The sequence below is a fragment of the Pygocentrus nattereri genome, chromosome 7 (assembly GCF_015220715.1).
Source record: "Pygocentrus nattereri isolate fPygNat1 chromosome 7, fPygNat1.pri, whole genome shotgun sequence".
Lineage (NCBI taxonomy): Eukaryota > Metazoa > Chordata > Actinopteri > Characiformes > Serrasalmidae > Pygocentrus > Pygocentrus nattereri.
Window position 1 is genome coordinate 24,122,401 of NC_051217.1, and position 120,064 is coordinate 24,242,464.

General features: G+C 41.0%; 7 protein-coding genes across 10 annotated transcripts; 4 read left to right on the forward strand and 3 right to left on the reverse strand.

The window, feature by feature from the left end:
- Positions 1 to 3,120: 3,120 nt before the first annotated feature.
- On the reverse strand, positions 3,121 to 55,386 carry capn5a (calpain 5a). Its single transcript, XM_017719514.2, has 13 exons — positions 55,258 to 55,386; positions 50,130 to 50,302; positions 39,752 to 39,883; positions 20,137 to 20,345; positions 19,027 to 19,219; positions 15,965 to 16,158; positions 13,312 to 13,389; positions 12,837 to 13,032; positions 10,051 to 10,173; positions 8,679 to 8,875; positions 7,741 to 7,862; positions 7,520 to 7,656; positions 3,121 to 4,632 (listed from the first exon to the last, which is right to left on the reverse strand). The coding sequence occupies exons 2-13, from the start codon at positions 50,292 to 50,294 to the stop codon at positions 4,450 to 4,452; spliced, it is 1,929 nt and encodes a 642-aa protein (XP_017575003.1). The 5' UTR covers positions 50,295 to 50,302; positions 55,258 to 55,386; the 3' UTR covers positions 3,121 to 4,449.
- ompa (olfactory marker protein a) lies at positions 23,932 to 27,073 on the forward strand. Its single transcript, XM_017719515.2, has 2 exons — positions 23,932 to 24,461; positions 26,296 to 27,073. The coding sequence occupies exons 1-2, from the start codon at positions 24,264 to 24,266 to the stop codon at positions 26,584 to 26,586; spliced, it is 489 nt and encodes a 162-aa protein (XP_017575004.1). The 5' UTR covers positions 23,932 to 24,263; the 3' UTR covers positions 26,587 to 27,073.
- A 3,992-nt stretch (positions 55,387 to 59,378) lies between the features above and the next one.
- On the forward strand, positions 59,379 to 63,320 carry LOC108440600. Of its 3 annotated transcripts, none has more exons than XM_017719552.1 (3): positions 59,379 to 59,464; positions 61,036 to 61,254; positions 62,098 to 63,320. In XM_017719552.1, the coding sequence occupies exons 2-3, from the start codon at positions 61,041 to 61,043 to the stop codon at positions 62,955 to 62,957; spliced, it is 1,074 nt and encodes a 357-aa protein (XP_017575041.1). In that variant the 5' UTR covers positions 59,379 to 59,464; positions 61,036 to 61,040; the 3' UTR covers positions 62,958 to 63,320. The 3 variants fall into 3 exon arrangements, with proteins under 3 accessions (XP_017575041.1, XP_017575039.1, XP_017575040.1); XM_017719550.1 differs by having other exon boundaries at positions 59,388 to 59,554; XM_017719551.1 differs by having other exon boundaries at positions 59,388 to 59,550.
- Positions 63,321 to 66,127: 2,807 nt separating this feature from the next.
- On the reverse strand, positions 66,128 to 77,720 carry dcun1d5 (DCN1, defective in cullin neddylation 1, domain containing 5 (S. cerevisiae)). 2 transcript variants are annotated; one of them, XM_017719516.2, is made up of 11 exons: positions 77,605 to 77,720; positions 74,197 to 74,245; positions 73,905 to 73,939; positions 73,693 to 73,795; positions 71,565 to 71,656; positions 70,988 to 71,058; positions 70,692 to 70,783; positions 69,192 to 69,300; positions 68,679 to 68,783; positions 67,902 to 68,004; positions 66,128 to 66,564 (listed from the first exon to the last, which is right to left on the reverse strand). In XM_017719516.2, the coding sequence occupies exons 3-11, from the start codon at positions 73,921 to 73,923 to the stop codon at positions 66,509 to 66,511; spliced, it is 750 nt and encodes a 249-aa protein (XP_017575005.1). In that variant the 5' UTR covers positions 73,924 to 73,939; positions 74,197 to 74,245; positions 77,605 to 77,720; the 3' UTR covers positions 66,128 to 66,508. The 2 variants fall into 2 exon arrangements, with proteins under 2 accessions (XP_017575005.1, XP_017575006.1); XM_017719517.2 differs by having other exon boundaries at positions 73,897 to 73,939.
- Positions 77,721 to 80,551: 2,831 nt separating this feature from the next.
- On the reverse strand, positions 80,552 to 99,635 carry eif2a (eukaryotic translation initiation factor 2A). The gene is made up of 14 exons (XM_017719518.2): positions 99,553 to 99,635; positions 96,945 to 97,014; positions 96,770 to 96,841; positions 96,512 to 96,630; positions 95,590 to 95,689; positions 94,970 to 95,052; positions 93,576 to 93,649; positions 92,789 to 92,933; positions 92,557 to 92,673; positions 90,756 to 91,330; positions 88,268 to 88,375; positions 85,533 to 85,649; positions 81,269 to 81,334; positions 80,552 to 81,051 (listed from the first exon to the last, which is right to left on the reverse strand). Exons 1-14 carry the CDS (start codon positions 99,578 to 99,580, stop codon positions 80,986 to 80,988), a joined length of 1,740 nt encoding a protein of 579 aa, XP_017575007.1. The 5' UTR covers positions 99,581 to 99,635; the 3' UTR covers positions 80,552 to 80,985.
- Positions 99,636 to 100,205: 570 nt separating this feature from the next.
- On the forward strand, positions 100,206 to 104,493 carry serp1 (stress-associated endoplasmic reticulum protein 1). Its single transcript, XM_017719519.2, has 3 exons — positions 100,206 to 100,427; positions 101,079 to 101,154; positions 103,814 to 104,493. The coding sequence occupies exons 1-3, from the start codon at positions 100,344 to 100,346 to the stop codon at positions 103,852 to 103,854; spliced, it is 201 nt and encodes a 66-aa protein (XP_017575008.1). The 5' UTR covers positions 100,206 to 100,343; the 3' UTR covers positions 103,855 to 104,493.
- Positions 104,494 to 105,718: 1,225 nt separating this feature from the next.
- Positions 105,719 to 116,678, forward strand: LOC108440592 (choline-phosphate cytidylyltransferase A-like). Its single transcript, XM_017719521.2, has 9 exons — positions 105,719 to 105,985; positions 107,916 to 108,022; positions 108,846 to 108,942; positions 109,036 to 109,152; positions 110,836 to 110,987; positions 111,467 to 111,545; positions 111,666 to 111,808; positions 114,025 to 114,213; positions 115,494 to 116,678. Exons 2-9 carry the CDS (start codon positions 107,918 to 107,920, stop codon positions 115,689 to 115,691), a joined length of 1,080 nt encoding a protein of 359 aa, XP_017575010.1. The 5' UTR covers positions 105,719 to 105,985; positions 107,916 to 107,917; the 3' UTR covers positions 115,692 to 116,678.
- The last annotated feature ends 3,386 nt before the right edge of the window (positions 116,679 to 120,064 follow it).

Consider the following 120,064-nt stretch of genomic DNA (forward strand, 5'->3'; position numbering starts at 1 on the left):
CCACATCAGTGTTACTGCAGTGCTGAGAATGATCCACCACCCAAATAGTACCTGCTCTGTGAGGGTCCATGGGGGTCCTGAAACCCTGAAGAACAGGGTAACAAAGTATCAGAGAAACAGATGGACTACAGTCTGTAAATGTAGAACTTCTAAGTGCAGCTATAGAGTAAGTGGAGCACCTGATTGGTGCTCTTGCTTTGTGCTTCTTTCATTTTGACGTTACGTTTTTATACACACAGAAACCAAAAGGAACAACAGATTTCTCAAAATGTAGTGGAGGAAAAAGTCAGATATTAGACTTTGAAATGTAGTGGAGTGAAAGTAAAAAGTCACCCAGAACGGAAAAACGTCAGTACAGATACACGAAAAAATACTTAAGTACAGAAACCAATTACATTTACTGAGTTACTGTCCACCACTGAGAATGAAGTAATTAATAGTTTATCCTTTTTATCATTTATTTCCTGACAGTTTTCAGCATTCTACTGTCATTACGAAAACACACAGATAAGCACAAACTACACACCCATCACTCTCAGTGGGCCCTTTTTTATCCACTAGTGATTGTGGAGCTGTGGAAAAAGGTCACGACTTCCATACAGCAAGAGACAGCATTCAATATCCTTACTTAGTCACACACCACTGACTTTTACAGCAGCATCTCTAGACGTTTCTGTTCATCCACACTCGCGTACCCCTGCACCACATACCACCGATGGGACTTGTATACAGGTATTTAATGATCCGATTAATTACTCTTTATGAAAAAATATACAAAGTTATCAAGCAGGTGTGTAGATCAAGAGCTACTTCAATACTGGAGAAGCAGCTCTGATCATTGAAGGGATCTTATGGTCTTAAACTGGTGTTTAATATGTTATTTGTAGTGTTATGCAGTTCTCTCACTACAATACCCTGCATGCAACACACAACAACCACTGAATCCCAGAGGTGTTGCCCAGTCTTGACTGCTATCCTAACCACTGACCTACAGTTTAATAAAGACAAACAAGCTGCCGTTAGCGTAACCGTTAGCACCTTCCAACCTTTCCACACTTATTTCAGCCACAGAAATGAACCCAACATGTTTTAAACCTGCTAACCTTGGCATTGGCTTGTCCTCTTCAGCTGATGAGGCAGTTCTGTTGTGTGATTAATCAATTTGCCTGGCTGTAATGATGGGAAAACAATTAACACAGTTATGGCTTCAGTAAGCAGTTCTGTGTCTGGGCAGTAACGTTAGCCATCCGGACTCCCTTTGCTTTTGAAAGATTTTAAATGGCCAAACCCAAAAAAACACTCAAAGCAGATGCGTTTCTGTAAACGTTTCTCCCACCTTAACATATATGGCACTGCATGAGGATAATCAGGCTATAAATACCTGTGTGTGTGACAAGATTCATAGATTGAGAAGAGGTGGTACAGTGCAGCGAATGTCGCATTCAATGTGTGGGTCACAAAGCAGATTTTAATGATTGGCAAAAAGGATAATGTATACACACTATATATAAATTATATATATATATATATATATATATATACACACACACACACACACACACACACTCCCTGGGCACTTTACTAGGTACACTCTTTGTCCATTTTATCAGCTCCACTTGCCAAATAAGTTTCTGCTGTGTCTTATCCACTTGCACCAGCGCAACACACACTAACATATCACCACCACGCCAGTGTTACTGCACTGCTGAGAATGACCCACCATCCAAATAATACCTGCTCTGTGGGGGTCCTCAGTGAGCAAAGTATCAGAGAAACAGATGGACTACAGTCTGTAACTGTAGAACTACAAAGTGCTCCTATAGAGTAAGTGGAGCTGATAAAATGGACAATAAAGACAGTAAAGTGTATAGGTCTACATATAACACAAAACTGCACTGCAAATGCATCGATTCAGTTCACTTTATTTCAGAGTTCACTTTACTGAATACATGAATATGAAATGAAAAAGTAGAGAGTTTCAGGTTTAACTCTGACAGAGACTTTAAGTCCGGTCAATTTACAAACACAACTTTTTGACAAGAAATTATCCAAACGCGCAGAAACAATGAACTCACTGAACTCACTGAAAAAGGAGTAATAAAATAACTCATTAAGCTTTTCTTATAAGACAAAAGAAAAAGTAAATGAGGGAGTAAAAAAGAAAAAGTAAACAAAAAACACAGTAAACAAAAGACAAAGTAAACGAGTGAAAGAGTAAATGAGAAGAAGTAAAGTGACTGAGATGAAGCAGGAAATAAATTAGGCACTTCTTTGGTAAACACAAACATGCAGATGTTACAGCTTCATCTCATTCAGCTTTATACTTCCTCTCCGGGCCACTTCCAGTCCAAGAGCGGGCACAGTAATTATCATTAAGAATTAATTTAGTCATAGCAGGATGGTAAACAGACTCCAGTGAAATCAACATCATAAAGTCTTTTAAACAGGAACGTTCCCATTTGGCAGAAGACATTTACAAATACCTACAGATGTATAAAATATATAATAAAGTACTTCTAAAAAAACATTTGTAGTGCTTAAAGAGTATATTTCATATCAGGAGATATTTCACTTTACTAAGACAAGAGAGTAAACAAAGTAAAAGTAAACACACAAGACTTTAAACCTTCTCCCCGCATGAATGGCACTCTCTTAAATGTCTGATATATGCTGCCACCAAGTGGTCATCTTTGGTTATTACATTATAGTGGTACCTCCTGTTTACGTTGGCACTTCTGATTCAGTGTAAACTGTATACATTAGTTTATAAGCTTTGGAGCTTTGTGAGGTCCAGCACCAACTTCCACTTAACGTTTTAAAGGGGAAGTCCACCCACTTTTAAAAACTTGTATAATAAAAATTGTTAAGACGCAAATCAGAGTGGTTTGGTGTGAAATGCCCTGTCCTAGAGAAACTTATCGAGTCAGAGTTGTTCACAGTGGTGGTGACAGGAACCAGACATCCACCTCTAAAAGCTCTTCACAGAAAGATATGTCACGAAATGGTTATGAATTCAGCGCCTGATGCCCGAGTCATTGTTTTTCAGTGGTACGTGGTTGGTATAGTGCAGTGTAGAGGTTAACACCTCTGCCTTCTACACTGTAGACAGGGGTTCAATCCCCCACCAGGGCAGCACCCTATACTATACCAATAAGAGTCCTTGGGCAAGACTCCCAATACCACCTTTGCCTTCCTGTGTAAAATGATCACATTGTAAGTCTCTCTGGATAAGAGTGTCTGCCAAATGTCAATGTATTGAGACAGGATTTGGGCTTAAAACTAATTTTTTAAAGCCATTCATGGTGGTGAGGATACTGCAGGATACTATAAGGCGAAAAGCAAAATATTTTTTCAGATTTGCCACTATTTCAGCATTATTAGCGGTACATATCATCGCTGTTGATTTAGATTTTATGGCATCATTTGGGCAGAGCAGCTGTTTGTGTTCTAAAAATGGACCAATAGAAATGTCCCAGTTGTTTAGAAAAAAATCTCATTACAATACGATACATTAAAGGTTAAGAACTTGGTGGTCTGCTCCCGTTAAGTTACCACTGGAGACCCTTTTTTTTGTGCATGATGACGATATAAAGCTCAGAAAACACATGTAGGTCCACTGGTGGTTTTGGATAGTAAATTAAATGGCTATATTTGTGTTACAGACATTGTGACTTCGGTTTTCCATCACCACCAATAAACCATTTCTTATCGAATCACTCTGAATGACTCAACAACTGAAGCAGGAATTTTGGACGACTGGTGGAATTCCCCTTTTGTACAGGCACTTCTAAATTAACCTGATTCCACCAGTCTGATTGGCTGTCTGGTTCACACAACGTGTCCAGGTGTAATTTAGCCTGGAGAACATTTGGATTACAGCAGTTCCCTGCAATACTGAGTTATCCATATACTGAGTACCTACATGTCCTGAGTACTAAGCGCATTGCGTAAACAAGTTTAATGACTGTCCAGCACGTAATGACTTTGGATGGTTGGTTGGCTACATGGTAATGGCACACAATTCCCAGCATTTAGAGAACTCCAAAGTGGCATCATCAGTCAAGCGCTTGAAATAAGAAAATATAATATCTGAAATAAACAGCTAAAAGGTTTTTGGTCCAGGAGAAGACGTAAACAAAACTCATTAAAAGAAGAGCTTAACCAAACAAACTAACACAACAAATGGAAGCCAGTAGCCACAAATATGTGTGAATGCATGTGACTATCCACTTTCATTCATTTCATAGCAAGTCGTTATTAATATAAAAAATTTTAAATGAGCTAAAAAGGCCACTGAGGTACATTAGACAGAAGTAGCCAGAAGCTTTTTGAAGTATTTAGGTATATACACACACTACACCTCAACGCACATGAGCTCTGAGTTACCACAGGTGAGCATGACACACGATCGCCACGGTGATGGTCCGGTTTGGGCCGGCCTGGCGGGTCTCAGATGTTGGTCAGGACGTTGCTGGTGATGACACTCACGCTGAGCATGCCCGGGAGGTCACTGCCCTGCCGGCTGCCTTTGCCTCGCAGGTGGACAGTGTGGTGCTGCTGCAGGTCTGACACGTCACCACTCAGAGTGATCTGACCCATAAAGGAGTCGTTCAGGACATTCTTGTTGTAGATCTGCAAAGGAGAAAAACAGTAGAATATGTAAATGAATACATATGCTATTCATGAATTGAGCGACATCCCATTCTTAATCCACAGGGTTTAATATGATGTCGGCCCACCCTTTGCAGCTATAACAGCTTCAACTCTTCTGGGAAGGCTTTCCACAAGGGTTAGGAGTGTGTTTATGGGAATTTTTGACCGTTCTTCCAGAAGCACATTTGTGAGGTCAGACACTGATGTTGGATGAGAAGGCCTGGCTCACAGTCTCCGCTCTAATTCATCCCAAAGGTGTTCTGTCAGGTTGAGGTCAGGACTGTGCAGGCCAGTCAAGTTCATCCATGTCTTTATGGACCTGCTTTCTGTTCCAACATGACTGGTGCGCAGTCATTTTACGTGGTCAACCACTTCGTGGCCAAGTTGCTGTCGTTCCCAATCGCTTCCACTTTGTTATAATCCCGCTGACAATTGACTGTGGAATATTTAGTAGTGAGAAAATTTGACGTCTAGACTTGCTGCACAGGTGGCGTCTGATCACAGTGCCACGCTGGAATTCACTGAGCTCCTGAGAGCGACCCATTCTTTCACTAATGTCTGTAGAAGCAGTCTGCAGTCCTAGGGGCTTGGGTTTATACACCTGTGGCCATGGAAATGATTGGAACGCCTGAATTCAATTATCTGGATGAGTGACTGAATACTTTTGGAAATATAGTGTACCTCTCATTTAGGAGCTTTAGTGTTTTATTTTATGCCAAGGCTGCTTTCACAGTTTGAGATTCTGTTGCACTGTACTGTTCTCATCTAGTTTGGTTAGTTTCTCACTGCAGTGGTTTAAATGAACCAAATTATAGATGTAGGTGTTCATTGTGTTCTTTGATTAGTCAGAGATTAGGCGGGGTTACAACGCTCCATTACTTTTTTCTTTTCACTTTCACAAGCCTGTCCTGATCTGTCTCTCACATAGAGTGGGGTGCAAAGACCTGAGACCTCTTGTGAAAATGCTTCATTTCTAATTTAATACCCTCTATTTTCAGCATTATAATCTAAATGAAAAGTAGAATCTGAAATTTTAACATTCATTTTCAAATTTCTCAGTATGTGGTTTGCCCCCCTTGCTTTAATCACAACATAGACTTTGTGCAAAAGCTCAAATAGATCAAATAAACTTGGTTAGTCTCTCTAGAACAGATCATTTCACATCAAACCTCTCTGAATGAATTTGTTTACATCTTAATGACTTAATAATGCAAAAAACTGAAAATGTGGTGAAATTCCCCTTGTTGCTTCTAATCTTTGTCTTTTTAAATCTTTTGATATAATCGTTTAAACATGGGTGTCAATAGAAGAGCTAAGACCAAAGCAACTGACGTTTCTGTACAAAGGCCTCAACATTGGCAATTTTGCTTCATTTTGAATGGTGACCAAAAATTCTACAGCATGCTGTTGTTTATTTAAGTTCACATGAAAAAAATTCCCAAATTTTCTAAAGTGGTCTCAGACTTTTGCACCCCACTGTATATTCTTGATCAAATGCCTTATCAAACCCGAAACATCATTCGATGTGGACTATTTTAATTACACCTCAGTCTGAATTCAATCAGATTGTCAATGTTCTGGACATCAAGAAAAAAAAGCAGGCAGTGAATGCAGTGAAAGTGAATGCAAACGTTGTTCCTTTTTATGTAAATATAATTCTGCGTAATGTTCAATTACATAGAATTACAATGTACTGCAATGTACAATTTAATGTACAATTAATGTACAATTTTATGCATTAAGTAACTGGGGGCAATCATGGGCTGGAGGTTAGGAAACTGGCCTTGTGACCGGAAGGTCGCCGGTTCGATCCCCCGAGCCGACAGTACATGACTGAGGTGTCCTTGAGCAAGACACCTATCCCCCAACTGCTCCCCGGGAGCTGAGGATAGGACTGCCCACCACTCTGGGCAAGTGTGCTTACTGCCCCGTAGTGTGTATGTGGTGTTTCACTGCATGGAGGGGTTAAATGCAGAGGTGAAATTCCCCCGTTGTGGGACTAATAAGGTTCTCTTAATCGAGACGGAGAGTTATTCAGAGTGGTTTGGTGTGAAACGCTCCACTAGAGAAACTTAATTCTTCACAGTGATGGTAATTGGAATCAGCTCCCTCACAGAAAGAAAATAGAAACATAAAATAGTTACAAATATGATCTGATGCCAGAGACAGTGTTTTATGACGTAATTCATGGCAGGAAGGTGCATGCAGGGTGTTTAAAGTGAAAATAGTCCCCAAAGAAAATTATTTTTTCAGATTTATCACTTTTTACCATCATCAACATTCCATACAAAAGCTCAGAAGACACATGTAAGCTCACTGCCGGTCTTGAATAGTAAATCAAATGGCTACATTGCTGTTGTAGACATGGCGACACCTGGTTCCTATCACCACTACTGTAAAGAAATCTGTACATTTCTCTAGTGAACCATTTCACATCAAACCACTCGGAATGACTGATTACATCCCAGTGATTGAATTATGTAGATTTTTTTTTTTTTTTAATGAGTGGAATACACTCGTTGCTCGTTTGGACTCGTTCTTGACTAATCATGGTCTTGGACTCAAAGGTGGTTCTGACTTCAGCCCTAGAAGTAAAAGATGGTAAAGAAAGAGAAGGAAGACTGTTTGGCAGTAAATGGCTAGAGCTAAAAACCTTTGTACACTTTATAAGTCGGACCAAACGCTATAAATTCAAAACACCTGAATGCATCAAATGCGCAGGTTCACCTCTATTAAACACTTAATGGGATAAAGATGAAAGTGCTGTTGTTTCTCTTTCTACAAGCCCACGCTTGTTCATTTTTGAAGTAGTGAATGTATTTTGTTGAGTGTGCTTGGTCTGGATCCACTCAGATGTCCCACATACCTCAATGAGGATGCCCTGTTTGGGTTTCTTTCTGTAGAACAATGCCTTCACATCGAAGTCGGGACTCAGAGTGCTTTTGTGGACGTGGGAGCGCACTTTCTCCCCTTCACAGCTGATGATAACGTACGGGTCAGACGCTGCGAAGAGAGTACAGTCAGTCACAAACCTCTGATAAACGTTCTAAACAGACAGCGCAGGGAAAAAAAGACAGAAAAACCTACAGCCATCTGAGTCCTGACCCTGCAGCCCCACGGCCTTCATCACATGCACCTGTGTGACCAGCTGTGGATATCCACACAGGCCCGTCCAGCATGTCTGCGGAGGCTCATCCAGGGTCAGCTCTCTGAGACACAGACACACACACTTATCTCTTCCCAGAAATTAGACAAGAAATGTGCTGAACTACAAACCCAGTCCCAGAAAGTAAAAATAGAAACCAGGGGTTTATAAATCTACCTGTATTTGAACAAAAACAGTACAAAGACAATTTACACCAATCAGGCATAACATTATGACCTCGTTTCTATGCTCAATGTCCATATTATCAGCTCCACTTATATATACACTATTGTATAGCTGCACTTTGTAGTTCTACAGTTACAGACTGTAGTCCATCTGTTTCTCTGATACTTTGTTACCCTGTTCTTCAATGGTCAGGACCCCCATGGACCCTCACGAACAGGTACTATTTGGGTGGTGGATCTTTCTTAGCACTGTAGTAACACTGATGTGGTGGTGGTGTGTTAGCGTGTGTTGTGCTGGTCTGAGGAAATCAGACAGCAGTGCTCAGTGGTGACAACAGTTTGGGAATTTCGTGTAAGGAGCTGGAGAACGAACTGCCGGCTGTGCAGCGAGTGGGCGGAGCTTGCTACTCTGACGTAGCAACAAGCTGCTCGTTAAGGAACTATAATTTGGAGGAAGGAACTGAACATTAAAACATATTAAACTCCGCGTTCACGGCCCAGTTTATTAATTTCTTACTGTATTTATTTAACTGTTGTATTAAAGCAGTAGAGCACTCGAGGAGTGTGTTATCACCAATAACATCACGGCTGTAATTTGGTCGCAGACACGAGCCAAAGGCATGTCATTTAATCATCTGTGTTTGTGTACTTAACTGTGGAACACTTCGGGCAAAACTGTGCTCTGTGATGATTACCTGCAGTCTGAAGGCACATCTGTGAAGACTCGTAGCAGAAAGTCTCCTTGCAGGCCGGGGTCAAAAGTGGTGGGGATGATTACGTATCTGCCCTCGTTCAGGTCCTTACGCACAAACACGCTGCGAGAGTTGATGAAGATGGAGCTACACATCTTCTGCTGGCTCATGTGCATGCGATACATCCGGTTCAGCTCCACCTAATGGAAGGGAAAAGCATAACACAAACACAAACAATTCTGTTTGCCCTCATAAACAACTTGGGTGTGGTTCACAAGACACCAAAAAAAGTAAACAGAGCCTTTATGTGTGGGTGGGTGAGCAGTGGTTGACAGTAACTGAGTAAATGTAATGAGTTACTCTACTTAAGTATTTTTTCGTGTATCTGTACTGAAGTTTTTCCACTCTGGGTGACTTTTTACTTTCACTCCACTACATTTCAAAGTCTAATATCTGACTTTTTCCTCTGCTACATTTTGAGAAATCTGTCGTTCCTTTTGGTTTCTGTGTGTATAAAAAAGTAACACGTCAAAAACGAAAGAAGCGCAAAGCAAGAGCACCAATCAGGGCACAGCGGTCACTTTGTTTAGAGCTGGTTTTGACCTGTTGGTCATACCGACCCAGTGCAGCACACGGTTCACAACATTTTGGGAGAGTCTGTTCAACATAAATGATGAACTAACCTAACTTTGTGTAAATAGAGCACAATATAGAAATATGTCCACATATGCAGTCGTGACTGACGCGGCTTTTTTCTGAATTTCTACAAACACCATTTCATTTTATAGTAAATTAGTTTGAGCTGGTCTATGTTTATGAACAGAGACCTACAGATCAATATAGTAAAGGAGCTCATTTGTGATCCTGAGTTTAAAGCCAGTTTTTATTAAACTTAAACTTGGAACTAAGTTGTAAATAAATCTTAAACTGAAACTTTGCTTGTTTGTAAAAGTGATTTTAGAGCCACTCGGTTCTCCCTGATGGAAACTGTTTACCTTCAGTTTTTTGTGCTTATGATCATTTTAATAGACGTCAGCGTCACTAATTAATGACGTTCTATTAAAAGACTGGTTTACCAAGAGAGACACTGGAGGACTTTCACCTGAAATGAGTTCATGAAGCCAGTCTGGTTATAAAAATGATAACAGGACATCAGAGCCATAATTAATCTTTTAGTACTTTCACTTTTGATACTTAAGTACATTTGAAGGTGAATACTTTAGTACTTTTACTCAAGTTGAGGTCTAGAGTAAGGACTTCTACTTTTACTGGAGTAATATTTTACCTTGGGTAAATTGAGTACTACTTTAACTCAGGTACATGGTTTGTGTACTTCGTCCACTACTGTGTGTGAGAGAGAGAGGGAGGGGAGTACCTTTTGAATGTCGAAGCCAATGGCCAGGTTTTCTCCTTTTCCATCTTTAGAACGAGCTCTCCTGTCCTTCTGCTGCAAACAGATCAACACCTCGTCCTCAGGCTTTTTCACCTCAAATACATACTGGAAGAAAAGCACAAAGACAAACATCAACACAAAAAAACTGACAATGAAACATTTATTTCATACACACCAGGGCTGTGTTTTGCCAAATGGGTCATTATATGACTAAATTGTTTTATCCTCCTTGTAAACAGTCACTAAAGTAGCTTTTTATCATTTGAGAAATTTCACTAAAGGTTCAGCCTTTTCTCTCTCAGAGTGATGCAGAAAATCGTATTTATGCATGTGTTACAGCAGAGTTGATCACTGTACTGGTCCTGTAACTGGACGTCCTAAGAAAACAATCCATTCTTTACAGCTCAGACAAAAATGTAGCATCAGCATCCTAACAAAAACAACACAGCAAGATCAGATCAGTCCTGCCTTAAACGAACTGCACTGGCTGCCTGTATCATTCAGGACAGATTTTAAGGCTCTAAATGACTTTAAAGCACTGTCTGAGTGTCTGTCTGTTTATGATCTTAGATCTGCAGATTCTGACCTTCTACAAACATCCTCTGTAAAATACAGAAAACCTGGAGAGACTCGTTCAGTTCTGCTTCTGCATCTTTTACTAGACAGTCAAACTCTGTCAAAGTGCTCACTTTTAAGAAGCATCTAAAAATGTATCACTTTAACTCAGCATCTAATTAAAACTCTGATGTCTCATTTTAAAAATTTACATTTATCTTTACAGCATTTAGCAGACGCTCTTATCCAGAATGACTTATAAGAAGTGCTTTGTCAATCTAGAGAAAGTATCTTTGCTAGTTGCCAGTAGGTTAGAGAGAAAGACGGTCCTGAGCTCAGATAGTGCTAGAAACAAAAGTCACTGTTGATACCAAGAGAAAAGAAGCAGAGTTGAACACAGAACTTTGTGCAATACATTATAATATAATACAATACAGTAGACTACTATATATATGATTTTAAATTAGTACTCATAATGTCTTGAACTACTGTTGAGCTTTATCACCTGTCCCTAAAGCACTCTGAGCTGTAAAGTGATATATAAATAAAAGATCATTTTTACTATTGTTATCAAGGGGCATTTGTGGGCTGGGGGTTAGGGAACCAGCCCTGTGACCAGAAGGTTGCCGGTTCGATCCCCTTGGCTGACAGTCCATGACTGAAGTGCCCTTGAGCAAGGCACCTAACCCCCAATTGCTCCCTGGGCACCGCGGATAGGGCTGCCAACTGCTCCAGGCAAGTGTGCTCACTGCTCCCTAGTGTGTGTGTGTGTGTTCACTAGTGTGCATGTATGTGGGTGTTTCAGTGCACGGGTGGTTTAAATGCAGAGGTCTAATTTCACAGTGTGCAAAAACAGTGACAAATTGTAAATTCTATTCATTATTATTGTTTATAATACACATGACAATTTTATACACAAGCTGGCCGAGATTGGAATCAATCTGGAATCATGGAATTTATATTCATTTTCACCAGTGTTGACGTTACTCCTTCACCAAAGTGTCCTAGCATGATTATGTATGACTCATTGTTTTCACACAATTTTTTTTTTTTTTTAAATTCAGTTTTGAAGTTATTTATACTGAGACTTTGGCTAATAATGTGGAGGATTAACTCAATAAGTAGAGATTCTTGTGTTAAAAATGTTTATTTTGTATATGTGAGAAAACATCACAAACAGTGGTTTTCATTTTCAATGATTAGTTGTCCAGAGTGTTTTTATGCTGATTCACAGTGATAGTAAGAGTGATAAAGGCCTCATTTCTCCTTAAGCCAATGTAACTCACAAACACAGCTGTGAAGCAGCTGCTGTACTTTTGATAAAGTGGACACTTCTGCTCAGGTTCTGATCTGAGAGCTTTAAAAGTAGTCATGAGTAACCAAGAGCACGCCGTGCCATCAAAAACTGCAGTAATGTTTTCAAAACATTTGGACAGTCAATCTCAGGTGGCACCCGTAAATGGAAATTACTGGATATACTGAATGTTACTGTAAAATTAAACAACAGTTAGTTCCGGCCAAGTGAGCTGATTGGTTGAGAGGTGTTATAACTGTGCTGTTATTTCACCATAACAGGTTTCTCACAAACACTATCACTCCACTGAGACGCCGTTGCTAAGCAACGACTTTGACAGCTGTAGAAGACGCTCAAGACATTTGAACGTTTTTACTTCTTACTTTGCCACAAACAGAAAACAGACACTGTTAAGATCACATTTGACCGACAGCCGATTTGGTCAGACTCTGAAGATGATACTAAATCCCCAAACTGTCAGTCAATCTGTGTGGAGCTGGAGAACGAACCTCCAGCTGAGCAGTGAGTGGGCGGAGCTTGTTACTCTGACGTAGCAACAAGCTGCTGGTTAAGGAACTATAATTTGGAGGAAGGAACTGAACATTAAAACATATTAAACACCGTGTTCACAGCCCAGTTAATTAATTTCTTACTGTATTTATTTAACTGTTGTATTAAAGCCATAGAGCACTCGAGGAGTGTGCTATCACCAATAACATCACGGCTGTGATGATCTACGGCCACCAAATCACAGTGATGTTATTCCATGATAATGCCCCCCCCCTCTCAGGTTCTACTTCTTAAATATCCGTGGTTTCACATAATGAAATGCTCAAAATAAAGCAGCAGCAGAAGTTTTAGGATATAATTATAAAATAAATATATCACATGCAGCTCTACCATGATCACACTCACACACCTGTGGGTTCTGGAGGTAAGTGGTTTTGTTGTTGATGCAGCCTCCCGAGCGGTTTCTGAGCGGGTCGTCATGACGACTCCAAGACCCAAACAACATGGCCTCTTCCCAGGTCTTATGGATGCTCAGGTAGGAGGTGTTGATGAGTCGGCACAGGATCAGGTCAGTGAAGTGCTTGGAGAAGTCCTCAAATGTCATCCTGAGAGAGGAAGGGGGACGGGGGTGGGGGAAAGGGGTGGGGGTGTATGACAGAGAAGATAAAGAAAACAAGACATATTTCCAAATGGAAATGGTCAAGTTATTTATCATAATTTAAATGATAAATATTTATTATCATTTAGCACTATTCAGTACATTATTTAAAAGACATTTAGCAAATAATTACTTCATATGTAAATATTAAATTGTTTATCCCTTTATTTACAGGACATTCAACTGAACAATAAAAGTAAAAAGAAAGAAACAAGCAGACTGTTACCAGAATTCCCCATCATCCTCCACAGTGACCCCTAGCTTCTCCCTTTCACTCTTACTGACCCTCTGCCACTCCTCTGAACTAGGGAAGAAAGAAATAAGACACCTTTCAGTGAGGCGCGGTAGCTGAGGCATGAGTTGTACATTCAGCTAAACTCTAAGACACAAAAGGCTTCAAATTTATAATTTTTTCACTTTACTAGTCACATTCAGTAAGAAGAAAGAACAGATTCCACCCAGCAGGTGGCAGTATGAATACACAACAAACGGACAGGCTCACTCAAAAGCTGAAATGAAACTCACCCTTAAAACAGTGAGGAGATTTCCAGCCCAAATTCACTGGAGCTCAGAAAAACGAGAACTGCTACATGAGCTGGTATGGACTGAATCTATGCACTTCAAACGTTCAAGTCTAATTTCTTTTTATTTATGATTTTATATATGTTCAGTACTTATCAGTAGGTTGTGGATGTTCAGTACAACATAGCTGATCCAATATTTTTATCCTTTACACACACACACACACACACACACACACACACACACATTATATTTGATTATATATATATATATATATATATATATATATATATATATATATATATATATATACATATACTGCTCAAAATAAAGGGAACACTCAATTAACACATCCTAGATCTGAATGAATGAAATATTCTCATTGAATACTTTGTTCTGTACAAAGTTGAATGTGCTGACAGGCTGATCCAACTTTGATGTGATGTCCTTAAAACAAGTCAAAATGAGGCTCAGTATTGTGTGTGGCCTCCACGTGCCTGTACGACTTCCCTACAACGCCTGGGCATGCTCCTGATGAGGTGGCGGATGGTCTCCTGAGGGATCTCCTTCCAGACCTGGACTAAAGCACCCGCCAACTCCTGGACAGTCTGTGATACAACGTGACGTTGGTGGATGGAGCGAAACATGATGTCCCAGATGTGCTCAATCGGATTCAGGTCTGGAGAACGGGCGGGCCAGTCCATAGCTTCAATGCCTTCATCTTGCAGGAACTGCTGACACACTCCAGCCACAAGAGGTCTAGCATTCTCCTGCATTAGGAGGAACCCAGGGCCAACCGCACCAGCATATGGTCTCACAAGGGGTCTGAGGATCTCATCTCGGTACCTAATGGCAGTCAGGCTGTGCGGCCCTCCAAAGAAATGCCACCCCACACCATTACTGACCCACTGCCAAACCGGTCATGCTGAAGGATGTTGCAGGCAGCAGATCGCTCTCCACACCGTCTCCAGACTCTGTCATGTCTGTCACATATGCTCAGTGTGAACCTGCTTTCATCTGTGAAGAGCACAGGGCGCCAGTGGCGAATTTGCCAATTCTGGTGTTCTCTGGCAAATGCCAAACGTCCTGCACGGTGTTGGGCTGTGAGCACAACCCCCATCTGTGGACGTCGGGCCCTCATACCATCCTCATGGAGTCGGTTTCTAACCGTTTGTGCAGACACATGCACATTTGTGGCCTGCTGGAGGTCATTTAGCAGGGTTCTGGCAGTGCTCCTCCTGTTCCTCTTTGCACAAAAGTGGCGGCAGCGGTCCTGCTGCTGGGTTGTTGCCCTCCTACGGCTTCCTCCACGTCTCCTGGTGTACTGGCCTGTCTCCTGGTAGTGCCTCCAGGCTCTGGACACTACGCTGACAGACACAGCAAACCTTCTTGCCACAGCTCACATTGATGTGCCATCCTGGATGAGCTGCACTACCTGAGCCACTTGTGTGGGTTGTAGAGTCCGTTTCATGCTACCACGAGTGTGAAAGCACCACCAACATTCAAAAGTGACCAAAACATCAGGCAGAAAGCAGAAAGGTACTGAGAAGTGGTCTGTGGTCCCCACCTGCAGAACCACTCCTTTATTGAATGTGTCTTGCTAATCGCCAATAATTTCCACCTGTTGTCTATTCCATTTGCACAACAGCTGTGAAATTGATTGTCAATCAGTGTTGCTTCCTAAGTGGACAGTTTGATTTCACAGAAGTTTGATTTACTTGGAGTTATATTGTGTTGTTTAAGTGTTCCCTTTATTTTTTTGAGCAGTGTATATATATATATCCCTACTTCATATGCAGTTGATCACCCAAGACCGTTGGTTTTCTTTAGATCTGCACTGGAGCTGCGAGGCTCATGTAGCTAACATCATTACAGTGTGTTGGCCTGGTGCTAACTGTAGGACTAAACCCTCACATACTTGCCTCAAACGGTGATGAGTTCTTAAGGAATCTCTAATGCTGTTAATTATGTGGTTTCTGAAACGGTATATGACATTGATATTTACAAAATTGGACAACAGTTTAAAACAGCAGTAACAGCCATCTTTAGTCCATGTTTAGAGATAATGGTGTCTCTCACACACTAACGAAGGGATTCACCAAATGGTTCAGAGCACAGAGCCAGAAACCACATCATACAGTCCATTAGACATCACTGGACAACTTGAAGGATGTGATTACCTCATTTAGCACAATGCTAATTGGTGGAGTCTAGGCTTCCTTTATTTCTTGCAGCTCCAGTGTAAAACTAAAGAACTTCAGACTCCAGACACGTTTTGGCCGGTCAACAGCATTTGAGGTAAACATTTGATGTAAATGAGACTTTGTCACTTTTTGATTCATAATGAAACAACTGACCTGTCGCTCCACGGTCCGTTCCACTCTCGCTCCCCCCAGGGGTTCCGCATGCGGATCATGGTCAGCTTCTCGGACTTGAAGAAAGCCAAAAGGCCGTGACCCAGCCGAACTCTCCGCACATCCGTCACTGCGTAGGCGTGACCTTTGACCAAACCACAGTCCAGACGGGCCTCCATGTCTGCCTGAGAGGTTGCCTGTGGAACGACACCCACACAACACAAAAGTTACAAGCATTTACATAAAAACACATTTTAAGGCACAAGCCTAACTGGGTCCTAAAATACACATCAGCTGTTACTAGATCTGACATAAGATTTCGGCTATTCTACCAGCCTAATGCAACATTTCTTAGACATGTATCTGGGTCATTCTACAGAAACGTCCATTTCTGTGTCCCTAGCGTTTACAGATATATTACACTTGAAAAACATGGCAGGGTTACAATTTATATTTTAAAATAAAACAGCAATTTATTTTAACAATTACACCTTCTTGAGCCTCAATTTATCAATATTGGTTTTTAAATTAATCATATAGAATTCCAGTCACCACAGAAAAGCTCGTCCTCACAGTCATGTCTGAAGGGTGAGGTCATATTTTGAGGTAAAAAACATGTTTTTCTGCTATTTTAACTACAATAATGTACACATGACTATGGAATATATCAATTTATTGACAAAGAAAAAAAAAGACAAATAAATATTATGAAAATATATAGCATCCCCCCGCGACCCTGACGGAGAAGCGGCTTAGAAAATGGATGGATGGATGGAATATATAATGAAAGTCCCCAGGAGTCGTGTCACTGGTGTTAGCGCGTAACAAAAAACTCTTATTTTGAAATAAAAGTCACACTGATGACGTCACTCGACTTCCTTTGACCTGTTTTCTGAGGATCTATGAAGAAAAGCTCATGGTGAGTCCACTGTGTCTGAGTTCTCAGAGATTTTCTCATTCAGCTCATGAAGCTTTTAGCTGACGTCACTGGTGTGACCGACTTTATTCTGAGGTCATTGTGAAAAAAGTTGAATACAGATGGATTAAATTCCGTATTTAAGTGGATGTTCCATGATTGACAGCGTGTGGTTTGATGTTCTGTAGCAGCTGTTCTGTAAAATGCACTGTTCATTAAAAACGATGACGATCGGTCACACCAGTGACTCCTACGGACAGACAGAAAAGTGGATGTTTCTGTTGAATGACCCATCTACAATACATATTTAAAAAACAAAACACTTTTGTTTTGTGGGAGAACCCATATGTAACATATTAAAATACACTTCTATTTGGTTTTGCATTCAAATAGCAATTATAAAACGAACCCTTCCTAAAATCTGAGCTGTGTTCAAAGCCACTGTTAAATACCTGATAATGCTGATAACCCATGGCTGCCTCACAGCAACTGAATTCTGCATTAAAATTCACTGAAAAAATACTGAGTTGTGAATGAACCACTATGCTGTTCACATGGACCACTGGATGTACTGACGGATCCAGTTTTAAACTGAGGAATCGACTGGGAACCACAGCAACTCAGCCACGAAGTGATCGGCCACGTAAAATGACAGAGCGGGGTCAGCAGATGCAGAGGCGCATAGTGCACAGAGGTCACCAACTTTCTGTAGAGTCAATCACTACAGACCTCCAAACTTCATGTGGCTTTCAGATCAGCTCAAGAACAGCGTAGAGAGCTTCATGGAATGGGTTTCCATGGCCGAGCAGCTGCATCCAAGCCTTACATCACCAAGCGCAATGCAAAGCGTGGAATGCAGTAGTTTAAAGCGCCGGCACTAGAGCAGTGGAGACGTGTTCTCTGGAGTGACCAATCACACTTCTCCATCTGGAAATCCGATGGACGAGTCTGGGTTTGGCGGTTGCCAGACTGTACTTGTCTGACTGCATTGTGCCAAGTGTAAGGTTTGGTGGAGGGGGGATTATGGTGTGGGGGTGTTTTTCGGGAGTTGGGCTCGGCCCCTTAGTTCCAGTGAAAGGAACTCTTAATGCTTCAGCACCAAGAGATTTTGGACAATTTCAGTTTGGGGACGGCCCCTTCCTGTTCCAACATGACTGCCCCCCAGTGCACAAAGCAGGTCCATAAAGACATGGATAAGCCAGTTTGGTGTGGAAGAACTTGACTGGCCTGCACAGAGTCCTGACCTCAACCCGATAGAACACCTTTGGTATGAATTAGAGCGGAGACTGTGAGCCAGGCCTTCTCGTCCAACATCAGCGTCTGACCTCACAAATGCGCTTCTGGAAGAACGGTCAAAAATTCCCATAAACACCTTCCTAACCCTTGTGGAAAGCCTTCCCAGAAGAGTTGAAGCTGTTATAGCTGCAAAGGGTGGGCCGACATCATATTAAACCCTATGGATTAAGAATGGGATGTCACTCAAGTTCATATGCATGTGAAGCCAGACGACCGAATACTTTTGGAAATATAGTGTATAACAGGCTAAACAGGCTAAACAAAAATCAGTTACATCAATGCTAACACTCTTCATATGTGTAGTGTTTTTAGTAGATGTGCTGTAAACAGCATTAAACCAAGAGCTGGAAAACAGTAGCACTGTTGGCGTAATGCTAACACAACATAGGAAATCTTATAGCAACCAGAGGAAATTTGCATTATTGTTGTAGTGCTGATTTGGTGAGATAAAACTACTTACAAGAGAAAGGAGCATTTAAACAGTGCTATATTATGATATGGTCATTATTGTATGACGAGATTAAAAAGTTAATTTCTATTATTTACTTTGATCATTATACAACACAAATTATTACTTGAAAACTTCTGTATCATATATTATGTTGTTTCTATTTCATACAAGTAATAAGCCACTTGAGGATGTGCATTCCAGTGACTTTATCAATGGTATGGAAGTTTCACACCTCTCACATGCTCTTTTATGGCTTTCATATTATTTTATATATATTACTCACACATTTACACTTATATATTTCTTGTTGCTATACTTTACAGTTCATTACAATGCAATCACATTTGAGACATTTGCATTTCATATCAAAACACATTTTTAGGTGTTTTTGCACAGACTCACTCTGATGGAGCAGCTGATGAGGCCTCCTCTGTTGTGGACTTTGAGGACGCGTTCAAACAGCTGGTTCCTGGCTTCCTCCTCCTGACCAAAATGTCCCTCCAGCAGGTCGATGGGCTCCGACACGCCTCCTGTGAAATCCACCAGAGCATCTGCTGTGTTCCCACCATCCAGTGCCTCATAGCAGCCATACATCCTGCAAAGAGAAATCATCTTGTAGCAGAGGTCTCAACCACAGTCAGGCTGCAGCGATTACAGGACAAACTGGTAGTTGTTGATTATGGAAAAAATCTGAACACTACTTAAAAACTTAAACACTCTATAACGCTGCAATTTACCATTAAAATTTATACAGTCTACATGCAACCATTTTACTGAATGTATACATCTCAGACACTCAAGCATGCAGAAATTTGGAAAAATTTGGAAAAGTTTGTCTCCCTTTGCTTGCAGTAACAGCTTCTACTCTTTTGGGAAGGCTTTACAGTAGATGTTTGAACATTGCTGTGAGGATTTGATTGCATTCAGTCACAAGAGCATCAGTTGGGTCAGGAACTGCTTTTGGATGATTAGTTCTGGAACCCAGTTCATCCCAAATGTACTGGATGGAGCTCCATCACTCTGGAGAATGCAGTTCCTCTGCTCCACTGCCCAAGGCTGGAGTGCTTTACACCCCAAGCTGTGTGTTTAATGCCTTAAAGGAGCTGAATTCACTCATTAGAAGAGCTGAATACTGTCTGAATACATTTGGACACATAACATCAAAATGCAGAATTATTTGAATATTTGTAAGATGATTAATATCAGAGTCATTTCAACATATCCATTGGCAACATATGTTTAGTTACATACAGTCATAATGATGAGATCAATTTAACATTAAGCTTCTTAGATATTTGATTTTCCTGGCTTTTCTAACTGAATCATTATGTCTGCACTGTTTTTTGGTGAATAAGTCAGTCCAGATTCAGTAATGTTCGGTGTACCTGCTAACAGGATCTGGATAACATCCACTAAAGACTTATTTTTGTATGATAACGATTCTGAGGTTCAAAGAGGCTCCAAAAACTACACTTTCTGGACCAAATGATGGGCCCTTAACGGTTAACTTACTTGGCGTAGGCTTTTTCCACCAGCGCGCTCCAGAATTCATTACTGTCGTTTGAATGGCAGTAGACCAGTTTGCCGTTGGCAGTAGGCAGTCGATCATCGATGACCACATCCACCCACTCTCCAAACCGCCAGAAGCGAAAGTGAAAGATCCCCGCGTACGACTCGGGCCGTTTCGTGTCCCATTCCTGGTCTTTCCAGTCAGGAATCACCTAAAAATATGTGCATACTTTGTCAATGTAGGTTTACATGCATAGAAATGATCTTTGTTGCAGGACCATCACAGCAGGCAGAGTTCACACAATTTCACTGTACTTCATTTGTGTAAGCAACTGTTTAATTACACTGTTAAACTACATACAACTGACTTTAATACTGATTACATATATACATAAATTACATATATACATAAATTTTATATTTTTTATATATATATATGAAAATCCCAGTAGATCAGCAGTTTCTGAAATACTCAGACCAGCCCGTCTGGCACCAACAACCACGCCACGTTCAAAGTCACTTAAATCACCTTCAAGTTGTCTTGGCCACCTCTACATGCCTAAATACATTGAGTTGCGGCCATGTGATTGGCTGATGAGCTATTTGACTGAATAGGTGTACCTAATAAAGTGACAGGTGTGTGCGCGAATATCAGTGGGGGACCCTCACGACCTTCTAGGCCTTCAGAGAAAGTTTAACGATTTCTGTGAAATTAAATTTTTAAAAAAATCTAATTTTTCGCTTATTTATATTTGAACAGAATAATCATGCTTGTTTTATTTAAACTCTTGTATTTACTCTTAAAAAAGTTGGTTCTTCAAGGGTTCTTTAGTAATGTCAACGATTCTAAAAAATAACCATGAACGCTCAAAGAACCTTTGCATAATTAAAGAGTTCTTTGCAATATAAAAGTGTTCTTCAGATTGAAGGAGAATGTGCGGTACCTGGTTCTATTACCTTTTATGAAAATGGTTCTATATAGCACCCAACAGTGTTCTTCTATTTTTACAGCATCAAGCTTGTAACAACAGAAGAACCATTTAGGGTGCTATATAGAACTATTTTCAAAAAAAGGTTCTATAACTTTGGACTGTGGGAGGAAACCGGAGAACCCGGAGGAAACCCACGCTGGTCAACCAGCCGGGTGGCACAGTGGCGCGGTGGGTAGCGCTGTCGCCTCACAGTGAGGAGGGCCTGGGTTTGATTCCCCGGCTGGGTGACTGGGGTCCTCTCTTTGTGGAGTTTGCATGTTCTCCCCATGTCTACGTGGGTTTCCTCTGGGTTCTCCGGTTTCCTCCCACAGTCAGGCAAATTGGACATGCTGAATTGCCCCTGGATGTATGTGAGTGAGTGACTGTGTCTGTCTGTCTGACCTGCAATGGACTGGCAACCTGTCCAGGGTGTATCCTGGCTTCTGCCCAATGACTGCTGGGATAGGCCCAGCACCCCCCCCGTGACCCTGACGGAGAAGCGGCTTGGAAAATGGATGGTTCTATAACGGTCTATAGCACATTTATGCACATTTTTATTCATACAAAGAACCCTTTCATTATGCACAGGGTTCTTTGAGTGTTCATGATTCTATATAGAACCATTTTCTTTAATAAAGAACCCTTGAGGAACCATCTTTTTAAAGAGTGCAGTATTAAAGTATTGAAGAGTGTCTTATTGCATTGATAAGTTTTGGTTGGAAACAAAAGGGTTAAGTTCTTGAAATGTCCTATGGAAAATTCTGAGAGGGGTCTGGCTGAAGACCCTTGCACTCTCAGCCTGACATGCACCACCAGCTATGCCACAACGTTTTGTCTGTTTGATGAGCAAAAACACCAAACCACTTACGGTTGGGCTTCATGAGTTACCTAAATGGATTTTAGCTTCGCCAAACTTAAAATAATGGAAAGAAATAATATGAGAATTTAAAACCCACCTGATGATGGGTTTATTAGCAGGATTATTAGCAGAAAAAGCCAACAAGCTATACTATATACGGAAAAAGTGGTGATATGGTTCTTGAGAACTACGATCATGATACCAATTTCTCTCAACTCATTAAGCAGATCCAGCCAAATGTTAATGTGCTGTTGGGCCTTTTCTGCCTTTGTGGGCTGAGAGTGCAGGCTATACTGAAAATGATCAAATCAGGATTTTTCTTCTCTGTGGTGTCCAGATAGACACAGCCAAGAGAGCTCTCCCACTGGGTAGGACTTCAGGAGCTGAACAGAAGTCCTTACGTGTTAGATTAACTACCAATATAATCAGGAAGTGACAGTGGAATCAACCAATCACACTGTGATTTTCAATGGATGAGACCAATTTTGTGATGAAAACGCCATTCCAAGCCTTTTGGAAGTTTTAGATACGTCAATGCCTGTGAATATGAGTGGTTGACAGACAAGACAGAGTTTGATATAGCACATAAACACTGCTAAAGTTTCAAAACATACCACATACTCCACAGCACATACTCCAAAAGAGCCTACACAAAAACAAAATCCATTCATACTGTAGTTATATGTTGCTGTTGTTGAGACAAAACATCACAACTCCGAAATGGTAACTTTACAGAACGAAAAAACCTGCTTTACTTTTAATGTAAGTCAATGGAACCAGACATCTTTACAAGTCATTTTATTTTCTTTTAGTCATTTCATCAAGAAAATTACACACAATATAAAGGCCATCAGGCATGTTCAGACAATGTTCCGACAGCAGCGATATATCTTTTTGAATGAGGCACAATATAGAGCAGCCAATCAGAACAGAGACCAATTTAAAAGCATAGTACCACCAGCCTGTTGGATTCGAAGGGATAAAAGGTTGGAAAGTGACCAAGTATAAATAATACACAAAATTTTTTTTTTGGTATTTTCATAAGTAAACACACAAATGTCATAAAAGGACCTCTGCGGAAAAAATATAACAGAAGAAAAATGGGTTAGGAGTGTGTTTATGGGACAGTTCCCCAAACTGTTCCCACAAAGTTGGGAGCATGAAGTTGCAGAAAGTTGGCGACCTCTGTGTACTATGCACCTCAGCATCCGCTGACCCCACTCTGTCATTTTACGTGGCCGACCACTTCGTGGCTGAGTTGCTGTCGTTCCCAATCACTTCCACTTTGTTATAATCCCACTGACAGTTGACTGTGGAACATTTAGTAGTGAGGAAATTTCACGACTGGACTTGTTGCACAGGTGGTGTCCGATCACGGTACCACGCTGGAATTCACTGAGCTCCTGAGAGCGACCCATTCTTTCACTAATGTCTGTAGAAGCAGTCTGCAGGCCTAGGGGCTTGGCTTTACACACCTGTGGCCATGGGAGTGAATATAACACCTTAATTCAATGGTTTGGATGGGTGAGTGAATATAGTGCATGTTTTCTAGAGGCATCTAGAAAAGCCAAAAAATGTTTACGAGATCAACATTAGCTTGGTGCTAACATACGGTTAGAATCCCATAGGGATGCTAGCAGAAATCTGCTTTATTGTAGAGTTGATTTTTTTCTGTCCTTCTTCTCCTGGGGGAGGTCTCCCTTTTCCATCATTTACAAACACGTACACACCTCAGTGAGCCTAAATCTGCCTCACAAATAACTAAAACTGCTGTGGTAGTGTCCTCAATTGTCAAGAAATGCCCAAAGGAAAACCGCCAAGTCGCTGCTTTGTACGTCATTAAGCTTCCGTTGCCTGGTGATGCAACACATCGCACACCAACCATGAATCCCCTCACCCATCTCCCCCCCTTTTGCCCGCTCTCACCAGTATTTCAACTCCCCTTACCATCCCACCAGCCCCCCATATGAAATAGAATCAATAATGTCCTAAACAAAATGAGGCTCATTGCCCTGTGGGAACAGACAGAGGCGGGCAGTGGGGGGTGGCATATGAGAGAGAGATCGAGTGAGACAGAAAGAGCAGATAGAGAGCATAGACGGCAGAAAGTGCAGGAAGAGTAGACAGATCACAGGCAGACGGCAGTGAGTGAGTAAAGAGACAGTAGGTAGACTTCAAAAGCTACAACGACTGAAGAGAACTAGCAGCAAGAAAGCGTAGAGAAAACAAGGAGGCAGCAAAAACTGTGAGAAGGAAAGTTGCAAAAGCAGGCAGACAACAGTCAGCGAGGACAGCCCAGCATGACCGAGGAGATGGAGCTGGACTTCACGGAGGACCTGCAGCTGAGCGAGGTGATGCGGCTGCGGGTTCAGTCCCTCCAGCAGAAGGGCCAGAAGCGGCAGGACGGAGAGCGCCTCCTGCTGCCCCACGAGGCCGTGTACCGGCTGGACTTCAGCGAGCAGGAGCTGACCTTCTCCCACTGGAACGTCAGCCTGAAGGTAGGGCCAAAATTCACGATACACAATATGTATCATGATCTCTATGCTTTTCTTTATTCAGCATATTCTATACCATCCCTTACACATTTTTCTCTACAACAACCCATCAGGATCTAAAGCAGAGCTGTAAGAGGGATTGATCTGAATTTCGAACGTAGCTTGTTAAGTTACCTTAATAAAATCAATAGACATGTTAGTAATGGAATTCGTTTAAATTACAAAATCCAAAATGTTTTTAGCTTAAATCTGTGTTGTTTACATACTGGTGATGTAGATCACAGATATTTTGATCCCAACCCGAGTCTAGCTTGTTCATCTACCTCAGCACCAATGATAGACATGTTTGTAATGTAATTAGTCTAAATTATTATTTAAGAAAAATGTTGATCAAGCAGTTGAAAACCATACCAAAATTTCTTTGCTTGGGAAAAATTTTTGTGTTGTTCACATGTTAGTGTTGCAGATCACAGTGGACAACATGGGTGACCACTGCATGCCAGCTTAGGTAGAAAAATGACAGAAAAAAAAACATAAAAGGCAGAAACGTAGGCCAGAATTTGTTACACAGAAAATTTAAGACCAACCTGAACCTGATAAATATTTCCAAGACCCTAAATCAAACTCCTTCCAATGTCCTGACAGCCTTTTCTAAATAGACTTCAAAGTAAGCAGGCAGCATAGACTCTTGAGCAATGCCACAGAACATGGTTCCCCACCCAGTCCACGTACTTCCCTCATCCCCATGTGTTGAGAGTTGGATTGGAGCAAAAATGTGGATCATCTGGGGGTCCCTGAGGGAACCACTACCATAGAAGAACCACTTTTGGTCTCCTTAAAAGTGGTGGATCTCAAACTACCCTGGACGACTGCCCTAAAGAACCAAATATATATATGTATATAATAATAAATAAATATAATGAGTAAATAAATATAATAAGTTACGTTGAGTGTTTCAGCCTGATCAGCTTTTAGAATGAGGCACAATACAGAGCAGCCAATCAGAACAGAGGTTATTTACATACATAAGTCTGAAAGGCACAACAACAAAAACAGCCTGTTCAATTCAAAGGAATAACAAGAGGTCAGAAAACGACTATGTACAAATGGTTTATGACTGTTTTTGGTAAGCTCATAAATGTTATAAAAAGGCCTCGGCAAGAAAATAAAATATGAGAAAATAATAAAATATGGGCTCTTTAACCTGCATGCATTTAACCCAGCACAGCCAAAAAGCGTCTATGCCATTGCTCTTAGCTTGGTGCGTACTACTAACTAAACGTACTACTAAAATCCCATTGGGGCGCTAGCAGAAATTTGCTTTATCATACAGGATTTCTTTTTCCTGTTTTATGACCAAAGTTTTACTAGGTTCCATACTAGGTGCCTTAAAGGTTCTTTAAACTTTATAAAAAGCTTCTTCGAAAACCATCGGCCATAAGTTCATTTTTAGAGAAAAGACCCCTCACTAGAACCTTCATTCTTAAGAATGCCAATAAGCACAATTCAGAACCATCAGCCAACTGTGGAACTTTGGACACTGTGGAATTAGACCTCCACATTTAACCCACCCGTGCAGAAAAACACCCACATACATACACACACACATTACGGGGCAGTGAGCAGCCCTATCCACAGCGCCTGGGGGAGCAGTTGGGGGTTAGGTGTCTTGCTCAAGGACACCTCAGTCACATACTGTCAGCTCTGAGGATCGAACTGACAACCTTCCAGTCACAGGGCTTGTTCCCTAACCTCCAGCCCATAACTGCCCCCAGTCGTATGTGATGTAATGTATCATAGCAATAACATAGGGTCTTATCTCCCCCCTTGTCTGAAGGGTCCAGGCCGCCTGTCCGTCACTGGAATCTCTCAGCTGTGGACGCCTGACCTGACCAACCTGATGACCCGGCAGCTTCTGGAGCCCACTGGTCAGTTCTGGAGGAGCGCGGGGGACCCCGAGGACGCCCCCATAAAGTGCCTGGAGGCCGACATCCAGGAGTTCGGAGAGAGGATAGCTGAGCTAGCCAAGGTCAGGAAGGTGATGTACTTCCTGTTCGCATTCAAGGAAGGAGCGGAGAAGGACAACATCACCTGCTCACTAGTCTTCAAGAAAAGCGCTGAGGCTTGATCTCTGGCCCCAGCGCTAAAGGTTAGAAACCATCTCTCAGATCATGGAGGCAAATAGTTTAGTCCTTTATTTAGTCCCTTTAACTAACAGAAGCCTTTAGTGTAACAATGTAGATTTATTTTGTAGATTTTGGGAGCAGATTTTGCTCAAAAACATTCATCTCCAGTGGAAATAAGTTAGATTTGAGCTCATTTCTATCTGCATTGTTGGCCAGTATAAGCTTAAACACTCAGTTAAAATATTATTATACAACTAAAACCACTTGCTTCTTACTTATAGACAATAATAATAAAGAATGTTTATTATTTTGTTGTAAAACAGCTGTGTACTGTACTTTTGTCTGGTCACGTATACAAAAACCTCATGCTGCTTGAAATATAAAGAGTTTTACCTGAAAAGCACAAAATATAGATATAAAATATATAACATGTAAGTGTAAATCAATCAAATAACAGAATAAACTAGTTTTGTCAACTAATGAACTGCTGTTCTGGCTCGGCCTCTTTTTCCGTGTCTCTGTGTTGCACTGATGAAGCTGCTGAAAGCGCGAGTGTCCCTCGCTGTGAGGTCATATCAGAAAAGTGCAGGCCTGGCCGACTGCCAGCGCTGCCCACTGTACGCCTGCTGATCAATGCCGTGCTGCCCCGGGGCGGACAGTGCACGGACAAAACCAACCACAGCCGCCTCTATTCATACACGCATGACATTCAAAACTACAGGCAGAGGTCAAAAGCATTTAATGCAGTTCTACAAATCATTTATGGCATTTTTCATGACAGTAACATCTTATACCAGCAGCACAAAGATGTTTTACCAGATGTTAAGTAAATATTAGAGATATTAGATATTACTAAACCTGTGCAGATATTCTATTATCACAGACACATTCAGTAGTTATTGTCTTATCTTAAAACTCTAAACCACAAGCTTATTGCTCTAAAGGCTTATTATTCAGCAAACATGGTCAATTATTTAGTACCTACCAAGAATTATTCAGTAACAAATATGAATGATTTGGTACATACTATGAATTATTCAGTAACTATTATGAATTATTCAGTGACTACTATGAATGATTTGGTACATACTATGAATTATTCAGTAACTATTATGAATTATTCAGTGACTACTATGAATTATCCAGCAGCTAATATTACTCATTTTGCATATGGTATGATTATTTATTAAGTACTTTAAATTGATTATACCCTACTATCTTAAGGGATTAAACCGTGCACTTAAAAAAAATCCTAATCTGTAATTAAACAGACGTCATTCACCCCAAAACATCTTCACATTAAGCATAAACTGGCTGACGACTACGAACAGGACTATAAAAGAGATTTCTGAAAACAGAGAAAAACACTGAAACAGAGAAAAGGAAAAAGGTTTTCTTAAAAACAGTCCCAGGGGTGTGTGTGTATTTGTCTCTGTGTATTTGTGTGTGCGTGTGTTTGTCTGTATTTGCGTATCCTCAGAGACACAGAAAGGGAAGAGTGTGTGCAGGCACGATGCAGAGAAAGGGGATGATAATGAGGCCTCAAGAGAGAACAAGGTGTCAAACACACAGAAAGACAGACACAGCAAAAGAGAAACAAAGACAGATGGACAGAGTGAGAGACAGACAGAGAAACAGATAGAGAGAGAGAGATAGAGAGAGAGAGATAGACAGAGAGAGAGAGATAGAGAGAGAGAGAGAGAGAGATTAAGAGAAAGATCAAAAACACAAACAATAAAAGTAACTTTTCAAACAGTAGTGTTAGACAGAATGCTTTTAAAAAACGAATGAAAAAAAATGGTTTAACAAAATAAGTAGCAACAGACAAAGAAAGGTTTAATGACCAAGAGCTTCCAAACAGAAGGACAGAGTTTCAAAAAGAAATTAAAGACAGACAACAGTTTTCAAAAAGAGTGAAAGGAGCTTACAGACAGGCTGACAGATAGTGATAAAAAAAAAAGAAATGAGGAAAAGAGAGGGGAAGGAAAGAAGAGTCCAGTGAGAGTGAGACAGTGGGATGAAGCAGGTTTATTAATGTGTTTACAGTCATAAAGCAGAACACAGTGAAAATATTTGCCATTAGAGACTCAGCAAAGACGATAACAGTACAAACTGGTGTACAGATGTGAGAAAGGTCTAAATCTCTCATTAACCAGTAAACAAACAGACCTCTCTCTCTAACATGGTGGATCTCATTAACACTCATTAGCTCATGTTCAACACATCCCACATGACTGCACTGAGTGCCGAGCAGCAGCACACAGAGCGCAGGGAGGAATGAGCACTGTAATCTACACTCAATCCTGTAATCTACACTTTAATCTACACTCAGCCCTGTAATCTACACTGTAATCTTCACTCAGCCCTGTAATCTACACTGTAATCTACACTCAGCCCTGTAATCTACACTCAGCCATGTTATCTAAACTTTAATCTACACTCAGCCCTGTAATCTACACTCAGCCCTGTAATCTATACCGTAATCTACACTCAGCCCTGTAATCTACACTTTAATCTACACTCAGAACTGTAATCTACACTGTAATCTACACTCAGCCCTGTAATCTAAACTTTAATCTACACTCAGCCCTGTAATCTACACTTTAATCTACACTCAGCCCTGTAATCTACACTCAGCCATGTTATCTAAACTTTAATCTACACTCAGCCCTGTAATCTACACTCAGCCCTGTAATCTATACCGTAATCTACACTCAGCCCTGTAATCTACACTTTAATCTACACTCAGAACTGTAATCTACACTGTAATCTACACTCAGCCCTGTAATCTAAACTTTAATCTACACTCAGCCCTGTAATCTACACTTTAATCTACACTCAGCCCTGTAATCTACACTTTAATCTACACTCAGCCCTGTAATCTACACTCAGCCCTGTAATCTATACCGTAATCTACACTCAGCCCTGTAATCTACACTTTAATCTACACTCAGAACTGTAATCTACACTGTAATCTACACTCAGCCCTGTAATCTAAACTTTAATCTACACTCAGCCCTGTAATCTACACTTTAATCTAAACTCAGCCCTGTAATCTATACTGTAATCTATACTCAGCCCTGTAATCTAAACTTTAATCTACACTCAGCCCTGTAATCTACACTTTAATCTACACTCAGCCCTGTAATCTATACTGTAATCTACACTCAGCCCTGTAATCCATACTGTAATCTACACTCAGCACTGTAATCTACACTCAGCCCTGTAATCTACACTGTAATCTACTCTTCCCTGTAATCTAAACTCAGCCGTGTAATCTATACTGTAATCTACACTCAGCACTGTTATCTACACTCAGCCCTGTAATCTACACTGTAATCTACACTTCTCTACATTCAGCACTGTAATCTACACTTCTCTACGTTCAGCACTGTATTCTACACTTATCTACATTCAGCGCTGTATTCTACACTTACCTACATTCAGCACTGTAATGTACACAGCACTGTATTCTACACTTATCTACGTTCAACACTGTATTCTACACTTACGTACGTTCAGCACTGTATTCTACACTTACCTACGTTCAGCACTGTATTCTACACTTATCTACACTCAGCACTGTAATGTACACAGCACTGTATTCTACACTTATCTACGTTCAACACTGTATTCTACACTTATCTACATTCAGCACTGTAATCTACACTCAGCACTGTATTCTACACTTATCTACACTCAGCACTGTAATGTACACAGCACTGTATTCTACACTTATCTATGTTCAGCGCTGTATTCTACTGTATACTTACCTACATTCAGCACTGTATTCTACACTTATCTACATTCAGCACTGTAATCTACACTCAGCGCTGTATTCTACACTTCTCTACGTTCAGCGCTCTATTCTACACGTACCTACGTTCAGCGCTGTATTCTACACGTACCTACGTTCAGCACTGTAATCTACACTCAGCGCTGTATTCTACACTTATCTACGTTCAGCGCTGTATTCTACTGTATACTTACCTACATTCAGCACTGTATTCTACACTTATCTACACTCAGCCCTGTAATCTATACTGTAATCTACACTCAGCCCTGTAATCTACACTTTAATCTACACTCAGCCCTGTAATCTACACTGTAATCTACACTCAGCCCTGTAATCTAAACTTTAATCTACACTCAGCCCTGTAATCTACACTTTAATCTACACTCAGCCCTGTAATCTATACTGTAATCTACACTCAGCCCTGTAATCCATACTGTAATCTACACTCAGTACTGTAATCTACACTCAGCCCTGTAATCTACACTGTAATCTACTCTTCCCTGTAATCTACACTCAGCCGTGTAATCTATACTGTAATCTACACTCAGCACTGTTATCTACACTCAGCCCTGTAATCTACACTGTAATCTACACTTCTCTACATTCAGCACTGTAATCTATACTTCTCTATGTTCAGCACTGTATTCTACACTTATCTACATTCAGCACTGTAATCTACACTCAGCACTGTATTCTACACTTATCTACATTCAGCGCTGTATTCTACACTTACCTACATTCAGCACTGTAATCTACACTCATCACTGTATTCTACCCTTATCTACATTCAGCGCTGTATTCTACACTTATCTACACTCAGCACTGTAATGTACACAGCACTGTATTCTACACTTATCTACGTTCAACACTGTATTCTACACTTATCTACGTTCAACACTGTATTCTACACTTACGTACGTTCAGCACTGTATTCTACACTTACCTACGTTCAGCACTGTAATCTACACTCAGCACTGTATTCTACACTTATCTACACTCAGCACTGTAATGTACACAGCACTGTATTCTACACTTATCTACGTTCAACACTGTATTCTACACTTATCTACGTTCAGCGCTGTATTCTACTGTATACTTACCTACATTCAGCACTGTATTCTACACTTATCTACATTCAGCACTGTAATCTACACTCAGCGCTGTATTCTACACTTCTCTACATTCAGCGCTCTATTCCACACGTACCTACGTTCAGCGCTGTATTCCACACGTACCTACGTTCAGCGCTGTATTCTACACGTACCTACGTTCAGCGCTCTATTCTACACGTATCTACGTTCAGCGCTCTATTCTACACTTATCTACATTCAGCACTGTATTCTACACTTATCTACATTCAGCGCTGTATTCTACACTTTTCTACACTCAGCACTGTATTCTACACTTTTCTACACTCAGCACTGTAATGTACACAGCAGTGTAATGTACAGCGCTCTATTCTACACTTTTCTACGTTCAGCGCTCTATTCTACACTTTTCTACGTTCAGCACTCTATTCTACACTTTTCTACGTTCAGCACTCTATTCTACACTTTTCTACGTTCAGCTCTCTATTCTACACTTTTCTACGTTCAGCACTCTATTCTACACTTTTCTACGTTCAGCACTCTATTCTACACTTTTCTACGTTCAGCACTCTATTCTACACTTTTCTACGTTCAGCACTCTATTCTACAATTTAATCTACACTCATGTTCATCGTGTTAAATCATTAACACAACACTGACAGGTCATTAATTTCACCCTACATCTACAATTTTTATTAAAAAAAACCCTACAATTTAAATAAAAAATAGAAACAGAACAAACGAAAGAAAATAAAGAAAAAGAAAAGAAAGGATAAGAGAAAAAGAAAGAAAGACCAAGGGATGACGGTAAGGTGATTAGATGGTTCAGAGAGGGTCTTAAGGAAGAGAGAGGGTCTTAAGGAAGAGAGCGTCTTCAGAAAGAGAGGGTCTTTAGAAAGAAAGGGTTTTTAGAAATTATATTTTATGCATATTATTTAAACTCTATATATATGATTGAAAATAGTACAAAGACAACAAATCAAACTGAGAAACTTTATTGTTTTTAAAAATATTTGCCCATTCTGAATTTGATGCCAACAACACGTTCCAAAAAAGTTGGGACCTGGGCAACAAAAGGCTGGTAAAAGTTGTGTAATGCTAAAAAAACAACTGGTGGTTGATTCACAACAGGTCAGTAACATGACTGGGTATAAAAGAGCATCTCAGAGAGGCGGAGTCTTTCAGAAGTAAAGTTGAGGAGGGGTTCACCAATCTGAAAGACTTCTTGAGCAAATATAATGGAAAAATTCAAGAATAACATTTCTCAACATAAAATAGCAAAGAACTTCAGCAAACATACACTGTGTGCACAATTATTAGGCAAGTCTTATTTTTGAGGATTATTTTTATTAATGACCAACTACTTAGTTAATCCAAAATGCTCTCAGTTAATCCAAAATGTTAATAAACCTCAAACATGAATGTTTAAGAAAGTAAAAGTGAAGTTTTGGCTTTCTTAGGAGAATATCTATATGTGCATATTTATTGGGCAATTATTATTGTGCAGAATTATTACGCAGCTAAATGAAAAAACACATTTTCCCATCTCACTCTTTTTATTTTCATCTGTTCAAGTGAGAATTATAAACAAACAACTCAAAACTTTCCAATGAACATTTCTGAGATATATAAAAAATAAATAAATAAATAGTGACCAATATAGCCACCCTTCTTTTCAATAACAGTGATGAGCCTTCCATTCATGGAGTCTGTCAGTTTCTTGATCTGTTGACTATCAACTTTTTGTGCAGCAGCAACCACAGCCTCCCAGACACTGTTCAGAGAGGTGTACTGTTTTGACACAAGAGTCACTCTCATTTAATCAGTCCATAAATCCTTGTGTGTCTTGTTCAGTGGTGGTCGGGTTTCAGCCTTCCTTCCTTGGCCATGTCTCTGAGCGCTGAACATCTTGTACTTCTTGGTGCTCCAGCTAGGCTGCAGTTCTGGAATATGACAGAACTGGAAGATAATGGGTTCCTGGTAGCTTCACGCTTGATTCTTCTCAAATCCTTGGCAGTTAATTTGCGTCTTTTTTTTCTCAACATGTTTCTTGCGACCCTGTTGGCTATTTGCAACAAAACGTTTGATGGTTCTGTGATCACGCCCCAATATCTTAGCAATTTCAAGAATTCTGCATCCCTCTGAGAGACTTTTGGTAATTTTTAACCTTTCAGAGTCAGTTCAATTTTTTTTTGGCCCTTTTTGCCTAAAGAAAAATAATTATGCACACCTTGATATAGGGTCTTGACCTCCTTAGGCCACACCCTCCCTCATTACACAGATACACATCACCTGCTATGCTTAAATTCAAGCATTCAAGTTTATCCAGCTTGGAGTTAGAAAATATGCCTAAAAAATTATAATATGGTCAAAATACTTACTTGCCTAATAATTGCACACACAGTGTAAACAGGACCCAGAAATGCTGCCACCTTCTCTGGGCCTGAGCTCATTTAAAATGGACTGAGGGGAAGTGGAAAAGTGTCCTGTGGTCTGACTAATCAACATTTGAAATTCTTTTCGGGAAATCATGGACACTGTGTCCTCCACTCAGCTTGTCATCAGTCCACAGTTCAAAAGCCAGTATTCATGATGGTTTAGGGGGGCATTAGTGCACATGGCATGGGTGACATGCTCATCTGTGAAGGCACCATTAAAGCTGAATGATATATACAATGTTTTGCCAACATGTGTTGCCGTCCAGATGACGTCTTCTTCAGGGAAGGCCTTGATTATTTCAGCAAGACAATGTCAAACCACATTCTGCATGTATTTCAGCAGCTTTGCTCCGTATTAAAAGAACTCAGGTGCTAAACTGACCTCCAGTCCAGACCCAATCACCACTGATAACATTTGCTGCATTATTAAATGAAAAATACTGCAAATGAGACCCTGAACCACTGAGCAGCTGAAATCCTGAATCAAACCTGAGCAGAAAACATTTCACTTTCAGAACTACAGCGGCATCTCCTCAGTTCCCAAATGCTTACGGAGTGCTGTTAAAAGAAGAGGTGATGGAACACAGCGGTAAACACGCCCCTGTCCCAATTTTTTGGAACGTTTTGATGGCATCAAATTCAAAATGGGCAAATATTTTTCAAAAAACAACAAAAATTTCTGAATTAAATGATTTGTACATCACTGCATGCTATGTTTATTTACATTCTGCACAGTGTCCCAACATTTTTGGAAATAAATAACAAAACAAGTCCGTAACTTTTACACAGGCCACATTTTATGATTTATGTTGTACTAATATGTTAACTGTAGTAAATACACAGTATCTGTGCATTAAAATGTGCAGAAGAGTGTTCTCTGTAAAGGATTTATTCAGGTATTATACAGAAAATCAATAAATTAGAAAATCAACAGCATGCCAATTGACCAAGGGTGTGAAAACTTTTGCATGTGACTGTACATTAACTTGAGTAACAACAGTGAAGCATCTCTACATTAATAAACAGACACATTTAATGGGAAGCATCTGTAAACTGTGGTTTTGATCAACATACAATTCACTCTTCAGTCCTTCTGAAAGTCATTAGTGCTCTCCAGCTCAGCCCTTAAGAGAGCATTAAAACATTCCGGAAACAGATGGCAGCTGCAACAGGCGGGGAAGCCTAAGGGGCAAGAAACCCCCCACTTGCCCCCCACTCAGTTACCTCAAAGTGAATCTAATATCATTTATTCTGGGGCGTCTTCACTATTGCTTCACAACCCAGGCAAGTGTTTGAAAACAGATGAAGTGGAGGAGGATCTCTGAGCTGATTACACTGCAGCTAGAGCACAGTGGGTATTAAACCACCGGAGGAGACGGCATGCAGGGGGACTTTCCACAACGCTGCCCCTCCCCAAGGGGGGCGATGACACAGAGTTTGTGTAGCTGTTAGTGACAGTGCAACAGGTTTCTTACCCATGCAGCAAAAAACAAGCCTGAAGTTCTCTCACTTAACTGGAACCATGTGATATATTTAAAGGGCCAATATCCTACATTTTTACTGCATTCCTTTCTCCTTGAAATTGGTGATGTGATAAAATGATAGGAATAGGAGTTATCACTGGCTTCACCATGTTGTAACCAATTCCAATAGTAAACAAACTGGTTTGTGTGACACAACAAATGCACTGAACTCAAAGCGGGCTGGTTTGCAGCAAAAGCAGCCTGGCTTTTAATTCAGTGCTTTTGTTATGTGACAAAAACCAGCTTGTATACATGGAGAGTGAATGGTCCATTCCGTAACTTTCATAGCACGTACCCTCACATAATACATCAAACATTTACGTCTAAAAAAACTAAAAGTAGAATATTATATATTATATATATATATATATATATATATATATATATATATATATATATATATATATATATATATATATATATATATATATATATATATATATTAAGATTCAGCCGATGCCAATAAAAATAAGAGGTGAAAACTTCCCAGTCACCACTGCAATGCTTACTAATGCAATCTACTTACACAGTACACTGTTAGAAAAGAAGGTTCTGTTCAGGTCCATTTTTCATTCATCAAGATACAAACAGTGTAAATGTTCCCTCAAAGGTACAGCAGTGGTTTTAAGGTCCAATTGAGAACCCTGAATAAGGGCATTTTCCCCCTTGGGCCGTTTCAGTTTCTGAAGTCAAGGTTTCTTTGGTGTATGTGAACACACCAAACTCAGACCCCTCTAAACAGCCCCAAAAACCACCTTTCAAGGTCTCAGTTTGGTTCGTTTGTAGTTGTTTTGTGGTCTGATTGATTTGTGCACTGTGAAAACGAAACGGCCCCAATCTGCTTTAGCTTTGCTTTATGGTGAAGACCTCGAGGCTCAGTGTACACACTGCCACGGTCTTCAGCACTTCGGCAGGTAAAGTGCAGGGCAGTCGTGGGCCGGAGGTCAAGGAACCAGCCTTGCGACCGGAAGGTTGCTGGTTCGATCTCCAGAGCCGACAGTACGTGACTGAGGTGCTCTTGAGCAAGACACCTAACCCCCAACTGCTCCCCAGAGGCTGCGGATAGGGCTGCCCACCACTCCGGGCAAGTGTGGTCACTGCCCCCTAGTGTGTGTGTTCACTAGTGTGTATGTGGAGTTTCACTGCACAGATGGGTTAAATGTGGAGGTGAAATTCCCCCATTGAGGGACTAATAAAGGGTCACTTAATTCATAAAATTAAATAATACAAACAGACCGAAGATCATTTATAAGGTTCTACTTAAAGGGTCCCACTTTATATTAAGTGTCTATAACTGTGTAGTTACATGTGCATGACATATGCAACAACAATGTAACTACTAATGATTTAGTCACTGTTATAGATGGATTACAGGCCACCTTGTACATGTGTATCGACTTCAGTTTTGCCTTTAATTACACAAGTGTATCTTAACAGTTGTAACAGCCTATTCTCTCATGCAGTTACTCAAGGATAATAACAAATGTAATTGCATTTGTAATCAGACACTATCTGCCAGCTTTCCTAATATTCAGCCTGCATTTCTGTTGCTAGTGCTGTGACACTGTAACCAGTTTCAACTGTAAACCAGTCTGTAATGTGATGGTACAGCAGACGTCTGCTTATCTTAACATGGAACTGCATTTCCCCCAAAGCAACTGCCACTCCATTATTACACAGTGCCTACATAAAAACTTATTATAAAGTGTAACTTTAACACTAAACTATAGAAAAGTTCATGTGTAGAAGACACACGTGTAATTACATAGACTGTACTTCTGTAATCCACCTCTAACAGTGAGTAAATCATGAGGAGTTACAGTGTTGCATGTTATTCATGTATAACTACATGGTTATAAGAGACAATATAAAGTGGGACCTATTAAAGCAATAAGATACGAGAGTCTGCGTGATTTTACCGTGTTAAAGGCTCAAGCTGGTCACGCAACACAATTTTCAGCTGCTTTCACATTGAATCAATGAAAATTCACAGCTGGCGCGTTTTGTGGGGCAGAGATTCAGTGAGGAGCACAGCTGAAAGTGGAACCCACCACGGCAGACCCCCAGGGTCATTTTTCCGATTTTGCGTAATGCCCTTCGGCCAGTCATTTCAGCATGGAGAGCAGCAGGCATGTCTGGTAGCTCCTTTCACCACCTGATAGGTCGGATTTATCAGAGAAAGCTGCCCACTTTTTCGAGCGCTGTGGACCATGAGTGCTGTGAAAGGGGTCAGAGTTCTAATGGAGCGGTGGTCAGAGATCTCAGAAGGACCAGAAAGAAAACTGAGTCCTCTTTAGAGGTCACTTACACTGTGAACACAAAAAGAACTGAGGCCATTTGCAGTCGGTTCCCCTCCAGGTTCATTTTAACAGAACTCGGTTTGGTTCTTTTAAAATGAACGATATGTAAAAACATTAAGATTTTTCCATGTGAAAAGTACATATTTGCCCCTTCCATAACAATGTTTTAAAACAAAACAATAAAATACATTTGCACTGAATGAGGTAAATTCAGCTTGTGTAGGCAGCTAAAGCATTGTAGGTAAAACATAAGTGGCTGCAGTGGCTACTGTGCAGTGATTGGAGGGCTGAGAAAAGAAGGCAGAGCTTGGAGACTGTAACAACTTGATTGGCCATAATACAGCGATGCTACTCACAGAAAATCTCATTTTATTATCTTAAAAAGTCGACTTGATAAATATTCTTACCCCATTTGATTGGGAAGGCCTAGTGTGTCAAAGTGGGTAGCATAAATAAATAAATAAAACAAACAAATAAATCTCATTTTATTGATGAATTAATAAATAAATACATTTTAAAAGGGCCAATCAGAGGCCCTGAATTACTCTGGACTCGATGTAAGTACATATTAGTATATTTTATATACTATATATATATATATATATATATATATATATATAATTTTTTTTTGATTTTGCAAATTTTTGCACTTGTAGTTAAATTTAATAACAATATTTTATTTTATTGTTGGCTAAAAGGAGAGGTTACTTAGATTTCTGTCCGTATCCAACAGTTTTGTCAAGGATTATATGTCCATGTTGTGCCAGATAAGAATGACCTGTTCACCCTGACTGAAGATTGAACATCGACACCCCCCAGATCCGCCACTCGCTCACTCCATCTCACACGCACACATTCATAGAGTAATCTCTGATATCACTCTCTCTCCCTCTCTCTCTGAGGGATCGTCTGAGCAGTAGATCCTGGTTCAGTATGTATTTTAGACCTCAGTAGTTAATATTAACTCTGTTAATAGCTGCCTAGCCTTTCCACTAATCAAACAGGGCACACACCACACCACATCACATCTTAGGTAAACTTTAATATAATCCCAGGCCAACACAACATGATCACACCACCACTGCAAACAAGGCTAACCCTGACCCTCCCACATTTCTGCTTTATTTGGGTTTTTTTGGTTGAAGTAGTATCACACAGATGTTCAGACAGGCGTTAAGCACAGATATTCTGAAATCTGTTAACAATATCAAAACTATTTTAAAAAGTGAACATTTTTTGTTCCACAATGTACAAAAATGTGAATCTGTATCGCTGACATGCTCCTCACTCTCTTTCAAGAGGGTCTCATTCACAATCTTTCATACAAACCACTGTGAATCAGGGATGCACTGGAATTTCAACCGCTAAAAGTTTTCCGTTCGTTTTTTTTTTTTAAGATGAAAAAGAAGGGATGTAAATTTTGTCTAAAGCCAACAAAGATCACGTAGGCGTACGACAAAGTGTCACAATCTAAAACGTTATAAATAAATTGAATGAAAATGATAAACGGTCAGCACACATGCGTTCAAATAGCCTGAGCAGCAGCAGATCAACACTGTAAATATCACATGTTACTATTTCACTGTTTCTATGAGGGACATTAGACATGAAAAGTATAGTTTGCATGTTTGGGTGCCTATTGACTTCCAGTGTTTGTTAGCAATGTAAGGCTAGTAGCTCCAGTTCTAACCTAAATAAGCAAAATTGGAACATCAAGCATGTCTTGATTAATCAACGACATTAGGGAAATGTGCAAAATAATGCAAATTTTTTGCTAAACTATTCCTTTAACTGACTGCAGTGTGTGTCAAATATAAAAATCAAATTGATAGTGTAGTTTCTGGCAAATCTTGTCTGGTTAATCATCACAATAATCTTGTATAAGGTTGGCCTCTGTAATTTGAAGAGAAGCAGAAAAGAAGAGAACTTACATGTGATAAATATGGAAACTGTTCACAGCTTTATTAGATCTGCACCATTTAAACCCCTAATATTCATATATTCAGACAGAAATAAACTCACTTTCTGCCACAAAGCTTCTCTGGAGGCAAGACTGGAACAGGCGGCCACAAACCAGCAGTTTCCCAACTGCCCCTGGTGCAGGTCATGAGCACTGATACCATGAACAAACAGGTGGGGGTCATCACAGAGTTCCTGAGAGAGAGAGGCAAAAACAGAAAGGGCAGTAAAGCACCTGTTGGATACTTTAATGTACACTATATACACTTTATTTCCAAAAGTATTCATTCACCCATCCAAATCACTGAATTCAGGGGTTCTAATCACTTCCATGGCCACAGGTGTATAAACCCAAGCCCCTAGGCCTGCACTGCGTCACTGGACTCTAGAGCAGTGGAGACGTGTTCTCTGGAGTGACCAATCACGCTTCTCCGTCTGGAAATCCGATGGAGGAGTCTGGGTTTGACCAGGAGAACGGTACTTGTCTGACTGTATTGTGCAGTCTGTTTGGTGGAGGGGGGGGATTATGGTGTGGGGTTGTTTTTCAGGAGTTGGGCTCGGCCCTTAAGTTCCAGGGAAAGGAACTCTTGATGCTTCAGTACCAAGAGATTTTGGACAATTTCATGCTCCCAACTTTGTGGGAACAGTTTGGGGACGGTCCCTTCCTGTTCCAACATGACTGTAAACCAGTGCACAAAGCAAAGCCCATAAAGACATGGATGAACTTGACTGGCCTGCACAGAGTCCTGACCTCAACCCCGACAGAACACCTTTGGGATGAATTAGAGCGGTGACTGCGAGCCGGGATTTCTCATCCAACATCAGCGTCTGACCTCACAAATGCGCTTCTGGAAGAACGGTCAAAAATTCCCATAAACCCACTCCTAACCCTTGTGGAAAGCCTTCCCAGAAAAGTTGAAGCTGTTATGGCTGCAAAGGGTTGGCCGACATCATATTAAACCCTATGGATTAAGAATGGGATGTTATTCAAGATCATATGTGTGTGTGAAGGAAGACGGCAATACTTTTGGCAATATGGTGTATATAGACAACACAAATATCCAAAATGGTGTTTTCAGTTTCAGACACAGTAAACAGTCACTTTATTATTGTGGAGATTATTCTCCACTCACAGACCAACAGACCAACAGACCAACACACAGAATCCAGCAACAGGCTCAGATAACGAGACTGTAGGACACCTGGGGAGAGAACAGTACAGCACTACGCGTACAAAACAAACCCAAACGCTCCTCAGCAGTGCAAGCAGGCGAGCCAAGGGGGCCGAAAGATTTCCATAGGGTCCAGTTGCAGCTCATCAGCTCCAAACAGGCCCTAAACTGACACTGTAACTGAGTGTAAAGTGTAGTAAGTGCACTCATTATTAGTCACACGATTTCTATTTATTTATTCTATTTATTATTTAAACTGTTATCTCTCAGTTTGAGTTAATAATCATGAATTTAATTTATTCTATTTCATTATTTCTAAAGTTTATCATAGTCTAAGAGCTGCTAACTGTATGACGTGTTCCATGAATAATTATCAGTGGTAATATTATTCATCTGTCTTCCATAATTGATCTATAATGCCACACTGCCTAAATTGCGCGATATCTAAATAAATTTTCACCTGCAAGAGGTGAAAAGGTTCTTCAGACTGATGAAGAATGCATTGTATATGGTTCTATGTAGAACCTTTCTGAAAAAGCATTAATAAGGGGTTTCCTATAATATATATATATATATATATATATATATATATATATATATATATATATATATATATAAAATTAGACTATATATTAACAACAGAAGAACCCTTTTGATGCTATGTAGAACCATTTTCAAAAATGTAAACATGCAGACAGTCCTTTGAGTGTTCATACACTATATTGCCAAAAGTATTCAGTCACCCATCCAAATCATTGAATTCAGGTGTTCCAATCACATCCATGGCCACAGGTGTATAAACCCAAGCCCCAAGACCTGCAGACTGCTTCTACAGACATTAGTGAAAGAATGGGTTGCTCTCAGGAGCTCAGTGAATTCCAGCGTGGTACCGTGATCGGACGCCACCTGTGCAACAAGTCCAGTCGTGAAATTTCCTCACTACTAAATATTCCACAGTCAACTGTCAGTGGGATTATAACAAAGTGGAAGCGATTGGGAACGACAGCAACTCAGCCACGAAGTGGTCGGCCATATAAAATGATAGAGCGGGGTCAGCGGATGCTGAGGTACATAGTGCGCCTTCATGTGGCCTTCAGATCAGCTCAAGAACAGCGTAGAGAGCTTCATGGAATGGGTTTCCATGGCCGAGCAGCTGCATCCAAGTCTTACATCACCAAGCGCAGTGCAAAGCATGGAATGCAATGGTGTAAAGCGCCGCCACTGGACTCTAGAGCAGTGGAGACGTGTTCTCTGGAGTGACCAATCAAGTGTCTCCGTCTGGAAAGCCAATGGACGAGTCTGGGTTTGGAGGTTGCCAGAAGACGGTACTTGTCTGACTGCATTGTGCCGAGTGTAAAGTTTGGTGGAGGGGGGATCATGGTGTGGGGTTGTTTTTCAGGAGTTGGGCTCGGCCCCTTAGTTCTAGTGAAAGGAACTCTTAATGCTCCAACATGATTGCGCACCAGTGCACAAAGCAGGTCCACAAAGACATGGATGAGCCAGTTTGGTGTGGAAGAACTTGACTGGCCTGCACAGAGTCCTGACCTCAACCTGATAGAAGACCTTTAGGATGAATTAGAGCGGAGATTGTGAGCCAGGCCATCTCGTCCAACATCACTGTCTGACCTCAGACAAAGGTGCTTCTGGAAGAACGGTCAAAAATTCCCGTAAACACACTCCTAACCCTTGTAGAAAGCCTTCCCAGAAGAGTTGAAGCTGTTACAGCTGCAAAGGGTGGGCCGACATCATATTAAACCCTATGGATTAAGAATGGGATGTCACTCAAGTTCATATGCGTGTGAAGCCAGGCGACCGAATACTTTTGGCAATATAGTGCGATTTCTGTAGTGAACTAGTGTCTTTACTAAAGAACCCTTGAAGAACCATCTATTTAAGAGTGTAGGATCCTTCAAATATACCCAATAAATGATGTCAGTACAGCGTGCCCAGGCTGTCTCAACTGTGCTTGAGTAAGCCTTTGTATACCAGTGATAGTAAAAGCTTTCCTACTTTATCTGCAGCCTTCACTTTATGACACGTCTTTATCTATAAAAACGGGTGTTACAGATACAGCACAGTTAAAAATAGTGGCAGTAGCCATCATGGGGCCTGAATTTAGTGCATACTGCAGTTTTAATCACGCAAAGTCATAATCTAGCATCCTGCAGTTTATTGCCATCACTACCTCAGTCTGTGTATGTAAAGAAAAGCCAAGTCGCTCCGTCACCCTCACCCTGCGTACATGAATGCTTTGTCAGTCATTGGGTTTAACAGTGTTAGAGACAGGTGTCAAACCACAGTCAAGAAGAGTTCCCACAGAGGAACAGGATAGCTGAGCATCATCACCAGACAGCTAACATAAGTCTTCTTTCTTAAATTATGACTCTTACAAAACCTGCGGCCGAGCTTTTCCAGCTGGTAAAAAACAGCTAATTGGACACTTTCTCCCACTGTTCCATGACAGATCTGTGAAATGTTCCACTGTTTGGTGAGTGTTTGTCGTGTTCTGACCATAAAGGATAGTTTAAAACAGTGATTAACCACCAGGAGGAAAAAAAAAAAAAAAAAAAAAAAAAAAAAAAAAAATCAGCCTTTAAAACTTTAAAGAATTAATGATTTGACGATCACGATACGTATCGATATAGAACGAGATGAATTTTGTTTATCGTGATAACATTTTTAGACATATCGCCCAGCTCTACCTCCCATCTGTAAATCATCCTCAAATAAATAAATAAATAAATAAATAAAAATACAAACAAACATACACACATACATAAAAATCAGACCTGGAACCACTCATCAATTTATCAATAATCATCACTAACCACCCCAAAACTGATACGTAGTGAATGTCACGCCGGACTGAAGAAGAAACATCACAAACAGAATTCCTTATTTTTAAACTGAAGTTTAATGTCTAGTAGGGCTTTATGACATTGGTATAAAAAGTGATGTTTAATAAAGTTGTTGAATTTCACAATATTATTATTATTATTATTATTATTATTATTATTATTATTATTATTATTATTATTTTCTGACTGATTGTTATTATATTACAAAAGAAGAGCAAAGTAAAGCAACATTCACTATTGCTCAAAATAATAAGAAATGAAATAACAGTTCCTTATATCAAAACTGCAAGCACACTTTTTGTGCACTCAAAGGCTGAGGAGAAAGTCATCGGCTCAACAGCTTTTCACTAAAAAGGCTGCAAAAACAAATAAATGTATATTTTTTAAAAAGAAATTAAACAGGCACAAAAGAATTAATACACATCCCTGTGTAAAACCTTGGATCTTCAAAACGGTGACTTTACAGGTGAAGGAAAAAACCTACTTCACTCTTAATGGAAGTCAATGGAACCAGACTTTTTTCCAAGTAACTTTGGGCAGTTTCTTTGAATCCATTTAACATGAAATTCACACACAATGCAGAAGGCAAAAGGTATTTTCAAATTATGTCAAAACCTGAAAAAATGACAAAAATTGAGATACAAGGTTTTATTTATTTATTTAGTTTAATTATCATATGCTTGTTGTGACTGTAGCCGTTACTGCTTACACACTTAAAACAACACTGGGTGTGAGAACAATCCTAATGTTTAATGTGATTGTAGTTCAGGTTCAGGATGAATGAGTGTTTGAGCTGCATGTGTGTTTTGTAAGCTGTCGTTTACCCAAATGGTTAAGTCATTCGTCCCCTACTCGGTAGAGCAGCGTTCAGAGAAGCACCCATTACGATCCTAACAGTTTCTGCTGGTAATACAATGACGTGTCCCTGGTGCTAAGTGCAAGAGGTCACTTGATCTGTTCTGTCATCACTCTCAAAGGGGAATTCCACCAATATTAAAAAAAAATTAATAATTAAGTCTTTGAGATGTAAACAAAGTCATTCAGAGTGGTTTCATGTGAAATGGCTGAATGCAGAAAAAACACAGACTCGGGTTCCTTCACAGTGGTGGTGATGGGAACCAGGGGTTGCCATGACTACAACACAGATATAGACATTTTATTTACTATCCAGAACCACCAGTGAACCTACACGAGTCTTCTGAGCTTTAATATGGGGAGTATTTTGCCTCACAACCACCTACACGTACCTCTACAGCAAGAATGGATAAAAATAAATTGATTAAAATACATTTTAAGCCAAAATACTGTCACAAAGCTACCATAAAACAGTGCATTGGGCATCAGTCAGTTTACTTATAACCCTTTCATGTAGGAACTTTCTGTGACAAGCTATGACAAGTGTTCGCCTTTAACAATGTGTTTATGGCAGAAGCTCATACAGTGATAACGATGAAATAAAAATTTATGGTGCAGCAATAATGTTTAGTCATGGTGAGGATTTTTATGGATTTAATACACCGGAACCTTCACATCCATCAAGTCCAATGTGCTTTGTTATTCAACACGGGAAGAAGGTGAAGAGTAAGAAGGGTTGCATTTTTCCTTTTGTCAGTGCAACTCAAACAGAAGGAGTTACACCACCTGATGATCTGAAACGGAGCTGTGGGACTGCTATTAATATTTTATATTTATTTTAATCATTTTTCTCCCAGTTTTTCCAACCCTAAGGGAAAGAAATGGACTTATCCTTGTTCGCTCTCTTTCTAATGCCATGTCCTAAACATGCTGGCGCTTTAACAAAGGATAATGGTTGATGGATATTCTCGCTGCTACCTTTGAGTCATGACTGTAAAATTATATGATTAGCGATATAAGCGGTCAGATAAATTCATTTGAGGGCTTGGTCACCACAAGCTCCCTGCATTACAGGCCCCAGCGCGACTGCCCTGCCAGAGATCAGCATGTTTCTTCGTCTAACTCTCAAAAATCAACTCAAAGACGCCTTAAACTCTTTAAAATCCAGAAGTACTCAACCCCAATTCCAAAGAAGTTGGGACGTTGTGTAAAACATAAATAAAAACAGAATACAATGATTTGCAAATCCTTTTCAACCTATATTCAGTTGAATACACTACAAAGACAAGATATTTATGTACAAAGACAAGATATTTATGTTCAAATGGATAAACTTTGTTTTTTGAAAATATTCACTTTTGAATTTGATGCCTGTAACACGTTTCAAAGACGTTCATTGGAATTGGGGTTGTCCATACTAAGCCTTATTGTCCAATAACTACAAGGCTTTCAATGCAAATGACTGAGGTATTCTTAGGTTATAGAAGTGTGTGATAAAACTTTGGGCCAGACATTTAAGAACATGTTGAATCATGTGTGGTAACTGAGGCTGAGAGCTAAACTCAGCTTGCCAGGAACCGGTTGATGTTCTCTGGATCTCTGGACGTTGAGACACTGTATATTTGCTAAGCCCTCACCTTTTTCCACAAGCAACACAGAAACGTGACTTTAGGTTACTTCAAGTTACGCAGCACCACTTCCGGTACGTCCTGCTGTATCTGCATTAGTCCCAGCAAAGCCTCTCCCACAATGTAATCAATACATCACACACAACTCCACCTCACTTTAAACCATCTCCACCCATACAAGCTCCTCAAAACTCGCCATGGTTTTATCAGCAGCCGTCTGCCTTCTTCATCTGTTCCTTTCAGCCACATCAACTCTTTTCTGTCTTCTGTGAAAACAACAGACGGCCAGTTAACAAACCTAGCGCAAAATAAAAGCCCTGTGGAAATTTCACAGGCCCGTCAGCGCGGATATTATGATTAGTGTTCATACTGGCATTCTTAACTGTGTTCTTCATGAATATTTCATGCTAGAATGTAATGGGAAGCATTATATTGATTTAGCTGGAGTCCTAATGGCTTCAGAGCCATAATCTAAAACGTATTATATCTGAATGCTGACGAATATTCAAAGGATAATGGAAATCAAGAGCATTAAAGTGGATTGCCACTGATTTCTTAAAGCTCCTACATAATTCCTTGGTTTATATGTAAACAAAGTTATTCAGAGTGGTTTGATGTGACATTCATTCGAAAGAACCTTCCTAGAACATATACTATATTGCCAAAAGTATTCGCTCATCTGGCTTCACACACATATGAACTTGACATCCCATTCTTAATCCATAGGGTTTAATATGATGTCGGCCCACCCTTTGCAGCTACAACAGCTTTAACTCTTCTGGGAAGGCTTTCCACAAGGGTTAGGAGTGTGTTTTTGACCGTTCTTCCAGAAGCGCATGTGAGGTCAGACACTGATGTTGGACGAGAAGGCCTGGCTCACAGTCTCCTCTCTAATTTATCCCAAAGGTGTTCTATTGGGTTGAGGTCAGGACTCTGTGCAGGCCAGTCAAGTTCTTCCACACCAAACTCGCTCATCCATGTCTTTATGGACCTGCTTTGTGCACTGGTGCACAGTCATGTTGGAACAGTAAGGGGCCGTCCCCAAACTGTTCCCACAAAGTTGGGAGCATGAAATTGTCCAAAATCTCTTGGTGCTGAAGCATTAAGAGTTCCTTTCACTAGAACTAAGGGGCCGAGCCCAACTCCTGAAAAACAACCCCACACCATAATCCCCCCTCCACCAAACTTTACACTTGGCACAATGCAGTCAGACAAGTACCGTCTCCTGGCAACCACCAAACCCAGACTCGTCCATCCAATCACGGTACCATGCTGGAATTCATTGGGTCACTCTCAGGAGCTCATTCTTTCACTAATGTCTGTAGAAGTAGTCTGCAGGCCTAGGGGCTTGGTTTTATACACCTGTGGCCACGGAAGTGTTTGGAACACCTTCCTGTCCAACATCAGTGTCTGACCTCAGACAAATGCGCTTCTGGAAGAACAGTCAAAAATTCCCATAAACACACTCCTAACCCTTGTGGAAAGCCTTCCCAGAAGAGTTGGAGCTGTTATAGCTGCAAAGGGTGGGCCGACATCATATTAAACCCTATGGATTAAGAATGGGATGTCACTCAAGTTCATATATGTGTGTGAAGCCAGAAGACATAGTGTACCAATAAGAAGGGAGTGAAGTGTTTATGTTTGTGATTTGGACAGATGTGTGAAAATGTAAGTAAACACATGAGCTTCTCTTGCTCCATCAGTACGTTTAACACTATGCCAAAAAGACATGTTCAATAAAATGTAACACCAATCAGGATGTGGTCGAGAAAGGATGTGGTTACTTATTGTGTAGTTAACCTGGAACCAGCGCTACTCACGCAAACACATGTGGTTTTGAACTGAACTGATTTGGATTAATGGCTCTTCTCCCTCCTTCGTCTTTTGTTTCAAATAGTTCAAGTGCATATGTTATTGTGCAGGCATTTTACTGAGATAACTGCCCTGGAAGAGATCTGAAGAAGAAAAAGATCTTGCCGAAACTGGAGGAAGCAAAATCTAGATATCAAGGAAACGAACGAAGGCCACACGCAATGATGGGATGGACTGTTTATCTCTGGAGTTGGTTATGCAGCTAAAAACTGCTTTACATGTTTATTTCTCATGTGTTTTGACTGAAGACTCAGTCCTTACATGGTAAGCACTCATCTGTTCAGATACGAAGCGACATTCACTACAGCCACAAACCAGTACAGCTTAAGTGGACTGTTTAAAATAAGACATTCACCTCTAAACTGGACAGTAACAGGAAATTTAAAGGGCTCTAATTTGGACAGTGTTCCTCCTTACCAGAGTCAATCAGCCAGGACAAGTTTGGTGTCTGTCTGCAGCTTCATCTGTGCACGAATGTAGCTAATATTGGATTGAAGCTCAGGGCTGCCAACTGTGACTTACTGGCCATGAGACTCACGCAATTTGGTCTAAGCCCACGCTCTTACGCCACACTCAACATTCCTCATGCACTGAATCTGAACAGTATGTGTGCTTACATGCACTCAATAACCAGATCATAACCAGATTTCTGCAGTTATCTGATTATTTAAATGGTCACATAAACAGCACACTCTTACTCTGACTCCTTAGATCAGAGTGAGGTCCAGAAATCTGATTAAGAAATCTGCTAAAGAGGCTGGATTTTAGCTCAGTAATCAGATTTCTCAGTTCTGTGAACTCTTACTCTGATTTCTTTCACATTTCTCAGTCTGAGCATGTGCGAAAACAGACCACAGTACCGGAAATAAGCAAGCAGTCACACTGAAACAAACTGCATTCTCGACAAAATGAAGGACTTATTAAAAAAAAAAAAAAAAAAGTGCGTTACGAAGTTTGAGTTTTACGTCACTTTTATATCATCACCTTTTGTGAGTTTACTGGCTTGTTAACAAGCAGGAATCCAATCCAACACCTGACTCATCTACACCCAGGGTTTCCCCGTTATTTGATTACTCAAGTTCACGTGAACGCGTCAATCAAATCACTGACAAAATCAGATTTTCTGCAGTTAACAGATTTTTAAAAGTATGTAGACTCACTTAGTGACAAAGTTTTCTACTACTGCTTATAAACAGACAGTTCTAGTCCTAAAATCTGATTGGCTGTGCCGCATTTGAAGCCATTGTAAAATCTACAATATAGCCACACTTAAGACACCTCACAACAACTGCACTGTGTAAAACCCTTGCGCTGTTAATGGAATAAACTTTGACACTCATGCTGCTCACATGTTTTTGTGCATGTTCACGTCTAGGTTTGGGGTGTCCCGATTCTTGTTGAGATAGAGGGGTGGGGTGAAGTACTGGGACTACATGAGCCTCCAGACGGAGGTTTCTCAGAGACTCAAAACAGAGATATGAGAAAAAAAGAAAACCCAGCAAGACGGAGAACAAGAGACCAAAGAAACCAACAAATGTGAGAATTTTAAAAACTACAATAAACATTATATAATCTTAGTTTAATGTCGTTTCAATGTATTATGTCTCGGTAGCTAGCTGGCTAAATTTCCCATTCCACCTTAAATAGAATGTAACTGCAGCTCCATTTAAGACGGAGAAGGGAAACTCGAGCAAAAAGCTGGTGAATATCTGACTTCAGCTTCTTATCACTGAAGAATTAGGGGTGGGTGATAATAAATAATTGCCCCCCTCTTTGAAGGCATATCATGCCCTACATGTAAGTGAGGAGCTGAACTTTACCCTCCTCTGCTGTCACTGCAGACGGGCAGGGTCACCTACAGAGCAGTGCTAGTAGCTGTTAATGAAGTGATGCTCTTTTTATATGAGGGTCCCATTTCAGAGGGAAGATCGCAACCATTACTCCAAGGTGACAAGGTGTCACTCAAAAACAAGGGGTAGGGGTAAAAACAGGAAATGTGATTGGGGCCAAATTATGCCCCCTTTAAAAAGCCTTTCTTCCACCAGGCCTCCCTCACCTTGGGCCTCTTCCAGGTGACTTTGCCGATGCGGTTGCCCTGGTAGAACAGAGACTGGTCCACAGGGGGAAAGAGAGGATCTTCAAACAGCGTCCTGTTCTGCTGGCACTGTTTCCTCAAAGCTGCAAACTGCTGGCCCTCGTAGGGCTTCACCGAGGAGAACATACTGCAGCCTGGAATGACAACATAGATAGCAGTGAACAATGGAGAAGGACAAAGAGAGATAAGTGAGATGGCAGAGGGAGGAGAAAAAGCATTCCTGTCATTGCGAGGCTGTGTTTTCTTGTTAAGGTCAATACTGGTGTATAGTTGTTTTTGGCATCTGCTGGTAAACAAAATTCCATGACTTTTGTTCCAGCTTAATGTCGATGTCACTGTCAGGGAAAACCTTGTATCTCCATTTTTGCCAGTTTTTGTGGTTTTATCAATTGTAAACACCAGCTGTGCTTTACACTTTGTGAAAATTTTCATGATGAATAGACCAATGCACGCTCTAAAATTTCCGCTCTAAAGTATTCTTTTAAATTAATTTCCATTATATGTTGAAGGGGAAAGATCTGCTGAGTTTCCAAAAATTCTACATAATTCAGTGGCTGAGACATAAACAAAGTTATACAGAGTGGTTTGAAATGCAGAAAGTCAGAGGTCTTTGACAGAAATCATAATAATATACACTATATTGCCAAAAGTATTGGCTCTTCTGCCTTGAAACATATGAAATTGAGTGTTCCTTTCACTGGAACTAAGGTGCCGAGCCCAACTCCCACCACATCATAACCCCCCCTCCACCAAACTTTACACTCAGCACAACGCAGTCAGACAAGTACAGTCTCCTGGCAACCACCAAACCCATACTCGTCCATCGGATTGCCAGATGGAGAAGCATGATTGGTCACTCCAGAGAACACGTCTCCACTGCTCTAGAGTCCAGTGGCAGCGCTTTACACCACTGCATTCCACGCTTTGCATTGTGCTTGGTGATGTGAGGCTTGGATGCAGCTGCTCGGCCATGGAAACCCATTCCATGAAGCTCCCTATGCTGTTCTTGAGCTGATCTGAAGACCACATGAAGTCTGTAGTGACTGACACTGCAGAAAGTTGGTGACCTCTGCGCGCTCTCTCAGCATCCACTGACCCCGCTCTGTCATTTTACATGGCCAACCACATCGTGGCGGAGTTGCTGTCGTTCCCAATCGCTTCCACTTTGTTATAATCCCACTGACAGTTGTCTATGGAATATTTAGTAGTGAGGAAATTTCACGACTGGACGTTAACAGGTGGCGTCCGATCACGGTACCACGCTGGAATTCACTGAGCTCCTGAGAGCGACCCATTCTTTCACTAATGTCTGTAGAAGCAGTCTGTAGGCCTAGGGGCTTGGGTTTATACACCTGTGGCCATGGAAGAGATTGGAACACCTGAATTCAGTGAATTGGATGGGTGAGTGAATACTTTAGGAAATACAGTGTATAATAACAGGTGCTTTCAGGCTCAGAACACGCCTAAAACTCTCCAAACAGTTTCCCTTCTTGCACCACAACCTGCATGTGTTTTAGCAATGCGACCCCAAAGCGACCAGCAGCTCAAGGGAACTGATTCACTGTAAAACAGCATTACTGCAGGTTTTAAACAAACAAACAGAACATAAAAAACAAACTTCACTCTAAAACAAGCACACACCTGTGTTTACTCCACTCAAACTATTCAAACTTCATAACTTTTTATTATTATCATTCATATTTTTAGCTGTCAAAAATCTGAAGGTGCTGCAGAAAGTGCCCTAACCCTAACTCTAACCCTCAGGAGCCCCACCTGCCATATCCCTGAATCAGAACAACTTCTGTGACATAAGGAAAAATTAAAAACGGTCCCATGTCGGAGATCGAGCGCTCTGTCTGTAGCACTGTGGTCTTTTGTACTGTCACTCATACAAAGCAGCAGGTCATGTTAATGATGTGGGAAGTCGTGACACTGACTCAGACACTGACACTTCCTCAAACTGCCCAAAAACATGCACACAATATCCTGAGGCCGAGACACATTCTTTACAGTAATATGTAAACACAGTTAAAGTTTCAAAACACACCACTTCCTCCTCAACTCTACTTAAGCAGTAGAACACAGAGGGAGTCCGTTATCACGAAATAACGTCTCCGTGATGTTATTGGCGATAACACACTCCTCGAGTGCTCTACTGCTTTAATACAACAGTTAAATAAATATAGTAAGAAATGAATGAATTGGGCCGTGAACACGGCGTTTAATATGTTTTAATGTTCAGTTCCTTCCTCCAAATTATAGTATATATAATATATATAATATATACGCTATGTGAGTAACAAGCTCCGCCCACTCGCTGCACAGCAGGCAGTTCGTTCTCCAGCTCCTTACACTAAATTCCCAAACTGTCGTCACCACTGAGCAGCTTTTCAGTCGGCAGCTGTGACAGAAGAACAGCTAAACAACCTGGAATCAGCCAGAAATGAACCCGATACCAACGTGTGGTCTGATCTTCAGAGTCGGACCAAATCAGACTGAGCCATAAAACTGACCCAATATCAGGTTCAGCTCAGTTTGGTCAGTTTTTCCAGATCAGTATTAATGTTGTTTTGTTCCAGCCAGTCTGTAAAGCTCCTTACAGCCCGCTTAGTTTGGCGAATGGTGTTGGGTTCATTTCTGGCTGATTCCAGGTTGTTTAGCTGTTCTTCTGTCACAGCTGCCGACTGAAAAGCTGCTCAGTGGTGACGACAGTTTGGGAATTTAGTGTCGTCTCATCTTCAGAGTCTGACCAAATCGGCTGTCTGTCAGATGTGACCTTAAGATGTGATTTCTGTTTGTGGCAAAGTAAGAAGTGAAAACATTCAAATGTCTTGAGCATCTCCTGCAGCTGTCAAAGTCGTTGCTTAGCAACGGCATCTCAGCAGAGTGATACACTGATTGTGGAAAAACCTGTGACGTTATGGTGAAATAACAGCACCATTAGACGCCCCTCAACCAATCAGCTCGCCTGGCCGGAACTCACTGTTGCATAATTGGAAATTAAACTGAACATTTAAACACCGCCCATTCACACTGAAGTTATAAGGAGAGTTTCAGCTCTGAGTGCTTTCTGAATGTTGCACAATATAAGTCAGCCAATCAGAACGGAGCTCATTTACCTGTATCAGTCTTACAGGCTCAAAAAAAAACAAAAAAAATAAAAAAAACAGCCTGTTTAATTCTAAGGGTCAAGGGGGGAAAATGGTCAGCAAACATGAACTATGACCATCTTTCATACATCACGAAAAACAAGTGTTATAAGTGGACCTAAAGTGGAAAAAATGGAAAAAAGTAGAACATGGACCCTTCAAACGCCACCACATCACGTCAGATGACGACCACCAGCGTCTTCTAGCCTGCAAGCATGTCAGAAGCTCACAGTCAGTGCAGCACTCCTGTGTTTATTTGTTCTGCTTTTCATTCACCTCCTGATCGCCAGCGGCAAAGTGAACCTACAGAACCTGAACAGAGGGCAGGGATCCGCTCCCAGCCTTGGAAAGCAAACAGTCCTGTTGTGTGGGAGATTACTAAGGGCTGCTACAGTGACTCAGAGAACCAGGGCTCTAGTGTTACGCTATACAGCCGTGTGCGAAGCTCTGAACAGTCAAATGACGTTTTGTTGATTTTCCAAGTGAAAATACACCGTATTTCCAAAAGTATTCACTCACCCATCCAAATCATTGAATTCAGGCGCTCCAATCACTTCCATGGCCACAGGTGTATAAAGCCAAAGCGTCAAAATTCACGATATTTTTTTCTAACATCTGATATCTTAGTTTAGTGTCATTTCATTGTTTTATGGTCCCTTTCTTCATAACAAGCATGAAAAATCACTAGCAGTGCTGATGTCTCAGTAACTAGCTGCTAACTTTCCCATTCCACCTTAAATAGACCAGCAATTCTGATGCCTTAAGTGCCAGAATGTAACCGCTGCACCAGGTGGAACGGGAAAGTTCGAACGAGAATCTGGTGAATATCTGACTTCAGCTTCATATCACTGAAGAATTAGGGGTGGGAGATAATAACTAATTGCCCCCCTCCTTCCTCTTTGAAGGCATATGATGCCTTAAATGCTGAACTTTACCCTCCTGCAGACGGGCAGGGTTGCCTACAGAGCAGCATGAGTAGCTGTTAATGAAGCAACGTTCTTTATTTATCCCATTTCAGCCACTACCCCTTGTAACTCAGTTCCAAGGGGCAAGGTGACACTCGAAAACAAGGGGTAGGGATGGAACTGGGCCTAAAAGTGAGCAGAGGCCGCTGGAGACGCTCTCAGTGTGGAACATCTGGTGCTAAATTACACTGCAAGCCAGGACATAAAGCGCAGTTGCATAAATGGCATATTTTGTGTTCATTTTCTCAGCTGCCTGTAATCAGGTGACCACAGGATGCATCCAAATTGCCCTGAAGTGCTAAATAGAATAACGAAGGAATGCATCCCTGCTTCAAGATGAGGTTTTAGTGCAGCCTTAGCGTGGATTTACTGGACTTATTCACTCATTACTCCATCCTGATCCTCAGCGCAAGACAGCTTGTACAGGAAACTAATGACAGGCACACCTGGACCTGTTTTGCCACCTGTGCAGGTATCCGTGGTGGAGTCCAACCTGTCAGGAGAGGCCAGGCCTCTCAGCTGACTGGGATTTCAACCATGGGATCTGAACTGTGGAGAAATCCCATACAGGAAACCCACAGGATGTCCAAATAAGCTCAGAAACACAAGTGACATGGGTGTGCCTGCCACTGTGCAATGCTGTCACGCAAACCTACCACTAAAAAAAACAACTTTTTGCTCTGAACACTAACCAGAGCAAGACCCATCTGTACTGCTTTGAGTTTGCAGGTACTTCAGCCACCACACTTTCTGTTGCTTTCAGTAAGTTATCTAGTATTTTAAGGCGATCTAAAGCAAAAGGAGCAAGACCAGAAGTTAAAAACGCTAGATATGTCTAAATCAAACTGTTCATGAACAAGTTTAGAAAAACACACCCGTTTTCGACAAGCAAGAAGCAGCAGCGTGCACACTAGAAGCCTGAGCTAATGAGGCTTTTAAAAGCACGGGCAGCAAAAAAACTCTGGGTTAAGCTACCTGTACTGCGTCCTCCCTCCCTCCGCTGCGCTCCTCCGGGACTTGATGGCGGAGCTTTGCTCTGCTGGGGTTTGCTTTGGTTCCTTGCGATGCGAGCCTCCTCCTTCTCGGCGCTTAGTTGTTTTTTAAACCCACTCGTATTTCGGAAAGCCCCGCCTTCTACGCTGCGATGGGCTTTCACATGCAGTCCGCCGATTGGACGGCTTTTAAAACTTTAACGTAATTAATTACGGTTTATTAAAACTTTTAAAGCGTTTAATGTTATTCGTCATGTTATGTAGTAATGGAGCAATATTACATCCCTCAGGATTGTTGGTTTGACATAGTTCAGTATTTTTTTTTTGTTTTCCTCCTTCAGTTTACTTTCACTACAATACCCAGCATGCATTGCACACACAACACTTGGGAACCCCCATAAAGTGATAAATAAGTTAATAAATATAGAGCAGATATTTGGCTTCCTAACAACAACACTGGCTATCTGGCTATCTGCGCGGCCATCTAGCATAAAATAAACGAAAAGTTTGAAAAACAGAGACAGTAGTGTAGTCTTGTACGCGTTACTACGGACGTAGTTTAATTTTGGCGGGAACTACTTTAAGTTCATTTCCTCGATTTAATTGTATACGTTAAGCATTAAATATGAAATTTGGTCAAATACCGAATAAAAAAGATATTAAATCTTAATTTAATACATTTTAATAAAGTACTTAAATACTGTCTCGTTTATGTAAGCTCCACTGATTTCTGTAGTCGCTGGGTGACGTGAACGACGTCTCAACTGTCCAATCGACACGCTGCTCTGTGTGCCCTGACAGCCAATCGCAGTGCAGGAGGGCGGGCTTATTTCGGAAAACGGGTGGGATAACAAATCACGCAGGAACAGACCACTGTGACGTCTGCGCATGCGCGTTTTTTTACTACACATAAACAACGCGGAGGAATTTAAGGCTTTTCAGACTGAAACTGCTGAGCTTCCACTTCTTCGCTCAAAAGGAGACGTTAATGATATAAAAACTCACAGTACATAATAAATAATGATAGATATCCACATGAAAGCTGACTGGATCGGTTATCTCGTTATAAAATGATGAAAACGACATGAATGAACGAGAATGAACATCTTTGGGGAAAGAATGAAAAAACCCTTTCACCCTTTTGAGCAACTCAGTGGCGACATCTTGTGGCAAGATGAGTCACAGCGCCTGTCGAAGTTCATTAAAGGGGAAATTTAAACAGAATATTTTATTTCCTTTTTACACTCAGAATTAATAATTAGCACTGGGGTCAAATATATTTGTGTATGCATACAGGCATATTTATATGATATGTTTATGCTTTTATGAAGTTTTTTGACTCATTTCACATGTCTGACAAACCATTATTATTATTATTATTAATATTAATATTATTATTATTATACTGTTTAATGCATTTCTTTATTGGTTGGTTAGTGTAGTGGGTAACATTTCTGCATTCCACACTGTAGATTGGGGTGTAATCCCCGCTTTGGCAAAACACCCTACACTATACCAATAAGAGTCCTTGGGCAAGACTCCTAACACCACCTACTGCCTACCTGTGTAAAAATGCTCAAACTGTAAGTTGCTCTGGATTAGAGTGTCTGCCAAATGCTGTAAATTTAACAAACAGTCATTACGTATGTTTTTGCATGTTTTTGTGTTACGGGACGGCGGGGAGGCCGACCCAAGTGCGGAAATGAAAACCAGTGAGAAAGAGGACTAAATTATTTATTTGGGGCAGTGGAGTGTGTTTTTGGGACGTTGCGATTGAGGTGACCCGGAGCCGGGCTCTACCCACCGCCACTGGGACACACAGGTGACAACGGGTAAAGCACCTCAAAGAAGGGGAAATGAAAAGGCGGGAAACGTCAAACAAAAGAGACGCTGAAACCAGCGTGCTCAAACGAAAGGTGAATAAAAGAGAGAGAAGGCGAAACACCCCTCCTCTGTAAGAACGAAGGAAAGGTAGGCTTTGAGCTGTTTGCTCTCGGTGGAGTAAACACCTTTACCATTTCTGGGAGTCGTTTGTAGCTCAAGACCTTTTTCTTGGATTTGAGTGGCTTTGGGACAGTTTAGTCTTTGTAGCCCTGGTTTCTTTCCTTTAATGACACTATGTATCATACCGGTTACGCCTCTGCAAAGGTGTGACAAACGGCACTTGTTCGACTTGGACTTAATCAGTCTAAGCGGTGGGCGATGCAGGCTGGACACCTTGCTGCCATCACCCTCTGCTGGCAGTTGACGGCGCAGGCTGGACAGCTTGCTGTCGTCGCCCTCTGTTGGCAGCTGGTGGCACAGGCTGGACCCTTACAACCAGAAAAAAGGTAGAAAAATATTTCATATAAAATTACACAGAAGCTGCAAGAGCTAAATACAATATACATTTTCAGTTTTTATTGTGTCCATTCTTTACCTTTATTACAGCTTCTTCTCTTTTCAGGAGACTTGCTTTAAGTTCAGAAGAAGCTGTTTGCATTTTCTGTTTCTAACCTAAAGCAATCACATCAAGACTCCCTGTAAAACATTATTTCACATTCCAGATGTTCCAAAATGGTAATTTTGCAGGAAATGAAAAAACTTTACTTTACTTTTAATTGAAGTCAATGGAACCAGACATTTTTCAAAGTCATGCTGGGTCGTTTCTTTTGGTCCATTCCTCATAGAATTTACACACAATATAAAGGACAACAAGGGAGATAAAAGGTTTTTCCCTGACAACAGTGATACAAGTAGTTCAGCACTAGTTACTACTCAGGTGTTCCAGTCACTTCCATGGCCACAGGTGTATAAAGCTAAGCCCCTAGGCCTGCAGACTGCTTCTACAGACATTAGTGAAAGAATGGGTCGCTCTCAGGAGCTCAGTGAATTCCAGCGTGGTACTGTGATTGGATGCCACCTGTGCAACAAGTCCAGTCGTGAAATTCTCGCTACTAAATATTCCACAGTCAACTGTCAGTGGGATTATAACAAAGTGGAAGTGATTGGGAACGACAGCAACTCAGCCACAAAGTGGTCGGCCACGTAAAATGACAGAGCGGGGTCAGCGGATGCTGAGGAGCATAGTGCGCAGAGGTCACCAACTTTCTGGAGAGTCAATCACTACAGACTTCCCAACTTCATGTGGCCTTCAGATCAGCTCAAGAACAGCGTAGAGAACTTCATGGAATGGATTTCCATGGCCGAGCAGCTGCATCCAAGCCTTACATCTCATCCAACATCAGTGTCTGACCTCACAAATGCGCTTCTGGAAGAACGGTCAGAAATTCCCATAAACACACTCCTAATCCTTGTGGAAAGCCTTCCCAGAAGAGTTGAAGTTGTTATAGCTGCAAAGGGTGGGCCGACATAATATTAAACCCTATGGATTAAGAATGGGATGTCACTCAAGTTCATGTGCGTGTGAAGCGAGATGACCGAATACTTTTGGAAATATAGTGTACCTGGTACAGAATACAATTATATTAATACCACTGTTAAGACTGTATTAATACTGCTATTATATCAACATTCATACACACAAATATACACTATTAAAAAGACGGTTCTTCAAACATTCTTTAGTAAAGAAAATGGTTCTATATAGAACCATGAACACTCAAAGAACCTTCTGTATAATGAAAGGCTTCGTCAGATTGATGGTGAATGTGCTGTAGATGGTTCTATATAGAAACCTTTTGATAAGGGTTCCATACAGCACCAAAAAGATTCCTCTGTTAAAGCTTGACATTGTCAGAATAGAAGAACCCTTTTTTGGTGCTCTATAGATCCCTTTTCAAAAAGGTTCTATACAGAATCATCTACAGCACATTCTCCATCAATCTGAAGAACCCTTTGACCACGCAAAGAACCCTTTAATCATGCAAACAGTCCGTTTTCTTTACTAAGGAACCCTTGAAGAACATTATTTTAAGTGTGTATATAAATGCTGAAGTGCTCTGGCAACAAATCAATGTTGCATTAAAGATCAGCTTTCATATGTGTAGCAGCTGGTCAGGCACAGGTGAGCCGTCCGATTCAGCAGGACGTTAATCTTTAAACATGAGACACGAGGTGGGATAATGTGTCATGTGAGGTCTGTACTTTACTCCTCTTTTAGATGGACCAGCACTGAAACTCACTTCAGAAACTGGACTGTGTTTGTCTGACTGCACTGAGGAGGCTGAGACAACTTTCTACATCCAGGGGTGACCAGATTTTCTGTCCTGGGGGGCCAAAGTGCAGTGTCTGTGGTGGGCCGAGGGCCGAAAAGACAAAGCAATACACAAATAGAGTAGGTGGGTCTCACGTCAAGTTTCTAAAAATGCATTTTATGACATTATATTTTGTTACTAATGCTTCAGATTTAAAAGGAAAATAAAGAATGCAGTAAATTAAGAAAGGTATAAAATTAGTTCATGGGCTCACGGCTGTTTTTTCCTGGCAGGCCCAAATTTGCTGTAAACAAATGTTTCGTGATTGTGCCCTAATAATGACAAAGCCTTTATCACTATTACTGCTTCTCACTGAGGCTAATCATAAACATATCAAAAGGCTCATATCTTATATATTCTCTTTCCTTGGAGAACCACTCATTTGTGTGGTTCTATGTACCAAAAACATATATGGACTTTATAGATGCTTTATAGACGGGAACGGTATACACTGCATTGCCAAAAGTATGGGCTCGGCTGCCTTCACACGCATATGAACTTGACTGACATCCCATTCTTAATCCATAGGGTTAAATATGAAGTCAGCCCACCCTTTGCAGCTATAACAGTTTCAACTCTTCTGGGAACTCCTTTAAGAGTTTTTAAGGAACTCTTAAAGCTTCAGCACCAAGAGATTTTGGACAATTTCATGCTCCCAACTTTGTGGGAACAGTTTTGGACGGCCACTTCCTGTTCCAACATGACTGTGCACCAGTGCACAAAGCAGGTCCATAAAGACATGGATGAGCCAGTTTGGTGTGGAAAAACTTGCCTGGCCTGCACAGTCCTGACCTCAACCCGATAGAACACCTTTGGGATGAATTAGAGCTGGGACTGCGAGCCAGGCCTTCTCGTCCAACATCAGCGTCTGACCTCACAAATGCGCTTCTGGAAGAACGGTCAAAAATTCCCATAAACACACTCCTAACCCTTGCGGAAAGCCTTCCCAGAAGAGTTGAAGCTGTTACAGCTGCAAAGGGTGGGGTTGTATTTCAGGAGTTGGCTTCCATATATTTATGTTATAGATGCTTTATAGACTGGAACGATATACATTGAGATGAAACTGAATATTTATGTTTGGGCCAGAGGTTAGGGTACCGGCCCTGTGACCAGAAGGTCACTGGTTCGATCTCCTAAACCGACTGTTTATGTCTGAAGAGCCCTTGAACAAGACACCTAACCTCCAACTGCTCCCTGTGTGCTGTGGATAGGGCTGCCCACTGCTCCGGGCAAGTGTGCTCACTGCCCCCTAGTGTGTGTGTTCACTAGTGTGTATATGGTGTTTCACTGAACGGATGGGTTAAATTGTGGGACTAATAAGCGTCAATAAATTTTAACATTGTTTATATTCTGCATCACATCTCTTTTACTTAAAGAAAGTGAGAGAAATTCAGGTTTTCATGATAAAGGCCTTTTAATACAAAGTTTTGTCCAGACAGCAAAGATAAATTAATATAATAAATATATTACATTATTTAGCATTTCAGAGTATCATGCATATATTAAACCTGGATGTATTTTAACCAAAATCCATATTGAATTCATTGCATTTAATTTTCATCCAGACATAATGAGTCTGAAGACTGTGCCTATGAGTCTGCTTCTGCTTTGGATCACACACTGCATTCACACTTCTGATGGATCTGCTGGTGCAATGCACTTCAAACTGAGTCTGGACGTTATGATGGATGAAAAAAGCCCATTACAAGTCAAACCTGAAACCACTGTTGATGTTCTTGTGGGGAAAACTACAGATCTAGCATGTTGGCACAAGACCGGCAAAGGTAAAAAGCTGTACTGCATTTCCACATTCCTCCAGTTTGGTGCCTGAAGTTTGCCACTTTAGTTTTGCACTGAAGCTAAAAGACTAATAATAACTAACATGTAGTATTGGTGGCTTAACATTCTGACCACCTCCTTGTTTCTACGCTCACTGTCCATTTTATCAGCTCCACTTACTGTATAGGAGCACTTTGTAGTTCTACAGTTACAGACTGTAGTCCATCTGTTTCTCTGATACTTTGTTACCCTGTTCTTCAGTGGTCAGGACCCCCATGGACCCTCACAAAGCAGGTGCTATTTGGGTGGTGGGTCATTCTCAACACTGCAGTGACACTGACATGGTGGTGGTGTGTTAGTGTGTGTTGTGCTGGTACAAGTGGATCAGACACAGCAGTGCTCGTAGTTTGTTAAAAAGTTTAAGCATATTACATTTTATACATATTAAACCTTAAATGAAATTAAATAGTGAACATTTGAATTGATGAAGTCTTATTTACAACACAAACATTCATTTCATTCATTGATCTTTTTTTTTCTTCTTTCTCCCAAAATAAGACATTTTGGATTAGAGTCAACATTTCTGATTTAAGTTCTTAGGATTAGACTAGGTTCTATTTCCATTTGACCTGTTCCAAAAAATATTTATAAACTGGATAGGGTTTTGATATTGTACATTTAAAATAAATGTAGGTTGTCTGTTATTATCATGTATGAAAGAGATGTGTTCCACAAATCATTGAAGCCCAATGTCTCAAAACTGCACAGGTCACAGGCAGAACCTTATAATTCCAAGGGGACAATATACTCCGTTCACATACACTGTGCTTTTCCTCTTTGGTCTCTAGGATTGGTGACGTGGTGGCAGACCCCCTTCGGATCATTTGGAGGAGAAAAGTTTAGCAACAACGACCCAGTAGACATAAAAAATGGAACGCTGAGGATCTTGAGGGCCACCTCAAGCCACACTGGACTCTACCACTGCTACCTAGTGGACAGCAGGGGGACAACGGTCATCCCATACAGAGTGAACGTACTGGAAAGAACAAGGCCAAGGTTGACCAGAGAGGCCAAAATGAGCATGATGTATGAGTTGGCCCCAGGTGTAGTGCCATCAGTGTTGGCCACCTTCATGGTTGCGTTTACTCTTGGTGCATTCAGCAGACCCTACGTGATCAAGTGTCTGCAAAGAGCAAGGGCTAGAATAGGCCAGAAGAGAGAAGACCAGAACAGTCCAGGTGACATAGCCTTATTCAGAATGACCTACAATAAAACATCCTCACTGTCTGAAGATGCTCCAAAGACATCTTCACCTGTTAAGTCTACCAAACAATGGTTCTGGTCAAAGAAGAAGGACCAGTGCGTTGGTGTTCATGTGGAAGGAGCTGATGAGATGAAAGACGGAGCAGATGGAGCACAAGACAGGCAAGAAGGAGAGGAAACCTTTGTACAACCCAAACGGAGGAGCAGAGTCATTAAAGTGTACAACTACGATGAAGAGGGGAAGAGATATGGCCACGTTACAGAGCCGGAGGTGGTGGTGGAGGAGTGCGCACCCGGGCCCAGACACAGAGTGATGTCTCTGACCAGGCTCAGTGCCATTATGAACCAGGTGGAAACTCCTGATTTCTCTGCATCCGGAAAACCAGCAGACAGCAGCTCAGCTGAACTGGATAATCCGCCTCACACCGGGACCTTAATGGAGTAGAGAGAAATCAAGTTTATGCAGTTTTTCTTAGTTTGATTCTTTAGTTTTGCATTAACAAGCAATGGAAGCCTATATGCACCAATTGGCATTGAGCAAACTGCATGGCTGGATGGTCACACACTCATGGAGTTTTAAAGGGCCCATATGCCACATTCTTCTTGTATTTCATTCTTTTCATTCATAATCACTCATGTATATGTAAATGAGCTCTGTTCTGATTGGCTGCCTTGTACTGTGTTTGGTTATATGTGTAAGTGGCTAGTCGTTAGTGTATTAAAGTGTATCTCTCTAAATAATCTCTAAAAACAGTTGAAAATGCACAAAGATGCTGAAATCTGTCTGGAATTAAAGGCTTAAAATGGATTTTCTTCTGTTGCTAATCTGCTATTTCCTAAAAAGGAAAATGTAATGACTCAAAATATCTTTTTGGGGCTCCTGAGTGGAGCAGCTATCTGGTCTTCAAATCCAATTTGACGTTAAATCCAGTTTACAGTCCTAGATTGTGCAGTCATTGGTGGGTATGACTCTAAGTGGCCAATCAGCAGTTAATCCAAGTGAAAGCAAAATACAGGACTGGAAACTGGATTCAAGGTCCAGATTTGATCTCCGGTCTAAGCGTCGGCCCCAGCGTCACAAGTTCAATCAACAACGCCAGTGATGCCATTGGCATCCCAGTCCAAGATGGCATAATCGCACCCCAGCATCACTCAGCACGTTGCTAGGCAATGCAAGCATCTGTTAACTGAGAACAGAACCGCCAATCAATGTTCTCCTCTAAGCCCAGTGAGATGTCCAGTGTCTCAAAAATACGCAGAGGCCCTTCTCATGTTCCGAAGGAAGCACCTCCTGGCTTTCACCTCCCAGCTTGGAAGCACTATGTGGTAATAAAGACCTAAGAAGTGGGTGGAATCTTTTCCCAAAGCATTTACTTTACACAGTGTGAGGTATAAAAGATGAATGACGTTGAAAGATTAATTAATGATGAGCTTTTCTTGTCTCAATACTGCTGGAAAAAAGAAAGAATATTTAATTAATAATTTAATTATTAATCGAAGCCGACACTTAGTCGTGGGCTGGAGGTTAGGGAACCGGCCTTGTGGTCAGATCCCCTGAGCTGACAGTCCATGACTAAAGTACCCTTGAGCAAGACACCTAACCCCCAACTGCTCCCCAGGCGCTGTGGATAGGGCTGCCCACCGCTCCAGGCAAGTGTGCTCAGTGCCCCCTAGTTTGTGTGTGTTCACTAGTGTGTATGTGGTGTTTCACCCCACTGATGGGTTAAATGTGGAGGTGAAATTTCCCATCATGGGACTAATAAGGGTCACTTGAGTCAAGACCGAGACAAGATTAAGAATATGAAAATAAAATAAAGAGGAAAAATAAAATAGTTTATAGTTCATTGTCCATTAATAAACACTCATCATACGTCATTCATGATCATTTGTAGCCTAGAAGTATTAATTCTTGTTGTTATAATCATAGACCAAGTATACATCAGTCATTTTAAAAACAAACGATTGTTATTCTGTTTCTTCTCTTCTAAAACTTATTTATTTTTCTTATTTTTCTAAAACTTTTAGTTTCTGTGTGTGTAAAATTGTAACATGTCAGAAATGAAAGAAGAACGAAGCAAGAGCACCAATCAGGGCACAGTGGTCACTTTGTTTAGAGCTGGTTTTGACCTGTTGGTCATACCAACCCAGTGCAGCACACGGTTCAACGTCAGAGCAGCAGCGTAAAATCTTGGGAGAGTCTGTTCAACATAAATGATGAACTAACCTAACTTTGTGTAAATAGAGCACAATATAGAAATATGTCCACATATGCAGTCGTGAATTACGCGGCTTTTTTCTGAATTTCTACCATTTCATTTTATAGTAAATTAGTTTGGGCTGGTTTATGTTTATGAACAGAGACCTACAGATCAATATAGTAAAGGAGCTCATTTGTGATCCTGAGTTTAAAGCCAGTTTTTATTAAACTTAAACTTGGAACTAAATTGCGTTAATTTATCTTTACTTAAGTACATTTGAAGGTAAATACTTTAGTACTTTTACTCAAGTGGAGGTCTAAAGGGAGAAACTTCTACTTTTACTGGAGTAATATTTTACCTTGGGTGTCTGTACTTTAACTCAATTATACGGTTTGTGTACTTCGTCCAGCACTGTCAGAATAACTACCTAAGGTCAATTAAATATAAACCAACCAACATTCATTTTCATTGTTAATACACACACATCTTCTAATCTGCTTCTCCTTCTGGGTCGCAGTGGGTGCTGGAGCCTATCCCAGCTGTCATCAGGCGTAAGGCAGGATACACCCTGGACAGGTCGCCTGTCCACTGCAGGGCAGACAAACACATTCCGTCTTAGGGGCAATTTAGCATGTCCAATTGCCCTGACTGCATGCCTTTGGACTGTGGGAGCAAACCGGAGAACCTGGAGGAAACCCACGCAGACACGGGGAGAACATGCAAACTCCACACAGAGAGGACCCTGGTTGCCCGGCTGGGGACTCAAACCCAGGCCCTCCTTGCTGTGAGGCGACAGGGCTACCCACCACTCCATCATGTCGCCATTATTATAACTAGTATAATATTTCATTAATTAATAAAAAAAAATTAGTAGTACTAATATGGGGTGGGATGTGATGGGATTGTGTGGCAGGCTTTGTGTTTAGTGTTGTGTTATATGTCATTATATTCAGTATTGTGTCTGCACCGTCACTGTATTTAGAACATTATTCTGTCTATTCTTGTTTATCCCTACATGGTCACGTCTGTCACACCTGTCACTTGTCATGTATAGGCTGAGCCTAATCTTGGCATCAGTCCTGCTATATAACCGCATCAGCCCAGCGTCTTATGGGCTGGCTGGGTGTCTGGTACCTGCACGCAAACGAATAAACGTCACTTCTCCAGACATACGGCTGGTCCCCTGGTTAAGTTAGGGTTTGCATTCTTCGGAAAGGACCGTTTTATTCCATTTGACGATTTTGTTGACATGCAAACAGCAGAAAACGGGTTCTGTTTTCAGTTCTCAGACGGAGGCCTTGAGACCGAGACAAGGCCAAGTTCAAGTGGATGTTGAGATGGAGACGAGACAGAGACTGAACTAGAGTACTACAACACTACTAATCTGAATTGCTTTTCAAACCAGCCGTCGAGAAAATAATATTTACATACAATTCCTTTATTTCTTCTGAAAACACTATAAACAAGGTAAAGCTCAAAAAAAAATGAATAGGGAAAAAAAAATTACATTATTACAGATGACTTCCCTCCACCAGATCATACAACACTGGCAATGTAACTGCTGCAACAGATGTGATACATATGAAAAAACAGTTCCCCTTTTCCAACGTTTTCCTTTTATAGTTAAATTAACACTGTAAGAGTCTCTGGGTAGTGACGGGTCCACCAGCGGCTCAGGAAACAGGGCGGCAGTCCTGGAAAGGAGCGTGATGTTCCGGACTGTTGAGTGTGGAGAGAGCTTCCACTGATGTGCTTCTTCTTTCTTGCTCTTGAATTTCACAGACATCACCAGCTTCTGCTATAACGCCAGTCTGGCTTTCTGCCATTCCACAAATTCATCCAGCATCACCGGCCCTGAGGAGGGAAGAGGACACGGAGTTACTGCAGCGAAACAGTTAAAGAAAGACAAAAGAGCAGAACCAGCCAACAGCTCTTACATGCAGGGCTGTCACTTTACTCATTTAAACTTGACAAAACTCAATTTTAAAGAATTATGTATTAACTTCACATTCTCTATGAATCAGCAGTGAATAGTGGGCGGTTCTATGATGATAATCCATACTGTAAATTCTCCTGTTGCTCAGTAAGAAAATAATTTCCAAGGTTTTCTTGTTTACCTCCCGACATTCCAGTATTTTGGAATGTTTAAAAAGATCACTGTCCAAAGAATCTGTATCTCCATTTTTGTTTATTATTTTGTGAACATTTCACCAATGAATCAATAGAAATGCTCTAAAATCACATCTATAAATTAATTTACATTAGCCACGTTTACATGCAGCCTAATAATCCACTAATAATCCGACTAATAGCTCAATCGGAATAGAACACGTCCATGTATACACTTCTAGTCTGACTGAGGCCATTTGGAATACAGTTTCGATCCAACTGACTGAGGTGGATAATCCTGTAAATAACCCGTTAAACAGAAGAATAATATCCGTGTAAACGCCTGTATCCGATTACATTCCCTATCGGAAAGTTTAAGTCCATTCTGTATGTGCGTTGCGTCATAGTGAGAGTTTATACTGCTCAACACGTTTGGGCAGAAACTGGTCTGCAGAGGAGATGAAGTTTATGCTCTGATCTTTAAAAGACGGCGGTGGTACAGACGTCCAGCTTAGATGTCTCAGAGCACGATGTCTTCCTCTCTGCCTTCTTTAATAAGGACATGTGAAGGACATTTTCCTGAGTCTGACATCATTTTAAAGCAATTAAAAACACAAGCACCGCTCACTGCTGTTCAGCTCAGTGGTTGTCATGGTAACGTTTACTCTAAGCGGTTCTTCACATTTGTACGTAATTTTGGATCGGATTATTTGTAGTGAGCATGTAAACAGAGATTTTCTGTCAGATTGTTGAACAGTGTGAGCATAAACACCTCAGTCTTAATCTGTAATCAGAATGTATTCAATCGGATTGGCAAATATCTCTGCATTTAAACACAGCCACTGAAGGGTACGAATGTTTTTTGCCCTCTCCTGTAAAGTTAAATTGTTTGTTAGTTGGCTGATGAGTTGAACTAGGTTTGTTAGAGCAGGGAACACCAAAACAGGTCAGGGAGTCCTCCAGAACCAGGAATAGGAACCTCTGGTGATGGATGACAAGGCATGAGGCTACAAAAAGAAACCGTGAATCATGCACACTGATAAATGATTAACTACCCAGAAAGACAGAAATATGAGACTTACAGGCTCCGTCCTCATCGTAATTACTGAGGTCTGGATTTACAGTACGACTAAACTCTAAGACGTTGTACCACTGGTCCTTGTTCATGACCTTATACTTGGATTGCTAAAGGTGAGAAAAAGAAAAGGGGCAATGACATGTACTTCACACAGTAACATTAACAGACAGTTAACATTGGCCAGCATTAATAAAATTCAAAATCAACATTTTTCAGATTTATCACAGGATAAGTAACACTGCACACCTATACACACTGATCAGGCCTAACATCATGATCACCTCCTTGTTTATACGCTCGTTGTTCACTTTATCAGCTCCACTTACTGTATAGGTGCACTTTGTAGTTCTACAGTTACAGACTGCAGTCCATCTGTTTCTCTGATACTTTGTTAGCCCCCTTTTACCCTGTTCTTCAGTGGTCAGGACCCCCATGGACCTTCACAAAGCAGGTACTATTTGGGTGGTGGATCATTCTCAGCACTGCAGCAACACTGACATGGTTGTGGTGTGTTAGTGTGTGTTGTGCTGGTCTGAGTGGATCAGACACAGCAGTGCTGCTGGAGTCAGTGTATATATCTTTGATAAATTGCCACATTTAAAACCAGGACAAAAACTACGCAGAGAAAGTACACAAAATGCACCTATACAGTAAGTGGAACTGATAAAATGGACAAAGAGTGTAGAAACAAGGAGGTGGTCAGAATGTTATGCCTGATCGATGCATCACTCAGCATTATCCATAACCATTTCAATATCATACAAAGAATAAACAGGCCAACCTCCAAAAACTGGTGAAACACAGGAAACAGGGGCCATGTTCTTCCAAGCAGCAGCGCCAGCATGGATTTTGCAGTGTCCATGTCTAGACTACGCTGGTCTTTATCCTGACGGAAAAAACGGAGAGAAAAGGAGAATGCCAAGCATTAGAAGTGAGCATTTACATACATACATACATACCTTCCAATAAAAATCCATCAAATTGAGCTACGACTTCACCACAATTAAGTAAATTAAATTTTGACACAAGTGAGTTTCACTCAGCGTCATCAGTGGTAATCGTATTACCCTACTGATATGACAGAAAGCTGCAGAATGCAGACTAATCTTCAACCATGTCACATTCCTTCAGCCAAAGCATTCTGTATATTCACCAAATGCGTTTGGAATATTAATAGACATACTCAAATTGCAACATGTTGCAATATTATCGCTAGTTTATTTTGTAGATACTGTGCAGCCTACTTCACACCATCTCAGACTATAAACAAATATACAAAAGAAATGAGGCTCACCCTGGCAAAGTCAAAGGCGTATCTGTAAATGTTCTTGAACACAACTGGGTCGTTCAGTTGTGAGCGCAGGTAGTCGAGCTTGCCTTGTAACTTTTCTGTGCAGTCACATCTGTTTCGGAGTGAAAATAGGTCAATATTGAAATGCCAACACACGGCAGGCAGAGAGTTCCACAGCTACACCATATGCCAAAAGTATTCACTCGGCCCGCTGGGCCCACCCTTTGCAGCTATAACAGCTTTGACTCTTCTGAGAAGGCTTTCCACAAGGTTTAGGAATGTGTTTATGGGAATTTTTGACCGTTCTTCCAAAAGGACATTTGTGAGGTCAGACACTGATTTTGGACGAGAAAGCCTGGCTCACAGTCTCCGCTCTAATTCATCTCAAAGGTGTTCTGTCGGGTTGAGGTCAGGACTCTGTGCAGGCCAGTCAAGTTCTTCCACACCAAACTGGCACATCCATGTCTTTATGGACCTGAAGACCCTAGCATCAGAAAGTGTAAAATTACCAGGTAAGCCTAGCACCCATGAAGTCTGTCCTTCTCACAGGTTGTTCAATACACTACATTTCCAAAAGTATTTGCACATCTGCCTTCACACGCAATCCATGGGGTTTAATATGATGTCGGCCCACCCTTTACAGCTATAACAGCTTCAACTCTTCTGGGAAGGCTTTCCACAAGGGTTAGGAGTGTGTTTATGGGAATTTCTGACCGTTCTTCCAGAAGCGCATTTGTAAGGTCAAAATCCATTGGATTGCCAGACAGAGAAGTGTGACTGGTCCCTCCAGAGAACACGTCTCCACTGAGTCCAGTGGCAGCGCTTTACACCACTGCATTCCACGCTTTGTATTGCGCTTGGTGATGTAAGGCTTGGATGCAGCTGCTCGGCCATGGAAACCCATTCCATGAAGCTCTCTACGCTGTTCTTGAGCTGATCTGAAGGCCACATGAAGTTTGGAGGTCTGTAGTGACTGACTGCAGAAAGTTGGTGACCTCTGCGCACTATGGCCCTCAGCATCCGCTGACCCCGCTCTGTCATTTTACGTGGCCGACCACTTCGTGGCTGAGTTGCTGTCATTCCCAATCGCTTCCAGGGATTAGCTACATATGCCATATATTGTTATTTTCTGGAGACACTAGGCTTCTCAAAACATCATCATTTGACATGTAAACGCTAAAAGAACATCAATATCTTTAGAATTTTGGCCATTTTGGATCAAAAATCTGTTTACATATTTACTTCATATTTTTCACCAAAAAATGGTCAGCTCAGATACATTATCAGAAACTGTCAGACTAGAATGTCTGTAAGCTATATTCACAAGAATTCTGATGGTATATATGGCATAGATGATTGAATACATATGGGAAAAAAAGAAAATCAAGAGGAAAAGAGATGAACAAGTTGAAAGAAAATGTATGTTTAAGGTTAAAAAAAGGAGGGGAAAAGAAGTCTTGGAGGTAACTAAGAGAGGCCACTATGCCACTAAAGTGTTCTTACTGCAGTAGAGTCATTCCTTTGAGCCATTCTTCTTTAGTGAAAAATCCCATATTTGGTGCTTCAAGTTTCCAGGCTAAGACTAACATGATAATCTGGACAAGACACAAAAAAACAGAATTTTAAGCAAGTTTTTTTTTTTTTTTTTTTTTTTAAGTGAACTGAAGAGACAATTTAGACCATTCATATTGGTCTATTAAAACATTTCAAATATATATATATATATATATATATATATATATATATATATATATATATATAACAACACGGCTTTTGGTTTTGGAAATGAACAAACTTACGTTCTCTGGTTCAACCCCGATATCCTCACAGAACTTTTCCATTCCTTCAGGTCCCACCACATCATCAGGCCCTGAGGAGAGTAATACCAATTAAGTGATCAATAATTCAGTCAAGTGGGGTGTGTGTGTTATTACTTAATTCACATTTGATCTGTATTTTTAAAGGGAATGCCAGTGATTTATCAACATTTCTGTATATTTAAACGTTTAAGATGTCACTTCAGAGTGGTATCACATGAGGTGTTCTGTTCTAGAACAACTTACCAACTCAAGAGTTTAATGACTCTAAAAGCTCCTGCACAAAACGTAATTGCATGAAATGCTTAAAAATACACTGCCTGATTTTTTTGTGATAGTTCTGGCTTTATTATTATTATTATATCCATTCATGTTGGGGGGGGCATGCAGGAAGCACATTACGAAGCAAAAATAGTCTTCAATGAAAACCTCTTTTCCGTAAAATGTAAAGAAATCTATAAGTTTCTCTACAAGGAACCATTTCACACGAAATCACTCTGAATGGCTCTGTTTACATCTCAACCACTGAATTATCATATAATTAACAGGGACAATATACCTGCATACTCATAAAACCATGCAAGGCACTTCTTGCTAGAGAACTGATCTTCCGGATTAATCAGTCTTCCTGGAGTTTGTGTCCGACAGTAACTGGGGAGGGAAGGTTACGGAGAGATTTTAATAAAAAATATCACCAAAAATTCAAGCTTAATTGCTTCCATTTTCATTCCATCACAAATACCAGCTGAAAAACATCAGCAAAAAAAATGTCTTTCAAACAAAAGCATGTTATCAAAAAAAAATAAATTATACACACATTATATATATATATATATATATATATATATATATATATATATATATATATATATATATATATATATATGTATATGTATATGTATATGTGTGTGTGTGTGTGTGTGTGTGTGTGTGTGTGTGTGTGTGTGTGTGTGTGTATATATATGTATATATACACACACAATCAAAACATGAACCATTTCAGCAAAGAACCAATTCATGTATTCATTAGTTTGCAATGGCACCATCATATCAAAACACTACTTCATTTAGTTTGTTTATTTATTTAAGCAATACTTGAAAACACAAGCTGCCCTTTACACTGTGGAACATTTCATAAAGAATGGACTGTCAGAAATGACCCAAACCAGCACGGGGGAAGTGGGGGTGCTGAGGGGGCTGCAGGCTCATCACTAAGACAAACCAGGTTGGGAGTCAAAGAAAGAAGGTATATGCAGAGATAGAGGCCCATTCTGAACCCAGAAGCAGCCCAATATTGTTTTAAAACTTTATAAAAATAATCTACCACAGAACAGCTGAAATATTATCTCCCAATCTGACTGATTCTCTGCTTATCTGCACATCCAGAATGAGAGGGCAGAGAGAGGATGTGCATCAGCAGCCTGATGTGTCAGCTATATGAATATTCTGTCATCATAGTCCTCTGATACATTCTGTTTGATGTAAAATGAAAGACATCTAATGGAAATACAGCAAGTAATTTAAAATAATTTAATATAACATTATTCATGTCAGGTTTAAATTAAATCTGCTTAAAATTTCAGCACCCCAAATTAAAACACAGTCCACAGGCCCAAAATTACTTTAAGACCTTTTTACAGTAACACACTTTAGAAGTTTAGAACATCATCTCCTTTTTCTAGAATGCACTATATTGCCAAAAGTATTCAGTCACCCCTCCAAATCATGAATTCTGGTGTTCCAATCACTTCCATGACCACAGGTGTATAAAGCCAAGCCCCTAGGCCTACAGACTGCTTCAACAGACATTAGTGAAAGAATGAGTCGCTCTCAGGAGCTCAGTGAATTCCAGCATGGTACCGTGATCAGACGCCACCTGTGCAACAAGTCCAGTCGTGAAATTTCCTCACTACTAAATATTCCACAGTCAACTGTCAGTGGGATTATAACAAAGTGGAAGAGATTGGGAACGACAGCAACTCGGCCACATAAAATGGGTCAGCGGATACTGAGGCGCATAGTGTGCATAGGTCACCAACTTTCTGCAGAGTCAATCACTACAGACCTCCAAACTTCATGTGTCCTACAGATCAGCTCAAGAACAGCATAGAGAGGTTCATGGAATGGGTTTCCATGGCTGAGCAGCTGCATCCAAGCCTTACATCACCAAGTGGAATGCAAAGCGTGGAATACAGTGGTGTAAAGCGCCGCCACTGGACTCTAGAGCAGTGGAGACGTGTTCTCTGGAGTGACCAATCATGCTTCTCCGTCTGGAAATCCAATGGACAGGTCTGGGTTTGGTGGTTGCCAGGAGACGGAACTTGTCTGACTGCATTGTGCCAAGTGTAAAGTTTGGTGGAGGGGGGATTATGGTCTGGGATTGTTTTTCAGAAGTTGGGCTCAGCCCCTTGGTTCCAGTCAAAGGAGCTCTTAATGCTTCAGCACCAAGAGATTTTGACCTTACAAATGCGCTTCTGGAAGAACGGTCAGAAATTCCCATAAACACACTCCTAACCCTTGTGGAAAGCCTTCCCAGAAGAGTTGAAGCTGTTGTACCTGCAAAGGGTGGGCCGACATCATATTAAACCCCATGGATTGCGTGTGAAGGCAGATGTGCGAATACTTTTGGAAATGTAGTGTATTGAACAACCTGTGAGAAGGACAGACTTCATGGGCGCTAGACTTACCTGGTAATTTTACACTTTCTGATGCTAGGGTCTTCAGAACCAGAGGACTTTCTCTTCTTTTTTACAGGCATAACGTAGTTTCCAAAGGGCTGATTTAGTCTAACTGAATTTGGATAATGAGAAATTTAGAAAACGTAAGACAAGATCATCATCAAAGGTTTTCTTCACTTCACTTATTAAATAAAGATTCAAATGTAACTATACCTGCGTACTTTTGGTCTTTTTGTCCATTCAAGTCGACAAGATTCTTGACAAAGGAAAAAACAGCACAGTGTCAGAAATCATGAGCTCAATTAAAACATCAGGCTAATTCTGGTTAAAACAATTATCTTTGATGTGTGTAAATACATTGATTCACACTGACGTACAATAACTTAATACATTTACAGTTACTACATAGCTGCTGCTACTGGAACAATTACAAAATCATTTTTTGAATAACTGAAGAATTTATTCATATCCACAGGCATTACCCAACAGATGTTGGAGCAACTAATCACTTACGAGTCTATCCAGGGTTTGAGACACGTTCTTTACTTCCTCCAGTCCGTACCTTAGGAATAAAGATGAGACATTTGAGTTACAAACACTTCTTATTACATTATACAAACACAAAGGACGCGTCAGCTACAATATCAAAGGAAAATCTTGCCTTTAAAAAAAAAAGTCAACTCATTATTTCTTGAGAACAGCACTGATAACACTGCTTACAGCTGAAATCTATTAGACACACAGCTGTAAGATAAATAAATTAGATTCATTTAGTATTAAATGAGTATGATCTCTAATGTGTTGTCTCCACCATCACTAGTTGCTTTTATTTTGCCCAAATTATTGTAATTCTACGAGGTAAAGAACATAAGACAGGTAACGGCACGCTCACTTTATCCGAACGTCAGTGATTTATCCAAGTTTCTGTATAATTAAATGTTTAAGAACAAAAAAAACTTCAGAAGAGTTTGATATGAAACGTTCTGCGCTAGAAAAACTTACAGACTCGAAAGAGTTTAACGCCTCTTAAAGCTCGCTCACAAAAAGACAATGACAATGGAAGCAGAAGGGCGAGAGAGCCGAACTCCTTCATATCTTTTCCTTCTTTCACACACAGAAACCAATTCCAGGATTCCATGAGGCAGCAGTTCGTAGGGGACCTACCAGACTTTTTTCTTTAGTTTGCTCCATTTTGCCGTGTGTGAACACTCCACACAAACGGAAACCTGCAGGTCTCACCCTGCTTCCAACCGAAGCCTGTTCAATTCGCTGCTGATGGGACGCATTTTATAATGAAACGAGGGAAATTCATCAGTAGAGCCGGCTTTCCTCGTCTTCTAGTGGCATGTCGGTGCTGCACTGTCAGTATAATCTGCCGGTTTTAACATCTGACTTCATAACATTCCTGCAGCTTGAGCTGCAGCTGATAAAAACGACAGATGAGCCATAAAATAATAGCAAAGATCTGTGTTCATCCACGACGTAAATAGACAAACTCAACTTGATAAACTAATGAAGAAACAGAGATCAACTAAGGTGTCTTACTACTGTTGATTGTCGACAGAGCGGGGTCAGCGGATACTGAGGCGCATAGTGTGCAGAGGTCACCAACTTTCTGCAGAGTCAATCACTACAGACCTCCAAACTTCATATGGCCTTCAGATCAGCTCAAGATCAGAATAGAGAGCTTCATGGAATGGATTTCCAAGGCTGAGCAGCTGCATCCAAGCCTTACATCACCAAGCACAATGCAAAGCGTGGAATGCAGTGGTGTAAAGCGCCGCCACTGGACTCTAGAGCAGCGGAGACGTGTTCTCTGGAGTGACCAATCACACTTCTCCGTCTGGCAATCCGATGGACGAGTCTGGGTTTGGAGGTTCCCAGGAGAACGGTACTTGTCTGACTGCATTGTGCCAAGTGTAAAGTTTTTCAGGAGTTGGGCTCGGCCTCCTTAGTTCCAGTGAAAGGAGCTCTTAATGCTTCAGCACCAAGAGATTTTGAGAACTTGACTGGCCTGCACAGAGTCCTGACCTCCTGATAGAACACCTTTGGGATGAATTAGAGAGAGCCAGGGATGGTTTGGGATGAATTAGAGTGAGCCAGACCTTCTCATCTAACATCAGTGTCTGACCTCATAAATGCGCTTCTGGAAGAACGGTCAAAAATTCCCATGAATACACTCCTAAACCTTGTGGAAAGCCTTCCCAGAAGAGTTGAAGCTGTTATAGCTGCAAAGGGTGGGCCGACATCATATTAAACCCCATGGTTAAGAACGGGATGTCACTCAAGTTCATGTGTGTGTGAAGCCAGACGACCTCCAGACGACTTGGGGTGAAAAAGACTGAGAACCCCTGATGTAGACGGCAGCGTAAGGCCACTCACCGACTCCTCTAACTTAATTTTACTTTAATGCTGCAGGAACAAATTTTTATGTTTATTTATTTATTTTTAAATCCACACTGACGAGTTAGGTGAGTCAGCAGCACCACACACTCTCAACAGAGAGGGCTCTCCAAGGGATCTTCAGTAAAAGGAATGGTTCTATTTAGAACAATAAGCTCTATACAGAACCATTTAATGCATTTCAGGTTCTTCAGATTGATGGAGAACATGGAACCTCTTGGAAAATGGTTCTGTATAGCACCAAAAAGTGTTCTTACACTTTTACAAGTTTGACATGGTAACAATAACAGAACCATTTTCCAAAAGGTTCTACAGAGAACCATTTCATGCTTAAATTATTCTTTGCGTGATGAAAGGGTTCTTTAGCCTGATGGACAATATGTTAAAAACAGTTCTATATAGCACCAAAAACACAAACTTGACATCATAACAACAGCAGAAGCCCTTTTGGTACTTCATAGAACCATTTTCAAACAGGTTATCTACAGAACCATTTCATGCGTGAATGGTTCTCTGCACAGTGAAATGATTCTTCAGACTGATTCAGATTATGTCGTAAATGGTTCTGCATAGCACCATGAAGGGTTCTATTGTTACACGCTTGACCCTTTTTTTGGTGCTACACAGAACCATATGAACATTTTCCTTCAATCCAAAGAGTGATTAGAGCATTATTTTCTATTTCTACAGGATGTCACCAGAGGGTCTCCGTAAGACAGATCTCACCTTCCGCACTAAACACCCCACCATCACAACGCCAATATTCAAATATAAACAAAGGGTTCTTTACTAAAGGGGATGCTTCTGTTTAGAGTCCTGAGTTCTGTATAGATCCGTTTAATGTTCAAATGATTATCAGCATGTTTAACTGCACTTTCATCTTTTCCCATCACTGGATAAACACTAAGAACCCCAAGCTTAAGAACCCCAAGCCTGGTCCCCCAGTGGCCTCCAGCGTCTCTGGCTGAGGACAGACGCTCCACTAAGTTTAAGCTACAGCGACTCCATTTTAAACATAAAAACGGATCTAGCACGTAGAACCTTTCGCGTTAAAGCGTTAAGACGATTATTCACCCGCACTAATATCGACACACACCTCGCGTTTAGGTCTAAACCTCCCAGCGCTCGGCCGGTATTAGATGAAGTTAGCCGAGCACTGATTTCGCCGGGTGCTCGGTGAAAGCTAACGGCTAACTAACGTCAGCTAACCCAGCGAGCGAGGCTGTAGTCGGTTTTCTAAATGCCGGCTTCTCGGCTCAGCTTCCCGTTCCACCTTAAATGGAGCGGCTGGGACTTTCTGGCACCTCGTATGAAGAAAAGGGAGAATTAAAGCGGGAATTCGAGCGAGAAGCTGGCGATTTAGACGCTTCGCAGTTAGTTAGCGAGCCGGCTAGCGAGAAAAACAACAGTGGTGAAAACGGCCGAAAGTTGACAACAGAACCCAGTAGGCGCTTTTCTAGTGATATTAGTGATATCGCTGTGATCACATCGGATTATCGCAGTGAACATTGTTCCAACCTGAGACGGTCCGCGTCCAGTTCGGGCTCCGCGATCAGTGAACGGTCAGTCACAGCGCAGCTCGGCTAGTGCCTGAAATCTGAGGGATGGAGCTCAGACTGGACGGAGCCCGGGATTCGCGGGGCATAATAAAAGTCACCTGATTTTTGAGCGTTTTTATTTAATACAAATATTGATTTACAGAACAGATCACCGAAGACACGCCATATATATGTTGGTTTGTCCATCTGAATTTTCATGACCAAATCGTATGGCAAATTATTCAGCAACTACATTAAATAAATGTAAATTTGTATTTTATTTATTATTTATTTTTAAAAGCTCCCCTCAGATTAACAGAACATGGTTTATGACCTACACACATCACTATATGCTTACAATTTACTGCTGAAAGCCAAAAATCTCAGACGCTTTTTGTGTTATTTTATAAAAGCAATGTTTACAGAGCAGATCACTGAAGCAACGCCGTCTGTTTATAGTTTATAGCTCAGATTTGGGGGAAAATGGGTCGACTTTCAGTAGAAAAACAAACTGAGTTCGGCTTCTTTTATTATAAGGGTTTAAAATGACATCACCATCTACTTGACTGGAGAGAAGAGTTACAGCCTCATACGACGCCCAGCTTCTGAATGTAGCTTGTGAAATATGAAAGTTATGAAGAACATGACGAAGCGCGTTTTAGAACCTCTGCTGGTCTCGCTAGAGGGCGCTCCCGAGCGAGTCCAAAATGAACGAGTTGATATGGAGTTGATATCCATAAAATCCATCCCTCTACTGTCTAGAAGCTCTGGTTCAGAAAAAAAGCTCTGGTTCAGAGATTAGAAACTATTTTAACTTCGTTTTTAGCCGTTGAGCTCCATTCACTCCCATTCATTGAGGACTCGCTGGCGGGCGCCCTCAGCAGTTCAGCAGTCCTGTTTTTGTTATAATTTTTGACCGTTCTTCCAGAAGCGCATTCGTGAGGTCAGATACTGATGTTGGACGAGAAGGCCTGGCTCACAGTCTCCGCTCTAATTCATCCAAAAGGTCTTCTATCAGGTTGAGGTCAGGACTCTGAGCAGACCAGTCAAGTTCTTCCACACCAAACTGGCTCATCCATGTCTTTATGGACCTGCTTTGTGCGTGGTGCTCAGTCATGTTGGAACAGGAAGGGGCCGTCCCCAAACTGTTCCCACAATGTTGGGAGCATGAAATTGTCCAAAATCTCTTGGTGCTGAAGCATTAAGAGTTCCTTTCACTGGAACTAAGGGGCCGAGCCCAACTCCTGAAAAACAACCCCACACCATAATCCCCCCTCCACCAAACTTTACACTCGGGACAATGCAGTCAGACAAGTACCGTTCTCCAGGCAACCGCCAAGCCCAGACTCATCCATCGGATTTCCAGATGGAGAAGCGTGATTGGTCACTCCAGAGAACACGTCTCCACTGCTCTAGAGTCCAGTGGCGGCGCTTTACACCACTGCATTTCACGCTTTGCATTGCGCTTGGTGATGTGAGTCTTGGATGCAGTTGCTTGGCCATGGAAACCCATTCCATGAAGCTCTCTATTCTGATCTTGAGCTGATCTGAAGGCCACATGAAGTTTGGAGGGCTGTAGTGATTGACTCTGCAGAAAGCAATGTTTCACTGAAACAGAGCTTATTTAACTAAATCATATATTTCTATATTAATATCTACTAACATGCAGTCTGTCATAATGAAAGCTCTATTTTCTTTAACGCCTGCTCTCTACAGAGTAACTTCTCTTTTTTACCTTAGAATTCAACAGCTGTCTTTTATTACTGCCTTTAAGACTGATGTATGTAAATTATCTCTGTTCTGATTGGCTGCCCTGAGATGCGTCGCAATGAAACAAACAGGCCAGACTGAAGTGCTACTTTGAATCTAAAGTTACTGTCCATTTTATCAGCTCCACTGACCATATAGGAGCACTTTGTAGTTACAGACTGTAGTCCATCTGTTTCTCTGATACCTTTTTTTCCTGTTCTTCAGTGGTCAGGACCCCCATGGACCCTCACAGAGCAGGTACTATTTGGGTGGTGGGTCATTCTCAGCACTGCAGTAACACTGACATGGTGGTGGTGTGTCAGTTTGTGTTGTGCTGGTACAAGTGGATCAGACACAGCAGTGCTGCGTGAGTTTTTAAACACCTCAGTGTCACTGCTGGACTGAGAATAGTCCACCAACCAAAAATATCCAGCCAACAGTGTCCTGTGGACAGCGTCCTGTGGGCAGTGTCCTGTGACCAATAATGAAGGACTAGAGGATGACCAACACAAACTGTGCAGCAGCAGATGAGCTATCGTCTCTGACTTTACAAGGTGGACTGATAAGGTTGGAGTGTCTAATAGAGCGGACACAATGAATGTGTTTACATGCATTTAATAATCTGATAACTGCAGAAAATCTGATTTTGCCAGTAATCTGATCACCGCGTTTACATGCACTTCAGTAATCAGATAATGGGGAAACTCCAGGTATACATGAGTCAGACAGTAATCAGATTTCTGCTTTACAGCCAGCCGATAAATTCACAGATGATGACGTGACGTAAACATAGCGTAAAACTCAAACTTCATGCTGTGGCTTTTTTTCAAAACATTGCGCCGCTTTACCTAAAAATATGAATACATATCATCTAAAAGATAAAGAATATTTAAATCCTTAATTCATCAAGCGTGTATTTGGTTTCAGCTTCACCCCAAAATGTTTTGTTGCGTCTCACAGCGATTCTGCACGCTTATTTCCGGTACCGCCGTCTGTTATTCATACATGGTCAGACTGAGATAAATGAAAGAAATCAGAGTAAGAGTTCACAGCATCAAGAAATCTGACTACTGTGCTAAAACCCTGCCTTTTTATCAGATTCCTAGACCTTAATCCAATCTAAGAAATCAGAGTGTGCGGTTTCCATGACCGTCTGAATAATCAGATAACAACAGAAATATGATTAGTCTTTATTTTGGCTGCATGAAGAGACAAAAATAACCAAAAACCCAAAATTATTTCCTCAGTTCAAAAAAACTAAATACCATTCCATATAAATGACATGAGTCCAGATGTTGATGTGTGCACTGCAGTGAAGCTTCTGGTTTCACCCCACATGTAGATCAGCATTACCTCCCTCATTAACTGTACATGACATTGCATAGCAATAATGCCTTCGGAGGTGCAGGCCACAGTTTTGGTAACAACTTTGTGTTTCAAGAGACAGAATGAATTGCAACATCTGATTTCCTGTTCATCATGAATTTTATGTTTATGTGGGCTTGACTGAGGTTGAACTGAGACCAGCATGTCCTCTGGTTCACCTCCTTTTGCCCATTCACACACAGATCTGTAGCGGCATGACTGGGTTGTAATGGGGAAAATGTCCTAATTACAGTCCTAATTCCAGCTCCTCAAGCTCCTTCAGTAGCTGTGCCTCCTTCTGCATCTTCTCCAGCTGTAGGATGAAGTTTAAAGTGAGTGAAAGCAGTTATAAAATGTTAAGGACTTCTGTGAGATTACACAGTACTAGTCTCTATATGACTGACAAAACTACAACATTCAGCTTAAAACACCAAAAAGGCCAACATTTATAACTTATTGACTTATTAGTCATTTGAAGAAATTCGGTAGAAAATTATAAACGATGGCATTAAAGATCTGAAACACGGTACCTGATTTTTCTGCATTTGTTTGCCTGCCGCTTGCTGTTCTTTCAACTCCTCAATTGCTCTAAGTTTCTGGGCCAAACAAACACAGAATTTGTTTAGTCTACAAACCCAATTCTAAAAAAGCTGGGACAGTTGTAAAAATGTAAATAAAACCACACAGCAATGATCTGCAAGTCTTTTTGGATCTGTATTTAACATGTTCCAAAAACACTGGGACAGGGCATGTTTACTACTGTGTTACGTCACCTTTTAACAGTGTTCAATAATTGTTTAGGAACTGAGGACACTAATTATACAAGCCAATTTACCAAAAAAGTTGGGATGCTGTGCAGAATGTAAATAAAAATAGGATGCAGTAATGTGCAAATCATGTAAACCATATTTTTAAAAGAAAATACTACAAAGACAATATATCAGATGTTAAAACTGAGAAATTTTATTGATTTTTAAAAAATATTTGCCCATTTCAAATTTGATGACAACATATTCCAAAAAAGTTGGGACAGGGGCATGTTTACCGCTCTGTTTCATCACCTCTTCTTTACCAGCACTCTAAGCGTTTGGGAACTGAGGAGACGCTGCTGTAGCTCTGAAAGTGAAATGTTTTCTGTTCTTGTTTGACTCAGGATTTCAGCTGCTCATCAGTTCCAGGGGCTCATTTGTCATATTTTTCATTTCAAAATGCGCCAATTGTTCTCAGTGGTGATCGTTCTGGACTGCAGGCAGGTCAGTTTAGCACCTGGACTCTTTTAGTACAGAGCAATGCTGCTGTAATACATGCAGAATGTGGTTTGTCATGGTCTTGCTGAAATAATCGAGGCCTTCCCTGAAAAAGATGACAGCAGCACATGTTGCTAAAACATGTTTATATCATTTAGCATTTATGGTGCCTTCACAGATGAGCACATCACCCATGCTATGTGCACTAATGTCCCCCTAAACCACCATGAATGCTAGCTTTAGAACTGTGTACTGATAACAAGCTGAGTGGTCTTCAGCCCAGAGGACACAGTGTCCATGATTTCCTAAAGGAATTTCAAATGTTGATTCGTCGGACCACAGGACACTTTTCCACTTCCTCTCAGTCCATTTTAAAGGAGCTCAGGCCCAGAGAAGGTGGCAGCATTTCTGGATCCTGTTTATATTTGGTTTCTTCTTTGTGTTTGAGTTTTAACAGCATTTGTGGATGCAGTGATGAACGGTTTTCACAGACAGTGGTTTTCAGAAGTGTTTCTGAGCCCTTGCAGTGATTTCCACTACATAATCATGTCTGTTTTTAATACAGTGTTGCCTGAGGGTCAAAAGATCACAGCCAGCTAATACTGGTTTCTGGCCTTGCCCCTTGATACTGACCTGCCAAGCAACCACAAAGTGTTTTTTTTTGTTTGTTTGTTTTTTTGCACTAAACAACTTTACCAGGCTTCTGCCCCCATCCCAACTTTTTGGAATGTGTTGTTGGCATCAAATTCAAAATGGGCATACATTTTTCAAAAACAATAAAATGTCTCAGTTTCAACATTTGATTTGTCGTCTTTGTACTATTTTTAATGAAGTATAAGGTTTAAATGATCTGCACATCATTGCATTTTGTTTTTATTTACATTTTGCACAGCGTCCCAACTGTTTTGGAAATGAGGTTGTAGTTCTTTCTTGGTATAACACTTAAGCTGCTCAACACCCCACTTAAGCTGCTCACACGCCTCTGGTGACATATTGCCCTTCATAATGCACCACACTTTTTCAGCAAGGGACAGGTCTGGGCTGCTGACAGGCCAGTATAGCACCTGCACCCTCTTACTATGAAGCCACGCTGCTGTAACACATGCAGAATGTGGCTCGGCATCGCCTTGTTGAAAAAGATTGCGTCTACATGGCAGCATTTGTTGCTCATAAATATGCAGGTACCCTCAGCTTTAATGATGCCTTCACTTACACACCTAATAGCACATCCCGTATAACGACGGACGCCGACTTCTGAACGTGTGGGTTGGTAAAAATCTGGAACGTTTTTTTGAAATTGGGTTTATTATTATAATTATTATTGTTGGTTCTGCTGATAATACGGCCATCCTAAAAATGAAAATACTTGAGCATTTTGTTGCTGCTTGTGTCCTTATTCAGTATTCTGAAGCTTTTTAAATCATTTGTCTCCTTCTCTGAAAAACATGCATAAACATAAAACTGTTAAAAATCGAACAAACAGCTGCTTCACAAATATTTAGAGTAAGAAGTAAACAAGTAGACTTAGAATTATGGTAAAGTTTTAAATGTCAATTCATTGTTTTTAAGAGTGATTTTGAGAATGAGTATTGGTGTACTGGTTCAGAAACACCAACGAGTATTCAAAGCTTGTAAAATGCCTGGCCTTAATGGACCAACATTAAATAATAATAATGGTAGTAAAAAAAGTCTTAAGTTACACAAAAACAACATTATTATTATTATTATTATGAATAATATTGGCAGTAAAAAGTCTTAAATTACACAACATTATTATTATTATCTTTATTTATAGAGTACTTTTCATACCGCAGCTCAAAGTGCTTTGCAGACAGGTGAGGTGATGTTTTAGAGTAATAGACAAGTCAATGACCGATCAAGTTAAAAAGAAACACTGTAGAATTTTAACTGAACACCGAGTCAAAGAGAGACGTTTTCAGATGTTTATTAAACATGTTAACTGAGCTCGACTGTCTAATAAAAGTTGAATTGCATGCCACAGTTTAGAAGCAGAGTAACAGAGTCTCTCTACGTTTTCTGTGTTTTACTGTGTCTGTAGAAGGTTCAGAATCTGCAGCTCTAAGATCACAAGCTGGAACACAAAACATAAATTTCAGATTCTAAATCCGCAAAAATGACTATGCTGACTCACAGCGGGAGCTCAGTGTGACCTCAGTTTTAGAAGCACGGTCCAGCAGCTAGCTAACTCACTGCCCAGGGCAGTGGGGGGAGGGTTGTTGTGTACCAACACAAATGATCAAAATTACTTGGGGGAAATCGAGTTACAATAACATACACCGGTCAGGTGTAACATTCTGACCACCTCCTTGTTTCTACACTCATTGTCCATTTTATCAGCTCCACTTACTGTATAGCTGCACTTTGTAGTTCTACAGTTACAGACTGTAGTCCATCTGTTTCTCTGATACTTTGTTACCCTGTTCTTCAGTAGTCAGGACCCCCATGGACCCTCACAGAGCAGGTACTATTTGGGTGGTGGGTCATTCTCAGCACTGCAGTGACAATGACATGGTGTGGTAGTGTGTGTTGCGCTGGTACAAGTGGATCAGACGCAGCAGTGCTGCTGGAGTTTTTAAACACTGTGTCCACTCACTGTCCACTCTATTAGACACTCCTACCTTGTTGGTCCACCTTGTAGCTGTAAAGTCAGAGATGATGGTTCATCTGCTGCTGCACAGTTTGTGTTGGTCATCCTCTAGTCCTTCATCAGTGGTCACAGGACGCTGCCCACAGGACGCTGCCCACAGGACGCTGTTGGCTGGATTGTTTTGGTTGGTGGACTATTCTCAGTCCAGCAGTGACAGTGAGGTGTTTAGAAACTCCAGCAGCACTGCTGTGACTGATCCACTGATCCTCTGATCCAGCACACACTAATGATCCACGACCCAAACAGTGCCTGCTCTGTGAATGCATGTAAACACATTCATTGTGTCCGCTCTATTAGACACTCCAACCTTATCAGTCCACCTTGTAAAGTCAGAGACGATAGCTCATCTGCTGCTGCACAGTTTGTGTTGGTCATCCTCTAGTCCTTCATTATTGGTCACAGGACACTGCCCACAGGACGCTGTCCACAGGACACTGTTGGCTGGATATTTTTGGTTGGTGGACTATTCTCAGTCCAGCAGTGACACTGAGGTGTTTAAAAACTCACGCAGCACTGCTGTGTCTGATCCACTTGTACCAGCACAACACAAACTGACACACCACCACCATGTCAGTGTTACTGCAGTGCTGAGAATGACCCACCACCCAAATAGTACCTGCTCTGTGAGGGTCCATGGGGGTCCTGACTACTGAAGAACAGGGTAACAAAGTATCAGAGAAACAGATGGACTACAGTCTGTAACTGTAGAACTACAAAGTGCAGCTATACAGTAAGTGGAGCTGATAAAATAGACAGAGCGTAGAAACAAGGAGGTGGTCAGAATGTAATGCCTGATCTGTGTATGTTAGTCAAGAACATTTTTCCATTATACAAGAATGAGCTGCTATTACAACAGTGAAGAAATTCAACGTGATGTACCTTTTTCAAGTTCTTGATCTTTTTGTCAGTGTCAGGCTCTCCAGATGTTACAGGAGTGTTCTGCTGTACAGGTGCAGGCTCTGACACTGGAGGAGTTACGTCATCAGCCTTGTTTTCCTGTACAGATGGAGAGAAAAAGGAAAAATCCCAGAGGAAAATTACCTACAAGTACCAAGAAAACCATGCAGAATAATGCACAGAGCTGTTTTAGATCTATTTTAGGTGTATAACATTACAGGGTAGATTACAGTTGAGCAACTAAAGACGTTAGAGTGAAGGGTGATGTTAATGCTACAGAATACAAAGGCATTTTCCACAATTACGTGCTTCTAACTTGGCAGTAGGTTGGGGAAGACCCTTTCCTGTTTCAGCAAGGCTGGCACAGTCTGATGGATGAGTCTGGGGTTGGCAAATGATAGGAGAACGTTACCTGCGTGACTGCACTGTGCCAGCTGTAAAGTTAGGAGGAGGAGGGATGATGATATGGTGCTGTTCTTCAGGGGTTGGTCTAGAACCCTTTGTTGCAGTGAAGGGAAATCTTAATGCTTCAGCAAAAACCAGACATTTTGGATGATTTTATGCTTCGAACTTTGAGGGAACATTTTGGGGAAGAACCTTTTCTGTTCCAGAATACTGCGCACCAGTGCACAAAACATCTCCATAAAGGCATGGTTTGACCAATTTAGTGTGGAGGATCTTCAGCGACCAGCACAAAGCCCTGACCTCAACCCCCCTGAACACCTAAGAGATGAATTGGAATGGCGATTGCGAACCAGGCCCTCTCGTCCAACATCAGCAGATCTTTCAGCACAATTATTTGTTTTCACTTCACATTTTCATTGACATTAAAAAGAAAAATGAACATTCTTAATCCATAGGGTTTAATATGATGTCGGCCCACCCTTTGCAGCTGTAACAGCTTCAGCTCTTCTGGGAAGGCTTTCTACAATGGTTAGGAGTGTGTTTATGGGAATTTTTGACTGTTCTTCCAGAAGCACATTTGTGAGGTCAGACACTGATGTTGGACGAGAAGGCCTGGCTCGCAGTCTACACTCTAATTCATCCCAAAGACATTCTATCAGGTTGAGGTCAGGACTCTGAGCAGGCCAGTCAAGTTCTTCCACACCAAACTGGCTAAAACATGTCTTCATGGACCTGCTTTGTGCACTGGTGCGCAGTCATGTTGGAACAGGAAGGGGCCGTCCCCAAACTGTTCCCACAAAGTTGGGAGCATGAAATTGTCCAAAATCTCTTGGTGCTGAAGCATTAAGAGTTCCTTTCACTGGAACTAAGGGGCTGAGACTAACTCCTGAAAAACAAACTTTACACTCAGCACAACGCAGTCAGACAAGTACCGTTCTCCTGGCAACCGCCGAACCCAGACTCATCCATCGGATTCACAGACGGAGAAGTGTGATTGGTCACTCCATGGAATACGTCTCCACTGCTCTAGAGTCCAGTGGCAGCGCTTTACACCACTGCATTCCATGCTTTGCACTGCACTTGGTGATGTAAGGCTTGGATGCAGCTGCTCGGCCATGGAAACCCATTCCATGAAGCTCTCTACGCTGTTCTTGAGCTGATCTTAAGGCCACATGAAGTTTGGAGGTCTGTAGTGATTGACTCTCCAGAAAGTTGGTGACCTCTGCGCACTATGCGCCTCAGCATCCGCTGACCCCACTCTGTCATTTTACGTGGCCGACCACTTCGTGGCTGAGTTGCTGTCGTTCCCAATCACTTCCACTTTGTTATAATCCCACTGACAGTTGACTGTGGAATATTTAGTAGTGAGGAAATTTCACGACTGGACTTGTTGCACAGGTGGCGTCCGATCACGGTACCATGCTGGAATTCACTGAGCTCCTGAGAGCGACCCATTCTTTCACTAATGTCTGTAGAAGCAGTCTGTAGGCCTAGGGGCTTGGCTTTATACACCTGTGGTCATGGAAGTGATTGGACCACCTGAACTCAATGATTTGGATGGGTGACTGAATACTTTTGGAAATACAGTTTATTTCAGTTTCAGTATTTTCTGGTATTTCTATTTTTACTTTGCTTATTTTATGTAGAGTTATTATCCGAGCCTCACCACAAGCATTTCAAAGCATGAATGTCCTGAGACGTTGTGCACATGACAAACTTGAAATCCCAGAAAACAATTTAAAAACTAACAGTGTTAATGTAAATTTTTGAATGATTCTTTCATTAATTTATTAATTTATGTATCTATTGCATTTATTCATTTATTCTATTTAATTTACTCTCTGTAACTACTATTATTATTTTTTTTCTTTTCTACAATTCTTTTTTTTTTTAATGTTATTTATTTATTTATTTATTCTTTTTTCCCCCTCTACATATACATGTTCTTTTGTGTATGTATGTATTATGTTAGTATGTCTGGTATTGTGAGGGCTGGGGGGTGGGGAATACAATGTTTTTCTTTTTTCTGTGATATAATATGAAAACAAAATAAATAAACCCTGATTTAAAAAAAAAAACAAAACTAAATGCAAAACAAAAATAGAAAAAAAATACATCTGACTTTCCAAATTATGCATTTTACAGCTCTAGAAAAATCAATATTAGCTGAGTTTCCCAGAACATACACAGCATCAGGATGCAGCATGATGAAGTACTGTAAGAGCAGTTCAGTTCTGAGTGTAAAACAGGTCATGGACCCATCGTGCATTGGGCCTGTAGAAAGTATTACATGTGAATAAATATTAACGAACCTGTTTAGCTGCTTTCTTTGCCTCTCGTTTCCTCTGGTTCTTCAGAGCAGTCTTAGACATTGGCTTATCTCCAGCAGACTTCATGTTCTGAGGTGGCTCCTCTTCATGCTAGCAGAGTGGGACGAGATTTTTTAGCTTTAGTCACAGAGTCAGAATGTCACCATCAGCAGTAACTTTAACCTCTTCAACTCCTCGGGTCCACCGATGGTTCCAGAACGCACTTCATCATGTTCTTCATAACGTTCATATTTCATAAGCTGCATTCAGAAGCTGGGTGTTGTATGAGGCTGTAACTCTTCTCTCCAGTCAAGTAGATGGTGACGTCATTTTAAACCCTTATAATAAAAGAAGCTGAACTCGGTTTGTTTTTCTACTGAAAGTCGACCCATTTTTCCCCAAATCTGGGCTATAAACTATAAACAGACGGCGTCTCTTCAGTGATCTGCTCTGTAAACATTACTTTTATAAAATAACACAAAGAGCATTTGAGATTTTTGGCTATCAGCAGTATATTGTAAGCATATAGTGATGTGTGTAGATCATAAAACATGTTTGTTAATTTGAGGGGATTTTAAAATAAATAAATAAAATACAAATTTACATTTCGGTCATGCAGTTACTGAATAATCTGCCTCACAATTTGGTCACAAAAAATTCAGAAGGACAAACCAAAATATACCCTGGAGAATGCACAGACTATTACCCTGAAATTAGGACAATATATAAGAAATGCTGTGTTAGGACGTCTGTAATACGCATTTCTCATCTGGAGTAGGATAAGTTTTAGGAATTGCTCTTCTGTAATGGCTACTGTTCTAAATGCAGTCCTAACTGAAGTTGTCTTGTGACTAAACAGGCAAGATTTTGCAGTCCGGATGTACGGTCACTGTCCTGCAGCATCCATGTCCTTTGCTTTCTATTCCCTAGCAATGCTGCTCCAACAAGAACAATAAGCTTTTTGTATTATTAAGCTTTTTGTTAAACGTTCAATGCTTCTTTTAACACCACAACACTGAAAACATTTCAATACACTGGGAAAATGTACATTCATTCAAAGAATTTTTTTTTATTTAATTAAAATGCGCTGAAGTATGATGTCTTCTTCCTCTAGGTTCAAAGGTTTTCAGAGAACATACTTATGCACATTTAATACGGTTTATGCCCTGAATTCAATATACTTGGGAGAAAATTGAAACAAAGTACAGCCTATGCAAAAGTTATGCCATTACTTATAAACATAAAATAAGTTATTACTGATATTCATTTGGAAAATCAACTATACAAGTCATTTGACCAGACTGTTAGACATGAAGGTTCTGTTCAGGTCCATTTTTCATTCATCAAGGTACAGACAGTGTAAATGTTCCCTCAAAGCTCCAACAGTGGTTCTAATGTCTGATTGTGAACCTTAAATCAGTTTCTCCAGGTGAAAAGTTTGTATTTGTATCTTTTCATAACCGAACTTTTCATAACCGAAACAGTAGAATAAAAGCCTGGAGGTGAGGCGAGGTGTGTGGAGTCAGAACAGCTTAGAACAGATAATTTCAGTTGATTACGGTTCAGTTATATTCCCTGACTAAAGGTACTGAGATGGACCCTTGAGGTTCCCACCCCAGTGACCAGAGGGGAACTGACCCAGAGACAGTCTAGTACCTTTATTTCTGAGAATGTAGAAGGTGTTCAAACTTTTGCAAATGTGTAGGGCCAGTTTCCCAGACTCAGATTTAGCCTAAATGTGGACTAAAATAAATCTGGTGATTCATCACTAGAACAATTTAATACAAGACTGAGCTTTATCCACAACTGCAAAACCAGCCCAAGAGGAGAGTTTTATTCAGTATGAGTTGTGATCTTAAGTGTCTATAAATAATTAACGTAATGTACAAAACATAATATGAGGCTATCGTTGAGGGGCCAGTCAGGGAACCAGCTCTGTGACCGCAAGGTCGCTGGTTCGATCCCCAGAGCCGACACTACATGACTGAGGTGTCCTTGAGCAAGACACCTAACCCCCAACTGCTCCCTGGGCACTGTGGATAGGGCTACCCACTGCTCTGGGCAAGTGTGCTCACTGCCCCCTAGTGTGTGTATTCACTAGTGTGTATGTGGTGTTTCACTGCACGGAGGGGTTAAATGCGGAGGTGAATTTCCCCGTTGTGGGACTAATAAAGGGTCACTTAATAATTAGTGTATAATATCTTTTTGCTAATTTTCACTCCAGGACATGCGGAATGAGGCTATGTTTAAATTATTCAGACACGTATTTGATTTATTTAACATTTAAGGGGTTTTGTAATGATAAGAAAACAGAATTAGAAAGGGAGAGATGTCTTGTAAGATGCAACAATTTGAATATTTGTGAATTATTATCTGTGTTTGATGCGCACCTTTAGTATCACAGCAACCCTTAACTGTACAACAAAGGTGAACTGAACTGAACCACAATACTTTGTGAGCAAGTCAAGTAACTAGCACCGCAAGAGCTCACCAGTTTGTAGCTGCTGGTCTCTGGTTTGTTGCGGAGGGCAGGAGGTCGGTAGGCCTGGGCAGGCTTAGCTTCAGTGCTGCCCAGCTCACTGGGTGCTGCCTGATACTTCATTGCTTTCTCTGGGAATGTTCCAGCAGGGAAAGGCTGCCAGAGAACCTCCCAAAGCTCTTTATCAGCCGGCACATCCTGCTTATAGAGGACCGTTCCGGTGTAGTGCCAGATTTTGTAACCGTTGCTGACCCTGAGTCTGGGCGAGCAGGTGGCCGTCACAATGTGCTCACCGTCAGGGCACCAGGAGAAGAAGGTGGTATCTGCAGCCTGGGGCTTGGAAACCTGCTTATACTTCTTCACATCCCACACTTCCATCTGCCCTCTCAGGTTTCCAAATCCTGCAAGGACCAGGATATGGCCCTGGGGGCTGTAAAATGCAGCGTTGCGGGGTCCCGTGCCAAAGTCGAAAACAGACTCACACTTCAGGTTAAAGATTGTGGCTTTGGCTGGCATGAAGCCGTACACAATGCAAAACTCTGTAGAGTTGGGGCTCCACGACACGTCATAAATAGGGCCATTCTTAGCTGTTCAGAAAAAAAAAATTAATGACAGAACAATACAAATATAATTGGTATATTTACTTTAAGTGTAATGGCTTTAAATAATACCCTAAAAAGCCTTAAAAAGTAACTGTTAATAAATATCACTAATATAGTATAGCACTACTGCTACTACTGGTACTCTTCTTCTTCTTTCGGCTGCTCCCTTTAGGGGTCGCCACAGCGGATCATCTGCCTCCATCTTGCCCTATCCACTGCCTCCTCTACTTTTACACCAACCATATCCATGTCCACCTTCACTACATAACTGCTACTACTAGTACATATAATAATAATAATAATAACAACAATAAAAACAACATTTCTGTGGACATCCCTCTTAATTACTGAGTTTAGGTATTTACTATGCCACACTTATTGCTAACAGATGTATAAAATCAAGCACATAGCCATATAATCTCCATAGACAAACACAGGCAGTAAAATCTGAAAGCTAGAACCTTCATGTTTATAGTAAAAGGCAAAATCAAATTAATGAACAGCTGTGCTCCAACATAAACTTCCAAGGAGAATTCCAACCATTTTTCACATTTTTTGCATAATTAAATGGTTAAGATGTGAACAAAGCCATTCAGAGTGGTTTGGCATCAACCGCTCCATTCTAGAGAAACTTGCAGAGTCAGAATCATTCACAGTGCTGGTGATAGGAATCAGACGTCTGATGACCTTAATGCCTCTAAAAGCTGCCTAATAGAAAGTTACAACATGAAATGGTTTTAAAATTGGTTTTAGGTAGTTTTTAAATACATTCATGGCAGCAGAGCCACAGTTTTACCATCATCAGCATTAGATACTAAAACTCAAAAGACGTTTACGTTCGCTGGTGGGCTTGGGTATTAAAAAAATTTTTTAATTTGTATTGCAGAAATTACAACCCCTGGTTCCTATCCCCACCATTGTTAAGAAATTTGAATCAGTAAGTTTCTCTGCAGTGAGCCAATTCAATCAAGCCATTCTGATTGGCTCTGTATTTCAATTAATTCAAAATTTCTGCATAATTCAAAGTTGGTGGAATTCACCTATAAAGGCTAGACTAATGAACGAAACATTTTCAACTGTGAAATATCTTTGGCACCGCAATTTTTCCCAAGACTAGGTTTAATCAATAACTGCTCCTAAATCCTACAACAACTGGCATTACAGAAATAATAGCACTATGGTTTCAAGGCATACAGTAACAATGCACTCACGTAGCGGCACCACTGCACTTTCCCCATTAGTGGCGAGGTAGTGTAAAGTCTGCTCTCCATAATATGACGCACCAGTTTTATCCACTTCGGTGCTGGCGGTCACTAAAACTGCACTGGCTATAAGAGAGAAAGAAAAAGAATCTGTGACAAACACGTCACTCAAATAACCAGCTATACTTCATATCCACGTCATTATAGTCCATCATCAAATACAAAAGCTTGTTAGGTGTACCTCTTTTGTTCCACAGCATGGTCACCTTGTCTGCTTTGAAAAAACTTTTGTTGGCCAGAGCGGAGGTGGGACCCCCAAAATTAGGGTACTGGTAAAGCCGGACAAAAGAGGGGGCACCCTTGCTACCAGGAACGTAGACAGCTACCTTCAGCAAGACACAAGAGATCAGATGATTAGATTTGCACAGAAAAACAATCATGTAAAAGCTACACTATATTTCCAAAAAGTATTCGGTCGTCAAGCAAAAGCTTGGATGCAGCTGCTCGGCCATGGAAACCCATTCCATGAAGCTCTCTACGCTGTTCTTGAGCTGATCTGAAGGCCACATGAAGTTTAGGGGTCTGTAGTGATTGACTCTCCAGAAAGTCGGCGACCTCTGCGCACTATGCTCCTCAGCATCCGCTGACCCCACTCTGTCATTTTACGTGGCCGACCACTTCGTGGCTGAGTTGCTGTCGTTCCCAATCACTTCCACTTTGTTATAATCCCACTGACAGTTGACTGTGGAATATTTAGTAGTGAGGAAATTTCACGACTGGACTTGTTGCACAGGTGGCGTCCGATCACGGTACCATGCTGGAATTCACTGAGCTCCTGAGAGCGACCCATTCTTTCACTAATGTCTGTAGAAGCAGTCTGTAGGCCTAGGGGCTTGGCTTTATACACCTGTGGTCATGGAAATGATTGGACCACCTGAATTCAATGATTTGAACGGGTGACTGAATACTTTTGGAAATATAGTGTCATTTGAAAGCAATGGGAAATAGAGCTATGCAACTCTGAATACCTTGCTCGGCTGGTTTCCAGGAGACAGAGCAAATTCAGACACCTTCTGAAGATGAAGTTTGCTGGCTATTGTTTCTGCATTACAAAAACACATTGAACAATTTGAATGACACACAATATAATCAACAAAAGTAAACTGGATGATTCAGAACAGCTGATTAATACTCATTTAAATGACTTTGTAATCACTTAAGAATAAGGGCTAACAAATTCAATATTAATCGAAGAAGAAAAAAACAACTTCTGAAACAGTGTAGTGAAATTAAACCTGTACACACCACTTGTGAAATGTCTTGCTATCTAAGCAGTAAGACAGCTAATAAGTCAATTTAGCTGCTGTAGACTTGTACTTAATTAGTAACATTAAAAGAACAAAATTAGAAGAAAATTGAATTAACAGCAATTTGTTTAAGCAACAGAACATGAAGCAGCATCACGGCTGTGATTTGGTCACAGACACAAGCCAAAGGTGTATCGTACAATGTTATTGGCGATAACACACTCCTTGAGTGCTCTTCTGCTTTAATACAACAGTTAAATAAATACAGTAAGAAATGAATAAACTGGCCTTGAACGCGGCGTTTAATATGTTTTAATGTTCAGTTCCTTCCTCCAAATTATAGTTCCTTAACCAGCAGCTTGTTGCTATGTCAGAGTAACGAGCTCCGCCCACTCGCTGCACAGCCGGCAGTTTGTTCTCCAGCTCCTTACACTAAATTCCCAAACTGTCGTCACCACTAAGCAGCTTTTCAGTCGGCAGCTGTGACAGAAGAATAGCTAAACAATCTGGAATCAGAACCCAGTACCATTCGCCAAACGTGTCATCTGATCTTCAGAGTCTGACCAAATCAGACTGAGCCATGAAACTGACCCAATATCAGGTTCAGCTCAGTTTTTTTCCAGATCAGTATTAAATGTTGTTTTGTTCCAGCCAGTCTGTAAAGCTTCTTACAGCCTGTTTAGTTTGCTGAATGGTGTTGGGTTCATTTCTGGCTGATTCCAGGTTGTTTAGCTGTTCTTCTGTCACAGCTGCTGACTGAAAAGCTGCTCAGTGGTGACGACAGTTTGGGAATTTAGTGTCGTCTCATCTTCAGAGTCTGACCAAATCGGCTGTCGGTCAAACGTTACCTTAAAAGTGTCCGATTTCTGTTTGTGGCAAAGTAAGAAGTAAAAACGTTCAAATGGCTTGAGCGTCTCCTACAGCTGTCAAAGTCATTGCTTAGCAACAGGATCTCAGTGGAGTGATAGTGTTTGTGAAAAACCAGTGATGTTATGGTGAAATAACAGCAGTTAGAATGCCTCTCAACCAATCAGCTTGCGAGGCCAGAACTCACTGTTGTATAAGTACCCTTTGATCTGTAGCTATGTCATGTCTGAGTGAAAAAGCAGTCTTACCAAAGTTGTTGTTCTCAAAGAAATGAAGTTCATTGTTAACACATCTCACTGCAATGCTCTCATCATCTGCCCAACTTGGACACCTTTAAAACGCCAAATTAATAACAGCATGTTACTGAAGGCAAGTGCAGGTCCGGTGACTTGTCACTACTTAAAACATGTAAGGCCAATCACATCAATTCAACATGCTGTACATAGAAAAAACAATGACTCTATACAGAACCATGAACACTAAAAGAACCCTTCGCATGATTAAAGGGCTCTCTGCATCATGAAAGGGTTCTTCAGATTGATGGAAAATGTGCATGAATGTGCTATACATAGTTTTATAGAGAACCCTTTTGAAAATGGTTCTATATAGCACCCAAAAGAGTTTTACACCGTAACAATAGAAGAACCCTTTTCGGTGCTATATATAACCATTTTCAAAGGGTTCTATACAGAACCATCTAAGACATTCTCTGTCAATCTGAAGAACCATTTCATGGTGCAAAGAACCATGAAGACGGTTCTCAGAGTGTTCATGGTTCTATATAGCACCACTGTCTTTAATAATAACCCTTGATGAGGCATCTTTTTTACATGTGTATAACTGTTACTGCTATTAATCATCAACTCACCAGCCCTGAACCTTCTTCTGGTAGAACGTTTTGATGCAGGCTCCTGTTTGCAGGTCCCAAAGCTGTAGATTGGCCTCACCCTGAGGGTTATCCTGCGTTTCTAAGATATTACAGACATAGGTTGATTACCATAAGCACACTGGCCCTTATTCATCAAAGCTGGGTAGAAACAAGTGCAGATTTGACCATCTTGAATGGTGTATGACCTAATGCGAGGTCAGAAAGCTGTCGTCTTTATGTCGTCTTTTTCTCCAGATGGTAAACTTTGTGACTGTGTAGTGTGATAGTTTTCGTTCAAGTTCATTTACATGCACTCAACAATCCGATAAGTGCAGAAAATCAGATGTTGTCAGTAATCCGATCAACACGTCTACATGAACTTGAGTAATCAGATAATGGGGAAACTCTGGGTCGACAAGAGTCAGACAGTAATCAGATTTCTGCTTTACAGCCAGCCAATAAACTCACAGAAGAAGACGCGACGTAAAACTCAAACTTCATGCTGTGCTGTTTTTAAAACACCGCACATCGACCTCTGTGCACTATGCGCCTCAGCATCTGCTGACCCCGCTCTGTCATTTTAAGTGAGTTGCTGTCGTTCCCAATCGCTTCCACTTTGTCATAATCCCACTGACAGTTGACTGTGGAACATTTAGTAGTGAGGAAATTTCACGACTGGACTTGTTGCACAGGTGGCGTCCGATCACGGTACCACGCTGGAATTCACTGAGCTCCTGAGAGCGACCCATTCTTTCACTAATGTCAGTAGAAGCAGTCTGCAGGGCTAGGGGCTTGGCTTTATACACCTGTGGCCATGGAAGTGATCGGACCACCTTAATTCAGTGATTTGGATGGGTGACTGAATACTTTTGGCAGTAGCGTAGACTCAAAACTATCAACATATCACACTCAAAATACTCACTGGTGTACTGCTTCCACGTGGCGAGCACTTTGTTCTGAGGAGAGAACTCTATCATTGCTGTTTTCGGCAGATCGAACGACTTCACCAACTCTCCACTCAAAACTTTAACCACATTGACCCTACACAAAAACAACAAAAAGCATATTACAAGCAGAAATCACACCTTCATACAGCATCTCAAATACATTTACCAAGTTTTTAAACAGTCCCTGGCCAGTTTGACAGTAATGAACAAGTCTTGGATATTTTCATACATACTTCTCCCCATTGCACCAGCCAAACAAGGTGCCATCACTGCTGAATGCGATATACTTGCTCTGCTGGGCATCTCTGAAAGACAGAGTAGAATAGTCTTAGTCTGAGATCAAATTTTAAATTTGTACTCACACTGGTCAATGGACAGCTTCAAGGAATCACGACCCTAATCACTTACCGGTGGAAAGTTGCACTTTCCGCACAGTTCGGTGGTCCATGCAGCAGAAATGTCCCCTCTGACCCTCTAACTGTTATGAAAGGGAAAGGAAAGAGGGACATTAGTGGGTACTTTGGTTCATATTTTACTTTCCAACACAGGTTTGTCAGACTTGTGGAGGTTTCCTTCCTTCCTACCATAGACTGTATATTCTACCATATTCTACAGCTGGCTGTCTCTACGCTCTTTCCTCGCATGTGTTCACCTCCAACTGCCTTGATCACACAGACATGTCCCAATCCTGCTCCTGTATTAACCCACATGCAGCACATTTTAGGGTCAATACATTTACCATTTTAACCAAATGCTGGTCTAATTACACTTGTTTATGTTTATATCAGACCTATTCTCCTAGTTCTCCTCCTCTCCTTAGGCCAATCCTGCACATTTCAGAGTTTTACTGCTCTAACTCAATTAAAACCATGAGGTTAAAATGGGAAAACCTTAAAACAGGCAGTACAGAAAACTAAAGAGGCAGGTCTGGAGAAACACTATATAAATAATCGCTTACGCGGCAATCCTTTACTCAAATCTGGCCTGTGTATGTATAGAAACGAAAATAGAGGTGGGCGATACTTCCAAAACGTTTTCCTAATACATAAGTCACGATATACATCGACCAGACATAACATTCTCAACACTTCTTCATTTCTACGCTCACTGTCCATTTTATCAGCTCCACTTACTGTATAGCTGCACTTTGTAGTTCTACAGTTACAGAATGTAGTCCATCTGTTTCTCTGATACTTTGTTACCCTGTTCTTCAGTCATCTGGACCCCCATGGACCCTCACAGAGCAGGTACTATTTGGGTGGTGGATCATTCTCAGCACTGCAGTAACACTGACATGGTTGTGGTGTGTTAGTGTGTATTGTGCTGGTCTGAGTGGATCAGACACAGCAGTGCTGCTGGAGTCAGTGTATATATCTTTCTGATAAATTGCCACATTTAAAAACAGGACAAAAACTACGCAGAGAATGATTCCTATTCACAATTTCACACACTGCACTGCACTAAATCCAGTTAAACAGGACTAATGTTTTCTCTGTAATCAAAGTGAGTTGCGAAGTGCTCATTAAGTACAGATGACACAAACCATGTACTCGAGTTAAAGTAGTTAAACACAAGTTAAACACAAGTTAAACACCCAAGGTAAAATATTACTCCAGTAAAAGTAGAAGTTCCTCCCTTTAGACCTCAACTTGAGTAAAAGTACTTAAGCATTTCCCTTCAAATGTAGTTAAGTACCAAAAGTAAAAGTACTAAAAGATTAATTCTGGCTCTGATGTCCTGTTATCATTTTTATAACAAGACTCGCTTCATGAACTCATTTTAGGTGAAAATCCTCCAGCGTCTCTCTTGGTAAACCAGTCTTTTAATAGAAGGTCATTAATTAGTGACGCTGACGTCTATTAAAATGATCATAAGCACAAAACACTGAAGGTAAACAGTTTCCATCAGGGAGAACCGAGTGGCTCTGAAATCACTTTTTACACACAAGCAAAGTTTCAGTTTAAGATTTATTTACAACTTAGTTCCAAGTTTAAGTTTAATAAAGACTGGCTTTAAACTCAGGATCACAAATGAGCTCCTTTACTATGTTGATCTGTAGGTCTCTGTTCATAAACATAAACCAGCCCAAACTAATTTACTATAAAATGAAATGGTGTTTGTATAAATTCAGTAAAAAGCCGCGTCAGTCACGACTGCATATGTGGACATATTTCTATATTGTGATCTATTTACACAAAGTCAGGTTAGTTCATTATTTATGTTGAACAGACTCTCCCAAGATTTTACGCTGCTGCTCTGACGTTGAACCGTGTGCTGCACTGGGTCGGTATGACCAACAGGTCAAAACCAGCTCTAAACAAAGTGACCGCTGTGCCCTGATTGGTGCTCTTGCTTTGCGCTTCTTTCGTTTTGACATGTTACGTTTTTATACACACAGAAACCAAAAGGAACGACAGATTTCTCAAAATGTGGTGGAGGATATTAGACTTTGAAATGTAGTGGAGTGAAAGTAAAACGTCGCCCAATAACGGAAAAACTTCAGTACAGATACACGAAAAAAATACTTAAATACTGTAACGAATTACATTTACCCCGTTACTGTACACACGGTGTGCTCAGAAAAGCTTATTGTGGAATATTGTGGCATAATTTATCACGATATCGATAAATACTGATAGCTATATCGCCCAGCTCTAAATGAAAGACCGCTTATAAGCGTTTTATTCGATTTTGGGGTCTTTTTAAAGAGCAGTAAGGTCTCAGCAGGCGAGACCACTTGCCCACTATATTACCTGATGACAGACACCTCGGTTTGTCACGGTAAAGGCATAAAAGTGAGCAGTTTTATTCAGTAAAGCTTTATTACTGCACCACTTCGGCCTCCTGGTCAATGTGAGGCTAAGGACGCTGAACACACGCCGCCGATGCGACGCTGGACTTTCGGCAGAAATCAGCACAGTTTCAATTATTTCATCTCCCAAATGCGTCACACGGACAAAATGCGGCAGATTTTAAATTAATCAACTGATTAAAAACCTCAGATTCATTCGCCTACCTGCTAAGTGCGGTGTAGGAGGCGCCATGCTGAACCCAATGTGGTCATGAGAGGAGACGCGCCACGTGACATAACAGCTAAGTTAAAAGTCTTTCTGTCTCGTTCAGCAAAAGTCGTTAATATTTTTAATAAATCAGGAAACAGTTATTTTACCAGTATATGAAGGTGCATGGTCGCAGAAAAAAAAGATTTTATTTTATTTTCTTTTTCGATTGTTTATATATTTATACACTTTAAAAAAAACCTGAATGTCATTTACTACAGGTTTAATTTTATTTATATATTTTTTTAACCGCTAGAATGTGCAAACATATCCTGAAGAAGATTTGGTGGTGATTAGTTATTATTAGGGTTATTATTTAGTCAGAAAACAGGCTTAGAGCAGCACATTCTTTTGATGGAAAACTTCCAGTAAGTCGTTAAAGCGTTTAAAACTAAAAAAATCTGAATAAAAGCGCAGCTCAGCTTCTTCTATAGACAGTCCGGATTCGCCACGACAACGGAATACAACGGGCGGGGTCTGGGTATGCAAAATATGAGATATGGGCGGGGTTATTTACGCGAACAAAGGTAGTAGGCGGAGTCTTTCCAGCGCATAATACGAGAGTGGGCGGGGCATATTATACATAATAAGAATAACGGGCGGGGTTGATTTTATGCTTACGTAGACATCTCAGAGTAGAGTACGTCGAAGGTGCAGCGTTGGCGGAGAGGATTGCTTATTTTAAAGCCAAACGAGCGGCGTTTTAGACGATTTCTTGTCGTTTAGCTGTCTACTTTAATACAACAAGATGGTCGCAAAGCAGAGGATACGCATGGCCAACGAGAAGCACAGCAAAAACATCACACAGCGGGGGAATGTGGCCAAATCATCGGTAAGTTGAAGCTGGCGAGTCGAGTTAGCTTAGCCTGGCTAGCGTTACCTCTACTTCACAGCCGAGCATTGAGTAGCCGTTGAAAATGTCATAACTAGTTTCTGATGTTAAAGGCAGCGTTTTGTGTTTTATAGTTGTAACTATATTTGTTTCTTGTTAGCTGATGTTCTTAGCCAGGTTGACTGAAGTCTGCTTCCCATTCGCCAGATTCTTCTACGAATTTTCCCGTTCCACCTTAAATGGTGTAGCAGTTGAAGGTTGAACGAGAACGTTTGAACAGCAGTTGGGCAGCTTCATGTTCGAATTTTCCGTTCCACCTTAAATGGTGCAGTAGCATAAGGTTGAACGAGACCATTTGAACAGCAGTTGGTCAGCTTATTAGATTTCCCGTTCCACCTTAAATGGTGCAGTAGCATAAGGTTGAACGAGACCATTTAAACAGCAGTTGGTCAGCTTATTAGATTTCCCGTTCCATCTTAAATGGTGCAGCAGTTTAAGGTGAAAGGGGGAAATTAGAACATGAAGCTGACAAGATGGCTTGAACAGATTCCTGACGTTAGACATGCTGTTTATATTTGAGCTGCAGGCACCAATGAGATGAAATTTTCACCCCTGTCCATCTTTCTATCTGTCTTCTTATTTTTCCTGCAGAGAGGCGCACCGGATGACAAGGCGGCAGTCGGGCCGTGGCTCCTGGCACTCTTTGTCTTTGTAGTGTGCGGATCAGGTACGTTTTAGGCAGCTTTTGGCCTCCGAGGACTTCGTTAGTGGAGCCGTGGCTCACTCACTCTAAAGCCACAATGAAAATCTGACAGTAAAAGGCTCCAGCCAGAGCGTACTAAACTAAAGTGAAGGAGTAGTTCACCAGAATTTTAATGGTGAAACGGTTCTTCACACAGATGGAGAATGTTATGTGGTTCTATATAGAATCTGACTGACTAACTGCTTCTATTGGAGCAGACCTTCAACTGTTATGATACTAGACTTGTAAGAATACAAGAACCCGTTTTGGTGCTACATGGAACCACACACACCTTTTCTCAATCAGTCTGAAAAACCCTTTCACCATGCAAAGAGCCTTTTAAGCATGCAAACTGATCTATGATGAGGTCATGCTTCTAAAAAGAAGCATTCCTTTTACTCAAGAACCCCTGAAGAACCTTCTTCTGTTTAAAAAGTGATCATTCGGTCATGTTTTGCTGTGTGGAGTGGAGTGGAGCTGTGATGGTATTATAGTCCAAATTTAGGTTTAGGTGGAAAAAGTAAACTTGGTACACAGAGGACCCGACTACATTTGGGGTAAGGGAGGAATTATGTAAGCCTGGGTTTTCGGAAAGGCTATTACTTTAACAGGGCAAAGTGCATTTTCCCTATCATTCCGGTCAACAAACCTTGATCTTTTACTTCTTTATCTGCTCCGTAACAGAAAAAAAAAAAAAAGTTAAACTGTTCACTTTCTGGTATTTTAGCTTTGATTACAGGTCCAATCTCAAAACAGCCAATTCCTTTGACGTGAGCACTGAAAGCAGTGATGCAATCCGTTTTAAAAGGCGTGCTCTGTTGGAAGATCGTTCTCTGAATTTGGCTGATGAGTAAAGAGGTGTGATGCTCAGTCTGCTACTCTGAGCCTTTGTCACTCCGTCCTGCTTGCCTGTGCATATAATCCACAGTGAAAGCGTCTGACTGAGGATGCTTGATGTAAGCTCCAGAAGGCAGACTGAGATTAGTCCATGTAACAAGACTTTGCTCCAGGTCATTTTGGGCCATTTCTTTTGGTCCATTTGTCATGAAAGGTTCACAGTGTAATGGGAATCTCTTTAACTCCTTGGTTACTTGGTAACTGGTGGTTCCAAACTGCAACTCATGTTCATATTTAATAAGCTACATACAGAAGCTGGGCATCGTGTGAGGCTGTAACTCTTCTCTCCAGTCAAATAGATGGTGATGTCATTTTAAACCCTTACAATAAAAGGCTGAACTCTGTTTTTCTACTGAAAGTCGACCCGTTTTCCCCAAATCTGGGCTATAAACAATAAACAGACGGCGTCTCTTCAGTGATCTGCTCTTTAAACATTACTTTGATAAAATAAGAGGGTCTGAGATTTTTGGCTTTCAGCAGTAAATTTTAAGCGTATAGTGATGTGTAGATCATAAAACCCATGCCCTGCTCATTTGAGGGGCTTGTACAAAAGTGTTAATTTCATGCAGTTACTGAATTATTTGCCTTATGATTTGGTCACAAAAATTGGGATGGACAAACAACCTCATTCTCCAGGATATATTTATCAGCCTTGTTAATTAGTTAACAAGGTTAGTTTATTTATTACCATAGACAATATAAATCAGGGCTGTTAGATCAAAACCTCATATCTCCAAATTGAGAACTTTTACAGGAGAAAGATAAAACCTACTTTACTTTTCATGTAGGGCAATGGAACCAGATGTCTTAGTCATTTTGTCATTTCTTTTAGTCCATTCATTTTGAAATTTACACACACAATGTAAAGGACAATATTCACTTTCAAATTGTCGAAAAACTGAAACGACAAAAATGGTGGTACGAGGTTTTGTTCCGACAGCAGCGAGAACACCACAGATGGATGTGTGTGTGTGTGTGTGTGTGTGTGTGTGTATATATATATATATATATATATATAAGTGTGTGTGTGTGTATGAACTATATTCACAAAAAATTCCCACTATACAGATTTGACATACTCACTGGCCACTTTATTAGGTATTTGTTCAATTGCTCAACGCAAAGCTACTCAGCCAATCACATGGACCCAACTCAATGCCTTTAGACATGTAGAGGTGGTCAAGACAACTTGCTGAAGTGCAGACCGAGCATCAGAATGAGGAAGAAAGGGGATTTAAGTGACTTTGAACGTGGCGTGGTTGTTGGTGCCAGACGAGCTGGTCGGAGTATTTCAGAAACTGCTGATCTACTGGGATTTTCACACACAACCATCTCTAGGGTTTACAGAGAACGGTCTGAAAAAGAGAAAATATCCGGCAGTTGTGTGGACGAAAATGCCTTGTTGATGTGAGAGGTCAGAGGAGAATGGGCAGGCTGGTTCCAGATGATAGAAAGGGAACAGTAACTCAAATAACCAACCAAAATCTCTGAGGAATGTTTCCAACACCTTGTTGAAAGTATGACCTGAAGGCAAAAGAGGGTCCAAACTCTTACTAGCAAGGTGTACCTAATAAAGTGACCAGTGAGTGTATATTTCACATGGAATATTCAAATGATGCCAGATTGTGTTCCAGCAGTGATGGTAACTTGGTAGTATTACTGAAATCTGGTGTACATTCCAGACAAAACTTCAAATATCGAGTAAGCTTAATAAACATCTTGATTTGACTTGTTCCTCTCTCCTCAGCCATTTTCCAGATCATTCAGAGCATCAGGATGGGGATGTAAGGAGGCATAATGGATACTCACTCACCATTCCTCTCCTTTTCCCGCTGTGCTGACCAGGCCGAAGGTCAACTGTGTTCTTCGTCTTATTTAAAATGTCCATTGCCGTCATTTAAAATTCCCGTCTCTTGTGCCTTACGCAAACTGTGGAGGAATGAAAAATGTAAGAAAATACTTCAGAAATCCAAGCCATATCTTACAGAACATTCCACAATGGGCTTTTTTTTTTTTTTTTTTTTTTTTTTTTTTTTTTTTCTCCCCTCCCACCAAGTTTGCTGCTGGATCAGATCCCACCTTTCTGCCAGTAATCATACTGAATTGTCCTTTTACATTCTCCTTTTGTTTTCCATATTTCTTCGATCTGTCATGTCTATACACCTTGAAAGGTTTAGTTTGGATGGGTGCCAAAACATGAGGTTTCAGTTTACTTGCCTTGTTACCAATGCAAAATAGCTATATACATTATTTGGAGCTATGCACCTTCCATGCATACCTGTATGTGTCTGTACATTCTTTGACCTGTGTTGCTGCCTGAAGGAAATGAAAGGTTAGTTTTTGTGTATTGGTCAGTTGCAAAGATATGTATGTTTGCTTTCCACTTGAATGTCCTTTAACAAATAAAAAGAAAAAGTTAAACTCGTTTACAAGCTGGCTTTTTTGCAAGCGAAGGAGAAGCATGGGATTACTTTGCTTACAGTAGAATTATGTAACAGAGGTCACTAGATATTCTCAATTAACCCCACTTAATGTCAGTGTGTGATTACGAAGGGTGCCGCTACCCTCACTCGGCAAACGTGAGTTTTGGTCCACAGTCATGTTGGAACAGGGAGTGGCTGTTCCCACAAAGTTGGGAGCATGATCCAAAATCTCTTGGTGCTGAAGCATTGAGTTCCTTTCACTGGAACTATGGGGCCGAGCCCAACTCCTGAAAAACAACCCCACACCATAATCCCCCCCTCCACCAAACTTTACATTTGGCACAAAGCAGTCAGACAAGCACCGTTCTCCTGGCAACCACCAAACCCAGACTTGTCCATCGGATTGCCAGACGGAGAAGCGTGGTTGGTGACTCCAGAGAACACGTCTCCACTGCTTTAGAGTCCAGTGGCGGTGCTTTACACCACTGCATTCCATGCTGGAATTCACTGAGCTCCTGAGAGCAACCCATTCTTTCATTAATGTCTGTAGAAGCAGTCTGCAGCTTGGTTTTATACACCTGTGGCCATGGAAGTGATTGGAACACCTGAATTAAATTATTTGGATGGGTGAGTGAATACTGACAATATATGGATGGATAGATACTTTATCAATCCCAAAGGAAATTTAGTTTTAAGTGGCTTTATTAAATAGATTTATCTCCCTATATTGGCAGATAACTTTGAAGAAACATGCTTGAAACTAGCTGAATTATCTAATATAGTGAGATCATTTTTGTTGATAATTAATTTAAACGGGTAAAAATGTATAGAAATAAGCCAGATAATCTTATAATAAAATATGCAGGTGGAGTATTAATAATTTTAAAATATATTATTTAATATTTATATTTAAATAATTATGATCTACAATTATAAAAATTAAAGCATAATTGTAATATATGCAATTGTGATAATGATAATATACAGTGTAGTAGCTACAGTTTGGTTTTGACGTTAGCTTACATTGTAGATGCTAACAATACGCTTTTCTTTTTTTGAACGATTGACACTTAGTTTGCGATTCTTAATACAATAGACGTAACAGTTTTGATTTTTTTGGTCTCTTTGTCTTTTATACCCGCGAATGAGTTAGGAATAAACTAATAAATGACACTAAAATCGGGTTTTTTTATCCCGTTAGCTTCTATGCTAACAAAGCTTCCTGTGACACCGGGTGTCGTCATTTCCCGCGGAGCTGTCAAAACAGTAGCTTGGGTTAGCGGTTAGTGTGGAAATGCTCCGCGTTGGGTTTTAAAACGGGACCAAACTGGATTTTTACCCACCAGAAAAATGTAGTTAGGGACTTTTCCACATCCTTGTTGCCTTTTTTAGTACGTGACATACACATACACGACATTTCGGTCCACATTTGGTTGCTGACCAGCTCCGCTGAAAGGCTTCTTCCTCCTCCTGCACTGCAGCGGCGGCTGAACGGGGTTCGTAACGGTTCGGTTTCCTAAAGAGACTTTAATAAACTGATGTTAGATAGATCTTTAGTTTCTCTACGAGGCTGAAGTCGTCTTTCCCTTCGCCAGCGTCTTGTTCGAAATTTTCCATCCCACCTTAAATGGTACAGCAGCTAACGTTAACGTTACAGGCGCCGGAACGTAACTGCTGCACCATTTAAGGTGGAACGGGAAATTCGAACTCAAAACGACTCAAGATGCAGCTCTTTACATCGATATAAAGCCAGCTGTTCCGTTAACGGCTGCTCACCAACAAGTTAGGCTTAGTTCACATAGTTTTGGACTAACTTGTGTCCCACAGGGAGAGTTCTCTCATACTGGAACAAACACAATTTCTATGGTGTCCCGGTTCGACTTTTGCCTGTCTTACGGTCTTTTTAGGGCGTCCACGGGCTTAAAAGTGATCTGTAAGACTAGAGGGATTCAAGAGGCAGTAAAACAGGAATAATGTCCTGGATCTGATGCTGCTCGTTGTGCCACGTCACAAACTGAAACCTCCATGAAGGTTTCCAGTCATAAAGGTCGCTGGATTGTCTGCTTGGGCACGTCAGTGCAGCTGAACTGGATTGGTGACACAACCCTTTTCAAAACACACCAGTGAAAATCAGATAGTAGCAGAGGTGGAAAATCCAGTTCCAGAAAGTTTTTTAAAATCCTTCCCAGGATTTTGTTCCAACAGCCTGGACAGCTCTACTAGTGGGCTGATCTAACTAGAGAAGCCAGGTCGTTGGAACAAAATCCTGGGAAGGATTTTTACTTTCTGGATCAGAATTTTCCACCTCGGGATAGTAGTAAATATCTGCAAATAGTCGTATGATGCCTGATGTAATCTTTCGTTTCAGATTGAGTGAGAACTGGCAGAACATTTAAAGGGCCCATGTCTTACATTTTTCTTGGATTTTCTCTTTTTATTCTGTTTTTTTTTAACCCGAGCTCCACAAATTATATTTGTGTGGTTGACTATAACAAAGCCGGACCCCCTCTTTCCCTTAGGAATACATAGGGCGCTTTTATTACTGCACCTTTAAGGCAGATGTTTGTAAATGAGCTTTGTCCTGATTGGCTGCCCTGTATAATTTGCCTCAGTCCAGGCTGAAGCATTCTTTATAACCTTAAGGTGGGTGGGGCTGACCTACAGGCTGAATAGGCAGGTAATGTAAATGTGTTGGATTTTCTTGACTTCACAAAAACAGTGAATTCAAAAGAAGCCACATGCTACATTAAAGGGAACATTGACATGCATGCGAAGTCATTCAGAGTGGTTTGAAATGGTTTGTTGTAGAGAACTGTGCAGATTTGTTTGCAGTGGTGGTGATGGGAACCAGTGGTCGCAGTGTCTTCAATACAAATCAAACCATTGCGTTTACCATTCGCTGTTTACCAAAACCACACCTCTGGTTATCTCCAAGTTTTTGACATAATTTGAAAATGCCTGTTGTATACATCATGTTTAAATTTCATGAGGAATGGACCAGAATAAATGGCCCAAATTGACATGTAAAAAATTCTGGTTCCATTGACTTACATTAAAATTAAAGCAGGTTTTTTCCTTCTCCTGTAAAGTTCCACTTTAGGCCAAAAACACAGAGAAAATCTGTTATAAAAGAATGTCTCAGACATCAGGCAGTGTATCAGGTCTGGTTCTTATCACCACCAGTGGGAGCATGTTGCATCAGACCACTCCGAATGACTTTACTCACATCTAAAAATTAGTCTCTTATTTCAAAAAGGCAAGAAAAATGTAGTTTTACATGATATTGGCCCTTCATTACTACCAGAAACCCCATATTCTGAAGCTCATTATACTGGACCCTGTCTGCAGTGAGACCCCATGCTGTCTTTTATGAGAGCTCTCTCTAGTGGTGAACTGCAATGACTCACAAATGTCTTCCACATCCAGGCATGGAGGCACACAGTTCAGGGCTGAGCAGGAAAAGGAGAAGAGAGGGATCCAACGGAGAAGCAGGGGATGAAGGACGGGGGGCAAAAATCCCACGAAGCACTTCTGTGAGTGAAGTGTTCGGTTGTATCTGTAAAACAAGTCTGAAACCTGGTCTGTATTTAGCAAGTAATACTGATTCTGATGCAGATAGGGGTTTAAAATGATTCTAATCTGGGAGTCCTGTACAACTTCAGATGCTTAAAATAATTACAAACGGCGAATTTGAGCTGCATATGATCCAAAAATATGCAATCAATAATTGATAATGGCAAGGTTATCCACTGTAATAATACCAGTCACAAATGGTATCTTGTCAAGTTAAATTATCTTAAATCTGGTCGGTACATATAATATTTCTTCTCTTGGGATTGTTGTAATCTTGTTTTAAGATTTATTTAACTTATTTTCCAACTTTTAAAACTTGTTTCAATTAAGTTTTCCATATTGGCAGATAATTTAGGTTGTTGCTTGAAACCAGCTGAATTACTTGCTAATGTAGTGAGATCATTTTTGTTGATAAAATTAATTAAAACAGGTAAAAATGTCTAGAAACAAGCTAGATAATCTCATAATAAGAACACAGCCATCTCGAAACAAGAAATATGAGAGATTGTCAAAAATTAAGGTAACTTCACTTGACAAGGCACTTTTTTTTGCGGTGTCAATACTGAGAATACCATTTATTTTGAAAGTCTTTAAATTATTCAGTCTCAAGGCCAATAACCAATGTATTGTATATATGTAATTGGTTATTGATCTTATGATAATTGCTTATTTTTACCAGATGCCTCATACTGAATAAAACACCCAAAAAATACCTTTTGGTGCCTAGTTAATTCTTTAAATCTGCATTGTGTGCAGGCTGTTATGTGTTTGATTGTGTTCCAGGGCCTGACCGACCCCGCGCCCTTTGCTGATCAGTTGGAGATTGTGAAGACTCCTTACACTCGAGTGAATTTAGAAGAAGCCCGTCGTGGTACACCAGGTAGAGTGAAAAAAGCAGCTAGTGAACTAAACACAAGTAAAGGAAACATCTAGTGAACTACTCATCTTCATCTTTCTGTCTGTCTGTCTGTAGAGAATCGTCCAGTGCGTGTGTATGCTGATGGCATTTTCGACATGTTTCACTCCGGACACGCCCGCGCTCTGATGCAGGCTAAGCGTCTTTTTCCCAACACCCATCTCATTGTAGGCGGTAAGACTGGCTTTCCCTCACGCACGAAATTGCAGGTCCACATAAGTTAAATTCCATGCAACTTGACAGTTGCACAAAGTAAATGTTTTTCTGGTTTTGTTTTGGGGTTTTTTACAGTTTTCTCCCCAGTTTTGCCGTGTTAGATTCCCCATATCACACAATACCACCAGCACCGGAAGGGTGAAGGCAAACATAAGCTTCCTGTAAAGAAAAAAGACCTGTAAAGCACGGCCACATCTTTTTAAATTGCAGCTAACCCAGCATCACTGGACAGCTGAACATGCTCAGAGGAGAGCACTAATCACCTGTTCTGTTACGATTCAGATTAAGTGCCCCTTATTGATCCCACAACAGGGAAATTTCACCTATGCATTTAACCCATCCGTGCAGTGGAACCCCACATACACACTAGTGAACACACTAGAGGGCAGTGAGCACATTTGCCCGGAGTAGGGGGCAGCCCTATCTGCAGGTGTCTTGCTCAAGGACACCTCAGTCATGTACCGTTGGCTCTGGGGCTCGAACCAGTGACCTTCTGGTCAACTTCAGCCCATGACTACCCCCAAGAGTTCTGCCTTTGACTTGCTACACAAAGCGTAGGCTTTCTCACAACGTGGCCACGATATAGATGGTTCCTAGCAGAGGATGGTTTCGAGCCATCGATCTCTGGGTTATGGGCCCAGCACGCTTCTGCTGCACCGCTCTGCTAGCACTACACCCCAGCTGGGACTCAAACCCACAATCCCTGGCTTAGGAGGCCAGTGCCTTATCCATTAGGCACTGGCCTCCTAAGCTTCCTTAGGATTTGTGTCAGCTAACAGATGCCTGTGCTGGCTAGCATTGCACCAGTGATGGGGGAGAAGCAGGGCCATCCCACCGAAGAGAGCGAGGCCAATTTTGTTCTCTTGGACTCCCAGCCATGGATGGCTGTAGCTGGAGATCACCCTCGCGACCCCCTAATGATTGGGCCAATGCTTAGATATTTTTGATTTGAGTATAACAATTTAGAATGATTATAAAATATTTTTATTTATCACATTGTTCTGGCAAAATAAATGAATCTGCGATTGTTCGGCGTATATTTGCATTGTTGTATTACACTGGCTAATGGCAGCACATTTATAAGGTTATTTCCATCCCAAATGAAAATATTCACAGTAGAACTGTAGAGATCATTGGATAGCTGACAATCCATGATTTTAATCCTGTATTAATCTTTTTAAAGATTGATTGTAGCTAAATTAGTTTTACTAGAGGAGGTTGTGGTATTCGAAGTGATGAACCTGGTGATTTTACTCTGATAGTAGTAATTGCGGAGTGATATTAATCCAGTTTGTGAACCTGCAGCGTATTTAGTTTCTACAGTCTGAAAGAAATCATTGTGGAGTGAATGATCTGTGCCTGACCCGGAGTTCCCTCAGTAATAGGAGTACAAACATAGCTGTGAAGCGTGTTGTTATTGTTTTGGAGTTGTGCTGTAACGCAGACATGAACATCCATGCTATGACCTTTCAAGCCAGGCTGTCTGTGGGAATTTGGGGAAATTGCACAGATCCCAACAAAAAGCACACAGTACACACATACACAACCTCCTCTGGTAAAACTAATGCGGTTCTAATAGCGCTTTATTTACAATAACTTTCATTACAGAAATTCTCTCATTTCTCTTTCCGTTCTTTACAGTATGCAGTGATACTTTGACACACAAACTCAAGGGCTTCACTGTTATGAATGAGGACGAGCGCTACGATGCAGTGAGCCACTGTCGCTACGTGGACGAGGTGGTCAGGGACGCACCGTGGACGCTAACGCCAGAATTTCTGGCTGAGCACAGAGTGAGTGTTAAGTTGTTCAGTAGAGTGGGTCAAAAGTTATTCTTTAATATTTTGTATTTCTGTGGTCCTGCAAGCATAGTGCATGAGTACATTGTACCTGTCCACACACTACTACACTAAAATTACATGGATAATTGGGCAGTCGTGGGCTGGAGGTTAGGGACCCATCCTTGCGACCGCAAGGTTGCCGGTTCGATCCCCTCAACCGACAGTACGTGACTGAGGTGTCCTTGAGCAAAACACCTAACCCCCAACTGCTCCCCCGGGCGCTGTGGATAGGGCTGCCCACTGCTCTGGGCAAGTGTGCTCACTGCCCCCTAGTGTATGTATTCACTAGTGTGTATGTGGTGTGAAATGAGGAGGTCTAATTCCAGTGTGCAAAACACAGTTGGCTGATGGTTCTGAATTCAATTCAGTAATAAGGGTCACTTAATCTTAATCTTAATAAACACTACAGATCGATTCTTCTGTCCATACAGATTGACTTTGTCGCCCATGACGATATCCCCTACGTTTCCGCTGGGAGTGACGATGTTTACAAGCACATAAAGGAGGCAGGTAGGTAGCAAAACAAGAATTTATAGACATTCTACAGTGGGTACTTTGCAAATTCTGCAAAACCAAATGCTGTTAAGGTTCTTCACTTGTCATCTTTATGATTGAGAGTTTTATTTCAAGGCATGTTTGCACCAACGCAACGAACAGAGGGCATCTCCACATCAGACATAATCACCCGTATTGTCCGGGACTACGACGTTTATGTGCGACGCAACCTGCAGAGAGGCTACACTGCCAAGGAGCTTAACGTCAGCTTCATCAACGTAAGTTTGGTCAGCACCTTCAGCAGCACCTTGGAAAGAAAACCTCCAGCATAATCATCACTGTCAAAAGAAATGTTATGTCTCCGAAAGGTTAGTTTTATAGTGGGAAACAAGTTTCTTAAAGTCTCTTAAAGTGCTCATATCTTAGATAACCAATTTTTTAATATAAAAGATTTTGATGTAGTATGGAAATTTTATTAACCTCTAATGCTTGTATATTTTGGTTTTTCCATACTGAATTTACAAATTGTAACACAAATTATTCAGTAACTGCATGAAATAACTAAATATTAGGGGTTTTTTTTTGTAAAAGCTCCCCTCAAATGAACGGAACATGTGTTTTTTATGATCATAAACATAATGCTATATGCTTACAGTTTACTGCTGAAAGAGAAAAATTTAAGATGCAACTTTCAGTAGAAAAAATGAGTTCAGCTTCTTTTATTATAAGGGTTTAAAATGATATCACCATCTATTTGACTGGAAAGACGAGTTACGGCTTCATATGACGCCCAGCTTCTGAATGTAGCTTATGAAATATGAAAGGTATGAAGTAAAGAATATGATGAAGTGCATTTTGGACCCACCTGTGGTTCCAAGGAGTTAGAGAGTTCCCGAACATGGAAACTAAGCTACAAAAAAAGTTTTTAATTGTTTTTATGATGTCAAGAAAGCCAACGCATTTTCCTACAGCAGTTATCCCTGCCCATTCACACTTATTCACAAGTTATAAAGAGTGTTTCAGCTTGGATTGTTTTCTGTTCTAATTGGCTGCTCTGTATTCAGAGGTTATTTAGATAAATCCCTCTTAAAGGTACAAAAACAAAACAGTGTGTGTAATTCTAATGGATCAAGTGTTAATGAATGAAAATGAATTCCAGTTGTTTTGATATATAAAATCACATGTACATAATATACACTATATTTCCAAAAGTATTCGGTCGTCTGTCTTCACACGCTTATGATCTTGAGTGACATCCCATTCTTAATCCATAGGGTTTAATATGATGTCGGCCCACCCTTTGCAGCTATAACAGCTTCAACTCTTCTGGGAAGGTTTTCCACAAGGATTAGTGTGTTTATGGGAATTTTTGACCATTCTTCCAGAAGAGCATTTGTCAGGTCAGACACTGATGTTAGACGAGAATCCCAAAGGTGTTCTATCGGGTTGAGGTCAGGACTCTGTGCAGGCCATTGAAGTTCTTCCACACCAGACTGGCTCATCCATGTCTTTATGGACCTGCTTTGTGCACTGGTGCGCAGTCATGTTGGAACTGGAAGGGGCCGTCCCCAAACTGTTCCCACAAAGTTGGGAGCATGAAATTGTCCAAAATCTCTCGGTGCTGAAGCATTAACAGTTCCTTTCACTGGAACTAGGGGGCCGAGCCCAACTCCTGAAAAACAACCCCACACCATAATCCCCCCTCCACCAAACTTTATACTCTGCACAACGCAGTCAGACAAGTACCGTCTCCCGGCAACCGCCAAACAGACTCGTCCATCGGATTTCCAGACGGAGAAGCGTGATTGGTCACTCCAGAGAACATTTCTCCACTGCTCTAGAGTCCAGTGGCGGCGCTTTACACCACTGCATTCCACGCTTTGCATTGTGCTTGGTGATGTAAGGCTTGGATGCAACTGCTCGTCCATGGAAACCCATTCCATGAAGTTCTCTACACTGTTCTTGAGCTGATCTGAAGGCCACATAAAGTTTGGAGGTCTGTAGTGATTGACTCTGCAGAAAGTTGGTGACCTCTGCGCACTATGAGCCTCAGCATCCGCTGACCCCGCTCTGTCATTTTATGTGGCCGACCACTTCATGGCTGAGTTGCTGTCGTTCCCAATCGCGTCCACTTTGTTATAATCCCACTGACAGTTGACTGTGGAATAATTAGTAGTGAGGAAATTTCACGACTGGATTTGCTGCACAGGTGGCGTCCGATCACGGTACCACACTGGAATTCATTGAGCTCCTGAGAGCGACCCATTCTTTCACTAATGTCTGTAGAAGCAGTCTGCAGGCCTAGCGGCTTGGTTTTATACACCTGTGGCCATGGAAGTGATTTGGATCACTTGGATCAATGATTTGGATGGGTGAGTGAATAATTCTGGAAATATAGTGTATCTAACCGCAGTTTGTTAAGAGGAGGAACACGAAGGCAATAGTTTGATGTCTAGGGAGAATTAAAGGGATGAAAATGCTATGAATTTTGCAGGAGAAGAAGTACCACCTGCAGGAGCGTGTGGATAAGGTGAAGCAGAAGGTGCGCGACGTGGAAGAGAAGAGTAAGGAGTTTGTGCAGAAGGTTGAGGAGAAGAGCATCGATCTCATTCAGAAGTGGGAGGAGAAATCCAGAGAGTTTATCGGCAACTTCCTGCAGATGTTTGGACCGGACGGGGCACTGGTGAGGCAGATGGCCTATGGGTTTGTTGGGAGGGGTTGACGTAGTCCAACGAATGTGATCCCATTCATGGCTTTACATTGATAAACATTCTATGATGCTTGTTTAAGTTCATAAATTGTGCCTCATATAGTCCAACATAGTGCATCACTATTCAACAAAAAGCTTGACACATTGATTAAATGAATACAGAAATCAGACTCCATTTTCTCCATTACCCTAAATGTAGTCGTTCAGCTGAGACATGTTTGGAAGCTTATATCGTACCAGTTAGCGCTGTGCTAACTCTATGCCTTAATCAGAACACTCTTGCCTCGAACCATGTCAAGTTTTCAGCAATCTGTAGTATAAAAAGGGAAAACTGTGTGGAAACTGCTACTGTTTTTAGACAGATGATGTACTTATACCCATTTTCTTTGTTTGGCTGATGGACTACATTGAGGGAACGGGTAAAATTGTATAAATTAGATTTTTTTAACAAACCTTTTCTTGAAAACTACGAAAACAGTTACAGCAGGGGTGCCTGGAGATCCACCACCCCGCACAGTTCAGTTCTATACCTGCTCAAACACACCTTACCCAGGTAATGAAGGCCTTTTGAGTACTAGAGCCGTGTGTGTTGGGTCTGAACTCTGCAGGGTGGTAGATCTCCAGGACCAGAACTGGGCACCCCTGAACTACAGTTATATGCAAAAGTTTGAATGCCCCAGCTAAGATTATGTTTCATTGTTTTTCTAATGGAAAACAAGTGAACACATCCACCACAGAGAACACACTTAAATATGTCAGTTTTGTGCACATTTTAATGCGCAAATGTATTTACTAGGTTTTACATATTGGGGGGAAAAAAGGTCCCACTTTATATTAAGTGTCTCTAATAACTGTGTAGTTACACATGAATAACATATGCAACAACACTGTAACTACTGATGATTTAGTCAGTGTCACAGATGGATTACAGAAGTACAGCCTATGTAATTAGACAAGTGTGTCTACTACACAGGAAGGTCTCTGTAGTGTAGAGTTAAAGTTACACTTCAAAATAAGTGGAAGGATTCCGCTGTAGTTTTTATGTAGGTACTGTGTAATAATAATAAAGTTTAATATAGAAATTGCTTTAGGAAAATGCAACACATTTAATAAATGTGTTAACTTTAACAAAAATATGCAATTTAACCGGGGGCCCCCTTCCTATGACTGTATGATTCATGCAGTGTATTCAGTTAAAATAGTCACCTTGTCCTGAATGTTCTCACATTTCTGTTCCGTTGCACGTTTTTCAGAAGCACATGTTGAAGGAAGGTAAAGGGCGGATGCTGCAGGCGATCAGTCCCCGACACAGCCCCAGCAGCAGCCCGGCGCGGGAAGAGCGCTCTCCTTCACCCACCTTCCGTCTTCCTTTCTTCACTAAAACCTCTCCCTCCAGCTCTCCTCCTCGCTACAGCGATGCACACAGCATCAGCGAGGACGAGGAGGACTAGAGGACGTCTCATCTTCATCATCACCTTCTGTTTGTTCCTCCGTTATGATTGTATTATTATTACTATTATGGTATTCACTAGAAATCAGGTGCCTACACACATCTGTTTGCCACTTCGGTAAAAAGTCTCTCTTTGTTTAAAGCAATAGCCCAGCGTTTTGTAGCCCAGTCTCTGTCTGGTGCATCAGCAGCAAGTACCATGGACAGTAATTTGCCCATATTTAGAAAGGAGCGCCATATTATTGTCTGAAGCATTTGGCTCTCCGATATAGATTCATAAGATAGAGATTAAGTGCAAAATGCTGGAGTATTCCTTTAACCTCCAACCAACAGTGTTCAACTTTGAAAGAAGTCCTAACCTGTAATACACAATCATATTGCCTAAATTAGCCTAGAAATTTAGCGAGGAGTTTGATTTTGGCATATCCAATACACTCGGTTTTGTCTCTCCTCTACTGTTAACCACTATATGAAGGACAAATGTATAGTTAGTTTTTTTTCCCCCCAAAAGCCTCTCCAATGTTTGTGTAATTATGTATTTTTAAAAAAAAAGCACATAACATGTTTGATCTGTGCATTAAATCTAGTATATACTACTATTAAACCGTTAAACCCAGAATGATCCATACAGTGCAGGGCACAGACTATGCAGCCATCCAACTGGCCTATCCATGCACTAGGGCTGAACGATGAATCTTTATCTTATATAAATTGCAATTTGAAAGGGTGCAGTTTCCAAAGCTGCGAAGCCTTAATACATCCTACATTATTTAACACAGTCATAACAACTTGATAAAGCTGCACTATGTAACATTTTTTTAAATTCAAATTGAAAGAAGTGGCATTACTGCGCCAGGCATATAAATGCTATGTTCACATTACCAGGTTGAAGTGGCGCAAATCTGATTTTTGGCCCTGATGTGACTCGGATCTGATGTTTTCAAATTCGACCTGAGCCACTTTCATATGTGGTCCTAGATCAGATACGTATACGATTTGTGACCATGTGACCTCAATGTGACGCTCAGATCGGAATTCATGTGCCTTTTCTCCACTGCACTGCGCCATCATTCAGCGTTACCATGGTAACAGCGCCAAACAGACGTTAAAGCCTGTAAATGGTGGAAAAGCAGCTCATCTCACCTTTTCTCCTTCGTCTGGCTCTAATAATGAAACTGAGAGCTGATCAAAGTTAATGATCTTCTCAGTGAAGCTCGTTCTGCTCGTTAGTTTGTGCTGATGATGCAGTGATTCAGTCACGTGACGTTACTGAGTAGGAGGAGCTCATGAGGCTCATTTCAGGAGCTGGTTCATTACATTAATGACAGATTTGAGTCACTGACCTAAACGAGTGTGAACCATCGAGTCAGAGAGATCGGATTTGAGTAACGAGGCCTGTAATGTGAACGTAGCTAAAAACAGGCTAAAATATTGTGAGTGTGCCCTGCTGCAGGTCGCCCTGTGAAGCCTGAAATAATCACATAAATATCAAGTTTTTTTCCACGTCATATGTCTTTACGTATTAACATCACGCACAGATTCAAAAAGAAGGTCCGGCTCAAAGTTTTGATCTCAAACACAAAATCAGCATTATACTGATGAAGATATGATGATGATGATAGATGACTCACGCAGTCATCAGGTTTATCTGCTCAGGGAAGGGGCCCGAAGCCCAACCCATGTTACAAAATGTTCTTGTATGCATTTACACCTTTCCACCAGAGAGGTCTCCAAATCCCCAAAACATATATAGTGCAGCTTTACTTGTTTAAATGGATAGATTTAACCTTATAAACACACCTGAATTGACAGTCTTGCACACTACATTTAGCATTCAAACCTGAGCAATGGATGTAATGGTTTTGTTAAAGGACAAAAGCTTAAATAAACATTTAAATTGCAGCATTGGTCACCAAATTTCCCCAAATTGTTCGGTCCAAACATGCGCCTCTTACAGAGGAGGTCTTTTGTAGCAACTGTTTCTAGGTTGGACAAGCTTTACAGAATCCTGGCCAAAATGACAACCTGGCGACAGTTGCTACAAAACAATGCATCTGTGGGAAGAGCATTGGTTGATTGACAGTTTCATTTTTAGGTCATTTGCTGAGACGCATCCCATTTAAAGCAAAGGGACAGTTATGCATATTAGCACCCAGTAAAAAAACAATCCTCATCTGCCCCCATTGTCTGTCCGTTGTCTGGATCTTTTCATACTTGAACAGAAGCCTAATTTTCAGACGGATTCCAGGGAGGTGGGAAAAGGCTTGGTTAACACCCCATCCCCCCCACCCTCCACCCACCGCTTCTTTTCCAGCCCGTTTAGACTAAAGGAATGTTCCACTTACTTCAACCCAAACTTTACACTGCAAAGCACTGGAAATATGCCATAATGAATAGCTGAAGATTAACATTCTTCTCTTGAAGGAAAAAAAAAAGTTATTCTAATCATTCCACTGTGAGGGCGAAAGCCATAACGTCTGTCTTTCTTATCCCTGCACTGTCGAATATGTGGGTTTTTTCTCGTTTGTTTGTTTAGTTGTTTGAACAGGGTCAGCAATTTGTCATAGCTGTTATACTGTCCAGGCCTGTTCAGTTAACAATCGGTGTCTCTCCTTTAATTTCTCACACAATAAAAGTAAGTTTTACATTCTTTTTTTTGAGTCTTTTTAGTCTTATTAGTGGCATCGCACCCACTTTAATATGACACAGTGCCAGAGGCATATTTTGTGGTCTGGATGTGTGAGGAATGCTGTCTTTTTTGGCACCAATCATGAGCCCTAAACCCGGTGGCACTGGTCCCGGCCTTTCTGGAAAGGATTCACCCCACGAATGTTTACATTACTTGTGCTTAGGAAAAGACGGTGTTAAACAGGGGGCTATGGGAAGTTTCAAACAGTGCTAGTTCTATATGAATGTAATGAATATTACATGGACCTGAGAAAAATACAAGTGTGCTTGAATGTGTCTGCCAGCAAGGACACAAGGCCTTGGTGAGAGGTCTTTGTCAATGTTGTAATGAAGCCTTATGCCATGCCTGTACAGGCCACAATGAGTGCACTCATTAACCCTGTCCTTTATTCCGTTTGTCTATCAGCATAGCTCATTACTGCCAGCTTAAACGTACAGTAATGAACCTGCCAATGTTCGTAGTGGCTGGGGGGACCAAGCACTGTACAAACGAAAGCCGAGTTCAAAGCACGTGAAAGTAAAGTAAGCGAGACTCACACAAAGCAGATCACTGTTGTGCTGCATTTACTTCTTTATAGAAGGCGAAAGAAATGCGCTAATGTACGGTCAACGCTCTAAAATATTACTACCGAACTACTGGAGACATTGACAGCAGAAGGAGACGTCTACAGGATCTAGAACTGGAAAAAGGCAACAGTAAGTTGTTTTAGAAAACTATTAAAATTAATATAAAAATTATAAAGCAGAAAATATACAAATATAAATAAGACACTATTTTTCACCTTAAACCAGTTTTAGTCTGATGGCCGATACGCTACAGCTCAAGTAAGTTGTTCTGTAAAATTTCTATTCAGTATTGAAACAAAATAGTCATGTGCAAAAGTTTGATGTTTCTTTTTTTTTAAGTGAAAATAGGTTTTCCCTCTGTGGAGAACACATCTGCATGTACACTGATCAGGCATAACATGACCACCTCCTTGTTTCTACACTCATTGTCCATTTTATCAGCTCCACTTACTGTATAGCTGCACTTTGTAGTTCTACAGTTACAGACTGTAGTCCATCTGTTTCTCTGATACTTTGTTACCCTGTTCTTCAGTGGTCAGGACCCCCAAGGACCCTCACAGAGCAGGTACTATTTGGATGGTGGGTCATTCTCAGCATTGCAGTAACACTAACGTGGTGTGGTGTGTTAGTGTGTGTTGTGCTATTCTGAGTGGATCAGACACAGCAGTGCTGCTAGAGTTTTAAACCTCCAGTGTCTCTGCTGGACTGAGAATAGTCCACTAACCTAAAATATCCAGCAAACAGCGTCCTGTGACTAATGATGAAGGACTAGAAGATGACCAACACAAACTATGCAGCAGCAGATGAGCTATCGCCTCTGACTTTACATCTACAAGGTGGACTGACAAGGTAGGAGTGTCTAATAGAGTGGACAGTGAGTGGACACAATGTTTAAAAACTCCAGCAGCACTGCTGTGTCTGATCCACTCATACTAGCACAACACACACTAACACACCACCACCATGTCAGCATTACTGCAGTGCTGAGAATGGTCTTACAGAAGTGCTCCAAAATTCCTTTGAATAAAATCTCTTCACATTAACTTACATTGAAAGTTAAGAAGCTCTGCAATGGACTGGCAACCTGTCCAGGGTGTATCCCGCCTTCCGCCAAATGAC

Bases quoted from the DNA above. Each gene is read 5' to 3' on its own strand.
- ompa (XM_017719515.2), top strand. From the start codon at position 24,264: ATGACCGAGGAGATGGAGCTGGACTTCACGGAGGACCTGCAGCTGAGC. The intron at 24,462-26,295 runs GTAGGGCCAAAA...CCTTGTCTGAAG, and splicing joins ACTGGAACGTCAGCCTGAAG to GGTCCAGGCCGCCTGTCCGT.
- capn5a (XM_017719514.2), bottom strand. From the start codon at position 50,294: ATGTTCTCCTCGGTGAAGCCCTACGAGGGCCAGCAGTTTGCAGCTTTG. The intron at 39,884-50,129 runs GTGAGGGAGGCC...TCTCTCTCTCAG, and splicing joins TCACCTGGAAGAGGCCCAAG to GAACTCTGTGATGACCCCCA. The intron at 7,657-7,740 runs GTAGGTTTTTCT...CTCTCTTCGCAG, and splicing joins GGGTCAGGACTCAGATGGCT to CGTCTGACCCGTACGTTATC.
- LOC108440600 (XM_017719552.1), top strand. From the start codon at position 61,041: ATGAGTCTGAAGACTGTGCCTATGAGTCTGCTTCTGCTTTGGATCACA. The intron at 61,255-62,097 runs GTAAAAAGCTGT...TTTGGTCTCTAG, and splicing joins TTGGCACAAGACCGGCAAAG to GATTGGTGACGTGGTGGCAG.
- dcun1d5 (XM_017719516.2), bottom strand. The intron at 69,301-70,691 runs GTAAGAACACTT...ACTCCGAAACAG, and splicing joins AAAGGAATGACTCTACTGCA to ATGTGACTGCACAGAAAAGT. The intron at 68,784-69,191 runs GTGAGCCTCATT...TTTTTCCGTCAG, and splicing joins ACGCCTTTGACTTTGCCAGG to GATAAAGACCAGCGTAGTCT.
- eif2a (XM_017719518.2), bottom strand. From the start codon at position 99,580: ATGGCGCCTCCTACACCGCACTTAGCAG. The intron at 97,015-99,552 runs GTAGGCGAATGA...CTTTCATAACAG, and splicing joins TCCTACACCGCACTTAGCAG to TTAGAGGGTCAGAGGGGACA. The intron at 92,934-93,575 runs GTATTCAGAGTT...GTCTTGCTGAAG, and splicing joins CTGGAAACCAGCCGAGCAAG to GTAGCTGTCTACGTTCCTGG.
- serp1 (XM_017719519.2), top strand. From the start codon at position 100,344: ATGGTCGCAAAGCAGAGGATACGCATGGCCAACGAGAAGCACAGCAAA. The intron at 100,428-101,078 runs GTAAGTTGAAGC...TTTTTCCTGCAG, and splicing joins GGAATGTGGCCAAATCATCG to AGAGGCGCACCGGATGACAA. The intron at 101,155-103,813 runs GTACGTTTTAGG...CTCTCTCCTCAG, and splicing joins CTTTGTAGTGTGCGGATCAG to CCATTTTCCAGATCATTCAG.
- LOC108440592 (XM_017719521.2), top strand. From the start codon at position 107,918: ATGGAGGCACACAGTTCAGGGCTGAGCAGGAAAAGGAGAAGAGAGGGA. The intron at 111,546-111,665 runs GTAGGTAGCAAA...TTTTATTTCAAG, and splicing joins CAAGCACATAAAGGAGGCAG to GCATGTTTGCACCAACGCAA. The intron at 114,214-115,493 runs GTGAGGCAGATG...CACGTTTTTCAG, and splicing joins TTGGACCGGACGGGGCACTG to AAGCACATGTTGAAGGAAGG.